The 138,569-nt window shown below is 41.5% G+C and overlaps 4 protein-coding genes and 3 long non-coding RNA genes across 9 annotated transcripts; 5 read left to right on the forward strand and 2 right to left on the reverse strand.

The window, feature by feature from the left end:
* The first annotated feature begins 476 nt into the window (after positions 1 to 476).
* On the forward strand, positions 477 to 33,151 carry pop4 (POP4 homolog, ribonuclease P/MRP subunit). Its single transcript, XM_031292746.2, has 10 exons — positions 477 to 503; positions 550 to 651; positions 4,003 to 4,058; positions 5,553 to 5,782; positions 6,933 to 7,010; positions 7,142 to 7,203; positions 8,635 to 8,736; positions 12,797 to 12,954; positions 18,584 to 18,589; positions 33,139 to 33,151. Exons 2-8 carry the CDS (start codon positions 639 to 641, stop codon positions 12,931 to 12,933), a joined length of 678 nt encoding a protein of 225 aa, XP_031148606.1. The 5' UTR covers positions 477 to 503; positions 550 to 638; the 3' UTR covers positions 12,934 to 12,954; positions 18,584 to 18,589; positions 33,139 to 33,151.
* On the forward strand, positions 16,600 to 18,522 carry plekhf1 (pleckstrin homology domain containing, family F (with FYVE domain) member 1). The gene is made up of 3 exons (XM_031292742.2): positions 16,600 to 16,980; positions 17,266 to 18,115; positions 18,313 to 18,522. The coding sequence occupies exons 1-2, from the start codon at positions 16,734 to 16,736 to the stop codon at positions 17,856 to 17,858; spliced, it is 840 nt and encodes a 279-aa protein (XP_031148602.1). The 5' UTR covers positions 16,600 to 16,733; the 3' UTR covers positions 17,859 to 18,115; positions 18,313 to 18,522.
* On the reverse strand, positions 17,956 to 31,827 carry LOC116045220. Its single transcript, XR_004103878.1, has 3 exons — positions 31,814 to 31,827; positions 25,985 to 25,998; positions 17,956 to 18,030 (listed from the first exon to the last, which is right to left on the reverse strand). It is a non-coding gene; the product is annotated as an uncharacterized LOC116045220 (long non-coding RNA).
* On the reverse strand, positions 26,119 to 27,883 carry LOC116045212 (pleckstrin homology domain-containing family F member 2-like). The gene is made up of 2 exons (XM_031292740.2): positions 27,514 to 27,883; positions 26,119 to 27,129 (listed from the first exon to the last, which is right to left on the reverse strand). The coding sequence occupies exons 1-2, from the start codon at positions 27,758 to 27,760 to the stop codon at positions 26,522 to 26,524; spliced, it is 855 nt and encodes a 284-aa protein (XP_031148600.1). The 5' UTR covers positions 27,761 to 27,883; the 3' UTR covers positions 26,119 to 26,521.
* A 3,437-nt stretch (positions 33,152 to 36,588) lies between the features above and the next one.
* On the forward strand, positions 36,589 to 71,884 carry LOC116045202 (proprotein convertase subtilisin/kexin type 6-like). Of its 3 annotated transcripts, XM_031292724.2 has the most exons (21): positions 36,601 to 36,978; positions 41,418 to 41,522; positions 44,051 to 44,161; positions 44,259 to 44,402; positions 45,457 to 45,533; positions 46,526 to 46,614; positions 48,082 to 48,254; positions 50,601 to 50,813; positions 53,749 to 53,849; positions 55,475 to 55,578; positions 55,720 to 55,837; positions 55,949 to 56,137; positions 57,984 to 58,120; positions 58,231 to 58,386; positions 61,111 to 61,213; positions 63,835 to 64,031; positions 65,081 to 65,168; positions 65,251 to 65,354; positions 67,386 to 67,515; positions 69,936 to 70,048; positions 71,224 to 71,884. In XM_031292724.2, exons 1-21 carry the CDS (start codon positions 36,814 to 36,816, stop codon positions 71,319 to 71,321), a joined length of 2,715 nt encoding a protein of 904 aa, XP_031148584.1. In that variant the 5' UTR covers positions 36,601 to 36,813; the 3' UTR covers positions 71,322 to 71,884. The 3 variants fall into 3 exon arrangements, 2 of the variants coding, with proteins under 2 accessions (XP_031148585.1, XP_031148584.1); XM_031292725.2 differs by lacking the exons at positions 65,081 to 65,168; positions 65,251 to 65,354; positions 67,386 to 67,515; positions 69,936 to 70,048; positions 71,224 to 71,884 and having other exon boundaries at positions 36,596 to 36,978; positions 61,111 to 61,220; positions 63,750 to 63,853; XR_004896961.1 differs by lacking the exons at positions 57,984 to 58,120; positions 58,231 to 58,386; positions 61,111 to 61,213; ... (4 more) ...; positions 69,936 to 70,048; positions 71,224 to 71,884 and having other exon boundaries at positions 36,589 to 36,978; positions 55,475 to 55,610; positions 55,949 to 56,139.
* Positions 71,885 to 104,766: 32,882 nt separating this feature from the next.
* On the forward strand, positions 104,767 to 107,780 carry LOC116045166. The gene is made up of 6 exons (XR_004103870.2): positions 104,767 to 105,211; positions 105,521 to 105,591; positions 106,108 to 106,208; positions 106,457 to 107,140; positions 107,382 to 107,507; positions 107,652 to 107,780. It is a non-coding gene; the product is annotated as an uncharacterized LOC116045166 (long non-coding RNA).
* Positions 107,781 to 108,621: 841 nt separating this feature from the next.
* On the forward strand, positions 108,622 to 110,316 carry LOC118494738. The gene is made up of 2 exons (XR_004896910.1): positions 108,622 to 108,730; positions 109,438 to 110,316. It is a non-coding gene; the product is annotated as an uncharacterized LOC118494738 (long non-coding RNA).
* Positions 110,317 to 138,569: the final 28,253 nt, after the last annotated feature.

Genomic DNA, 138,569 nt, shown 5'->3' on the forward strand with positions numbered 1-138,569 from the left:
AAAATCCTTTATTAATCCCACAATGGGGAAATTCACACTGTTGCATGCAGCAAAGGATAGTGGGGAGAGGGGAGGGGGAATGATAGGCAATGAAGAAATATAATTAGGCTCTATAAAATATATTGTTTTTCTTTAATTTTATTAATTTTTTCATTTGAAAAGACTGGCCATTGCGTCGGATTGTAAATGTAGCCTAGTGTATTTAATGTAATTGACAATAATTGTAAAGTGCGTGTGATGTGTGGTGTTGACTGTAGAGGGCGACATTACGCCACGCAGCGGACAATCTGCCGGAAAGCGATATTTTTTTCCTATTATGGCCAAGCCAAGACCCGCCCTTCAATAGTATTCACACACTACTATTGGCCAGGCGTCATGCTTACGCAAGGTAACGTAACCCGATTTGTTCAGCTCCTATCCTGACCAATCGGCTATCCTAACCTTGCACCGGAAGAAGAAGAGAAAGAAGAAGGAAAAGGAAGCGAGCTCGTGTTGTTTTGATGGCTGCTTCCCATGTCAGTGCCTTCTTATATACAGTCTATGGTCAATGCTGCTTCCCAACTGTCTTATTAGAGATACATAGCTAGCTAATAGCTATAGTGTTGAGCCGTTTTTCTGCTGTTGAATTCTGCGAAAACATGCCAGTGAGCGGTGAGTTTAAGTTTCCACGAGGGAAGTAAAGTTGCAGTTTTAGGAGTTGATGAGTGTTGACGAATAAACGCGACATTCCTCAACCTCATGTTAAAACCTCGTTTCATATCCAACAATATATCTAGCTACGTTACTTTGACTCTGCTGGCAGGCTGATAATAACCGCCTATGTCTTATCTATATCTATGGAGGGATACTGTTAGGAAGAAGTACTCCGAAAACAAAAAGTAGCAATACCGTTCAGAGAAACGTGTAATTAAAAGACTCCATTCAAAATATTACTACAGAAAACGTTAACAAGGGCAATCTGTATAACATTCACATTGGACTGCTGGTAAAAGAGCAATAACGTTAATATACAATAACGTTAGCTGGCTTACGTGCAGTTTAGTGTCCCAAATTATTTTGGTGAGGTTCTTATTTGAGACAGGTTAGGGTTAGGGTAGCACAGGTGGTTTAGCAGGTTCATAATTAAGGACATTGTATGGGGAATTTGGGACACTAAACTGCACGTATACCACGTTAGCTACATAACGTTGCAATATAATCACGACAAACCCTGCAATACAGGAGTTGCAGAAAGCACCTCATTTACATTTTTATAACGCCTGGCTTATTAAGATGTGATGTCAAAATGTACTACTAGATAAAAAGTGCAAGGCTCAAATAGTAGTGAGTACTTTATCTTTTTTCTATAAACTGTAACTATAATGAATGGATATATGGATAATTATTTGATAGTTGCTTTTCAAATAAACGGGTATAATTAGTGCTGTATGGATTTGGCTGTATTCCATGTAGGCCTGTACGATTCGGGGAAAAATATGAATCACGATTTTTTTTTTAGCTTAGAATTGATATCACGATTCTCTGCCACGATTTTTTTCTCACAAAGTGTAATGTTTATTGCACACATGAACCATGACAAAACAAAACAAATTGGCAGTACCAAGCATAGATTTGTTTTGGCACATTGCGCATCACCACAAGCCTTTCATGTCTTCAGCTGTCCTATCAAAATAAAGGCCGAAAATGCCCCCCAATAACACTTGATTAATCATGCAGGCCTAATTCCATGTGCCAATTCCAGCATGCTGGCTCTCTGGAACAGTCTTAATTAATGGTATTGTTTCCACCTGTGCTATTTTTGGGGGCATTTTCAGGCCTTTGTTGACATAGGACAGATGAAGACATGAAAGGGGAGAGAGAGGGGGAATGACATGCAGCAAAAGGCTGCAGGTCGGAGTTGAACCCATGGCTGCTGCGTCGCGGAGTAAACCTCTATATACTGTATGTGCGCCTGCTCTACCAACTGAGCTAACCCGGCCACCCACCTGTGCTTTTAGGGCTTTGACAAATCAAAATGTCAATGATATCACAATATTTTTGACCTTTTACTTTGAGATCAATATTGCGGCGATATGACTATTCGTGCTTTCACCAAATCAGTAATGTGGATATAATGACTTAAGTGGGAAAGGCAAATAATAGAACAGCTAGAACAGTCTGGTAGCTTTAGAAAAGGACATCACTTTACTGTAATAGACAATATCTAGCCTCATATATTGATATATAATTCCCAGGCCTAGACACGGGTTGAATTGTTGTTGCCTGATATTTGTTGCTGTTATCAGTGGAGTAGTAGAACTGACTCTGACTGTGTGGGTGTGCAGACAGAAGCTAGTCAGACACGTCTGTCTACTCTGTAAAAAGATCTCTGTTATCTTCTCTTTAGTCTGCTTTTGCAAAGTCTCGTTCATCATTGTCACAGAACATTTCCCGCATTCAAAGAAACAACAATAAAAAAACTGGATTTTCCTGAACAGCCCTTGTTGTCAGTCAGCACAAAAAGTTTCCATCGCCAACCACCTGAACCTGATATTTTGACATGTAGGTATTCAGGTCATTCTCATTGTCAAGTTTGCTTTTCGTGCAATGGCTTACTCTAAAACATGGAAATCCGACCCCAAAGTCCACGGGTTAGATGATAGCCCAGCTAAAGATTTCCCCTTTGGCAGCTTTGTTGGCTTCATTCTCACAGTTCTCACACACTCTGGAAAACCGGATTTATTAAAGGTGCTCTAAGCCTCCTCATCATCAACCCCCCCCCCCCATCCTGTCCGCGCATTAACCCCCCAAATTCTTATTGTCGGTTATTGGCTTGAACGCTGGAAGACTTATGTTTGGTGGTGCAGGTTGGCGCAGTTTGTTTTTGTTGGCGTTTGTGGAGCCTGGGCTGTCTACAGAGACCGCGTTTTTTTGTTTTTTTTTACAGTGTGTTCAGGGGACAGGCAGCTAGTGGATAGTGGGGAGATGTTTGCCGTATGTGACAAAAAATGCTGTAGCCTAAAAAAATGCATGAGCACCTTTCATTTTTTATACAGCTTTCCAGTCCAAAAAAATATTCAAAATAGTTGTTTGTTTAACTCAAATCCTCTGATCCAATGGCTTTTCCTCAAGAGGTTTTGCATGTGCAGCAAAATTATGATTGTAAATGACAATCTGATATGTAATATTAGCTATCACAAGACACACACACACACCCTCCCCGAAGAAGTTGGATAGCACACCAATAGGGGAATTTTATATGAATATACTGACTTTAATTGACAACAATTTTGATCAGGGCTGGGTATCGCCTATGATTTCCCAATTTGATTATATTTTTGATTCAATTAGGTTAGGGAAAATTTCAGTTAACCAATTAAGCTTGGATATAAAAGAGATTCTCAGAGAACTTGTGCTGTAAATTGTACAAGCAAAGAATCAATCCTCAGATATTTTCTTATAATGCAGCAGGTTAATGTTTACGTTAAGAACTGACTCCCAAAAAGTTTGTGGTGAGTTATACATCCATGGTGAAAAGGCATGTGTTAAAAGATGGATTTCAATATCAGATCACTCAAACAAAAATCAGATTTTAATTGGAATATTGATTATTTTAACCCAGCCCTATTTTTGATAATTTATTGGGTAAGTCATATATTAAGCTCATATGCCAAACAGTGTCAGCCCGCTGCTTCTTAAATGTGCACTTTCTCTCCTTGTTATGTTGTTGTATGACATAGCTCGAACCCGCGACTCCATGGTTAATCAATTGATAGGAAAAGAATTATAGATAGACTTTTTGTAATCGATAATGGAAAATAATAGTTAGTGTCAGCCAAACTGTACTTTTTGCTTGGAGGCAGTAATAGCATTGTTGGTAGCAACAAGATAGACGTTTTTCATGTGTCTCTGAGTCTGAGGATGGCTGCTGGGGTCTACGTTGGCCCAGCATCACCTCCTGCATCCTGGTCCGGTTCTTAAGGTCTTGTGTGTAACACTAGTTTTGTTTGTCCTGTTCAACAGAAGCACTTGTTCGAGCCAAGATTCCCCAGGATCTGGCGAAGGATGTGGGCGTGGAGGTGAGCTGATAGCGTTACCGTGTATTCCAGATGCATCACTCTGATACAGTTTCCAGTAATGTCGTGCAAACTGCAAAGAAGAAAGTGACATGAGAGTAGTTAATAATCTGCAAATTTTTTGATAATCAGTTTATTGTTCTTCTCATTTTTCTGGGAAAAAGAAAACAGGTTTCACCTTCTCAATTATGAGGATTTGATGCCTTCCTTTATTGAGTAAATTATTATAGTAATGAGAGTAGGGAATTTGATACTTTTTAGGCACCGACCGAATTGCCTCCTTAGTATCGAACAATCAAATTTAATAAATAGTAAATCTCTTTACTGGAGCACATGATACACATGTCTCAGAGCGGCTGCTCTCGGCTCGTCATTATATTATGTTGCAGCGAGCGATGTCTGCATGGCGTCTTTGAAAGTAATCACAGTTGCAACCTCTTTATCGGCATTGCTATCCATGTCAACTGATGAAGTTGCAGAGCATGTTGCAGAGGCGACGTCTCTCTGCCGTCCCCCGCACACGTAAAGCCGCCGACACATGATCCGCGGTAAACCACTCTGCGCTCTCCGCATTGTTTTCCTACGGGGAGAGCGCTGGAGACAGAGGAAGCGCTACCCTTGGCGAAGCTTAAAGCTCACATTATTTTAACTTTGACCTCATTACTGCTGATCTTTCAAGCCGCAACTAAAACCCTAAGCCATGATGACCTATACCTGCGCTGCACTTTGCCTTCACTCTGCGCCCTACCTTTAACTATGACAATATATTACAAATGATTATTATAAATTGCATTAAATCGGGCAGCGCCATCATCCAAGTGTATCTACTGCAAGTTAATCGAGTGCAAGACGAATAACGACGAATAAGTCAGCAACTTCCTGGTCACACAAATCAGACGCATTAAATATCAAAATCAAATATCGGTCCCTGGCCAACAGGGACCAAATTTACTTTTGAAAAACAAGCCGTTATAAGTTTTATTTATTTTTTTTATGTTGGATTAAAAAAATGGATAACGAATCATTTCTTAATTTTCCGATTTTGAATTTCCTAATTCAATATGAAAAGTTCAAGTTACTTTATTAGTACAGGGGTAGATTTTGTTTGCAGTAGAGTCCTCATACACACATATGGGAAAAAACAAAGAGGCACATCTCACACATCATTCAACTTAAGAGAGTGGAAATTAAGAAATGGCAAAAATTAAAAATTTAAAAAGTTCTTAGCGGTCCAGATTATACTTAAATATTGATGTGAACTAAATACTAATAGTAAAAAGAAAGTAAAACAAAATTAATAAGTAAACATGTGTTTAGGTTATGAAAACATACATAAAGGTATATAATAAATACTTACATTAAAGCATCAAAAGGATGATACACAGGTTATATTGCTTTTTCCACTCAACAATCAACAGTCCCATTAGACAGCTTATTTCAAAGCTGTAGAGGGAAAACAAGACATTTGACATCTCTGTAAACATCCTTCCTTTCCAGTCTCTGGGCAGGACTAAAGCCCGCGCCTTCGCCCAGGCCTTCCTGAAGAACAGCATTCGGCAGCAAGCTCACCATGAGATTAATAACATGTTGAAGCGCAAGGCGTTGATCCTGGGCTACGCCAGGCCCAAGAAGGACAAGTCCAAGAGGAACCGCAAGAAAGCCAAGGGGCTGAACGCTCGGCAGAAGAGGGAAATGAAGATCTTCCAGATCAAGCCCGAGCACCAGAGGTAGGTGAGGAGTAGGGCTGGGTGATATGGAGAAAATCAAATATCACGAGATTCTTGACCAAATACCTCGATGTCGATATTGCGACGATATTGTAGGATTGACAATTGGTGCTTAAACAAAATATTATTTACACAATGAGATTTTTTATAAGTAATCATCAGAAATGTCGATTTAATGACAAAGTGTGTAAAGGCAAATAATAGAACAGCTAGAACAGTCTGTTGAGTTCAGAAAATTACATCACTTTACTCTAATGCAGCCTTCAAAACCAGGAAAAGACCACACTTAATATATTACAATTTTACGATATCCAAAATTTAAGACGATATCTAGTCTCATATCACGATATCCATATAATATCGATATATTGCCCAGCCCTAGTGAGGAGCAATCTGAAGGATCTTCATATGGAAAGAAATGTGTTTGGAACAATAATGTACATGGCGGCATCAAAAATATTATTGTCAAAATTGATAGTGATACACGTTTACATGCACATAATATTCCGGTTTTGGCCTTTATTTTTAAAAAGACAATATTCCTTTAAGTTTAAATGGCTAATTAAAGTGACTAGTCCACTAATATTCCTGTTTACATGTAGCCGTGCAAAATAGGATTTTTTTTCAAAAGTGTTCCAGCGGTGGTGGACTTGTTGGACCGTGCAAACACACAGCGTCCCTCTTTCATTCCTTCAACCAGCTTCTAGAAAAGGTCGGCGTAGCGATGTTTGCTCATTTTTTAAAAACCTGTTGATATCCAAGTCTTTCATAATGTCCGAAAGTAGCTCTGTTTCTCCTTCTTTTCTTTTGGTCATGCATCTCTATCGCAGCCCTGCAAACTGTTGGCTGGTTGGTTTGTGTACAGCAACCATAGCAATGCACAGAGCTGACCACAAGCCGAAAACGGGCCGTAAACTGCGGTGGAAACCCAGATTGAGACGCATATTCCCAATGCGCTGTATACATGTCCAAAGAATGCTTCTAAAACCAGCATATCAAACAAGTCAAAAAAGACCTTATTCAGAATAGCCAAACAGAATATGCTGTTTACATGACCTGTATCAAATTTGGACTGTTGTTATATTCAGAATAATAGTGGAATAATATTGGAATAACAGTGTACTCACCGTCCTTATTATTGTCATTGTAGATATGAGCTTTTCCTGCCTCTGCATGAACTCTGGAGACAGTACGTCATTGACCTGTGCGGTGGTTTGAAACCAACGAGGTAAGTAAGTTTGGAGCTCCACACAGACGTGAACCCTGGCCTTCCTCAACAAGTGCTCATTTAATGAAACTTCAGAAGTTCTTGTTTCTTTCACTGTGCACTCAGTCTCATGTTATGTTGTGTGTTTACAGCAATCCACAGTTAGTGCAACAGAAGCTTCTGAAAGCAGACTTCCATGGTGCCATCATCACAGGTACATGTCTAGTTTTCTCTAAAATGAACATCACAATGACTTTATTCAGTATCACTATCCAGTGGTTGAAGTTATAGATAAAGATACTGGGAAAGGGTCAGGTGTCGTAAAAACAACAGAAGTTAGTTTGTAGTTTGTCTGCTAATTTGGCCGCTAGGACTGCACGATATGAGGAAAATATCTAATTGCGATTACTTTGACTGATATTGCGATATGATACACGATATTGGAGGGAGTGATCAATTTTGTATGATTAGTCTCATTTTCATTGAAAAATATTAAAATGAAATTGATTTATAGTGTGATTTTTGCGAGGACTTAGTCTGTTGGATACGATTTGTAGGCTGGGACATCTCGGCAGCACCACAATACTTAATTCAGAATGTTTTGACAAATATTTTGCCTTTAACAAATATTGCGCCCCACCTGCGATTTGGATATTGCACTAGTCCATATTGCGATTTCGATTCATTTGCAATTAATTGTGCCGCCCTATTGGCCGCTCACCATCACGGTCAGCAGTTGGAGCGGCAGCCGTGGCTGTGACACACAGCTAATGGAGGCTCTTTGTTACCCTTATGTCACGTGTCCACGGTGGCGTTTCTCCACAGCAGGTATCGCCCCGCCTCCCAGCAGTAGACACTTGCTGGGCTCGCCATTAGCAGTTATCAGTTTCTCTTCGATGACCACTGACAAGCAAAGAAGACGGGCTCCACCCTCCGACAGCTGCGACGGCTGCACCTGATTGGACTAACGCTTAACTCATGGGGCTCGCTGCTCCTGGATTTCAAAATTGACCCACATGGCGGCTCGTTTGGAAACTTTTGCTTACTTTCCGTAAATAGTTCACTGAAATGTGTTTCTGCAAACATTTTATTGTAAGAAATAGGCTATGCAGTTGCTGAATCTGTCTTCCTTTCCAATCGACAAATGCCAGTTTAAAAGATTTTTGTGAGTTTTTGAGAGGCGGCGAGTCAAGCTGGGCACGCCTGATTTGCATAAAGTTGACTGGATTCAACTTTATGCAAATGAGGAGTGGGCAGCTCGCCGCCCCACTTCTCCAAAGTCCCCGCGACGCTACCATAATGCATTGCACAGCTGCTCACGTAGACAATGAATGGGAAGCGGAATCGGTGCTTCGCATTGTGTACTCACCGATACCAGCATTTTAGGCGGTATCCGAGGCTTTTCCAATGCTGGCATTCAAACAACTCTAATGTACAGTGTTAATGTGATATTAAGACTAAGACATTCTTTGTTGATTCCGCAAGGGGAAATTAAATTTTATTTTCTTGTGACCTACTGAATGGTGTATCCTATCATGTTCGATGGCCCCTGTGGTCTTTGTGAGACCCTACAGGTACCTGTTTGTAGATGCAACACTCTACTGCTTAGCTACTACCAATGGTCTGTTCCTTTTCTCTCTCACAGTGGTCCGATCTAAGTGCCCATCATATGTAGGAACTACAGGGATTCTGGTCCAAGAGTTCAAACACGTCTTCAAAATCATCACCAAAGAAAACAAACTGAAAGGTGAGACAGCTGGACGTGTCTCACTCACTGAAACTCACCTTTAGCTCTTGTTGGTTAATAGGTGGGTCAGATAACTGGGTTACCTTTTCACAAAATTCTGTTGTCCAAACTAATGACTTCCACAGAAGTTTTAATTACAAACTAACGATATTAGTTATTGAACTTTTTGTAAAGGAAGGTATAACAGTAGAACCCAGTAGACCTTTTTTTAAAGAAGACAATTTGACTCGTCATGCAGGAAAAGGTGTTACTGCTAACATCAAAAACAGATGCATTCCACACGGCGAGACTTTAATTGCTAATGTTACTGTATTTTGTGAACCGTTGTATGTGGCGTTTTCTTTTGCGGGGTGTAAATGTTCCACCTAAACAAGTTCCTTCCCGAGACTTTTTAGCAGAGCCACCGTTGATGCGTCCGGAGCTTAGCACCGCCCAAGACGATTGTGATGATTGTGACCTTACTCCACAGCGCTGTGGAGATGCTATGCCAGACTAAGGGCCTTTTTACAGTCGCCGCAGCCGAGCTGGGGCGCGCCAATGTGACGTTAATAGGACGTAGATCTCGCTGGCGCGATTTTGAGTGTGCAACCAGAGGGCGCGCACCACTCTATTTTTTTCAGTGACGCGCGTCAAAGCGGAAACAGGAAGCATGAACGAGCTCGAGGACAACCGGATGCCAGGACTTTCAGAGCGACTGCAGGTCTCTCTTGTAAACTTACTGGGTTAAGATGAGTTCTTTTATGGTGAATGAAAGGCTTGATCCGACGAAGTAGGTCATTGAATCAAATCGGAGCATTGATGTCAATGCTACTGCTAGTTCTGCCGTTGTTTACCTTTTTCTTCTTCTAGTCCATAGAAATAGCAAAGTCGGTAGCCTTTCCTCATTAGCGCCACCTCTGTTCAGGAGAAGACTGCAACTTGTGTCGCGACCACCACGCGAGAGTATAAACAGTTAAGGCGCTCCCATGACGTCACACTGGCGCTCGATAGCTCGGCTGCGTCGAGTATACCCCACATTTAATGCTGCTGAAAGCTTCCAGTGTTGGTCAGTAGCAATGTTTCCATCCACACGCGAATAAAAAATGCCTTATGGAAACAGTAAAATTTGATTGAATTTCATGGATATCGACTCAAAGTTTATACGTTCGGTCTCATCAGATTTTCTCTTGATCGATATATGGCTTATGCGATAAACGTTGATGGAAACGTTATTTGCAGAATAAATAATGTATTGCGATAAAGTTTTAGGTCATTTTATGGTTAAACAGACGCACTTGTACAGGTCAGAAGTGGTGAAGACCGCGCGCCCAATGCGCACTGCCGGGAGTGCCAACTCAAATGTCCCTTATCACGCAACGACCGTCTACTACAGCCTGTAGTAACACGATTGATAGCCACCCCTGCAGCCTTCAGCAGGGGGTCTAATCGGGACGTGAGTCCTGTCTGCTGTATTGCGCCATACACCTGTGGCACAAGGTGCGCTCTGTAGTTACGCAGTGAGATCTCATGCGCCTCACCCACTCCAGGTAGGTAGCCTTTATATACCTTCGCATCAGCCTTTGTTCGTATGGCATTGCACACGGCGAAACACACAGTGGTCTTGCTGACCCAAACGTTTCGCCAACCACTCTGTAGTCTGTAGGGCTGTTGGAACGAATTCCGAAATTCGAATATAATTTGAATATTAAAAAAATCAAAACTATTCGAATGCTAAAATTACTATTTGAATATTGCTTTTTTATGAATTTTTTAATGTTTTATATGCAACCTTGCCTTTCTCGTCGCCTTGGCCTACACGCATGTGAAAATTAAATGCTTTTGTTTAGTCTGATGAACAATAAAGTTTTTGAATCGCAATCACAATCGTACACGTTGCCTTAATACATACGTCCACATGGTATCATCATCACAATACTATCAAAAATGGCGGAGAGCGACCTGAGGGCACACCTGACAACGTTACACCCTGACAAGCTAGGCGATGGAAGGAATTGCCGCTAAAAACGGGCAAGAATTACTTTTTTTCTGCCTCTCTCCTCATCACGGGGCTTACCAGCTGTCCGCCAGGCGATAACGGACAAACTGACACGGTTCAATTTTAAAGATATGAGACCGATCAACATCACGCAGGGGTCTGGATTTAAATATTTTATTCACGAGCTTGAGCCAAGGTATATTAAAGTTGACAAATTAAAGTCATTCATTTTGTCCCGCTGTTTTATTGTTAATAAGAAAGCGATCGCCTGTTTTCAAAAGTTTGTTTTGTAATGTTAGTAGTCCCTCTAGTGGACAGAATGTGTAACAACAACCACATGCTGATAGTGGCATTGGCAATCCATAAGCCTGTGTAATATCGTAAATATTAATAACAGGATGAATTTGAGCATTTAATATTTGAATATTATTCGAATATTCAAATTTGAATAGTATTATAGAGGAAGATTGACAGCCCTAGTACTCTGCGCATGTAGCCAGTTTGTAGAGCGCAATGGCGATACGCTTCTCGATTGGAACCGGAGGGCGATTGCTTATAAGGGTCAAGGGAAGGGCCAGTAAAATTACACAACAGGTCAAATCCGAAAATGCTTCAACCAAAGTAGGGATGCACCGAATCCAGGATTCGGGTTCGGATTCGACCGAATATTGGGCTTTTTGACGGGGTTCGGTTTCTGCCGAACCTTAGAATTTTTTTCCACCGAACCCTACTCGGCTGCTGCTCGTTAGCTATCGTTAGCTTTCTAATTTCACCCACCCAACATGCCTTCTGTAGTGGAATGGCTTCGAATGACGACAAAAAAAGCGTTTCTTTTACTGTGAACATTTACTGTTCAATATGTTGCAGTTTTACACATGAGAAAGTGAACAACTTGAGCTTGACGGACACGTTTTGCATCTAACGTCTCACGTTCATCTCAGTACGCTAGCAAGAGCACACAACAGACAATTTCCGTGTAGGCTACTTCAAAATAAAAGCACTTCCTGTGATGGGTCGCAGTAAAACTAAATTACTGTTAAACAAATAAGGTTGTGCACCTTTTCACATAGCTGTAAATCAAGTACTGTAAATAATGTAAATAGTGAGCTTTAATCACCCTATAATTTACCATTTCTTTTAGACTGTTTTAAACTAAACAACTTGAATTTCTTATTTAAGTGCTTTAAACAAACATTTCACAACACCTTCATCATACACTGGTAAGCGAAAATTTGCCTAACAAAATTGTCACTCATCTGGCGATAGCGATGTGCTTTCCTACGATGTGAAAAGAGCTTGTGAATTCAACATTAAGTTGTTAAATTGAACTATTTTAGAGGCTGTGGACGTTGTTTACTTCATTAGTGTGTTTACTGCGTTAATGGACTGAGGATGGGAGTAGGATTCGGTATTCAGTTTCGGATTCGGCAGAATCTTAACCATTGGATTCGGTATTCGGCCGAACCCCAAAAATCTGGATTCGGTGCATCCTTAAACCAAAGGGTTTCCGTTAAGTGTCTCTAAACCACGATCTTCCAGAACAGTTTGGAGCACCCTCGTTCCCACACCACAGACCGCCTCCGTTGTCGGCCATTTACGCGCATCTGCATCATCATGGCAATGTGTTGATAGCGTCGTCGTTTTCTTATTATAGCTTGATTCGTCGCTATCAGCTGGCACATAAGCACTATTACAACTTATGCAATTATTACTCATAAGTAGGTAGACGGCGCGATCTGTTTTGTCAAGCAAAACTTTGTTCGCAAATGTTAGCTTGAACGTTGTGCGATTCAGTGCGAAAATGAATGGAAATACCATAAACTCTCAAATCAATTTGATATACCAATTACATAGCATGTGATGTCATTACTCACAGGTTTTTTTATTGGCTTTAAAGCTGTTGGATGGAAACGCACTTTCACTGGCTTTATTCGCATGAGTTCTTTTTAACCGAACTTCAGATAATTTGACAAGCGAGTGTCTGTCTGAGCTCTGGTTTGATGACCGTGATGATGATTCATACATTATGAGGTTAACACATTAGTTTTTCTGTTCTTTTCTCTCCCTCCTCATGCTGTGGGACAGTGATCCCTAAGAGGAACAGCGTGTTTGCAGTGGAGATCAACGGCTTCGTCTCCCACATCTATGGAAGCAAGTTTGAGCAGCGAGCCAGTGAACGCTCCGCCAAGAAGTTTAAAGTGAGAGGAACCATCGACCTGTGATGCATCACTACAGGAAGCTGTGTGCCTCAATGAAAGAGACATTACACTCTCAGACTTCCACTGACCTTTATTGGCAGTCAGAAGGAACTGCCACAACAATGACCAACGTGTCCCGGGGTTCCAGGAGGTTCCCAGCAAAAAGGCCAGATCATTTTACAGTTTTTGTTTCAGTTTTCACCTTGCTGATTATTGACAACTTTCAAAAATAGGTATCAAATATTGATCAAATATGTATCTGACGCACTGTAATACAGATGTAGACTACTTAATCTGACACGCCTTATTTTTCATAAGCTACTTGATCTGAATACTGAAGGTCCTGGTTCAAAAACATTAAGTCAATAACCTGAATGTATTGAGATGATGTGAATGAAAGAGGAACTGGAGAATGTGGCCCCTGAAACTGCAGAGAGAAGACGTGTCACTCTGTTGGAGTTGTGTGAACTACAGAAACACTCACTCAGTACAGAGTGGAGCTTCTTCCTTTTAAAACAGATCTTTGGCTGAGTACAGACAGCGGCTGCAGACAGCACAGACAACACAGAGTTTATTTCTGGTTCCTGGTTGTAGTTGTTAACCTAATCTTTGATCAGATGTATGTGGATTTAAACGCATGCTTTTTGATCATTTTAAATTGTATTTTTGTCAGGCTTTTGCATGGCTGCTTTGAGACAAAAGGGAAAAATTATTGCGTTGAAAGTTTTTTTGGTAGTAAAAAAAATATATATATATTCGGTTACACTTTACTTGAAGGTATCTACATAAGAGTGACATGACACTGTCATGAACGTGTCACAAACAAGTCCTAAACGTTTATGACATAACACTTCATTTAGTAAGCGTCATTCGGTTTTTGTCATGACATGTTAGGGTTAGAGTTAGGGTTCATGTGTTCATGACAGTGTCATGTCACTCTTATGTAGATTCCATCAAGGAAAGTGTTACCCAATATTCATCAAAGAAAAGTATCAACCCTAACCCAGCTATACCTAATAAAAGCCCAACCCTGTTGAGTAACTCATATTGGTGTGCACTGATTAAACTATTGAGTACAAAACCAGTAATAAGTCTTTTTCAGAGGTTTGCTCACCGTGGAGTGAAGAAACAAATTTTTTTCTCGGGAGTCATTGAACTGATTGATTACATTTAAAATATGTTATATTATTATGAGCAAGATGAAGAAAATGTCTGCTGTTTAACAGCAGTATTCAGTTTGTTTAATTCTGTTTGATTATGTGATGTGTATTGTACAGTAGAGGACAGTGCACCCTTTTTGTAACAGAAAATGTGAAACATGGTTGGCTGTACGCTGTACTGGACTGAATACAAATACAACTCTTTGTCTGTGTACTTCCCCGCTCCCCCACCTGCTCCCGGAGATGTCTCACACTTAGCCTCTCACACATTTCCTTGTTAGAGAACTCGTCTATAGCCACATATTGACAGAGCTGAGCTAAAGGAGTCTGTGCTTCCACAGTGCAGAATTGTAGTAGAGCCAAACACTTTTCATCAGTGTGCTATTTAAGGACACCTGAGAGGCCTGCAGCAGGCAGAGGTTTCACTCAGATCAGATTACTGATAAAGATTAATAACACCACAGAATCCAGACTTTCAGGTTTGTATCTGGTACATTGTGTGAAGCCAAAACTCTGTGTGTGCTAGTGTTATGTGCATACGCTGTAGCGTGCTCTCATTATTGAGGACAGTTATTTAAGCTGTGACTCCACTGTCAACAAGTCATTCGCATTTTAAACCCTTGTGCATCACTAGGCACATCTTTGGCTTTTTATTTTTTCGATAATTTTGGCATAAATCTGGATGTGAGTTTTTTTTAATCGAATTTTGGAAGTGCAACTTTAGCTCCTATGATAATAAGATTGCAGGATAAAATCATATTCTATTATATCACACTTTTACTGTAGAGCACTGGCTTCAAAATTGTAGTTTTTACTATTTTCCACCAGAATGAGACATTTTGTCATGTTTGCCCTATGAGGCAAGTAAATGCTATGTTCCTGGTTTCCACTCGGGTTATTGCTGCTGCATTATGGAGCAATGTTGTTGCTAGTCATTGACATATCCTCAGACTGTGGAAAGAAAATCACCACAAAAATCACTACAAAAAAACAAACAGGCATTTAAAGCGTTAACATTCTGAAAATGAATGAATATTTGGTAGTTATAATCAGGAGCAATGCTAGTTAACATTCTAACTCAGTAAAAGTGGAATATAATATCAATATATCATATTTTTATAGCAGTTTTAGGAAGGGTACTTTATTTTTTATTTTTTTAAATCTGACACACAAAAAATAAAAATGCACTAAAATCAATGTTGTTGATAATCATTGACATATCCCAGGCTGCGGAAGTCCCATTATCATTTGGTATAAAGATAATGATTTCATTTTTGTTTTTTTTCCATAACAACAGTGGCATTATGTAAACAAACTGGCATTTAAAAGGTTAAAATTGTGAAAATATATTTGACCAAATATTTGGTCGTGATGATCAGCACTGAAGTTTTAACTCCGTAAAAGCGGTAAAAATATTAATGTATAATTTTAAAGTTATACATAAGTTTGTTTACAGACATTTACGTCCTCTTAGAACCTCTAAATGCAACTTTTTTAAAGATATTTAAAATATTTTTGTATTGTGTACAATGCCAACTAATGCACTGGCCAAGCTATATGTCTTTTTCACAGCAGACATTTGGACATGTAAGAGCAGGAAAAGCACTGGTGAAAATAATAAAATGAGTGATGGCTGAATTCCATTAGTTTCGGGCTCCTGCATGCTGGCTTACTGTCAGGACTGACTGGGACACTTAAATAGAACTGAACCAGCATTAATGTAATTAGCAACACCTGCGCTTCTCCCTTTATCACAACTCAAACTGTCTGCTGTGAAAAATGCCGACTACTTTATCTCAACTGCACAGTGGAAGAATAGAATTCCCCTCAGCCCATGTTAATAAAGTCATTGTGATTAAAATGTTCTCATGTGTGCACTTACTGTAACTTAGGTGTGAGGATTGTGAGGATACTGCCAACTTCTGAAAGAAACAATTTAACGTGCATGAGATGACAAACGAGTTGGCACTGTGTCAGTTTGTCATCTTGTTTTTTTACTGCAGCAGTCTGACAACACTGAAACTGATTGTGAAATGTGAGCTATCGTCAGCTCAGTTTTACTCTGTAGTTATTGTCACAGAGAAAAGATTCCACTCTCTGTTGATGTAGTAGATTGCTGCTTTGTTTTTCCATATACACTACCGGTCAAAAGTTTGGGGTCACTTAGAAATTTCCATTCCACTCCATTACCAGAATACCAGCTGATATCAGTTGCATAGTTTTTTTTAATCAGGGCAGCAGTTTTCAGATTATATCATGTGCTTACATAATTGCAAAAGGGTTCTTGAAATGATTATAGATTAAATCAATTGACATGGCTTTTGTGTAAAATCAGCAGATAAAATCTGAAAGATAAAAAGTGAAAATTCCCAGGAAGCAGGAAAAGAATTTCAGTTCTCAAAAATGTTTCCATTCTGTAAATGCTGGCATTTCCTTCTGTAGAAGGTTTTGTGTCACACTTCAAATGTAGCTCCCTCCCCGTCACCTCTTGAAAAATGGGTTGGTCTTAAAGCTGAAATTACTTTGGAAACTCCCATTGCGCCACAAAGGCTTTAAGTACTTCAACACAGCAGCTTGTCTCCTCAGAAAGATAAGACAAACTATCATAGAAAAGACACTGACAACAGGACTCTTGTTGACTTGTTAACTAGAAACTAAGACACCATGGCGGACCAGCTCTTGTTTACTCAGGATAACCTGGACCGGATCCACGCTGTGGAGAACTCATTTGGGCCCAAGGGGAAGCCCTTGTCCAAGCCGGGTCGGGTTCTGATCGGAGAGGGTCGGCTGATGAAGCTGAGCCGCCGGGGGCCGCAGCCTAAAGTCTTCTTCCTCTTCAACGATGTGCTGGTGTACGGCAGCATCATTCTGAACGGCCGTTGGAACAAAAATCAGAAGATCATTCCTCTAGGTGAGCAACTCATTTGCTTCTCCTCAACACTTGATCCAACTAGACAAAAACTCCCCTGAGGAGGAAGATTAGGCTTGATTGCTCCATCGTTTTAGGGATTTGAAATGCTTTGACAGTTAAAAGTGAACCTCAGACTCACAGAGTAAAAGGTGAAGAAAGACAGTGACAATGTTTAGATGACATTTTGAAACAAGGGATGGCTGTAACTGCTGGCTCACATGCTTGGTGACCATCTGATAATGTCCCTTTGTTACCTTGTCTTAAACTATTCTTTCATAATTTCAGAGGACATCCAGCTGGAGGACTTGGAGGACAGCGTGACAATGAGAAACCAATGGTTGATCCGCACACCATGCAAGTCCTTCTACGTGGCAGCCGTCTCATACGAGGAGAAGCGAGCCTGGATGGAACACATCGAGGACTGGCAGTCCAGACTGTTGCAGAGCGGTGGCTGCAGGCCCGGCTCCACCTTCGCCGTCACCTGGATCCCCGACCATGCCTCTGCGGTCTGCATGCGCTGCTCCAACAAGTTCACCATGGCCCAGCGGCGACACCACTGCCGGAAATGCGGTTTCGTGGTCTGCGGTGCGTGCTCCAAGAAGCGAGCGGTAATCCAACACATTCACCCGACAAAGTGGTTGAGGGTCTGCACCACGTGTCACTCGAGTCTTTCCACGACAGACGCAAAAACCCAAGAGATGTCTCGTCAGAGGGGAAACAGCACAGAGAAGATGGGCTCAGATGAAGATGAAGTGGAGGGATCCAGTGAGGAAGAGGAGGCAGAGGAGCAGATGGAGGACCATGACCCCAGCAGGTGGATGGACTCCTGGTCCCCATATGTCTACCTCAAACCAGACCATTTGAGGCCCCAAACATGAAGCACACCAAGAGTGCTGCAGCCACTCAGAACGCACCTGGCGTTGGACTTTCTATAACATGGACACAACACTGATGCAGCTTTGTGCAAGTTGGTCATGAACATAACAAGACAATAATGTATTAACTTCAACTATTTTGTATATACTGTATTTATTGATGTGAATAATTTGTCTGTTCACATTGTGCTGTTTGTGGGAACACTGTTGCTGTGAAGTCGTCCTTGATTTGCTCTGATAATGTGGTCAGAGGATTTGGAGTAGAACACTAGAGCTAGGCCTCAGTCTGCCTTAGTCTGACTAGATTTTAATTTAATTTAAGCTTTCTACTGATGTCACACACATGGGGGTGTGGCCAACAGAACGCTTCTTCTGCAGCAAATTGAATTAATTAATGTAAACCCATTGAATTTATTTTGTGGAAAAGATTGACCCGATGTCAAATACAAGTGTTAAGTTATTTAAAAATAACATTTTTGAGAAATATTATGTGTATTAGTTTCTTACATCACAAAATGTTTTTTACATTTTTTTTTTTTTTTTATGAACCTTTTTCTTCCGGGTGTCAGGAGGATATGTCAGTGTTTGTGTACATGAGAGTATTTGGACTTAACATGAGCCTCACATTTGTCTTTGAAATTATGAAAAATAAAGCACTTGGAAAATACATATTTGCCTGTGATGATTGGAGTGTTATCAGCCGGTGTTGGAACATGTTGGAAAGGCAGTTACCAGTGCTCTCTTTTGTTGAAATAATGCCACTGCGCTGTTCAGCACATGGAGCTGCACAGTCAGTTTTATTTTTTATTAAGACTGTTTTGTAGATGCTGAGCTAATCTAATCATCATGTAGCTTACTCATGCTAATGCTAGTTTGCTAGCGAACTAGAAAGGAAAAGCCAGTAATGCTTAATAGCTAGTAATGTTAGCTTTTCCTTTTTAGTTCTAGTAGAACTGTTGGATTTGAACAATGTTGACGTTCGCATATGTAAATCAACTGTTTCGAGGCGTTCACTTTTCAGTTAACGATGGATGCGCCCGTAACGGCAAACTCGACGACTCACAGCAGATCTCCACAAACCAATGGGTGACGTCACACATGCTCTGTCCATTAATATTATACAGTCTATGGGTATACCCAATGAGCCCACAGTGTGCCCACGGTATACCCAATGAGCCCACAGTGTGCCGGTATACCCAATGTGTGCCCAATGTTTGCTCTGATTAAACTGTTGATGTGTATAAAACAGCAGTACAAAATATGCTGCTTTGCCTCTCCCACAGTCCTGCTCCCCAGAGTGCCTTGTTAGAGAACTCGTATTGACACCGCTGAGCTAAAGAAGTCTGTGCTTTGGCAGTGCAGAATTGCAGACACCTGACAGGCCTGCAGCAGGCACCGCAGAATCCAGCCTTTCAGTGTTTTTATCTGGTACATTGTGTGAAGCCAAAAATCTGTGTGTGCCAGTACTATGTGCATATGCTGTAGCGTGCTCTCATTAATGAGGACAGTTATTTAAGCTGTCTGTGACTCCACTGTCAATAAGTCATTCACATTTTAAACCCTTGTGCATCACTAGGCACATCTTTGGCTTTCTATTTTTTCGATAACTTTGGCTGTGTTACTGCAGATGGCATAAATAAATGGGGTTTTTTTTATCGAATTTTGGAAGTGCAACCTTAGCTCCTATGATAAGTCTTTAATAAACTAGCTAATATACAGAAACTCAGACCCTTAAGAACAATTTGTCCTCGTAGAAACCCATTAAAATCAAATTTTTTGATCCCATCGTCATTGCAGGATGAAATCATATTCTATTATATCAGACTTTTAATGTAGAGCACTGGCTTCAAAATTGTAGTTTTTACTATTTTCCACCAGATTGAGACATTTTCTCATGTTTGCCCTATGAGACAAGTAAATGCTATGTTCCTGGTTTCCACTCAGGTTATTGCTGCTGCATTGTGGAGCACTGCAGTGTTTGATGCATCAAAATAAATGTTGTTGCTAGTCATTGACATATCCCCAGACTGTGGAAAGAAAATTAAAAATCACAAACCAAACAGGCATTTAAAGAGTTAACATTCTGAAAATGAATGAATATTTGGTAGTTATAATCAGGACCAATGTTAGTTAAAATTCTAACTCAGTAAAAATGGAATATAATATCAATATATCATATTTTTATAGCAGCTTGAGGAAGGGGAATTGTTGTCACTTACAAGGAGTTTTTTTTTTTAAAGCTATGCATGTGTATAGTTTTTGTAGTGGAATTCTAAGTAATGTTGACAACACTGTTGTTGAATCGACATGACGCAATTCGGTTATCGCGCACCACCCCCACCCCCACTGTTTATCCTGTCAAATCATGATGAACTCTTCAGAAGAGGTCATTATCTTGTAATTTTTATGCAACAGAAATGCGGTCAGTCACTTTTTTTGGAGGGATTTTAGTCTTTCTGCTGAACGTGTAGGTCTTGAACGTAACAGACATTCAATAAAAAAAAAAGTCACACATTATAGCTTTAAAGTGTTGAATTCTCAAATATGATTTTTTTTTCCGTTAAGAGTTTTTTTCTGACACAAAATCTGCTCAAAAAATAGAAATGCATCAAAATCAATGTTGGTAATAAATGACAAACCAGACTGGGTGCCCACAGTGTAACCACTGCATGCACCATTGAGCCTACAGTGTTCCACTTTATGCCCACATTATGTAATATTCAGTAACATGTTTTGGTTTGAATGTGTTCAAATATCTATTTTTGCTCAATATGTCCATAAGCAATATTTTTTACGTAATTGCGGTTAATTTGTTTAACCACAATTAAGTGCTAACATTAGCTAAGGTCCTAAGGGGTATGGCTGTATGATGGTCATTTTTTATTTTGTTTGGATATGCCAAATTGTAATAATAAAATTGATTATTGGTCAGACCGTTGAGCTAAAGCTAGGCATTTTGTTAGTTGTTGGCACTTGTCCCTATCCACGTTCATAGCAAAACAAATGAGCTTGATGGTGTTTTAAGCCCTCAATGTTGACTTCAAGGCAGCGCTGCGACCGTCGTCTTCAAGGCACCTAACCTTAACCCTAACCATTGCCTAATCCTGTGCTGCCTGGAAGATGACACCAAACACCAACAAATGACAAGAAAAAAAAATGAAGTAGGCATACAGTAGCAGTGATGACTATTTTGCCACATAGTTTTGCCAATAGTGATGTCTATTTTTTGTACTCCTAATCTGTTTATGGTAAATGATCAATGCTTAGTTTTTTTATTGATAAAGATAAGTCTTCCAGTGTCAATTTCATGTTCATTTTAGAAAAAAATAAAACATTTAATGATAATAAAGAGGTGTGGTTTACTTCATAGGCTATGTGTGTTGTGTGCTGTATACTACATTATGAGGGTCACATAACAGTAATATAACCAAGAGGCATGTCCTGGAGTTTAATTGAAAACTTTAACGTGTTTGAAAAAGTAGTACATCATTAAATATTTTAAATTTGTCTGTGATCCCACGACCATTGCAGCATGAAATCATATTATTATATCAGGCTTTCAATCTAGAGCCCTGGCTTCAAAATTGTAGTTTTACTATTTTCCACCAGATTTAAACTTTTTTTCACGTTGGCCCGACAGGTTAATCATATTATATTTTTAAAGCAGTTTTAAGGAGGGGACTTCCTAAAACTGCACCAAAACAACCCATTGTCATAAACAGACTCTTGAAGCGTGATTTATACTTCTGTGTAAAACATAGGTGGGAGGGAAGTTTTGGTGTATTGCTTTAACAAGGTTGATGTCCGGTTTCATTTTCTTAGAAAACCATTTCAAATAAAGAGGAACTATTGCACTGTAGAAATCAACCACAAGATGTTGAGTGTGATAGATTAACACACTCTTCGCTTCCTTCTCGTTTATCTGAAACCTTAGTAGTTAACACTAAGTGATGCTGGTCTTTCCTGCTGCAGTTTCTTATAAACACTCTTATGCTCACGTTTTGAATGCTTTTTCAGTGGTGGGACAGTATTCAGATATAAGTTGCTCTGTTAAAAGTAAAAGCCTTGCATCCAAAACTTTACTCATCTACAGAAATACTATCAGCCATCAAAAGTTAAGTTAAGTATACTCATTATGAAAAATGCCCTCTTTCATAGAATTGGAGCATTGGAGAGCTATTATTGATGCATTAGTCTGGATCAATGTAAAGTACATTGTCTTCTGCTCTCTGTGTGTTGCCATTCTCAAACTCTGTTCGGGAACAACAATAAACCGGCAGATACAAACTACTACATATACTGTTGTAGGGAAACATGGTTTCCAAGGTATTTTAAAGAGTAATTTCTGTGTTTTTCAACCTGGACCTCTCTTCCCATGCATTAGTGTCTAAATGACTACTGTGAATAAAAATATTTGAAATTGGTTTAGTACGTACGTCATGGTAGTCATGGTCATGGGGTCATGGTAGTACGTTGGCTCAGTGGGTAGAGCAGGCGCACATATACTGTCGAGGTGTATGCCTTGATGCAGAGGTCCGGGATTTGAATCCAACCTGTGACGATTTCCTGCATGTCTTCCCCCTCTCTCTCCCCTTTCTCACCTAAGCTGTCCTATCAATTAAAGGCGGAAAAGCCCAAAAAATAAAGAAATTGGTTTAGTAAGAACGCTGTAACCGGCAGCCGCTAACCGGGCTGCAATGTAACTCTATAGAGCAAATGTGCATTGTTAATTTTCATCCACTAAAAGTGCTGTTTTTGCCACTGACAGGCTCAGATTATTATTCTAAGTGACTAAATTATGGAAATGATCCCTACAGAGATAGACCTTTTTGTTAGAGTAAGATCATTAACCAGAAACAGCTCCGAAATCACCATCGCCAAACTCACTAGACTCCATTTAAATAAACAGTACTTTCAGCATGTATAGAGCCAGCATATTTTTACCTGTAAATTGGTGAATTAAGGGTTTATTTCAACCTAGTCTATATCCTTGACATTCCACTTCAGGGATTTCTCTGGTGCCGCAGGAAATTCCGCCAGATCCATGTATTTTCCGTTTCCTTCCGCTTTGTTTGTGTTGGAATTGTAAATTTGGTGGATTTATGAGGACTATTGTTGACTGCTCCTCAGATCTCTGCAGGGTAAATCCAGACAGCTAGCTAGACTATCTGTCCAATCTGAGTTTTCTCTCGCACAACTATTTTGCAGCGGCTCTGTGCGGAGTTTAGCGCCGCCCATGACAATTCTGATTGGTTTAAAGAAATGCCATTAAACCAGAGCACGTTTTTCTCCAATACCCGAATGTTATGTGGAGTAGCCAGACCCTCCTTCAGAGCGCTTTGGAGGAGGGTCTGGCAAAGCGAGACTAATTTCGACCAAACCAGAGTGGTGATTGTTGGAACAGTGGAAACACAACCATGACAGCTTTTGACAGTTTTATTTTGTTTCTGTTGATCTTGAATAATGTGTGCTTACAATCATAAAATTAAATTTTTTTTAGATGGAGTCTGGTGGGTTTAGCTATAGCGATTTCGGGGCTGTATTTATCTTTAAAAAAATAGGATTTTACTCTTTGACACAAAGGTCTAACTCTGTGGGGATCCTTTCCATAATGTTGTCAGACACTTCAAATAATAATCTGAACCTGTCAGTGGCAATAACGCAAGTAAACAACAAGTAAATTGAAGGTGCGCAATTCCCCATTACTGTTACATTGCAGCTTGACTGCAGCGGTCTTGCTTACTGCAGCGGATTGTGAGGACGGCTGAAAGAGATCACTGAGGCCTCTCTTCCCTCCCTCTCTGACATCTACAACAACCACTGTCTGCACAAAGCCATTAGCATTGTTAAGGACATAACACACCCGTCCCATGCACTCTTTTCCTTACTGCCATCAGGTAGAAGGTACCGCAGTATAACTGCCCGCACCTCCAGAAGGGGGAAGAGCTTCTTCCCTCAAGCAGTCATACTGTTGAACAACAAAACATGATTCAAATTTCTTTTCACACGGAACTGAAATGCACCCCTGCACCTTTTTTTATGCTGCTAAAACTCTATATATCCTACCTCAATCAGTGCTCTGTTACAAGTTTACTTATACCCTGTCTTTTGTTGTCTGTTGTCTGTCCTGTCCCTTGTCTGTCTTAAATGCTCTACTTTAAGTAGTAATTGCACTTTATGTAAAGTCTATAATGTGTGTGCACTAAATGTAGCCTGTCTCGAATGTCATTTGTATATAATGTCATTTTCATGTATTTTAAATGTGTAACACCACTTAATCCATGGTGAAACGTTGTTTCGTTTCACTATATACAGTGTATATGTTTGAAATGACAATAAAACCAACATGACTTCACTGACTAATACTGGACCAATTGTTCCCATCAGTCACTTAGACACAAAAAAACCATGGTAAAAATAGGGTCCAGGTTGGAAAAAAAGACAAAGTTACCCTTTTAAGCCCCTTTATATCTGACCCGTCTGTATTATAACCCAACTTCAGGTTTGTTCATGGGCCACATGTTTTTTTATTTTTATTTAATTAAACATATTGTCTTATGACATGATTAAGCCATGTCTACTGTTCTTAGTGCTTCACAATGGGATATTCTAAAAGAAATATTGCCTAATAGTATGTTTACACGTCTTCACAAGAGAACAAATGAACCTTGTTTGAGATTACTTATTACTGTCTGCATTATTACATTGTCACTCAAGGGTGAAACAATTTTCAACATTTTCTTGTTCCGTGCAGCCACCTTGCCAGAGGCAGGTAAGTCAAACAGGTTTGACATTACTGTCAAAGCCATGGCTCAGTGTCATGGCTTTTCCCACTTATGATAAAAGCCTGTTATACAATACAATAGTTTTTTTTTCAAAGTGGATGTGGAACACTGGCATCTGCTGTATGGAAAAATACAGAAGTGTGTCGAAGGTTGTGCAATGTTTACGCAGTCTAGGGACTATTTTCACTTCCAGCTCAGGGAAAATACCCAAAAATCTGTTGTGACGACCACACCTGTAACCACCACACACCTATTTCTCGGTTGGTGACAAACCCACACACTGCCAGCTCAGCACTGCACACCTCGAGACACAGATAAGTACATGTTGTTTGCAATATGTTAATGTTAACACACATTAGCCTGATCAATCATGAAACCAAATTAACACTCAGTACCACTTATAATGATGAGAAAACCTCACAACAATAGGACTATAATTAGCAATCCAGTACTGACTAATTATTAATACACGACAGATGGCTCCTCACTAAGCTTAGTCCTTACTGTAGCTGTAATAATACACATCAATAAATGCCCCTGTAGTACTTATAATCAGTAATGCTGGCATGTATTATTGCAGCCACCGTGGACATACACTGCAGTGTACACATCTGGACTTGTATGGACTTTGTTTGGTACTGTTAGCAAAGCCAATTAGCAGTTAGGAAGCATACAAAGCAATATCCAGACAGGGGACAAAACAAAGGGAAAAAGGAATGCATAATAATGGCAAAAAATGACTTAATAATATTAACTTGTTTGTGTAGCACCTTCTAAATGACAGCCTGTATAGTTCTTCAGTTGATTTTCAAAAGTGTCAACAGAGCTTGCATATCTAAGGTTGCTGGGCAGGGAGTCTTGGAGCGTAGCTGGAAGCAGTTTCTCTGCTTGTTTTGTGGGCTACTTCAGAGTATCCGAGGACCTGAGGTGGTTGGTTGATAAGGAATTAAGAAGTCTGAAATGTAAGAAGGGGCTATATCATCAAATCTAAAATGGAAAAAAAAATCTGCATCCCAGTGCCCACAACCACAAGATATGAGGGTTTACTGAAATGTTTAACACGAATGAAAATTATGTCAATCATATATACTATGGCCTTCCCAGTCAATCAACTGAACAGCTATGGGAGATTCTGGATGTCAAAACCATTTATGGTGGGGTTCCTTTTTTTCATCTGAACAGAGCACATGTTACAGGCACATGTTAAGTCCAAATGCTCACAAACACTGACATAATCCTCCTCCCTGAAGAAAAAAAGTTGTTGTTGATGTGTTTTATTATTTTTCTTTTTTACATAACTTGAGTAATAAGATGTTTGTGATGTAAAAAAAAAACATATTACACTTTTTTTGTTTTTACTCAAAAAAGTTATTTATTTATTTATTCTTTATAACATGACCCTTGTAGTGGATGTCAGGTCAATCTTTTCCACAAAATGCACAGCACAGTACATTTACACAATATAAATTCATCAAAGTTTTTGCTACAGAAGAAGTGTTCTGTTGGCCACACCCCCATGTGTGTGACATCGCTAGAAAGCCCTGCATGTTCTTTCCACAGGAGGTAGTCTTAAATTAAAATCTAGTCAGACTAAGGCAGACTGAGGCCTAGCTCTAGTGTTCTACTCCAAATCCTCTGACCACATTATCAGAGCAAATCAAGGACGACTTCACAGCAACAGTGTTCCCACAAACAGCACAATGTGAACAGACAAATTATTCACATCAATAAATACAGTATGTACAAATTAGTTGAACTTAATACATTATTGTCTTGTTATGTTCATGACCGACTGCACAAAGCTGCATCAGTGTTGTGTCCATGTTATAGAAAGTCCAACGCCAGGTGCGTTCTGAGTGGCTGCAGCACTCTTGGTGTGCTTCATGTTTGGGGCCTCAAATGGTCTGGTTTGAGGTAGACATATGGGGACCAGGAGTCCATCAGGGTCGTCAGGGACCACCTGCTGGGGTCATGGTCCTCCATCTGCTCCTCTGCCTCCTCTTCCTCACTGAATCCGTCCACTTCATCTTCATCTGAGCTGATCTTCTCTGTGCTGTTTCCCCTCTGACGAGACATCTCTTGGGTTTTTGCGTCCGTCGTGGAAAGACTCGAGTGACACGTGGTGCAGACCCTCAACCACTTTGTCGGGTGAATGTGTTGGATTACCGCTCGCTTCTTGGAGCACGCACCGCAGACCACGAAACCGCATTTCCGGCAGTGGTGTCGCCGCTGGGCCATGGTGAACTTGTTGGAGCAGCGCATGCAGACCGCAGAGGCATGGTCGGGGATCCAGGTAACGGCGAAGGTGGAGCCGGGCCTGCAGCCACCGCTCTGCAACAGTCTGGACTGCCAGTCCTCGATGTGTTCCATCCAGGCTCGCTTCTCCTCGTATGAGACGGCTGCCACGTAGAAGGACTTGCATGGTGTGCGGATCAACCATTGGTTCCTCATTGTCACGCTGTCCTCCAAGTCCTTCAGCTGGATGTCCTCTGAAATTATGAAAGAATAGTTTAAGACAAGGTAACAAAGGGACGTTATCAGATGGTCACCAAGCATGTGAGCCAGCAGTTACAGCCATCCCTTGTTTCAAAATGTCATCTAAACACTGTCACTGCATGTAGCTGCAGAGATGTAGGCCAATCCCCCACCCACAGCCAGCCCACCAATTGGCTCGCAGTGTAAACCTGTTGCTGAATGTTTTGGCCCTTTGTTCTCATTCTTCACCTTTTACTCTGTGAGTCTGAGGTTCACTTTTAACTGTCAAAGCATTTCAAATCCCTAAAACGATGGATCAATCAAGCCTAATCTTCCTCCTCAGGGGAGTTTTTGTCTAGTTGGATTAAGTGGTGAGGAGAAGCAGATGAGTTGCTCACCTAGAGGAATGATCTTCTGATTTTTGTTCCAACGGCCGTTCAGAATGATGCTGCCGTACACCAGCACATCATTGAAGAGGAAGAAGACTTTAGGCTGCGGCCCCCGGCGGCTCAGCTTCATCAGCCGACCCTCTCCGATCAGAACCCGACCCGGCTTGGACAAGGGCTTCCCCTTGGGCCCAAATGAGTTCTCCACAGCGTGGATCCGGTCCAGGTTATCCTGAGTAAACAAGAGCTGGTCCGCCATGGTGTCTTAGTTTCTAGTAAACAAGTCAACAAGAGTCCTGTTGTCAGTGTCTTTTCTATGATAGTTTGTCTTATCTTTCTGAGGAGACAAGCTGCTGTGTTGAAGTACTTAAAGCATTTGTTTTTTGTTGCGCAATGGGAGTTTCCAAAATAAGTTCAGCTTTAAGACCAACCCATTTTTCAAGAGGTGATGGGGAGGGAGCTACATTTGAAGTGTGACACAGAAAAACTTATAAGGAAATGCCAGCATTTACAGAATGGAAACAAAGAAAAACTGCTTCCTGGGAAATTTCACTTCACTTTTGTATGTGCTGATTTTACACAGGTTAGATAGGGTTCAAAAACCCTATGAAAAAACGAGGTAGAGATGATGTGACCCTGCCCGGAGGAAGCCCGGGGCCCCCGTCTGGAGCCAGGCCCAGATGGAGGGCCCGTCAGCGAGCGCCTGGTGGCCGGGTTTGCCACGGAGCCCGGCCGGGCACAGCCCGAAAAAGCTACGTGGCACCTCTCTCTCCAACCCATGGGCCCACCACCTGTGGGAGGAACCGCTGGGGTCGGGTGCGCTGCCACATGGGTGGCAGTGAAGGTCAGGGGCCTCGACGGACCAGACCCGGGCAGCAGACGCTGGCTCTGGGGACGTGGAACATCACCTCTCTGTGGGGGAAGGAACCGGAACTTGTGCGGGAGGTGGAGCGCTACCAGTTGGATCTGGTGGGGCTTACCTCTACGCACAGTCTCGGTTCTGGAACCATACTCCTGGATAGGGGTTGGACTCTTTTCTTCTCCGGAGTTGCCCAGGGTGTGAGGCGCCGGGCGGGTGTGGGGATACTCACAAGCCCCCGGCTGAGCGCCGCTACGTTGGAGTTTACCCCGGTGGACGAGAGGGTCGCCTCCCTACGCCTGCGGGTTGTGGGGGGGAAAACTCTGACTGTTGTTTGTGCGTATGCACCAAACAAGAGCTCGGAGTATTCGGCCTTCTTGGAGACCTTGAATGGAGTCCTGTATGGGGCTCCAGTAGGGGACTCCATAGTTCTGCTGGGGGACTTCAACGCGCACGTGGGCAATGATGGAGACACATGGAGAGGCGTGATTGGGAGGAACGGCCTCCCTGATCTAAACCAGAGTGGTTGTTTGTTGTTGGACTTCTGTGCTAGTCATGGATTGTCTATAACGAACACCATGTTCGAACATAGGGATGCTCATAAGTGTACTTGGTACCAGAGCACCCTAGGCCATAGGTCAATGATCGATTTTATAATCGTTTCATCTGATCTGAGGCCGTATGTTTTGGACACTCGGGTGAAGAGAGGGGCAGAGCTGTCAACTGATCACCATCTGGTGGTGAGTTGGGTCAGACGGTGGGGGAAGACTCTGGACAGACCTGGTAAACCCAAACGGGTAGTGCGGGTGAACTGGGAATGTCTGGAGGAGGCCCCTGTCCGACAGACTTTCAACTCACACCTCCGGCGGAGCTTTTCGTGCATCCCTGTGGAGGCTGGGGGCATTGAACCCGAGTGGACAATGTTCAAAGTTTCCATTGCTGAAGCTGCGGCGGGGAGCTGTGGTCTTAGGGTCTTAGGTGCCTCAAGGGGCGGCAACCCACGAACACCGTGGTGGACACCGGTGGTCAGGGAAGCTGTCCGACTGAAGAAGGAGTCTTTCTGGGATATGTTATCCCAGGGGACTCCGGAGGCAGTTGCAAGGTACCGAAGGGCCCGAAGGGCTGCAGCCTCTGCCGTGAAAGAGGCAAAGCAGCGGGTGTGGGAGAAGTTCGGAGAAGACATGGAGAAGGACTTTCGGTCGGCACCAAGGTGCTTCTGGAAAACCGTTCGCCACCTCAGGAGGGGGAAGCGGGGAACCATCCAAGCTGTGTACAGTAAGGATGGGACGCTGCTGACCTCAGCCTGCCTGTTTCTTGTACAGTAATAGCGTTACTGAAGGCTGGCTCTAGCTCCATAGGTTACTCCAAGCTTCTTCCCTTGTGAACACCTCCGCTCTTCACTCTTCTCACACCACGCTCCAATCTGCACACTGCTGTTTACCTTTTCCTGCTACAACTGAAATCCCATGGGACTTCAGCGCAAGACTACCGCCAGCCTTCTGTAACGCTGTTACTTTACAAGAACCAGGCATCATTTGGCCCGTTTCCATGTAGTTACATAGTCACTGATATAATCATAACCACTACTGTGCTCAATTACCTATTTTTGAGGGGGAAATAAACTTTTTTCGCCGCAAAAATTTCGCCGCGAAAGCATGAACTGTCCTCTGGAGGACATCCACCAGACCAGCGGGCGCCCGTGGATTGTTGTCGGCCGCGGCAGGCGGGGAAGGCGGGGAGGAATTAGAAGGATGCCGGTGGGCCCTGCTAGCCTGGCTAAGGCAACTAACACACAGTTCGCCACTGCATAGACTACTATTCACCAACGCCAGATGGATCGCACACAAAATGGATATATATGCTACAAATACACAGGGAACTGCTGCTTGATGATTATTACCGAAGCCTGGCTGAACACACTCACTCATCCCAGACGGCAGCTAGCAGCTAACAGGGTAGATGAATGTAAACAATGTCTGAGTTGAAAACGCATCTTGTTGTCATGTAAGGGCCCTGTTCATGTTGCACAGACATTTTAATTGCATTTTGTGTCTGTTAAGAGGCACAAAGGCACTCTTTATGATATGCCCCCAAAACTGCCATTCTAGCGAAGTGGGAGCTCTCGGCATTAGCTGCAGCAGCTCCAGTTAGCTAGCACCGATTCGGCTCGTTTTTTTTTGCTATCGACAGTACTCACATACTTATAGCGATCAAGATTAACGTAAAAATTGCCCGGAGTTCTCCTTTAATGATTAGCAAACTAGCAACTTTCTTTTTGGCTTAATTAGCTTTGTATCAACTCATTTGGCAATGGCTTGAATGTAACGGACGCTTAATAATATAAAATATTCGCGCACTATAGCTTTAAACATCTGTGATACAAAGTGTAAAGCTAAATTTATAACCAAATGTTCATCACTTTATATGACTCCACACAAGCTACTGTACTTGGCAGTCCCAGCTGGAGACAGAGTCACAGATAAGGTAGAGGACAGCACCCCCTACTGTGCCCGGTCAGCAAGTCAAAAAAGATTCCCCAACACTGCTGCTTCACAAGGGGCTGGATTTGGGTGAAATTACAAATGCATTGTGTTGATTCTTCTCACCACAGTTGGCCACAGACATACAGTATATTCACAGGAATAGCCCTGATACTAAATGATTTGAATTATATCAAATAAACACTCCCAGTGGAAATGTAGGTTGGTAAGGGATTTCTGGAGAGGTTCATCGTGCTGTTGGACTCATGGTTTTAGTACACCACCCCTTTGAACCTAGAATGTTTATTACAAATGTATACCATACACATTTATATATAAATGGGTCAATATGTTCTCATTAGTATGTGTATTTTGCAATCAGAGATGCTTAACTGTAAAAGTAAAAGTTAATCATCCACACCTGTTGGTAAGTGGATTAAGGAGATGGCATCAGAAAAATGACATGCAACAAAGACTAATTTAGGGGAATATGGGGCCACAGTGTCTTCCATTTTGTGTATTTGTTTTGTTTTGTTGTGTTAAAATTTGAATTTAATTTTCAGGGAATACCAATGCAATTTTGTTGCGATCCTGCCAAACAGTAGTGCAATGACAATAAAGCCTCTTGTGTTTTGTACAAAATTGCAGGCACTACTTTGACCGATCTCCCCAATTTATATTAAAGTGAGAGTTTTTATGAAGGCGGAGCCACCCTCTGTCACCGGCATTTCAGTTGCTCCCGTCTGGTCGTAGTTACAGCTTGCTTGGATGCAGGATGAACAGGTTAAAAATCTGTTACTGCTGCTATACATGCACTTGTACTGTTGGTGTTTTGTAATGATTGTATGTGTTGGTTGCTGGTTGGATCACAAATTACCCCTCAGGGATAATAAAGACTACATTGACTTTGGGTTACACTGTCAGAAGTGGATCATTTTGGTTCTTTAAGAAAAATAATAGGCGCGTGGAAGACATATAATGGTGATTGTAATTTAATAGTTTGAACTAAATATGGACGATCGGAGATCCACTTTAATACTGGGAGAGACAGAAGTTAATCTGCCCTCATCTGAACAAGTATACCCTCTTCATCATTTTCACTGCCCTCTGCCGGTTAAAGCTATAGTGCTTAGTTTCTGTCTCCCCCATGAGGAATTCTAAGTAATGACAACAAAACTGTCGATGAAACAAGCCTTCTATGACCGCGCATGGTCTTAATTAGCTTTTTAGCAACTCATTTGGCAATGGCTTGAATGTAACAGACGTTCATTAATATCAAAAAGTTACGCACTAAAGCTTTAAACCATTGCCACTTTCCAGTTTTAGAATACTAATATTCCCCCACCATTATTATATTATGACCAAAGGATTTGTTGCATTCCTCACAAGACAGTTAGTCTATTATACAGTTATGTTATACAATCATAACATACCACCAAAAAACACACTATATTGATATAACTGGATTGGTGATGGTAATTGATTTTCTCTTCATCGTTATTCTAAGCCTTTCCTGGCACTAAATACAGTCTGTCACAGATCACATCAGATCAAGGGTAATATATCTACCTGTTTTACACTCTTAACAGGTGGAATTACGTTCATGATGCCTCAAGAAATTAACCCTTTTGCTAATGAATTTGCTGGAAAGCTTCAATAGGCTCATCTCGCCATCACTGCGATTTAAAAAGAGCCCAGCAATGTGTTACCTTAGAAAGGCAATTTAGCCTTGTGTGCTCTGATTAATTTGGCATGCAGTTATCACACGAGTCATAATTTAGTTTTAATGAAAACTCAGCTCCTTTCTGTTTTGGAAGAAGGAAATAACTATAGAAACTGTGAACTAGCTGTACAAGTAAAAGTGAGTTTTCTTTAAGTGCTGTGTAGTGGATAGAGCATTTATTAAAGTAGTAGTAGAAAATGGAATATGTATTACATACAGATGTATGTCATGTCAGCACACAATTGGAGCTGGAACTATTAACCAGGTTGGCAATCTTTCCGAGGACAGTATTGTGTTTATTTATTGTTGAGCAATGTTGATGGTACCACCACTGCTTCCTGTTAGGGATGGAGCCCCCTTTTGCCTTTTTAATTGATAGGATAACTGTACACAGGAAAGGACGCACACTCAACCAGGTGAGCAACCAGGGCCGCAAATTAGTTTTTATAAATAACCTAATACTGTTGGACTGTTCTCTCACTCTGTCTCTATATGTATTCTTCATTAGATTGCAGCGGTGTCAAGACAATGCCAGTGGCTTTTCTGAGCAGTCAGTCTTTTTAATGTGACTACAGTCACTACATGAAGAGTAGTAACTACAGTACATGAAGAGTGTCATGAAATCTGAACATAGCCAGTAGACAGAATGTGAGACCTGTTTTTAAAACTCTTAAAAGAATGATGAAGAAACGTAACTCCGGTAGGTTAACATCAAACAATCCATGGTGATGAATCCATGCACAATATTTGTTCACATTGGTCCAACAGTCCTTAAAAACTTTGGTCTGTTTGTAGAAATAGGTGATTCATTGGTCAGTGACACAAAGTCTACTCAACCTGAGAACTTCAAACACAACCCTGCCAGTCTGCCAGCTCAGCAGGGCCTCTGCCAGCCAAACAGCTGCCAAATCCTGTGTTTGTACTAACTTCACATAAATAAAATCGCCCCCACACACAGAGACATGCAAGTGTAATGAAACATTTTAGAAACAGTTGCCTATGTTGTATATGGAGAAGCAGTTGGGACGCAACCATTGAGTCTGATGAAATACTGTAAAAGTGTCTAAAAGCACAATTTGGTCTTGATTCTTTCTCCTCTAATAGGGACCCGTTCACATCGGACAGTCATGATGTTGACATAAAAAATCCTCTAAATGGAGGGTTAGAGGGTATAGTTCACACTATAAACCAATCAGACCATGGTTCAGCTTGATTCATCTCTTTTGTCGGACCAAATTCCGGCTGTTTGGTCCTAACTGTGGTCTGGGGAAGGTTTCACACCTGCAATATTGGTTCAGATCAAACTGAAAAGTCTGAAAGTCCGGGGCCAAACAAGGTAGGTGTGAAAGCACCCTAAGAGTCTACACATGCCAGCAGCTCTGTGAGTCAGTATTTAGGGACAGCTGTGCTTTATGCAGGCTAACAGCAGCATGCTTACATGAATAAATGTATGTATGTTTTCCTTTCCAATGTTTGAAATACTTTCTCACATCTTAGCTTAGCATGCTAACATTTGCTAATTAGCACTAAACACAAAGTACAGCTGAGGCTGATGGGAATGTCATTAGTTTTGCAGATATTTGGTCATAAACCAGAGTATTGGACAAATTACAATATCAACCTGATGATGGCTCTATATTAAACAAATCACAAAAAATGGTGATACTATTCATCCTGATGGGAATATCTGAAACAAAATGAAACCAAATTGAATGGCAATCCATGCAACAGTTGTTGAGATATTTCAGTCTGAACCAAAGTGGTGGACCAACAGCCGACAGACAGACACCACTTTGGTTTGTCTGTCTGTCTGTCAAACAGACAGACAGACAGACAGACAGACAGACAGACAGACAGACAGACAGAGAGACAGACAGAGAGATGGACCTGGACATTGGAGATTGGTGTTAAATACTGTAATCACAGCCAGCTGATACCCAGCAGCTACTTGGGACCTAGAGGGCACCAGGGGGCCCCAAATGAGCAAATTACAAATATGATGGGTAATTTCTATGTTGCATGGTTTATTCAGTTTTAATAATTTAAAGCTATAGTGCGTAGTTTCTGTTTCCCTCATGAGGAATTCTAAGTAATGACAACCGCACTGTCGGCGCGTCCACATGACACAAGCCTTCCATGATTGTGCATCGTGATCGTTTGAGCTTCACTGTGCAGAATGATGTCCGTGCAGAGTTCGCTTACACATCTCTGAGCTCACCTTAAATCTGAGTTCAACACATGTATGACACAGTCAGAAGGATTTTGTGATGTCACAGCCAGTGTGTGCAGGTTACAAACACTGAGAATGGACTTTTCAGTTAGGCAGGAGACATCTTGTGTTCAGCAGTTAAACCTGTGAAACAAAATATATTTGTATATTCATTTTTAAGTTTATTTAACTTGTTGCGGGACAACCCAGCAAACACAAAATTATTATCAGAAGCTGAGTATATTCACACATCCTCAGACATTAGTGCAGGGCATCTTGAAGTTTGTTTTTAATTAAATAACAAAACTGTTCACTTTTGGATTAATTATTGTCCTCACCTTAGTTAAACACCTTCCAAACAGTAGTGGGGAAGTATTCAGATCCTTTACTTAAGTAAAAGTACTAATGCAACACTGTAAAAATACTCTGTTACAAGTAAAAGTCCTGCATTAATGTTACTTAAGTAAAAGTATGTAAGTATCATCAGAAAAATGAAGTAATAAAAGTAGAAGTACACAATGCAGAAAAATCCTCCCATCTTAGAAAGTGGAAAGGATTCAAACAGTTGTGTGTTTAATGGTCTAATCATTTCAGCTTTACTTGTAGGCCGTTATATTGTTAGCTAGTTTATTCATAACACATCGTATCTTATAAAGTACATGTGTTTTGTGTGCAAAATTATTATGTGTAAAGTAACTAAAGCTGTGAGATGAATGCAGTGCAGATGAAAAAGTACAATATTTCTCTCTGAAATGTAGCGGAGCAGAAGTAGAAAGTGAAAAGAACAGAAAAGAAAAGACTCAAGTAAGGTACAAGTAGCCTACCTCAAACTTGTAGCCTAAGTACAGTACTGGAGTAAAGTATCTTAGCTACATTCCACCACTGCTTCCAAAGTATGAAAAAAGTTTGCCAAAGTAATTTGTTGGAGGTGTTTTAATATAATTTAGGCTATATGGGTATTTGCGGTTGTTTAGTGTTGGAGCCATTTCATTGGCCACCAGCGTGTGACACGGACTAATTGGTAGGCTACTGTATGGAATTATTTTTGTGCCTTTAATTCCAAGCAACACTTCTCAAGTATCAAACAAAAATCACAACCTCAATCAAAAAAAAAAATGTCATCTCTAAAGTAAAACTCAGAACTTTTTAATATATTTTATTCGTTTGATAATATGTCCTTTTGTTTACAGTTGAGTTGCTCTCTCCATCACGTTTGCAGGACACTTATCTTTCAGAAACAGTTCAGGTAGACATGAGTCACTTCTCTGCCCTGTGGAAAAACCTGCATCAGATTTGGACCTAAATCAATTTGTTAACTACTTATTTACATTCATATCTGAATACCTAGTGGCTTATTAGAAGTGTGAAACCCATACGCATTTGTAAACAGACGCCAGAGGGATTTTTTTTACAACCAGGCATCCCTAAACCTGTTCTTTTTAATGGCTCATTATAACTGATAACAAAATACAGACAAGAAATGACAGCAGCTCCACCTACAATTAGGATGTCACCTGATAGAAAATGGCATGGTTTAAATTAGGAATTCAGATAAAATTGGTCTAATAAAAGTGCGTTTTGAATAAACGGATTGACATATCCAACTTTAAGTTTCAGATTTTCGACAACTTATTTGAGGGGAAAGTGTTTGTTTTAAAGCACGCCATCTACACCGGACACACGCGTTAATTACCGACCAAAAGACAGAACAAATGTGCGCCAACATTTAGTGTGGTGTAAACGTACCACTGCAGGTAAATAGTATAAGCAGCAGCAGCAGCAATGAGCCAGGGCGCTGATCTAATGATGTGTGTGTGTGTGTGTGTGTGTGTGTGTGTGTGTCTGTGCCATTGGCTGCAGCTGACAGCTCTGATCTGATCGCACGCACAGCCCCGGTCGTTTCTACCGGAGTTTACCGGGACTGACCACAACATGATGGACTTATAACAGACTCTCCCCCCCAAAAGCTGACCCAAAGATCCTACACCATTTAGGCCTATATCTCCTCAACCGATTTGTGTTTCCCAACTTAAGAGTCAAGATGGCTTTCTTCTTGCTTCTCATTATAGTAACAGTTTTAAGGATTGAGTCAGTGGCTCCGGGACCCGGGAACGTTTATACCAACCACTGGGCAGTGCGGATCCCAGGGGGCCGGGGACAGGCGGACAGGATCGCCGCTAAATATGGATATATCAACTTCGGACAGGTAAGCACAGTTTATCAATGTTGATTTGTTATTACTGTCATGGATGTCCTATGTTTACTTTGCAACGTAGCAGCATGCAGTAACTGTAATGACCATTGTGATGTCACACTCGGTAAGATTAGATATAATCAAAATGGCTACATTTGAGAAAATAGGCTATAAATATTTGAGAATAAATTAAGTCCACACACATGAAATGTGAGTTAGCCTAGGAAAAAAAAAAAAAAAAGGTTCTGTGCAGGCTGTAGCTGATTAACTTATTGCCTTCTGGATATTGAAGCATACAAGATTAACAAATGTTTAAAATGTTTTTATTACGTATGTATTCATAGTTAATAATTCATTTATTAATAGCCTACTCTATAGCAGGGGGTCTGGGTCAGAATCAGAAATCAGAATCAGAAAAAGATTTATTGCCAAGTAGGCTAAGTAGGCTTGGTTGGTGCATACATAAACAAACAAACATAGGTCTATTGCACATTAATATGAAATAAAGAATAAATACAGAAACAAATATATACAAAATAGCTGTTAACATAAGAAAAATGAGAAGAAAAAAAATATGCTGAATGGCCCTCAGAGTTACTGCAGGGGGGAGCCACCAACTTATTGTTAATTTTTATTTATTTTTGTATAAAAGTTTTTTCAAAAGTGAAAATGTCTTAACATCAATCATCATATCTTTCAGAAACAGTTCAGATAGACAGTCACTTCTCTGCCTTGATAATATGTCCTTTTGTTTACAGTTGAGTTGCTCTCTCCATCACGTTTGCAGGACACTTATCTTTCAGAAACAGTTCAGGTAGACATGAGTCACTTCTCTGCCCTGTGGAAAAACCTGCATCAGATTTGGACCTAAATCAATTTGTTGATTGAATTAGGATCCCTAAACCTGTTCTTTTTAATGGCTCATTATAACTGATAACAAAATACAGACAAGAAATGACAGCAGCTCCACCTACAATTAGGATGTCACCTGATAGAAAATGGCATGGTTTAAATTAGGAATTCAGCTAAAATTGGTCTAATAAAAGTGCTTTTTGAATAAACGGATTGACATATCCAACTTTAAGTTTCAGATTTTCGACAACTTATTTGAGGGGAAAGTGTTTGTTTTAAAGCACGCCATCTACACCGGACACACGCGTTAATTACCGACCAAAAGACAGAACAAATGTGCGCCAACATTTAGTGTGGTGTAAACGTACCACTGCAGGTAAATAGTATAAGCAGCAGCAGCAGCAATGAGCCAGGGCGCTGATCTAATGATGTGTGTGTGTGTGTAATAATTGGTAGGCTACTGTATGGAATTATTTTTGTGCCTTTAATTCCAAGCAACACTTCTCAAGTATCAAACAAAAATCACAACCTCAATCAAAAAAAAAAATGTCATCTCTAAAGTAAAACTCAGAACTTTTTAATATATTTTATTCGTTTGATAATATGTCCTTTTGTTTACAGTTGAGTTGCTCTCTCCATCACGTTTGCAGGACACTTATCTTTCAGAAACAGTTCAGGTAGACATGAGTCACTTCTCTGCCCTGTGGAAAAACCTGCATCAGATTTGGACCTAAATCAATTTGTTGATTGAATTAGGATCCCTAAACCTGTTCTTTTTAATGGCTCATTATAACTGATAACAAAATACAGACAAGAAATGACAGCAGCTCCACCTACAATTAGGATGTCACCTGATAGAAAATGGCATGGTTTAAATTAGGAATTCAGCTAAAATTGGTCTAATAAAAGTGCAAAACTGTGTATTACACATGTCCTGTGTAGCTGCAGCCTTTTTGGAGGTGGTTTTCATGTGCAGAGTATATCATTTTTGAGATGATGGGTGTTGTGAAATCTCCTAAATGTAGATAGAGCTGTCAGTTTTTGTTTGTCTTATAGCCTGTTTTATGTTCATGTAGATGTTAACCTGTTAAAGACAACCAGTCGTCCAAACCATTCAGCAATATTGGTCGTTTGTTTCCTTCCCTCTAACACGACCCACAGGAGCGTTTCATAAAATGGCGCCTGTAGCGGTGGCAGGAAATACAGCCTCATATCTAAACTAAACTTTGTGAATCAGTTTGGTTATGTTTAGGCTAGGGCTGTCAATCGATTAAAAAATGTAATCGAATTAATTACATACTCTGTGATTAATTAATCGAAATTAATCGCATACATAATTAACGGTGCCTGAACCGATACTTTTTAAGAAAGTAAAAAAAGAAAAAAAGAAAAAAAGGGTACTAAACAACAGTCGGTGACATTAAAGAACGGCTTGTTTATTGCTAAGGCCATATGGTCAAAATTAAATGATTTAATAATAATGTAATAACAATAACAATAACTTATTTCACTAGTAAATTGCTGTTGAACGACAAAAACAACCACCAGATGGGAAAAGGACATTTACAATAACTTCAAATGCACCACGAGGCTGTAGTTTACCAGTTTCATTGAACTGTCTGTGTTGTTTTTCCGACGGCAGCTGCAGATTGTTACATGTGTTACATGTGTTGGAATGCTCTACAGTAAAACACAGTCAAACTTTACACCGTTTAGCGTTAGCCGTCAGCATTGTAACCGTGTTTAATCCAGCTACTAGCTAGCGGTAGGCTAACGTTAGCTGCTGTCGAGTATAGTGTTAACTAGCTAGAGGTAGGCTAACGTTAGCTGCTGTTGAGTATAGTGTTAACTAGCGTCATGTGCAGCGGTGTTTGTGTTGCCTGTATCGTCTGTTTCAGAGCATCAGAGAGAAGCGCAGACATATCAGTGGCACCAGATTTCGGTAGCCAGGGTTGGCAGGAAGAAGATTTTTACAAGTAAATGTTCCAATCAATGATCCAGGCAGCACATTCTCGTCTCCCTCCATTTTACAGTCCAATGGTGGCTAGAACGGCTCCGGGTCAAACGTCAATATGGAATGGATTAATCTGCATTATTTTTTTTAACGCGTTATTTTTTCTCAGATTAATTAATCGAAATGAACACGTTATTTTGACAGCCCTAGTTTAGGCACAAAACTACTTAGTTATAGGTTCAGAAAAAGATGGTGGATTGGCTTAAAATCAGATTCTGGTTACGCATGTGACGCTGTATGTCATGTTCGTAAAGTAAAAAAAAAAAACTCGCCACGGAGGGATTTTGGTTGTGTTTAGGCACAAAAACTACTTGGTGAGGTTTAGAAAATGATTGTCATTTGGGTTCAAATCAGACGTTACTTTACTCCCTGAATGTAGTCTCGGAGGAGGGTCCAGCTAGTCCACACAGCATTCCGGGATGGAAGAAAAACGTGCTCTGGTTTATTGGCATTTCTTTAAACCAATCACAATCTTCTTGGGCGGCGCTAAGTGCGGCACGGAGTCCCGGCGCCGCTGCAAAATAGCCTCGGGAAGGAACTTGTTTTGGTGGAACATGTGTACGTTCAAAAGTTGTTTTAGTCGTGCAACAGAAAACTCAGATTGGACAGATAGTCTAGCTAGCTGTCTGGATTTACCCTGCAGAGATCTGAGGAGCAGTTAACCATAGTCCTCATAAATCCACCAGAGTTTAGAACACCAACACAAAGAAAGCAGGTGACGGACATCCGACCGAAATGAGGGACATCCGGTGGAATTTCCAGCGGCACCGGAGCAATCCCGGAAGTGGAACGTCGTGGATACGCTGAACGTGATGTCCGTGAATAGTGAAAGTCCTGTGTTTGTTAGACCCATCCCACCCACCCACTAGAGGGCTCTGTCAGAAATGTAAATATAGGTCGTAATTGCAGCTTGTACAAACAACCTATGGGAGTGTTTTTTGGGGTGAGGACAGTCTCGATAAAGACCTTGTAGGTGAAAATATTGCAACATTAGAATTTTAGGAGCTTCTTCTTCTCTTTGGATTTTTTGGTGCTGCACCTGTAGGAATGGCCACAATCCCCTTCTTCACTTAAACCTTCAGTAAAGGATTTAATAACATTTGTAAAACTACAAGTTACAACTTATGTTCTCAACGCTTTATAAAGGTTGCCTTATTAGAAAGTGGTAATCTACTAGATACAGTAGGAGTACAGTCTGTAAAAGAGAATAACACAATACATGTGTGGTTGAAGGAGACAGGGAGAGGATTAAGACAGATGTAAGCATATGACTGCAGTTGTGCCAGCTGTGCACATGTTCTGAGAATCCAGATGACATTTTTGGTGCAAAGTCAAGAGAGAAAAAGCATATTTATTGAATGACAGAATGTATACAGATGGTCCAAATGTGTTTTGAATGTAGAATGCTTTGTAGAATAAGGTTTATGTTTTTGTTTTTGTCTTTAAATCAGGCCACATCAGTGTAAAAGCCAAGATAAAAGCAGCTCAGATAGATAGAATATTTAGCGTTTAGCCATGGTTTTATGGTCTGAGTTTCAGTGCAGTTGTTGTCCTTGTCTTGATGTTGCTGTTTGTGTTCGGTCAGATAGGAAGTCTGGAGGACCATTACCATTTCCACCACAGCAGAGTGGTTCGCAGAGCGGCATACTCTTTGAAGGGCCCCCACAGCTTCATCCATATGGATCCTGAGGTGAGTCCCGGATCAGTTTCTTTCAAGTGGAATCAGAACACAACAGAGGAGATCTGGTCACATGAACACACGTTTCCTCTTGTCTAAAGCCTTCCCATCAGACCTGGCAACCCTGGACGTAGTTGACTACCACGCTGGCAGCAGTTCAAATATTTCTGTGATTTTCCATTTCACTGGTTTATACAGTGTTGTGGAAATGCCGTATAGCTGATTTAAAAAAGATGAACCTGTGTTTTCTTTTAAATGATAAGAACATTTTTGTGCAGTTATAAGAAGACAGGTTTGCTCCTCATGGACTGAGTTTCAGGTGGATGAAAAAAACAGTGGTTGTTTTCCCAACACAGATAAGATAAGATATATACACTAACATAGGATAAAACTTTATTGTCTGTCCACACAGAAATGTTCCTTGCAGACTCACTCCACTCCACTGCTAATTTAAAAAAGTGAAGACAAATGCCATGCGATGGTCAATTTTAGTGAATTTTATTTACAACTAAAGCCTTCATTAAAGCATATATAAGAGAGCAGTGAGCTCTCGGAAGACACGTCATCCAATCAAACATCAGCTGGAAAATAATTGCACCCGTGCAACTGGGAGAGGATCCCCAAGCAAAGCAAAATCAAGTGAATTAAATCTAGAGTAATGATGATCATTTTGAAAAGTGAATAAAGAAATAGATGTTTTGTAATTAAAACTGAAATGACTGAGTGACTTAAACATATTTACATTGATATCAACATCAAAAGAAAGTAAGGAGATGCTCAAAATTGAAGATTTGAAATGCATGGACACAACATAAGAAAAGAGGTTTGAGCGTGAAGGAGTCTTGCAAGTCATGTGAGACCGCTGCATTAAAGGTGCATATGTTTCTTTCAAACAAAGCTATGTGTGCAAACCAAAATGGTATGTGTGTATCCTTGGGATCTAACAAACATGTTGAGTGCATCTCCTTCATCATAAAGCATTCACAGCAGCTGCTATTATTTTGAAAAAATATTTTAGATCATTCATTGTTTACATCTGTGTTTGCTAGCTTTGTAGTTTTCTTCACTGCCTTTGTTGGTGCATCACTATGCTTTTTCATGCAACCAGTGGAATAGTGTTAAACCGGCGGCAGGAATTGCGTTACGTACGAGCACATGCGTGTCCTCATGGATAATACAGGGAAAACAGGCCCACTTGTAAAAAAAATATCTCTGTAGCGCCACTAGTGGGAAAAAAAAGAAATGCAATGCCCCATGATGTAGCTTCTTATGGTTTAGTCTCACTTTTCCAGACCTTCCTTCTCAGCGCTGCGGAGGAGGGTCTGGCTAGTCCACACACATTCCAAGATGGGAGAAAAACATGCTCTGGTTTATTGGTATTTCTTTAATCCAATCACAATCGTCATGGTGCCTCTGCAAAATAGCCTCGGAAAGGAACTTGTTTTGGTGGAACGTGTACGTTCAAAAGTTGTTTTAGTCGTGCAACAGAAAACTCAGATTGGCCAGATAGTCTAGCTAGCTGTCTGGATTTATCCTACAGAGATCTAAGCAGCAGTTAACTATAGTCCTCATAAATCCACCGGAGTTTAGAATGCTAACACAAACAAAACGGAAGGTAACGGAAATCCGGACGAAAAGAGCGCGGTCCGGAGGAATTTCCGGCAGCACCGGAGCAAGCCTGGAAGTGGAACGTCGTGGAAATAGACTACTTCTAGGCTAATGCTTGAAGTGCCTCTAGTGGACAGAATTCATAACAACAACCACATGCTGATATTGCCATTGGCAATGCATATGTGCAAAACTTAAAACAAAATTATATAATCAACTCAAAGTTTGTGCTAAGATCATTGGTCAATCTGTTGCACAATCCTTTCAAACAACCCACAAGAAGAGCATGCTCAGACTTAGACACAACAGGCTCAGGAACTCTTAAACCAAAATCAGTGTGCTGCCAATTCAGATCTGGATCTGAGGATATCAGGAAACATGTTTTTTGTCATGGCTGTTGATGTGTTTTCATCTTTTGTACTATATGTGTAATTGTTGTCCAACTTTGCTTGTACTTTTCTTTTTATTGAGCGGAACTGCTCGGGAACGCAAAATGAATTTCAGTGTAAACTGATAATTAAGTTCTATTGTATAAGTCTTAATAGTATAGTAAATATTATTAGGCTGAATTTGAGCATTGAATATAATTCCAATATTAGCAATAATAATGAATGAAGTTTGAATGGTATTATAGAGGAAGATGGACAACTCTAGTGTTTATGTGGGTGTATTCTCATGTAACTGCAAAAGTCAGGGTAAGGATTCTACAGTGGGGTAGGATTCCTACATATATTACAGTAATTTCAGTATTCTTGCATAGATTAAATTATTTATGAACCAATTCTTTAATTAATCCATTATTACATTGTATTTTATTTTTGAGAAATAAAAGTTCTTGACTTTACAAAAAGAGGTTTTGATATTAATGTATAGGTGTGGGCTTCCATAGAAAACGGTGTGGCTCTGACTGTTCTTTCCATTCCCAACCTTAGGTGGCCTGGGCTGAGCAGCAGGTAGTAAAACCAAGAGTAAAGAGGTATGTCCAAAGTGACCCAAGCTTCATTCATTTCAATGACCCTAAATGGTCCAACATGTGGTACATTGTAAGTAAAGTGCACTGAATCATCATTCATCCTGCCATTTCCATTTCGGCGAGACAAATTAAGAAGTTTGGTGCTTGTCTTTAAATTTTCTTTTCAGCACTGCAATGATAAGAGCAGCCGTTGTCGCTCAGAGATGAACATTCTGGCAGCCTGGCAGAGGGGCTACACCGGCAAGAACGTGGTGGTCACCATATTGGATGACGGCATCGAGAGGAACCACCCTGATCTGGCTCAGAACTATGTATGTGTTATCTATCCAACCATCTCCAAATATGGACACAGTTCAAAATCAAAATACGTGCTGTGGATTTCATTTTCACATGCCCTAAGTTTGTAACCCATGTTTGGCTCCAATTCATCCCTCCAATACCTCACAACAAGAACTGAGATAAAAACTTCAGTAACTATAAGCTGTTTTCTCTGTCTCAGTCATAGACTGTAAAAATAATGGACAAAGCTTCCGGGTCCGAAAAGTGAAGCCAATGCGGAAGTGCCTAAAACCTGCATTCTATCTCATTTCCAGCAGGGGGCAACTCCACTGGCGCCAAAAAGAAGTCTGTTTCTAAACATTTTCAAGTCTTCTTCAAAACAGCATCATTTTTAAAATGATGGTCCTTTTAAAATAGACGATAAAGCAGGGTATGCTTTAGGGGAAGGGCTACACACCGACCTGTCATTCAGGACAGAAGCTTAGCAGTGCTAACCATGGCACTGTGGACATTAAAATAGACCTGAACTTGTTTTTGGGTGTTGTCCGTGTTTTTGTCTTAAAACTTTGACCCTCTCACTGTGTGTTTTCACTTCATCAAAGTAAAGTGGAACATTTTGGTCGCCTAAAAATGTCTTGTTCAGCGTTCTGCCAACCGAGCTTGCTAGCTACCGCTAGCGTTAGCTGGTAACTTAAGGGAAAGTCTGCATATTTTCTGTACTGCCATAAAAAGTACATAGTACATTCATCTGCGTTTACCCACCAGTAAATCTCCACTGTATAAATCGCTTCAGAAAGGTTGAAAATCTGCAACTTTCCCTCTTTAGCATTTAGTGCAGCGCCATTGCAACCATAAACAACACTGGCTTGGCTGCGTCATCTTCCAAAGCTCCACCTTCTGGTCAAAATCAGTAACGTCAGGTTTCAAAAAAACAAGATGGTGACGTCCAAACTCGAGGCTTCAAAACGGCAGTCCACAAACCAATGGGTGACATCACTGATGCTATGTCCATTATTTTTACAGTCTATTGTCTCAGCCTCACCTATTTGTTGCCGTTTCTTCTGTTGTCCTGTATCACTTCTCTAGGACCATCTAGCAAGTTATGATGTCAATGGGAATGACCATGACCCTACACCACGTTATGACTCCCGCAATGAAAACATGTAAGAATGAATACCACCAATGTCTCCACTTTGTCACATTCAAATTAAATCTATTCTGCAGTTCCCCCATCTACGGCCTTTAATCATGTCTCTATCATTTTGATATAAGGCCAATTGCCCACTATACAGCAGAGTAGTGTCAGATAGGTTCCAGGCTCATTTTCAGAATATTTAGAAGTACTAAGTGCCTCAGGGGGCTTCAAACACAGTCATTGTTGGATTATCCAACAGCATTTGAAACCCCTTTTGTGACAGCAGAATCAGGGGGGCTGTATCCAACAGTTTTTGTAACTTTCATGCCCACTTCACGCAGTGATTGGTCAGCTGTGTGAAGGTGAGAAAGTTATCTCTTGCATTCTTTACACAACTACTTCTTTCACTTTTTGTGTGATGGGATAAAGCTTTCAAATATTTTTTCCAAATCATCTTTTTAAAGTTCTCCCATGTGAGGTAGATCGTTGTGCCTTCATTTCAGTGCTGCAGATGAGGTAACTGCACCTACTTTTGGGTTGGATTCAGTCTGTTAGTATTCAAGGCCCATCCAATGGGCCTATGCCCAACCTACATTATAATGCCTACACCTTGATGTTCAAATCCTCCTCTTTTCTATTTCCAGCAGATCTAACATAGGCTTTGAGAGCAAAAGCAACCTAAAATATCATCAGTAAATGCCAGGTTTTGATGTCATCCCAAGGAATCAAAGACTTCTTTCTAGTCCATTTTGTACTAATGATCAGACAAGAGGAAATCCATCATAGAAGAAGCAAGAGTAGTCTCCGTAGTGTGTTTGTGCCTGTGATCCCACTCTTGGTGTGATCACATTTCTCATGTGAATGATATATAAAATACAATTTGGTGTGGTTTATAAAATAAGCCTTCTCACCACTCTTTCAAGTTAATTAATTTCAGATATGCTTCCTAGAAATGTTTACAGTAATCTGCCTTTGAACTTGTCAGGCTTTTGTTTGCTCTCTTTTTACTGCTCTCTGTAGACATGGAACTCGGTGTGCAGGACAAGTTGCAGCAGTGGCCAATAACTCCCATTGTGCCGTTGGGATTGCCTATAATGTTCGCATTGGAGGTAGAGTTCTCTGTCCTTTTTCTCAACACCTGAGCCACATCAGCAATGTGGTCTGTTGATCCATCCCTTTGTTCCAGACAGAAATATCTCAGCAACTACTGGATGAATTGCTATGAAACGTGCAGATATACATGGTCCCCACAGGATGGATCACAATTACTCTGTTGATTCCGACTTTTGATTTAGTGCCATCATTACACATCAGAAGGTTCACTTATCCACTGACATATCTTTAAATATTCTACATTGATTGGCACAGAGTTTAGTTTAGACGTTAATGGATAACACATGATGAATCCTAATGACTTTGTTGATCCTACTGTTAATCAGGTCAAACTTTAAATCATTGTTGTTGTATTGCAGGGGTTTTTAATATAGTCTTTTTCAATGCTTTCTAAAGCAAATCATACAAAGATGTAATTTATACTTTATTGTAAGTGGTGTTTCACCACCAAGAATCAAACCTCAGGTGTCTGCAGGGGTGGGCAAGAACTGAAATTTTGAAATGAGTGTTGTAAACAGCATTTTACGGTGTGAGCTAGACCCAGTGGTGCTAATTAAAAATATGTATAGTTTAAACCAGTGATTCCCAACCAGGGGTACTTATACCCCATTGGGTACTTCTGCAGTTGGGTACGTGGAAAGATTGTAGAGTAGCTCAACTAATTAAAAACAAAATTATATTATCATTTGTTTGGAAGAATATAGCCACATATTCACATTAAGTTAACTGTGACACCTGAACACTACATGTTGCAGTTATGGGGAGAAAAATAGTTAGTAAGCCAGCATGAAAGTTTAGCTAAATTAATGAATGAATGGTAGAAATAACTAGCCAAAAGTAATGACTAAACAGTTAAAAGGATTAGGGAAAAGTAATGGAGCACTTAAAATAGCTAAAAGTTTAAAAAGTTAGCTAACGATTGAAATAGTTGGCTAACGGTTGGAATAGTTAGCTAAAACGGATGGATAAATGGTTGAAACTTTCAGCTTCTCTCCAAGTAGTAGTAGCCTAGGAGGTTAGTAGTAGTTCAAATTGACAGTTCAATTGCATAAAATACACTAAAATACTAAACAATATCCACTTTTATATAATGAATAGTGTTATTTATTTGAACATACAGTACATTGGGAATCGATGAAGGGTTCATCTGACAGGGCTGTGGGGGGACCTCAGACCAAAAAGGTTGGAAACCACTGGTTTAAACTGCAAAGTATCCTATTTTATGAGTTACCTTTGTGTGTAAAATCAAGTATAACTACAGCTATCAGATAAAGTATCAGACAAAGATAGCGGAGTAAAAAGTAAACACTTTTCTGTATGAGACTCTTTTGCTCCAAGCTGCAAGAAATTATTGTTATTTTGTGTAGATGCTGCTTGTATCTCTTTATTTATACACTGATTCACTGTGTAATCTAAAGCATATGCAAGGAAATGAATTGGGATTGATGCCGTCTGTGACACAGGGATTCGGATGCTGGATGGCGATGTGACTGATTTGGTAGAGGCCATGTCCCTGGGAATCCGACCAGACTACATTGACATCTACAGTGCCAGCTGGGGCCCAAAAGACGATGGCAAGACGGTGGATGGCCCAGGGCCCCTAACTAAACAGGCTTTTGAACAAGGCATCAACAAGGTTTGAACAGTCCATCCATCTTTGTCCGCATATCCGGTATCGGGTCGCGGGGGGAGCAGCTCCAGCAGGGGACCCCAAACTTCCCTTTCCTGAGCCACATTAACCAGCTCCGACTGGGGGATCCCGAGGCGTTCCCAGGCCAGGTTGGAGATATAATCCCTCCACCTAGTCCTGGGTCTTCCCCGAGGCCTCCTCCCAGCTGGACGTGCCTGGAACACCTCCCTAGGGAGGCGCCCAGGGGGCATCCTTACCAGATGCCCGAACCACCTCAACTGGCTCCTTTCGACGCGAAGGAGAAGCGGCTCTACTTCGAGCTCCTCACAGATGACTGTGCTTCTCACCCTATCTCTAAGGGAGACACCAGCCACCCTCCTGAGGAAACCCATTTCGGCCGCTTGTACCCTGGATCTTGTTCTTTCGGTCATGACCCAGCCTTCATGACCATAGGTGAGGGTAGGAACGAAAACTGACCGGTAGATTGAGAGCTTTGCCTTCTGGCTCAGCTCTCTTTTCGTCACAATGGTGCGATAAATTCAATGTAATACCGCACCCGCTGCGCCGATTCTACGACCAATCTCCCGCTCCATTGTCCCCTCACTCGCGAACAAGACCCCAAGGTATTTAAACTCCTTCACTTGGGGTAAGGACTCATTCCCTACCTGGAGAAGGCACTCCATCGGTTTCCTGCTGAGAACCATGGCCTCAGATTTAGAGGTGCTGATCCTCATCCCAGCCACTTCACACTCGGCTGCGAACCGATCCAGTGAGTGCTGAAGGTCATAGGCCGATGATGCCATCAGGACCACATCATCTGCAAAAAGCAGCGATGAGATCCCCAGCCCACCGAACTGCATGTCCATAAATACTACAAGCAGGATTGGTGACAAAGCGCAGCCCTGGCGGAGGCCAACCCTCACCTGAAACGAGTCCGACTTACTGCCGAGAACCCGGACACAGCTCTCGCTTTGGTCATACAGAGATTGGATGGGACCCACTCACCCCATACTCCCGCAGCACCTCCCACAGTATCTCCAGATCCACAAAGCAAATGTAGACCGGTCGGGCATACCCCCAGGCTCCCTCCAGGATCCTTGCGAGAGTGGAGATCTGATCCGTTGTTCCATGACCAGGACGGAATGCGCATTGTTCCTCTTCAACCCGAGGTTCGACTATCTGCCGAACCCTCCTTTCCAGCACCTTGGAGTAGACTTTACCGGGGAGGCTGAGAAGTGTGATACCCCTGTAATTGGCACACACCCTCTGGTCCCACTTTTTGAACAGGGGAACCACCACCCCGGTCTGCCACTCCTTAGGCACCGTCACAGACTTCCACACAATGTTGAAGAGGCGTGTCAACCAAGTAGACCCCTCCACACCCAGAGCTTTAAGCATTTCTGGACGGATCTCATCAATCCCTGGGGCTTTGCCACTGTGGATTTGTTTAACTACCTCAGCGACTTCCACCAAGGAAATTGACGACAATCCCCCATCATCCTCCAGCTCTGCCTCTACCATAGTGGGCGTATTAGCTGGATTTAGGAGTTCCTCAAAGTGCTCCTTCCACCGCCCTATTACCTCCTCAGTTGAGGTCAACAGCGTCCCATCCTTACTGTACACAGCTTGGATGGTTCCCCGCTTCCCCCTCCTGAGGTGGCGAACGGTTTTCCAGAAGCAGAAGTCCTTCTCCATGTCTTCTCCGAACTTCTCCCACACCCGCTGCTTTGCCTCTTTAACGGCAGAGGCTGCAGCCCTTCGGGCCCTTCGGTACCTTGCAACTGCCTCCGGAGTCTTCTGGGATAACATATCCCAGAAAGACTTCTTCAGTCGGACGGCTGTTGGACGAGTGTCAAAAACATACAGCCTCAGATCAGATGAAACAATTATAAAATCAATCATTGACCTTCGGCCTAGGGTGTTCTGGTACCAGGTACACTTATGAGCATCCCTATGTTCGAACATGGTGTTTGTTATAGACAATCCATGACTAGCACAGAAGTCCAACAACAGACAACCACTCTGGTTTAGATCAGGGAGGCCGTTCCTCCCAATCACGCCTCTCCATGTATCTCCATCATTGCCCACATGCGCGTTGAAGTCCCCCAGCAGAACTATGGAGTCCCCCACTGGAGCCCCATACAGGACTCCTTTCAAGGTCTCCAAGAAGGCCGAATACTCCGAACTCTTGTTTGGTGCATATGCACAAACAACAGTCAGAGTTTTCCCCCCCACAACCCGCAGGCGTTTGAACAGTCACAAAGAAAAACCAGAATGTCTCTGAGCAGACTTACGCACGTATGATTGGTGTTTGAGTGGAATCACAGTAACACATCACTGTGTGTCACACAGGGCCGCAAAGGCTTGGGGTCCATTTTTGTCTGGGCGTCAGGTAACGGGGGTCGCCAGGGTGATCATTGCTCATGTGACGGTTACACGAGCAGTATCTACACCATCTCCATCTCCAGCACCACAGAGAATGGAAACAAGCCCTGGTACCTGGAGGTGTGCAGCTCCATCATAGCCACAACTTACAGCAGTGGAGAGTTTAACGAGAGGAAGATTGTAAGTACTGCGTCAATTTCAATTCCAGTTCCAGTGGTGATTGTTGTGTGTGTGTGTGTGTTGATGTGTGTGTCTGTGTCTGTGTGTGTGTGTGTCTGTGTGTGACTTATATGTTTTATTTGCTGCCCACCAGGGGTGCCAGTGGAACGGACTGGAGGGAACTGTGCATTATAGGGTGCTTGGGGTGAAGGTGTCTATGTTTACTGTATGTGTATGTATATTTGTGAGGCCCTTTACAGACTGTGAAAACAAATATCCCCAGTGGACAATAAAGACTATCTATCTATCTTCATCAACTGTAGCTCAGACAGTTAGACACATTCATAATTCATGTGACATTTCCAAACAAATTGGTTACCCCCGTAGCATATAACTGTTGAATGTCTGTAAGCTGCTAACATTGAAATTTGAAAATTGATTGAAACTTTCTGGTACAGGATATAAAATCCTCCAGACTCAGACACTGTGTACAACAAAACAATAACAAAAATGATATAAATAAATTTGAAAGCACACTAATTTCATAAATCATATTCATTTCGATTCAAAATTACTTACATAAATTACAAACCAGCTTTATAATTATACATGACATCTTTTGACAAACAAAATGTATCCAACCTATTCTTGAAAGAGTTAACTGAAGGGGAACGCACAGCTTATTAACCTCAATCATGTCTCCTCTGTATCTTCTGTATACAACAGTCCAAGAAAAGAACTTAATTTTCTCAATCTCTCTTCGTATGACATATGTTTCGTTCCTGGAATTAATTTAGTAGCTCCTCTCTTTGGCTTAACTAGAGCCGTTTTCACATATGAACTCTGGACAATGTCCGAGGAATTATGTCTATGTATATGACATAGTCCGGAGTTTCCCTTTAACACATGTGGCACATAACTTGAGATTGTCCATGTCAGATGCGTTCTCACCTACTGTAAATGCTCTTTTTGGTTTGGACAAGGGTTGTTGCTGGGTAGAGAGTGCAGCAGACAGGACACGATAACACCGTCACCGAGCCGGTTTGTAATTTGGTCAGAGACAAGCGAGTCTCTTGCTGTTTCTTGAACTTGTGTGATGGTTTCCTGAATATCTTCTTCTCTCCAGTTAGACCTTTTCATTGCTGTCTTCATGTAAATCACCCTTCTTGCTCCACCAAAACAAGTTCTTTCCTGAGACTATTTTGTAGAGCCACCTTCACTGCGTCTGGAGCTTAGCGACAATTGTGATTGGTTTAAAGAAATGCTAACTGTGTGTGTGTGTGTGTGTGTGTGTGTGTGTGTGTGTGTGTGTGTTTGTGTTTGTGTTTGTGAATACAAAAATAAAGAAAGATGACCAAGTGAAGAGACATAATGAGTTATGTTCACAACACACACACACACACACACACACACACACACACACACACACACACACACACACACACACACACACACACACACACACACACACACAAAAGGTAGTAGTTATGCTGCTGTTAACAACAAACTGTGAGAATCTGTCTGTCTTGGCTGTGGCTGCAAGCCATCTCTCTATGTGGTCTGTGAGCCGGCTGGCTCACAGACCACATAGAGAGACTTTGTTCCTCAGTGTAAATATTATGCTTTGGTTTGTGTTAAACTAGTCTCGCTTTGCCAGACCCTCCTCCAAAGCACGTTGAAAGAGGGTCTGGCTACTCCACATAGCATTCGGGGATGGGAGGAAAACATGCTCTGGTTTAATGGCATTTCTTTAAACCAATCAGAATCACCATGGGCGGTGCTAAACTCTGCACAGAGCCGCTGCAAAATAGTTGTGCGAGAGAAAACTCAGATTGGACAGATAGTCTAGCTAGCTGTCTGGATTTACCCTGCAGAGATCTGAGGAGCAGTCAACAATAGTCTTCATTAATCCACCAAATTTAAAATTCCAACACAAAGAAAGCGGAAGGAAAGGAAAAAATACATGCATCCAGTGGAATTTCCTGCAGCACCAGAGCAATCCCGCAAGTGGAACGCAAAGGATATAGACTAGTGTAAAACCAACCAGAGTGACGAGAGAACCAGCTCCTCAGTGCAGTGTGTAAGGTGGAGGCCAGTCAAACAGCATAGTTAGTCAGCTTGTGGAGCAATGGCCGTTCTAAGGGGGGGCAAGGGGGAGCCAGTGCCCCTGTAATATTAGACCAGACCCCTCTCTGGCCTGACCTCTGTTTAAAAGCTATAGTGAAGTTATTGGTATCATATGAAAAAAACTTTCAGCTTTTCTATTCTATCACAGTTGGGGCAATGGCATCCAGAACATTTGTATTTTTAAAACTGAAATTATCTACAAGATCATTGACTGAGACCCAAGACAGAGCAGGTTTGGAAGAGAAAGTCTGAACAAGCAATTCAATGTTTTTTCAGTGATATACCGTTTTGTGATTACCTCTGTTTGAATGCACCTATAGGCTGATCAGCATGCTGTCAAATTAAGGACTCTCAGTAAACATCAATACATTAATAATACTTTGTAGAAGGAAATTCATACAAAATCAGATCTTTAAACAATTCAATTCAATTCAATCTTATTTAGTGTCAAATCACAACAGGAGTTATCTCAGGACACTTTACAGATAGAGTAGGTCTAGACCACTCTATAATTTACAAAGACCCATCAATTTCCCACGAGCAAGCATTTGGTGCGACAGGGGTGAGGAAAAACTTCCTTTTAGGGAGAAACCTTGGACAGACCCAGGCTCTAGGTGGCTCTAGGCTCTAGGTGCCGTTGTCTGTTTGGGACACAGAGACACTGATACAGATATACATGATATGATTCATAACAGTTATAGCAGTTGGTATGATGCACCGTGGCACTTATAGTAACAATAAAGATAATCAAACTATGACTAGAAATAATAATAATAATAATAAACAGTGCATATAATGGGAACTATACTTTGTTTGTGCTGCGTTGCAGGTAACCACTGACCTGCGGCACCGCTGCACTGACGGTCATACTGGCACTTCTGTCTCTGCTCCCATTGTGGCCGGAATCATAGCTCTCGCTCTGGAGGCCAAGTCAGTCAAGTTTTCTGTTTACTGTCACAATCATCTCATTACCATGTTCTCTCCATCACCATCTGTCTTCTGTCCTTCCTTAATGTCTGTTTAGGTCTTCTGCTGACATCTGAACTGTGTGTGCTGTGCCAAGACACTCTTATCTAGAAACTACAGCTAAAAATATCATTCCCCTGAGTACATTTTAGTTTCATTTTTTGTTTTCAGGATGTTTCCCCGATTTCTCTGTGAACTTTCAGAGCTTCTGTCCTGATTGGTACTTCATGTTCCTTTTATCCTTAGACACTCCTTAATAAACATTAAGTGTCAATGTTATTGTGATGCTCAGACTCCTCAAGGGAAAATAATGTTGCCGTTATATTTTCCATTGTGTGTGATGAAATCCACCTACAAGCATGAACTGTGACTTTAGTTTCTGTGACTCTGGGGTCAAAGTTAAATTAAGTTGAGCGCAATTTTTCGACCATTCGACCGCAGCACTCTCTCTCCTTTAGTCTGTCTCTCAAGACCCCCCTATCCTGTCTGTGACACTCAGCTCCAAGCTCATTGGTTCCTCTATGTAAATCTTTAAAAAAACGGCTCAGTAAAATGCTCAATTGTTTCTTAAAACTGCAGCTCTCTGTGAAACAGATGAATAAGATATATCAGGCTTTGGATACACACAATACTTGTTAGTGGTTTTCGTGGGATTCGATAACAATAAGAAAAACATAAAATATCACCAATCCTTTTAGCTTTAGGTTTGCTTTTACACCTGAGCTGTTTTGGTCCATTATGTCCATGTTTGGGCTGGTGTGAAACTCATCCGAACTCTGGTGCGGATCAAAGAAATGAACTCTGGTCCGCTTGAAAACGGGGGTCTCGGTTCTCTTCCAAGTGAACTAGAGTTCGGTTCACTTCAGGTGAAAAAGCGATCCGGCCCAAATACAGGAAGTGAACCAGAAGCAGAGCATTTACTAGCCTGCAGTTTCAACTTTGAACACAATTTACGGACTTCTATATGATTTACGGGATGATAACTTTCAGATCCATAAGCTGTTCTGAGCACACATCATCAGTCTGTGTGACATCATCATCTCTCTCTCTCTCTCCTTCACTTACTGTCTGTCAGCTGCTTATTGTTCACCTTCTTCTAAAATATTAGAAACACTGAAGCAGAACCAGAAAACCCAAGACGTTAAAATTTTGTTGTTGCTCCATTATTTCTGAGACCATAAGTATCGGTGAGTTTCACTCAGATATTGTCCAATAAACAAGCAACCGTGTGACATTTGTTTACAATGTTTGGCACGTTTGACAAAGTGAATGCTAACCAAACCAAATGAAAAATGCAACAATGTTGCAACCTAACCCCCGAATCGCACAGAGTCTACCGAACTATTAGGTGTGAAAGTGCCCTTACTTAACAATGAATGGTGTCTTGCCTCTTGTTGTATTTTTGTATCTCCATGTGTGAATGTACTGTAAAGGCTGAAGTTGACCAATGGAACAGTCTGCCAAAAACACGGGGCATTTCTTCAAACTAAAGAAGTTGAATTGACTTGTCATAACAATGAAACAAAGCTAAAGCTCATGAGTGGCTCTGTCTGGCCAGTGGAGATGAACAGTGTCTTTGGTTTCTGCAGCCTTCTGCTGACATGGAGGGATGTGCAACATCTTCTGGTGAAGACATCCAGACCAGTCCACCTGAAAGCTGATGACTGGAAGACCAATGCTGCAGGATTCAGAGGCACACTGCATTCTACTTCTTATACTTGCACAGTACATTGACTGTTTTATACTCGAAACATTTGACAACACTGTAGCCTCGGACTAAGATAATTCTAAAAGGCATCAGCATAATCCTTCCTTACGTTATCTTTTCTCCCAGTCAGCCATTTGTATGGCTTTGGCCTGGTGGATGCAGAGGCCATGGTGCTGGAGGCCATGAAGTGGAGGACTGTTCCTGCTCAGCACACCTGCAGTCACACGCCCGAGCGACGCACCAGGTGAGGGAAACTGCAGACAGGTAGCTGACCGCAAACCTGCTGCAGAAATGAAACTGCAATTCTTACAGTTATCATGTAATTGCATAATGCTTATACTGACGGCTGTCCCAGGCACATCCATGCTGGCCAACATCTGAACTGCAGCATTAGCACTTCTGGGTGCTCAGAAGAGCCTGAGCAGCATGTGGCTTACCTGGAGCACGTGGTGGTCAAGGTCTTGATTGTCCACCCACGGCGAGGGGACCTGGAGATCAACCTGATCTCTCCGTCTGGGACCAGGTCACAGCTACTAGCCAACAGGTGAGAGCTACACTCTGCACACCACTCGGCTTCATCTGCAAAGGTTCTCACAGTTTTCACTATGTTCTGCCGTTCCTGTTGAAAATAGTTCACAGTGAGGTCTGTGAATCTAAATATAAATCGAGGAATCTCTGTGCGTGTGTGTGTGTGTGTGTGTGTGTGTGTGTGTGTGTGTGTGTGTCCGCATGAGCAGTACAGCAGCGGGGGCTGGGACTTGCTACATCCCTACAAGGCTCATTGATTGCGGTTCACCGGCTAGCCAAAAAGTGATCATCCGCCAAAAACTGATTGCTGTCTACCCTACATGCAAATGATGAAAATAATCGTACACAAGCACATAAAGATGGACGCCCCGGCTCTTGGGCTCTCCAGCACGTTATTTTGTTGCCGGCAGTAACTACTGGCGCAAATTTCTCTGGCCGTTCTGCACGCTGTAGCGGCTTCCTCAGCAGCTTCCACCGCCCAGGCCACATCGCTCCCAGGATGTGTGACGCCGGTTTATTATCATCACTCCACAATCTCTGAGCATGGTGTGTGCTTGCAGGTCATGATGAGGCATGTTCCAAATAGACTCTGTAATCACCTAAATACTACTAACAACAACAACAATGAAACAGTAAAGATTTTAAATCTTTAAATCTGGGAAGCATTCTTCAAATAAAAAGGCTGACCAAGAATTAAATTCATATCACACACACACTATGTATACACACACACACACACACACACACACACACACACACACACACACACACACACACACATAGCTGTGGGGCTTTGTGTGTGTGAGAGACAGGCACATATCCCTCTATTTTGTCTTTTCTTTCTGCCCAGCTTTCCCTTGTGGGACCTTCATCCTCTTTGTTGATATTCACAGAGCACTATTTGTTGTCGGTACTCTTCATAATTTGCCTGGGGAAGCCACTAAGTCATCAGTATTCACTGTTCTGGGAGTGCAGTGATAAATCAGTGGAGGTCTCTTTAAAGTCTCAACAAGTTTGAAGCCTGAAGCGCTTGGAGTGTCTATGATTAAAGCACTATATACATATAATTAATTATTATTATTATCAAGTTGAAAACAAAGTGAAACAAACTTGAAAACAAAGTCTGTGATAAATGGTCAGAAAAAGGCTGTGTATTATGTATTCATTATTATACTTAAATTATGTGTAAGTATGGTCGATGCACTAGCAGCTCTGTGAGGTTTAGCTTTGAGCTAAATGCTAACAGCGTTGCCAACTCTCAAACTTTTGGCATGCTGTGCTGCTTGATAATGTATAGTATATTGATACTATACATTATCAAGCAGCTGCCAGTGCATTTTGTGCAATTTCATATCATATTCTGATTTGATTCCTGGGTGCGTAAATGTGGGATGGCACAGTCACATTGAAAGATTTAAGGTCTAAATTTCTGACGCTCACAGAATTTTAGGTCGAATTTTAGATCGCCAAAGCTCTAAACTGGCCAAAGATTTCATCACATGTAAATACTACAGTGCAAAGGGCCCTTAAGGGGTAATTTAAACCATTAACATAGAGCTTTTATCTTCTCAACTTTGAAAAAAGGAAAATCCCGCACACTGCTCTTGCTGCAGCATCACCATTTAGGAAAAACTGGGCACTCTTGAGGAAGGTCCAGAGGGACCGGAACAGTAGTTTTTCTTTTTATAAATGGTGATGCTGCGGCAAGACCAGTGTGTGGGATTTTCCTTTTTTCGAAGTTTGTGATATATTTCCAACACACATGCACAATAGAATTGTTGGATGTGCGAATTTTTCTGTCAAAACTTCTTCTTAACTTCACCTTGCTCGCGTTTCATTTCCCCTCACTGTTATGCTCACAGGTTGTTTGACAGTTCCAATGAGGGCTTCAGGAACTGGGAGTTCATGACAGTTCATTTCTGGGGCGAGAGGGCAGAGGGCACATGGACTCTGGAGATTGTTGACTCACTATCAAAGCTTCGCAACCCTGAGGTGCTGGGTGAGGTCCAACAGCACAATCAGCACACTCAGGCATTAGATGTCCCATTACAGTTAATGTTGGTGTCCTTATCCAGAGCAACCTAATATTATTATTGTTACTTGGCACAGGAAATCTGAAAGAATGGACACTGGTCCTTCATGGCACATCTCAGAACCCTTACCAGCCCAGCAGTGCTCAGCACTCTGGTTCAAGGATGGTGGAGATCCCAGCCTTGGAGGAGATCCTGGAGGAGCCCGAGCTGGAGGAGGAAGACGAGTACGATGGTGAGAGATTTAAAGAAGTCACATTTCGTTACATATGTGCCTACACATTGTGTCAATGACAATAATATTAAATTGAATTGTTCCTAACTTTACATCTAAACTGAAATAACAAGATATAATATTGCAGTTGTGGTGTTAATAAAAAAAAAGATCAAATCTATTAAAGCTAGTGTGCAACTATTTAACTCTCGCCAAAATGCAACCTTAAACTTTCGTTTAAAAGCATATTTAGGACGGAATCGCCACTTTTAAGATTTACCATATTTTCGTTTTTCGGTCAAATGGCCTTTTGAATGGGAGTCCTAGGGCGTAAACAACAACTGCTAACGTGAGTTGTTCAAAACCTTTCTTTTTAGTAAACTCTGGGTACACAAACAATGTTATCAATGCTTTCGTTAAGGTGTAGAGCCCCTGGTGATACTTCAAGCAAAGTTTCATGTTGTGTCGAGCCTTCTTAGTGTTTTAAAAATAGCTATTTTGAGGCTAGCATAAAAGTGCCCCTAGCACTCCCATTCAAAAGGCAATTTGACCAAAAAACGAAAATATGGTAAATCTTAAAAGTGGCGATTCCGTCCTAAATATGCTTTTAAACGAAAGTTTGACTCGGGTACATTCACAAAAAGACCCTAGGTTGAATTTTGGCGAGAGTTACGCTTTAAAGGTGACCTATTATATAGCATTTTTAGGTTCATACTTGTGTTATGTGTTTGTACTAGAACATGTTTACATGCTTTAATGTTCAAAAACACTTTATATTTCTCATACTGCCCATGGCTGCTGCTCCTGTATTCACCCTCTGTCTGAGACGCTCTGTTGGAGCGCCTGTCTCTTTAAGCCCCCCTCCCGAAAAAGCCCAGTCTGCTCTGATTGGTCAACCCGTTTCCACATCTCCGGGTCTCCTGGAATCTCCGCTGTTGCTGCACTTTAGTAATGGGACAACCGCCTCTTTTATGCAAGTCGGTTCGACCGGACGGTCGTTGGTTGGCCTACCGAGTTAATAGATCCGGTCACCGGTTTGCGTGCCCGCAGCGGAGGGGGGGGTAATGTAGCCTATGAATGCAAGATGCACGAGACATAAAGGCTTCTGGGATCGGTTGATAACTCAAACTTGCCGAGAACCTATCACCCATTTGATTACATAGACTCATGCATTAGGCACGGTTACGGTCTCGTTCAGTAGCCTGGTGCGCGGTCTCCTCATGACAGCCTACCTACCATGTAACAAACATTTAACTTAACATAACTACCAAGATAACATGACGTGTATTTGTATGCGATATCCATCGGTAATGTAGCCTATGAATTTCTATGTACACAATCATCTAAGATGCAGGAGAAATAAAGGCTTCTGGGATCGGTTGATAACTCAAAATTGCAGAGAACCTAGATACCCATTTGATTACATAGACTCGAGTGGTTGCACGGTTACATTCGGTCTCGTTCAGTAGCCTGGTGTGCGGTCTCCTCGTGACAGCCTACCTACCATGCAGCCTGCAACATTCACTTCTCTAACATTTAACTTAACATAACTACCAAGATAACATGACATGTATTTGTATGTAATGTACTTGTGTAATCCATCGATAATGTGTGAATTGCCATGAACACAATCTTCTAAGAAGCACTAGAAACAAGGTTTGGTTAAGAACTCAAACTTGCCGAGAACTAAGACTCCGCTTGATTACATTAGGCTCAGTCTGAGCAGTTGCACGGTTACATTCGGTCTCGTTCAGTAGCCTGGTGCGCGGTCTCCAATCTACAACTCTTCAACAACTCTTTCGGTCCAATCGTGCTGCTCGAGGTAGCCCATTTCCTGATTGATTCTACCACCACTCCAGTGGAGGCGCTAATGAGGTAAAAAAAACAGGAGTGAGTGGGTTTATTGACGTATGGCACTCGATTCTCCCGGTTCAGTGACACGACTTGGGTTAATTAACCGGCTCTTTGGTCAGTTCGTCAACACTATTGCACTTGTTGCAGCTGGAAACTGACTGCAGCGGAGTATACAGCGGGCCTTTGTACTGTTACAAATCACTAATAAAGGCTTCTAAGCAAAGTACTACACAACCGGACATGTCCCAGCAGTAACGTGACCCGAAATTGGGGAGAAATTACCAGCATTGGCCACCAGGATTACAGCTATCTGGCGTTAGCATGCAGCTACCTAATATTTATGCTAACAGCTAATAGCAATATGCTAACATTAGATTGTAATGGAACAAAGCAGCACTTTCTACCGTCAAAAATCGCAGATAAAAGCTTCTGAACCAAACACTACCCAACCAGACACGTTTCAGCAGTAAAGCCAGCCAAAATCGTATTGTAATGTATCTGTATTTCTCAGTATGGCTATGTTTACAAAATGGTGTAGTCCAGTGACATTCGCACACAGAAGCTTGAGTCACTGCATTTATGTCATTGCTGAGAAAAGAAAACAGCAGCGTTCTGCTTTGGAGAAGAAGGGGACATAAGAATTACAAGATAATTACCTCTTCTGAAGAGACATGTTTTTTTAATCCTCCGTGTCCTCGTTGATTTGATGGGATAAACATTACTAGCAACTGTGTGGAGGATGGGGTGGGGGTGGTTGTCATTACTTAGAATTCCTCATGGAGGAGACAGAAACTACGTACTATAGCTTTAAAAAAATTACCAAACATATTTTCTTAAGATGTCTAAAACTAGTGATAGAATGTTGATCATATTCAATGTTGTGTTCATTAGGGCCATGCCACAGTGAGTGTGGAGACCAGGGCTGTGACGGACCAGATAGTGACCACTGCCTCAACTGTGTCCACTTCAGCTCAGGCAGCTTGAAAAGTGGCAGGTAAGAGTTTAGTAGGGGGGCCTATGTGTCTAATTTGGGGACTTGTGGGTTTCGCATGTTAATTTTTGGAGAGTATTATATCTTGGTTCCAGGGGTTCTTAAGAGTAAAAAAAAACATGTCTCCATTTTTTCTTGAAGGTTTTAGTGAACCTAATCAAGGGTCAAATTCCGAAAAGGTCAAATTCTGTGTTTTGTCCATAAACCTCACATTTCTGGTATTATAGCATAGGGTTTGGTGCCAAAAAGCAAAGATATTCTCCAAGGTAGTGTGCAAAAGTGGACCACATAAGCAATACAACATTATAAAACATTTTTAGGCTGATGATTGATATCTTTAGCAAGAAATTGTGCCTAAAATGCTCAAAATTATCCGCTAAATACTTCAATATCAATACTATCAATTCATGCCTATTAGTGTGCTTGAGTGTAGGCCTAGCCTGCTCTGCCAGTTCTTGTCTACACCCATTCAGAGCACAAAGTGCGGAGATCTCTGTTAAATCAAGTTTAATAGACATTGATGATAGCTGTTTTCAGTTTTGCTTTCTTAGACATAGTGCTCTGCTCTTCATGGTTGGTGATAATAGTGACCTTCTAGCCTTCTACATTTGAGCAAGCACACTTTCATAGTAGGGATGTAATGATTACCGGTGTAACGGTAAACCACGGTAAAAATGTTGAAGATAACAATTACCGTTTTCATTTAACCAAACCAAGAAGGTAAGTGTTATAGATGGAATGGCAGTAGTACAGGAAATGGGAAAACCACCATGGATCACAATGTGTGCTCAATGGACTGAACACTTCATAGCCATACTGGACAGAAAAACCAAAGAGCATAGTGAGATCCATGTAGTGTTTGATCGCTATGATCTCCCATCTTCACTGAAGATGGCCACACGGGAGAGACGGCAAGGTGGCAAGCAACCAACTGCTTACCATGTGGCAGACAGCACACCAGTGGGGAAAGTGTCTGCAAAGCAGTTCTTATTAAGTACCAGCACCAAAGATGAGCTGACTGTCTACTTTGCCAGGAAAGCTCTTCAACACTTTGAGGGAAAACCAAAGGGTTTCATTGTCACTTCAAGGCAAGATATCCTCTCAAACGGTATGGATGTGCGCCATCTCCACAGCTCACAAGAAGAGGCTGATACAAGGATAATTCTGCACAGCCTGGATGCTGTACGAAGAGGGACAACAAAACTCTAGATAGAGTCCCCTGATACTGATGTGTTTATTCTTGTAATTCAACGGTACAATCAGCTATGCAAAGACACCTACTTCATTACTGGTGTTGTTAACAAGAAACGGATGATCTTGCTGGAACCAGTAGTTAATGCTCTTGGTAAGCAAAGAGCTGCAGCGTTACCAGGGTTCCATGCTTTCTCTGGATGTGATCAAACAGGCCAATTTGCTGGCAAGGGAAAGCTGACCTGTTGGCAAGCACTAAATAGGTGCCCTTCAGAGGTCTGGTCTGCATTTGCTGTTCTAGGAACTACAGAAAAGCTGAGTCCTGACACTGAGAGAAACATTGAAGCATTTGTTTGCCAGCTGTATGAGCCTGGTACTACTCTGACAGACCTCAGTGAGGTCAGGTGGAGGCTATTCACAAAAAAACAGCTAGAAGCTCACGAGGAGCCTTATATGAAGCCATAGCTCGTGCAAATTTCCAGGCAATAGTATGGAATCAAGATGATGTACCTCACCCACAGTTGCCACCACCAACAGAGCATGGATGGGAGGCCGAGGGAGATCAACTGGTGCCAGTAAAAACACGAGATCTCCCTGCTCCAGCCGCCATAACAAATTCAATCAAATGTTGCTACAAGAAGACAAACTGCACGTCACACTGTTCTTGCAGGTCTCAGAATATGAACTGTTCTGAGATGTGCCCGTATGGAGCAGATTAAGAAGTTTGTGGAAAAGTCAGCCAGGGAAATCTGGAGAGGATTGATGATGAAGAAGATGGAGATGATTTGCTTTAAAGTAGTCGTGGATAACAGAACTGTTTCATAGGCATCAACACTAGCGTTTTTCTGATAATTGTGGTTTTTGTTATTGTTGCTGTTTGTAAATTAATACTTTTTTTATTGTTGATGCAAAGATTAAGCTACATGTAAAAAAAACTGGAAGATTCAAGGCCAGAAATTAAATCACTTGAAATGTATTATTATTATTATTTGTAGTTTTGTACTTTTGTGCAAATAATAGTAATTCAATGTAATGTTCCATTTTAAGCCTTGTGTGACAACATACATTTAAAAAAGGATATTCTGTATTCTGAAAATTCTGTATAATAATAATAAATACAATCATACTGTTGAAAATAACTGTTTTTATTCAACATAGCCAGTGATTGAGGCAACATTTATGGTGTTAATTACAGTGAAATATACATTTCAGAAAAATAGGGTTGTAACAGGTAAAAAAAATGGAGACATCATTTTTCTCCATGTTCAATGACCCCTGAAGACAGTCCAACCACTCTCCAAAAATTAACATTTTAAACCCACAAAAACCACATAGGCCCCCTTACTAGTTGATAGAAAGAAGTAAAACCAGACAAGTGGAAAGTCCATATTGTGCTGTTAACTGTCTTTGCACCGTCCCACCTCTGTGTATAGAACCTGTGTGAGCCACTGTCCACTGGGACACTACGAGGACACAGCGTCCCGTCGCTGTAGACGCTGCTACAAAGGCTGTGAGAGATGTGTAGCCCGGTCAGCCGGTGATTGTCTCTCCTGTCGAAGAGGCCTGTTTCTCAACACACTCAACTCCAGCTGCATTGATACCTGTCCCCCAGGTTACTTTGCTGATGAAAGTAAGTCAACACATCCACAGTGGAATCTGAACTCAGTTGGCCTTTTATTAAATATCTGATATGTACCAGGCATGTAGATCAGGGGTTTGCAACATTTTTGATCCATGGGTCGTTCTTATATATTGTCAGTGTTGTTAAGAATCAAATGGATGTGTTGGGGGTGTGTGTGGTTATTGAGTTATAAAATTAGGCTTTATGTAGTTTAAATGTTTGTAACACACACACTAGGACTTTTTATCTCCCCTAACTACAACTGTACCTTAAACTCATGTTTTTTTTCCTTATCCATATTAGCAAGCTAGTTAGCAACAGTAATAAATTGGTGAGGACGGACTGATGACTTACATTCAATGCAATTTTATTTTATTATTATTATTATTATTTATATATCAAATCATAACAGAAGTTATCTCAGAACACTTTACAGATAGAGTAGGTCTAGACCACACTATAATTTACAGAGACCCAACAATTACCCCCAAGAGCACACATTTGGTGCGACAGCGGCGAGGAAAACCTTTTTTAACAGGCAGAAACCTCACACGGAACCTGACTCTTAGTGGGGGGCCATACAGAAATATGACATTTAACATTTTATGATAATAATTATAGCAGTGGGTATAATGGAATGACATGATGGACAGTGGCAGTTATAGTACAGATAAAAATAATATAACTATAACTTAATAATGATAGTAGCATCAATGCAGGGCGTAGCAGGACCACGGCAGCAGCTGCAACCACGATCCAGGTGCCACCACAATCCAAAGGAAATCTGCAAGCAAGAAAGCACAAGTCAAATGACTTACTTTTATTTAAAATATGATGGAAAGTAATAAGAGAAGATGCAACACAGACAAACCCCACCAAGTCCAAGGTAATTCCAGCACAAATGACCTAAAACGGTCTGTCAGGAATATTATTCCGTTTCCTGGTGGCCTGGTAGTAAAGGGTCTGATGCCCGCTGCTGGTTCGCTGATTCAGAGGTTGGACATGATGTAGTTAATTTTTACCACTATACTGATGGTTGTGCATGCTGTCTATGGCAGATCAGAGACAGTGTCTGAAGTGCCATAACACGTGTATGAGATGCCTGAGGTATGCAGACAGATGCACTGCCTGCAGCGAAGGCTACAGGTATGGAAACACACTCTTACATTGCATATTTACACTTTGGTTCAAAACAAAATGTTGTAATGTAGTTGGTTTTTGTTTATAGTCTGGCAGGGATGACTTGTGTTCCTGAATGCACCAATGGGACCTTTTTCCATTTGGAAGAGATGACCTGCAGCCCATGCCAATCCTCTTGTAGGACGTGTACAGGTCAGTGTATTTGCTACGTGTGGGCAGTTTCCTCACAGAACTAATACAGGCAAATGATAATTTAAAAACCTGATGTAAACAAGACATGTTGCCTAGCAGACAAGGTTTAAGAGATGTAGGTACAGGTGTGAATACATTTTGGTAACACTTTATAACATGCACACAAATCCTAGAGTTAGAGGTTAAATATGTAATACTGACAGCTAGTGTTTAAAATAGTTATTGCAGTACAAATTCAAAATACTGGTGAGTCGTCTCCCCCGCCCCCTCATCCCCAGACTCGAAGTTCACGTTGGTTGCCAGGCTGATACCGGAGCATCCATAACAATGTTGCTAGACGCTTGTCTCACATAGCCAGACATTACTCCACAGCACAGCGGAGTAGCTAACGTTAGATGCTGGCTATATTGACAGTCATAAAAGCTTGTGCTCACGTGGAGCTCTGTACCCAACTGACAGACACACTTTTTCGGCTTAGAATTACCGTAGGAACTGCTAAAAATCCCACAACCTCGCCATCCTCTCCACACGCCAGACAGACACACTTCCTCGGCTTAGAATTACGATAGGAACCGCTAAAAATACCACTACCTTGCCGTCCTATTCTACCCGACTGAACACACTTTATTGGCTTAGAATTACGGCAACAATCGCTAAACACACTGCAAACTCAAGGTCCTCTCTTTCTGATTTACAGCCCCCCTTTCTTGGCTTCAAATAACTCACTGTTGTCGGCTACAGCCGCTGAACAGGCTACACGTTGTAAACAGCCGCGGCTGCTTGCCTGGTCCTCCGGTAACGTTAGCAGTTAGCAGGGTTAACATGGCGGCGTTAGCCAGGACCAGTTGGGATCACTTCACTGGCTGTGTCTCAATTGTTTTTGCGAGTAACCAACTTGGGTACTCTAGCTATATAATTCAATGTGAGTAGCTACACAAATGTTGAAATTACATAAAATGCCCATGGCTGACAAACTGGGCAGTTGATAACAACAAACAGGCCAAAACACAAACAGAAATTCTGTCACGGAACGGAAATTTCAAAAGGAGAAAATACTGTTTCCTTAATATCTGATGACGCATTGGGGTCATTTTTGGATTTATTACAGTAAATATATTACATATTGGACCTTTAAGTAATGTTTCACTAATGCATGATTCATAATGATTTAATGCATGAATTATTGCACGATGCATCATTAATTCCTGTTGCTCGCCATACCCACAACCAAAGGAGGAAGAAATTACTAGATTATTGTTCTCAAGTCAAAGTAGTGTTACTTTAAAGACATTTAACTCAAGTAAAATTAAAAGTACTTAAGTACAAATTTACCTAAGAAAAAAGTAGGTCAGTCAAAATGTTCTCTGAGTACACATTACTGTGTTGCATTTATTGTTTAAGTATTTAAGTAAAAGTAAAATACAGATTTTTAAAACCACTCAAAAAAAAGTACTAGTACACAAAAAACAACGGAGTTACATTAACGAGAGTAAATTAAATTGGTTACTTCCACCCCTGCCATTAACAAATGATCCAGTCACTATGACTTCATGTGATTAGTACACACTTAAGATAATCAATTAAGGAATGTTAGTTCACAGTTTCTTCATACATTAATTGATATGCAGCCAAATTAACAGTAGCCTACCTATTCTCACAGAGCTATGAAGCTATTTTTTTGTTTTATCTAACTGGTCGACAGAAGCAAACATGTACATGTTGCTGCACCAAACCAAAATCATCTAGCAGGTTCCAATTGACAAAATGGAGGAGAATAGAAAGAAATTGAGAAAAAATAGCTTAATATTTCTATGGGAACGGGTACTGCTCTGCTTTCAGAGAGGCTGACCAAATGCATCGGTCTGAAATTAACTTTTTGGCAAAAATGTGGCTGCATAAAGTACAAAGCATGTGAATTAACACTCCTTAAGTGTGAATTAATCACATAAAGTCATAGTGACTTGATCATTTGTTATGGTTAGCAACAGGAATAAGCAAAAAAACAATGTTTAATATGTGTGTATTTCCCAGGACCAGGTAAGGAGGAGTGTATCCAGTGTGCTGAGGGCTACCTGCAGCAGGAGTGGAGGTGTGTAGAAGACTGTACTCCTGGCTACTACTCTGGAGAGGCAGCAGGAGTCCCTCATCAGATGTGTCACAGGTGGGTGATTCATCACTGGTTCATCCTGGATCATTTTAACATGTTTGTCTTACAATAGTCTCACATTGCCAGCTCTACCGCCACAGCCCTGTGGAGTAAAGTATGGCTACAACACTAAAAAAACATTCTGGGTTGTTTGCATTTCTTTAAACCAATCACAATTGTCTTGGGCGGCACTATGCTCCGGACGTAGTGATGGGGGCTTTGCAAAATAGTCTCAGGAAGGAACTTGTTTTGGTGGAACATTTGCACCCTGCAAAAGAAAACTTCACATAACATATTAAATCAAGTTAACTGTTCACACAATACAGTAACGTGAGCTATTTAAATTAACTGGATACATGGTTAAACCTCATTTGCTCTTTCCAGTGTATCGCTGTGAGTCCCAAAACATTACAGTTAGAGAGGAGATGCAGTTAATATTGTAGTGAGCTGGAAGAAGTCAGAGAGCCAGAGCTACTGGAATCTAATAGCCTGACAAGCCAGACCCACATCAAGATGTTGGGTCTGGGAACTCACCATTGGCAGGGTTCAATCCGAGGGGCGGGATAAACGGTTGTCTTTCAAATTCCCTCTGCACGCAATAGGATAGCGCTACAACCAACCAGAGCAACGCTAGTTGATAGATTAAACTTTTGCCGTATCTGGTCGGCAAAACTCCGAACACATCTTCCTTTTTTAAGAATGACTTCAGTGCTTAACTCCAAGTCTTCCAGAGGCGCGGCCAAAGCCAATTCGAAAGACCGCTGTTCGCCAGCAGCCATCTTCTTTGTTTTCAAGTAGCAGGGAACCGTTGCAACTTTGCCATCCTTATGTTAAGCCCGGCCACCCACTCTATACACGATGTGATTGGCCTGACCAGAATTTGTTTTTACCAGCTTGCAAGCCAAAGAAGAGTTGCTAGACTGACCCTGGCTGCAAATTACATTTGCTGCCACTAGGGTACATGTAGGTTTCTAGGAGAGGAATCTAAGGTAGTTTATTCACATTGTACATACACTCGATACACAGAGGTCATCAACCTAACCCAGTGTCTCAGTCATGGTGACTCAACAAATGCAAATAAAATTTGACACTAAATCAAGACTAAAATCCAGGTAACATAAATGCATAATGAAAATACTAACAGAACATCATGTACACACTTAAACTAGGACAGGAAACTTTAATAACAGTCCCATGATCCTTTCCACTGCAGTGCAGAACAGAGAACAGTCAACACAACGGCATCCTGCCGGACGTTACAATACAGTGGCACTCATAAGTTTATGAACCCATGCTAAAGTTGACTAAAAAGAAGAATAAAAAAATCATCTTTTGGAAATTGTTCTTAATGCCTTAATTAAAAAATGAGGAGAAATCTAACCTTTAAGGACACCAATTTTCTTTGTGAATGAATAATGTATTGTAAGTAAATAAATGTTCTTCCTTAAAATACAGGGGGCATAAGTAAGTACACCCCTATGTTAAATTCCCATAGAGGCAGGCAGATTTTTATTTTTAAAGGCCATTTATTTAATGGATCCAGGATACTATGCATCCTGATAAAGTTCTCTTGGCCTTTGGAATTAAAATAGCCCCACATCATCACATACCCTTCACCATACCTAGAGATTGGCATGGGGTACTTTCCATAAAATCATCTCTCAATGCAAATCAAACCATCTATTAGGTTAACTGAAATAAAACCATGCCAATATCTAGGTATGGTGAAGGGTATGTGATGATGTGGGGCTATTTTAATTCCAAAGGCCAAGATGCATAGTATCCTGCATCCATGAATAACTGGCCTTTAAAAATAAAAATCTGCCTGCCTCTATGGGAATTTAACATATGGGTGTACTTACTTATGCCCCCTGTATTTTACATTATTCATTCACAAAGAAAATTGGTGTCCTTAAAGGTTGGAGTTCTCCTCATTTTTTTAATTAAGGCATTAAGATCAATTTCCAAAAGATGTTTTTTTTATTCCTCTTTTTAGTCAACTTTAACATGTGTTCATAAACTTATGAGTGCCATTGTATATACTTTGTAAATCTTTACAATCATTCCCTGCAAGAACCAAGCAGGCCTGCCTTGTTGCACTAGTCTTACAGTGTACCCAGCGAAGTACAGTCAGGGTGTGATGCTTCTCATCTGTTTAACTGAAAAAAGCCTGTAAAATCGAAACCTTGGATTGTTCTTCTATTGCAGTTAAATTAGAATTATACACCTGGCATGTTCTGATGCAAAGGAAGAGGTATAGTTTCAGCTTCAGTCGCATTTTTTATTTCAAAATAATGATAACTTTACTGCTTTACCCCCAAGCAACTCTCTTTATATAAAGGAAGGAATGAAATTAACTAAACAGGTGTTTGTTTAGGATAGGATGATTTCAGCTCTGTTCTACTGTTTTTTTATATCTGGCTTTGTCTCTCAAGGTGTGAGAAAAACTGCCTGAGCTGCAGTGGAGCCGGAACAACTTGCACCAAATGCAAAGAGGGTTTTAGTCTGGTCAGCAGGACTTGTATTATGAATGCATCCTGTAATAATGGTGAGTTTGAAATTATAACCCACATCAGCTTCGTTCCCCTAGGGTGATGTTCTACTGGCAATACCTATATATATATATATATATATATATATATATATATATATACACACACAATATTTCCCCATGTTTTTGTGTCTAAGTGACTAATGGTAACAACAATTTTTGAAATTGGTCCAGTATTAAGCAAGACAAAACAAGCTACCATGTAACGGTCATGGGCAATTGCGCACCTTCAATTTCCATCCACTAAAAGTGCTGTTTTTGCCACTGACAGGCTCAGATTATTATTCTAAGTGTCTGAACGCATTATGGAAAGGATCCCTACAGAGATAGACCTCAGATTAAGATCCTTTTTGTTTAACATGAACATCCCTGGAATCGCTATCGCCAAACTCAACAGACCCCGTCATTTTACATCATAAAACACGCTTTATTCAAAGTCAACAGAAACAGAATAAAACTAATAAAAGCTGTCTTGGTTTGTATATCCCCTGTTTCAACAATCACCACTCTGGATTTGTTGAAATAAACCCCTATTTCACCCATTTACATTATTATTGAAAATATGCTGGCTCTATACACGCTAAAAGTACTGTTTATTTACATGGAGTCTGGTGAGTTTGGTGTTGACGATTTCGGAGCTGTTTCTGGTAAAATAAAAAGAACATAACTCTTTAACAGAAAGGTCGACCTCTGTAGGCATCATTTCCATAATGTTGTATACGAAACTATGCAACGATCCGATACCAAGTCATTTGAAGCCCTGAAAAAAAATCTACCTCAAAGTAGTTCATTCCTATTCGTTTTTCGTTATGACTGACTGTCAAACTAGATAATCAAAGAAAGTTTTATTGCATTCCTTCTCTGTCTGTATTTATTCATGTTTCACAAAGAGTTTAACCTGAGCTAGGCCATACAACAATGATATTGCAAACACCGTATACTGTATATTTATTTATTTTTCTTTCGCACTGGTATCGGATCGGTACTCTGTATCAGCCAATGTGCAAGCTATTGGAATCAGTATCGTGAAGGAAATAATTGTAATCGGAACATCTCTTAATATATATAAGCAAATTATTGATTTGACTCGGCTCTTGGAACAGGCAGCAGACAGTGAGGTTTTTATTTCTTGAAGCTGATTCTGTGCTTGTGCTCCGATATCTGTCTGCCAGCTGACGAGGTGTTCTGTGAGATGGTCAAGTCCAACCGTCTCTGTGAGAAGAAGCTTTACCGTCAGTTCTGCTGCCGGACCTGTCTGATGAACGGATGAGGAGCCAAACACCACCCACACCTCCTTCTCTCTCACTCTCAATCTGTCTGAAGAAGACACAACAAGTGGAGTGTTTTTGTCAAACCTACTGTACGTCTGTTAGAAACATCCATAAAGAACTAAAGTTACTCTTCATTTGTAACTTTTTTTTCAAATGGTGGATGTCTCACTTTGGAATGATCTTCTGTTGTATTTTTGCAGGTTCCTGAAGGCAGGTGTGATTTCCATAAAACATTTTGTAAACGGCAGTATGTGGAATGTGTATAAATATTCTGTACTGAACATGAATGGTATTAAACATGTACAAAACTGCATTATAATGCATATGCGTTTTACAATATGAAGTTTAACTGTTTTTAATCAAAGATAGTAAAGTATGGAGCACTTGTTTTAGTTCTGGTTTATCAAATTAGTTTGACTTTCTATGCCATTTCATGATCTCAGTTTAAAGTTCTGAGCTATTGTCTATTTCCATTCTGTTTCAATGAGTTTTTATTTTAAGCTGAACATTTTCAGCTCAGTTAAAATGTAAATAATAAAGCACACTTAGCTTTTAAAATCCAGAAGTGCTGCCTCTGTCTTCTCTTACAGTGACTGCTATGACCACAGCTTTATTAAAACATGATGCTACAGTTTATTATCACTTCTCCCCATGCTAGCTTGGATATTTTTAGCACTACAGAGCGTTTAAACATCTCTGAGCTCATTTTTTTCAGAGCTGCTCTCATCAGCGTCATTTACATTTTCAGCAGCAGCAGACAGCTGTTTTCACTGAAGAAAAGCTCTGATAAACTCCCAATGTAACCAGAAATGTTGTGATGTGTGGGCCATGCACACACACTGGGTGGCACGGCCGGGCCTGGAAGAGACAACGAACCCCCTGTCTTATTAAATGATAAATAAAAAATAACCCTATTAAGATAACGGGTTTAATTGTATGCAAATGCTGTAAGGCTAAAAAAAGAGGGTGTTTTTTTTTATTCCGTCTGTGCCTCACTCCGACCATTCAAAACACGTTGGTTCCTATGCAGCTTTTGGGTTTAGTGCGAAACACGCCACAGGTGATAAAGATTCAGGGCTTTGCTGAAAACATTCAGAGCTTAAGTGTGGGAAACCCAGCCCTGGTGCTGCCAACGCTATGATGTATGCTGCAGGGATGTCACCTGACTGTATATATTGTTATATGACTATTAACTACGAAAGAAAAAAAACTAAGCATAAATTGAATCTCACAGAAATGTATTGAAATCACACAGAGAGCAATAATGTGTAAGACTGGGCTTTTATACATTGTTCCCCCAAGTCTTTAGCCTGGAAATCCAGACCCAAATCCGAGAGATTAAGGGTCTGGCAATGAGTTATGAAAATGGCCCAACTCGAGAGGCAGCACCAAGCATGTATTTGAAAATCTCACTGCACGCAATTGAGTCACTCGGGCATTCAGTAACAATGTTCATTAACTATGCCCTGCTAGCCGAGCTGCACCAATCACATCGGTGTATCTGATATAGGCGGGCCAGAGGCGAGCGAAACAGATGACGACAGCGCTGTGACATCAAAGTCATTAGTAAACATTGCAAGATGGCTACAGATGAACACCAGTTGTTTGAAACGGCTTTGGCTGCTACAATGAACGAGTTAGACTTGGCTTTTTATCTAAAAGAGGAACAGAAGACAGCGTTGAATCATTCCTTTGCAAGAAGGACATTTTTGCTGTTTTGCTGACTGGATACGGCAAGAGTTTAATCTACCAGTTAGCTCCGCTGGTAGCTAAGAGTTTAATCTACCAGTTAGCTCTGCTGGTAGCTAAGCGTATGGGTATGCTCTGGTTACGTCACCCCTTGGATTGTTGTGATTGGTCATAGTGTTATCCAATTGCATGCAGTGAGATTTTCAAATGCATGCTTGGTGCCGCCCTTCGAGTTTGGCCATTTTCATTACTCATTGCCAGACCCTTAATCTTTCAGATTTGGGTCTGGATTTCCAGGCTAGTCCACAGCCACACATTACTGCCTTTTTCCACTTCCTTTCCCGTCACAAAGTCTGTGGTTTACTGTAACTTCCTCTTAACATTTAACTGAGAGGTAACACAATAAAATTCCTTACAAAAGCTATTGATACTGTGTCTTCATCCTACCAATGCGAAAAGTTGATTTTTAAATAATCTTTTTTGTTGTTTAGATATGCAGACTTTGCACATTTCTGTTTTCCAGCCATCTGATCACCCTGAGGGACACTGGGGATCAATTAGTGCCTTTATGCATCTGACAAAACATTTCATAGAACAGTAACACAAGTACGTATGTTAAATCCAGCTATTTGGACTGAAATGCCTGAGAGCCCAAATTTTGTCATTATTGAAAACGACAGAAAAAGTGTCAGGATGAAAAGCGGCTGAAACACCACTGGCCTCATGTTAACAACATTAAAATTATCAATATTAGTAGTGCAATGAATCAAATACAAAAATGTATCAATTCTTGAGGATGAGGATGGAGAGTGAAAGCACATATTCCAGCCTTCAAAATCCCATATATGGTCAGAAATGTTTGAGGATAAACACACAACAGCTGTAGCTGGTGAGTGACCTGGGGTTTACATTCTTGAGATGAAGCAGAATGTGTTCTTTTTTACATCCTCTTGGCTCATCTAAGACCCAGAAGTGTAATCCTGTGAGATCAGGTTGTGTTGTTCCTGGTAATGATGAAGATAGGCATACTCGCCTTATGAACCTGGGTTGTTCTGTCTTATATCAGACCATCCTGTCGGGTTAGAGTCTATTGCTCAGCTGAAGGTAGGCAAGTGAGGACACCAGTTCATTTCATAATAAACACATTGGTCTGAAAAAGTCCATTATATACGTAAACATGACAACTGATTCCATTAACGTTATATAAAAGGTGTACTTTAACTTAAAAGTATCATTGTGCGTCCAATTTATTCTGCTTTCTCCTTTAAGTTGTCACTCGTCTGTATATCACTGAGAAGTCAAACCAGAATCTGGAATGGCTAAAATGTGCTGTGCAGACATGTTATAGACTTTTCAAGTTTGCCTGCAGAATAGCCTGATGTCGTCATACTCAGATTCTAGTCAGAATATGAGTCTGATACTGCTCCATTGGGCTGTGATTGTCAGGTTCAGCACAGCTCCTGCTTTTATTTTGTGTTTTGTTTGTTTATTTGCACTTCCTGTTTTATTTTGAAATAATTATCTACTCTAATTTCAGGTCTCTTGCCTTCCTTCTTGTTTTCCCACCTGTATGATTACCGTCCCCGCCCCTAATGTGTTTCACCTGTTTGTTTTCAGCTTCCCCTAGTCCCATGCTTAAATACTCACCATTCCCACTTACCTGTGCCAGATTGTAGTTGTACGTAAGTCACTCTCTCTAAAATACTTACCTGTGATTCCCTGTCTGAGTCGTGCATTTGAGTCCGCCATTGTACCGTGATAGTGATTATGGAGCGTGTTTCAACCGAAACAGGAAAGAAACAGAGTATGTGACGTGTAAACTTTCCGAATCCCGTAGGAAGAACATCTTTCCATCTTTGCTGTAAACAAATTCAACCCAAGCGCTCTTTGGTGATGTGGTTGATTATGTTACTGCTGATCATCTGTCCACCTTCGTATAAAGCCCGCCCTGACAATTTGATTGGTCCAAACAGCTCTGGTTCGAGCATAGTTGCTCCACAACGGATCAAGTCAAGACCGAACTTCCCGACCTCAAATGTTGTGGGTGGGGCTAAGTTCGGCTGGCATCCAGGCTACTTGCAGAGGGCAGTGATGTTTTATGAAAGGTTTGTCCCATAGAACAGATCTAAATGTTCTCAGCTGTGATGGAAGAAGTATTCAGATCCTTTACTTAAGTAAAAGTACTAATACCACACTGTAAAAATGTTCTGTTACAAGTAAAAGTATGTAAATCCTCACATTTTAGAAACTGTAAAGGATCCAGACAGTTGTGTGTCTAATGGTCTAATCATTTCAGCTGGACTTGTAGGCCATTATATTGTTGGGTAGTTTCATTTATAATAAAACATCAGATTTTATAAACTACATGTGTTTTATGTGCAACAATCTTAATGTGTAAAGTAATTAGTAACTAAAGCTGTAACAGATGAATGTAGTGAAGTAAAAAGTACAATATTTCTCTCTGAAATGTAGCGGAGTAGAAGTAGAAAGTGGCATGAAAAGAAAAGACTCAAGTAAAGTACAAGTATCTCAACATCGGCATCCAGGCTACTTGCAGAGGGCAGTGATGTTTTATGAAAGGTTTGTCCCATAGAACAGATCTAAATGTTCTCAGCTGTGGTGGAAGAAGTATTCAGATCCTTTACTTAAGTAAAAATACTAATACCACACTGTAAAAATACTCTGTTACAAGTAAAAGTCCTGCATTGAAAATGTTACTTAAGTGAAAGTATGTTATAAGTGCATATTGGAAATAGTTAACAACCTTGCCTTACAGACAAGCAGGGTTGGTAACTATTTCCAATATGCACTTTTTTATATGGTGTTTGAAATGGTCTCTACATCCCGACAGCAATAAATAAGTTTTGGACTCTGAAAGAGGAGCGAAAAAGATCTGTGGTCCACTTGGAAAGAACCAATGAAATGCCTCCTTGTCCCGTTGTCCGTATTCTACCCCTCCCATGTATGAGCCTGAGCTCAATGCATGGCGTCGCTGTATTGCTAACAGTAGTCATGTTTGTTTTTAACATTCCCCACCTTGCCTTTAAGCCTGTCATTTAATTGCGACAGAATGTCGCAATTAAATGGTACTTTTACTAGTACTTTTACTAGTACTTTTACTAGTACTTTTACTAGGTCTGAGCTGTTCTAAAAAAATATTACATACAATTACAATATCTGCTCCACATTTGTAAATAGACTGGTTTTCAGTTTTAGCAAGAAACTGAGAAAGTCCTACAGTAAATACAGACAGAACTGTTACTGATTATATTCACCAGCAAGGACCAGCACGCCACCAACAAGATCCTTTTAAACAATGTGTCAATGAGCAATGATTGTTGTACGAGGCTTGGACTCGCTTGTAGTTCTCCTGCTGGCTGTTTGTGTTGTGGGGAAGCTTGGGCAGGGAATCTGCAATAGTACCCGGGCATGACAGACCCGCTTAGGACCCCACGGAGAGGAGGGAGAAGAGGAAGAAGAAAAAGAAAGAGGGAGGGAGCGGCGCAGAATGGGAGAGGGAATGACGAGGAGAGTGTTAGGTGTTTATCCATCGCTTTTTCCCAGTTTTTTGTCACTTTTTTAAGGCTTTTTTTTTATTCATGGACAATAAACCTAGTTCAAATCCATCCATCTTCTTCGTCCGCTTATCCGGTAACGGGTCGCGGGGGTAGCAGCTCCAGCAGGGGACCCCAAACTTCCCTTTCCCGAGCCACATTAACCAACTCCGACTGGGGGATCCCGAGGCGTTCCCAGGCCAGGTTGGAGATATAATCCCTCCACCTAGTCCTGGGTCTTCCCCGAGGCCTCCTCCCAGCTGGACGTGCCTGGAACACCTCCCTAGGGAGGCGCCCAGGGGGCATCCTTACCAGATGCCCGAACCACCTCAACTGGCTCCTTTCGACGCGAAGGAGCAGCGGCTCTACTCCGAGCTCCTCACGGATGACTGAGCTTCTCACCCTATCTCTAAGGGAGACGCCAGCCACCCTCCTGAGGAAACCCATTTCGGCCGCTTGTACCCTGGATCTCGTTCTTTCGGTCATGACCCAGCTTTCATGACCATAGGTGAGGGTAGGAACGAAAACTGACCGGTAGATCGAGAGCTTTGCCTTCTGGCTCAGCTCTCTTTTCGTCACAACGGTGCGATAAATTGAATGTAATACCGCACCCGCTGCGCCGATTCTCCGACCAATCTCCTGCTCCATTGTCCCCTCACTCGCAAACAAGACCCCAAGGTACTTGAACTCCTTCACTTGGGGTAAGGACTCATTCCCTACCTGGAGAAAGCACTCCATCGGTTTCCTGCTGAGAACCATGGCCTCCGATTTAGAGGTGCTGATCCTCATCCCAGCCGCTTCACACTCGGCTGCGAACCGATCCAGTGAGTGCTGAAGGTCACAGGCCGATGATGCCATCAGGACCACATCATCCGCAAAAAGCAGCGATGAGATCCCCAGCTCACCGAACTGCAACCCCTCTCCACCCCGACTACGCCTTGATATCCTGTCCATAAATACTACAAACAGGATTGGTGACAAAGCGCAGCCCTGGCGGAGGCCAACCCTCACCTGAAACGAGTCCGACTTACTGCCGAGAACCCGGACACAGCTCTCGCTTTGGTCGTACAGAGATTGGATGGCCCTGAGAAGGGACCCCCTCACCCCATACTCCCGCAGCACCTCCCACAGTATCTCCCGGGGGACCCGGTCATACGCCTTCTCCAGATCCACAAAACACATGTAGACCGGTTGGGCATACTCCCAGGCTCCCTCCAGGATCCTTGCAAGAGTAAAGACCTGGTCCGTTGTTCCTAGTTCCTACCTAGTTCAAATGACATACCTATTTTCTGAGTAAAACAAAGCAGAAATTATGAATTATTTTGCATAATAGTTAAGATCAGAGGATGTTGAGTGAATCACAGACTGGTATCTGTCAAAGTTTAGTCAGGAGACTTTTTTAAAACCATTGAAACTTGTTTTTCAAATGCTATAAAATTGAATAAAACACCCAAAATTCAATGAAAAAAAAGGGCCACCCCTCATGTTCCTGAAACCTTAATTAATCAAGGGACTATCACTTTCAAAGTGTGCCCCATAGGTGTTGCTAAGAAGGTCATGATGTCAAGTTATGTTGAAGATTTGTGTAAATGACTTGGCTTTCTGATTATTTGTAATAGTTTTAAGTACTTTAGTTGTTTAATAGTTGTAGTAGTTGTGATTGTTTTTTTGTGTGTGAGAGAGAGATAGAGGGAGAAAAAGAAAGTGAGAAAAACAGCTAAGAACCAGTGATGGAATGTAACTAATTACATCTACTCCAGTACTGTACTTAAGTACAAATGTTGAGATACTTGTACTTTACTTGAGTCTTTTCTTTTCATGCCACTTTCTACTTCTACTCCGCTACATTTCAGAGAGAAATATTGTACTTTTTACTTCACTACATTCATCTGTTACAGCTTTAGTTACTAATTACTTTACACATTAAGATTGTTGCACATAAAACACATGTAGTTTATAAAATCTGATGTTTTATTATAAATGAAACTACACAACAATATAATGGCCTACAAGTCCAGCTGAGATGATTAGACCATTAGACACACAACTGTCTCCTTTACAGTTTCTAAAATGTGAGGATTCTTCTGCATTGAGTACTTTTACTTTTAATACTTTAAGTACATTTTCCTGATGATACTTTCATACTTTTACGAAAGGAACAGGACTTTTACTTGTAACAGAGTATTTTTACAGTGTGGTATTAGTACTTTTACTTAAGTAAAGGATCTGAATACTTCTTCCATCACAGCTGAGAACATTTAGCTCTGTTCTATGGGACAAACCTTTCATGAATCACCACTGCCCTCTGCAGGCAAACCTGAAAAGTATATAACATGTATGCACAGCACGTTTCAGCCATTCCAGATTTTGGTTTGACTTCTCGGTGATATACAGATGGGTGACAAATCAAAGGAGAAATCAGAATAAATTAGACGCACAATGAACCAAGATGCTTCCATGCAGGCCTTGAGGGTTCACTGAATGGTTGTTGTGTCGCTCTCTACCGCCATCAAGAAAACCCTAAATCAGGGAACATCTTTTAGGACAGGGGTGTCAAACTCAATTTCACTAAGGGCCACACTGGAAAATGATAATCACATCAAGGGCCAGACATGTTAAGCTTACTGACATGCTTTTATTTAGTCAACTTAACATATTTTTTAAATGTATTATTGTCTGTCTCGTATAATTCAATTCAATTTTATTTCAAGTGCAATATCACCATAAGACATGGTCTCAAAACCTGTACAACAGGGAATTCAGTAAAAGTTAGGATTAAAAATACAAAAAAATACATTTAAAATCTATATGTATATATGTACATAAAAGTGAAATAAAAAGTGGTACAAGGGTAAAAACAAAAGATAGAGGAAGTCATAATGATGGTCCATAATGTTTGGAAAAAAGAAATGTTTTGAGTTTTGATTTAAAAGTGGTAATAGAGCTGGCTTCTCTGACATATAACGGAAGGTTATTCCAGAGGTACGGTGCTCGATAAGAAAAGGCACGGTGGCCTGCATGAATCAGAATGTAGTCTTCTCACTTACAGTTTGGTCAACATGAAGCCCTAAAAATGTCAGCAAAAAAGTTCCTTAGCCATCAGAGAATTTAGCAAATCAAGGAAAACAATGATTACATTTTTAAAAGTATGCTACCACTCAGCCAACTCACAGCAACCTGTTTCACAGCCTGAAACACTCTGCAAATCTGCCAAAATTGCGGGCCGGATCAATATTTGCGAGGGGCTGGATTTGGCCCGCAGGCCTTGAGTTTGACACGTGTTTTAGAAGAATGCCGTTTTCATCGAGTTCCTTAAAGCCCCTGACACACCAACCCGACAGCTGACTGTGGACAGAAAAGGCAGTCAGACTGATCAGTCGGCTCCCCGAGGTCCAAAAAGTGCCTTGGAACACACCGAAGCGACGCCGTCTTGAAGCCTGCCTCTAAGCAGAATCACATTTTGTAGATAGAGAATGGGGCATGGGAAGCGTGCTGGTACATAGTTAGACTGCTAAAGAGTATCAGTGCTGGTGAAGCTACACATGGATCAGCTCAGTGCTGGGTATGTGTGTGGGTAGAGGAAGGTATCCATGCTGAGGAGTCCACTCCTACCTGCAGCAACCAGAGGGGGAATAACTCAATAGAGCTCAGAATGGCTCAGAGCAGTGGTTTACAGAGTTAACACCAGGGTAGTCACACAGGATAGACTGAAGAAACGTCTGAAGATTTTAAATCAAAGACTCACAGTTTAGAGTAAAATAGATGTTCATAGTTTATATTTCAAGCTCTATGTGGCCCAACTGAAGACTTACTGTATGTTTATCTTATTCATACATAAGATTAGATTAGATTAAACTTTATTGTCATTGTGCAGAGTACAAGAACAAAGACAACAAAATGCAGTTTGCGTCCAATCAGAAGTGCAAAAAGAGCAAAAAAGTGCAATGCAATATACAAAGTATAGACAGGCATAGACAGGTGGTGCATAGACAGGACACGAAATATAGTGCAGTGTAGACAGTAGTATACAGTTGGTTTACAGAAGGTGGTTTACAGTAACAAATTAAATATAAATATGTGCAGTGTATTAGCAGTTACCTCATAAAAGCAGAATAAATATGGCTATGTAATATGAACAATCTATGAAAAACAGAACATGTACAGATATATGCAATGTATTAGCAGTAACATTATAATAGCAGTAAGAATAATATAGATATATGCAGTGTATTAACACAATATATTATAAGAAAAACTGAATAAATATGGATATGCAGTATGAACCATATAAGCACATATATGTACAGTATGTACAGCTATGTGCAGTGGAAACAGTACCATTGTAATGCAGAAACAGTAACATTATAAGAGTAGTAAGAATAAGTGTATGTGCAGGATGAATAGTATGAAAAAGGCAAAGATAAGATTTTGGATCACTTAACTTCTGTTTCTGATATGTACAACACATTTACATTACAGCAACTCATTATACACAGCTTAGAGGTTTTCCCAGAGATGTGGACTTGAAACTAGGTGATGAGTCGACTTGAGACTCATCTTGAACTTGTAAGTTAAAGGGTAACTACTGCGTTTTTTCAACACTGATCCTATTTTCCTATGTTTTTGTGTCTAAGTGACTGATGGGAACAACAGTATTTGACATTGGTCCAGTATTAAGCGAGATTGCTGCAGTCGGCAGCGGTGAAACAAGCTACAATGTAAGTTAACAGGGCAATTGTCCAGCTTTATTTACCTTCACAAAAGTGCTTGTTTTGCCACTGACAGGCTCAGATTAATATTCTGTTCTATTATATGACTATCTGTCTAATCTGAGTCATGACGACTGTGGTGGTTTTAAAGAAATGCCGATAAACCAGAGCACATTTCCCCTCCCATCCCCGAATGCTGTGTGGAGTAGTCAGACCCTCCTTCAGCGCGTTTTGGAGGAGGGTCTGGCAAAGCGAGACTTATGGGCAGGTGGCGCTCTTTCAACATTTAGTCTGCTGCCGAGGGAGACAGTAAAGCCTCTATGTTTAGAAAAGGTGTTTACTATGTGTGAATTTAGCCACTTCAGAGGGACAGATGTCAGGGCATTTGATGGTGATTGTCATCCAATAATTTCAAGAATGTTTCTTGAACTATTCCTGAAGGAATTTTACTTCAATACCGGGAGCAAAATCTTTTAGGCCCACATAAATACATTCAGTAGGCTAAAATCTGTCAGTGACATGCTGGAAAGTGCTGGAAAGTGAATAAATAACAATTACACAGCGCTTTTGGGCACAGCTGTTTCTGTCAAGTGAAACTAAACAGACATTTCCAGGATCCTAATATCACCAACAACTAGCCTAATCAGTGTTAGTTAAACGTTTCTGTTAACAAAAAACAGGACAAAGTCAGACAACTGTAAACATTAGGCTAGGAAGCCTATTATCTGCATTATGACAAAGCTCATTAAAATGAGCATGATGTCAAAGCTTAAAAAACTATGAAATCTTTACATTGAGCAATTGAAAAATGTAGGTAGCTTTACAAGGTGGCTTAGAGACTCATTGCTGACACAGTACCTGGGGACTGGGAGATGTTGTATCTAATGACAGAACACTTCATTATTGCCCATTTACTATGTATAAGCTTTACATCATGTAGTTCTGAATCTCACAGCTACACCTCAACCTACAATAAGAAAGGAACCGAGCTGTATTTAAAGGCCTCCAACGTCGACTATGTTTCAATGAGGGTGCATACTTGTTTTCTCTGTTCATTCCCATGTAGGACACTCTCTCTGTTCATTCCCATGTCGTACACACTCTCTCTATCTCATAGTCACTGCAGACACTGTTTTCATTAAATTGAGTATGATGTCAAGGCTTAAAAATCTATGAAATCTTTGCATTGAGCAATTGGAAAATGTAAGTACCCTTGCAAGGTGTCTTGGAAACTCATTGCTGATATAATAAATGGGAGATACAATATCACAATATACAACACCTTATAACATTGCCCATCACTGTGTTTATAAGTTTCATGTCATATAGCTCTGAGTCTCAAAGACACAACTTACAAGTATGTGAAAGGAACCGAGCTGTATTTAAAGGCCTCCAACGTTGACTGCGTTTCACTTAGGGTGCATACTTGTTTTTTCTGTTTATTCTCATGTAGGACACACTCTCTGTTCATTCCCATGTCGGAGGACTCGAGTAGGGCAACTTAAGCAACATGAGATGCAGCTGTGGTTGTCGTCCCCTGCCTCTCCCTCCTACTCCCCTTGCTCTCTGTCTATTGTCGGCATCCACTGTTAAAAGCAGGTAATCTGACCTTTGACCTATTTATAGGCCTATACCAAAGCAGTGATTGGTTAGTGATCAGTTAAGCAATTAGTGTTTGCACATGTGAGGAGAGTGTGTGGGACCTGGTGAATAAGTGTAGCATTTTGATTGGTTGTGTTTGGAAAAGGAAAGCAAGTCACTTCCTGTCAGATTTTTGTTGTCTTAGGTAGAGAAGCGTGTGTAGTGTGTTTTATGCAATTGAAAATTGAGTGAAAGGCTGAGAAATAGCTTGTGGTCTTAGAGATTTGGTGTGTAGTTTTGCTCTTTAAATGAGAGGTTTCAAAAATCGGGTCACATGTAAAGATTTTGTGTGTAAGTAGTTGTAAAAAAAACTGCAACCTATTACAAAACCTGTTCTTTTCATCTTCTGCAAAGTAATTACTTAGGCAAGTTAGGCTGCCCTATTTTTAAACCGTTTAGACATGACGTGTAATCTTTAATCAGGTATGTGCTGAAGGTGAGGTGGGCTGTAAGCTAAATCACATTTCCTTTAGCCTCAGCTGCAACTGTAGTAGTGTTTAGTTGTTCTGTCTGCTGGAAATACGAGCCCATCATGTATCGTTGTTTTGTTATTTTTAATGTGGCCACTCCTCGCGTGGATTCGAACCCGCGTCTAACACGACATGAGGCAGAGGGAAATAAACTGCATTACCATTTTCGGCCACAGCATGGGGTCAATGGGCAGGTGGCGCTCTTTCAACATTTAGACTGCTGCGGAGGGAGACAGTAAAGCCCGGTAAAGCCTACATGTTTAGAAAAAGCGGGCACTATGTGTGAATTCATCCACTTCAGAGGGACAGATGTTGGGGGAGTTGATGGTGATTGTCATCTAATAATATTTGATGGGGTTTAAAAATCTTGCACTGTCTTTTCCCCACTGAAGCCTGTTTTTTTTAATCTCCTGGAAAGTAATAATTTATTAGGCTACCCTAATTTTAAACTGTTTAGACGGGAGGCGTCGGGTCTTATAGAGACAAAGTCAGACAACTGTAAGTCTTCAAACAGACACCAGATCATTAGGCTAGGTAGCCTATTATCTGCATTATGCCAAAGCTCATTAAATTGAGTATGATGTCAAGGTTTAAAAATCTATGAAATCTTTGCATTGAGCAATTGGAAAATGTAAGTACACTTGCAAGGTGTCTTGGAGACTCATTGCTGATATGATAAATGGGAGATACAGTATCACACTATACATCACCTTATAACATTGCCCATCTCTCTGTTTTAGATGGTTCATGTCATATAGCTCTGAGTCTCACAGACACACCGCTACTTACAATTACATGAAAGGACCCGAGCTGTATTTAAAGGCCTCCAACGTTGACTGCGTTTCACTTAGGGTGCATACTTGTTTTTTCTATTTATTCTCATGTAGGACACACTCTCTGTTCATTCCCATGTCGGACACACTCTCTCTATCTGATAGTCTCTGCAGACACTGAGTTCAGATTTTAAATTGTTTTAGTTTTCAAATTATTGGCTTTTATTTGTCTAAGGATGCCCATTGGAATTGTGGGTAACGCCTGATACATGCCATGTAAAATTAATGTATACGAATTCTCATGACTCATCCATAAAATAGGAAATTTAATCAGGTATATATGGTCATGGTGAGTTGAGCTCTAAGCTAAATCACATTTCCTGTAGCCACGGCTGCCACTGTAGTACTTTCTCAGTTATTTTGTCTGCTGAAAATACGAGCCCATTAGATTGTGTTGTCGTGTTGTTATTTTTTAATGTGGCCTCTACTCGCTTAGAATGGAACCCTCATCTAAAGCCCATGAGGCAGGGAGAAATAGGCTGCATTACCATGTTCGGCCACAACGAGGTGTCAATGGGCAGGTGGCGCTCTTTCACAATGACTCACAGATCTGATACTACTCCTGGAGCCTCGTCGTTTACAGTTTTTTTTTTTACATCTGCTTAAACACGTTTTCAAAACTATCTCTCCGGTTTTCAACCTCTTCTCTACAAACAATCCCCAAAACTGCACACACAAAATGCAAAATGCCTCACATCTCCTTCAAAATGAAACTGCCACAAACACATCTCTAAAAGAAGCATTTGCATTAAATGGCTTTTTTTTCTTTCTGTGTGTGTGTGTGGATGGACTGCATTTATATAGTGCTTTTCTAGTCTTGTCAACTACTAAATGCACTTTTACATATTACAGGAACCATTCACACATAGGTGTGTGTGTGTGTGTGTGTGTGTGTGTGTGTGTGTGTGTGTGTGTGCGTGTGTGTGTGTGTAGATGGACTGCATTTATATAGTGCTTTTCTAGTCTTGTCAACTACTAAATGCAATTTTACATATTACAGGAACCATTCAAACATAGGTGTGTGTGTGTGTGTGTGTGTGTGTGTGTGTGTGTGTGTGTGTGTGTGTGTGTGTGTGTGTGTAGATGGACTGCATTTATATAGTGCTTTTCTAGTCTTGTCAACTACTAAATGCAATTTTACATATTACAGGAACCATTCAAACATAGGTGTGTGTGTGTGTGTGTGTGTGTACGTGTACGTGTACGTTCTTATGGGTTAGATGGTTAAGGGGCGAATAACTAGGGATCAGTAAGTGTGGCCCTGATCTAAACAGAGATGGCTCTCCTTCCTTCTTTTCTCTGCCCTCGTCTTCTTCTTCTTCTTCTTCCTCCTCCTCCTCTTCCAACTCTTCCTCCATAAACTTGTCCTGAGGTACATCCCATGTCCCTTATTTGATAGCTCCTCGACTCCTCTGTCCTCGGGTTAACCGGAAGTTGTTCCGTCCCTCATCAGTGAAGGCCATCTCAAACAGCGGTGTAGAGGGGGGTGGCTAATTGGGCTTAAGCCCCGAATGTTTTGTCAAAAGCCCCGAATCTTTTAGGTTTTTTAAAATAACTTCAACTTTGTTTCATTTCCTCTCTCAGTCTTTCTGACTGGAGCCGCAAAAAATGAAACAAAAGCTCTATTACCATGCGTGGTGGCGGACGGTATAATGCATCGCGCATCACTCAGCTTGTTTGCCAACTGCCAATAAAAACTAATGAAGAAGAATATAAATCTTCTTCTTCGTCGTTAACTTGTCATCAGGGGCTGGCGGGCTGTTGTCATGCATGTATGTTGTCATGTTGTATGTTTCGGCTAACCGGCTGAAGTTATGGACATAACAAAGTTTTTTTCTATACGGAACACCAGTAACAGACCTCACCGGCCGGAGAGGACTGTTACGTCAGACGAACCGCGGACAAGTGTTGTGTGAATCCGCTGTTATAACACTTGAGTTAAGTGACTGTATGGCTGGCTAGCTAGCGAGTTAACATTATTAGTTGTTATTAAGAGAACTTAGTTGCTAATAGAGATGGGTGGATGATTTGTCTGATGATTTGTCATGTACACAGGGCGGGTGGGGGGGACTCGTAAAACCGAAACACACAGCTTGTATCAAATGCTAAGTTATCTCAGGGCATGTTTTACAGCTAATCTCGGCACATTAGTGGGATAAGAAGATAAACTAATTGAGAAATATAGTAATAAAGAAGATCAGAAAGACATGAGAAGTTTATTTCCTCCTCCCGATGACAACAATTCCAAGTACAGATGCATCAATATCACTGGAAAAGTGATTTCCCCCCCCCCATACTTTAATTTAAAAAGTAAATCTTTAATATATTCTACATTCATTACATAAAAAGTAAAATCTTTCAAGCCTTTTATTGTTTTAATCTTGATGATAAGGGCTTACAGCTCATGTAAATCAAATCTCCAGTACAAATGTATTAGAATTTTAGAACAAAATATTTTTTTTTGTCACACAGATGAGTCAGCTAGGGAAGAGGAAGGACAGGCATCACAGCAAGGGACAGCAGGTGGATTAACTGCAGTTAGTGATCTAGGGACTCCAGAAAGTGGCCCAGAGCAGGTTCATCTCCCACAGTACCCCCTCAGCCAGTTTGGAGCTCAACAAAGAGCATTTAACAAGACATGGTTTGAGCAATTTAAATGGCTGGAGTACTCTGTAACCAGAAACTGCACATTTTGTTTTTCATGTCGCCTGTACGGAAGGCAAAACATTCGCGCTAATAAAGATGCACTCAGTTGCTCTGGGTTTTTAAATTGGAAGAGGGCTTTGGAATCCTTCCGGGAGCATGAAAGAAGTGCCCTCCACATTTCCACCATGACATGCTGGCAGAGTTTTAAAAGCACAAAAACTCATGGGGATGTAATTGAGCAGCTGAAAACTGCTAGTGCAGCAGAAATCTCAGAGAGGCGGCAGTACCTTCACCTTATTGTGGCAGCAACCACCTTTTTAGGAAAACAAGGCATCCCATTCCGGGGACATGATGAGCAGGAATCTAGCCAGAATCAAGGCAACTTTATTGAATGTATGAAGCTCCTTAAACAATTTGACCCATTTCTACAAGAATATACTCCCCCTTCTCATACCACTTACCTCTCTCATTTTTCCCAAAATGAAATGATAACCAGCATTTCACAAGAAATCACAGAAAGCATCATCAAGCAAATGAAGATTGCAAAGATGTACTCTGTGATGGCAGACGAGGCCAGAGACAGATGCACAGAGCAGCTTGCAGTCTGTGTGCGTTTTGTTACGCAACAGGGCGTAGTGCGAGAGTGTTTTCTTGGGCTTCGGAGGTTACAGGGCTTTGATGCAAAGTCCATTGCAGATGAGATAGAGGCAATGTTACAGTCGCACAACTTGGGTGACCTACTGTGTGTTGCACAAGCCTATGGTGGGGCATCTGTCATGAGTGGAGCAGTGGGCGGTGTCCAAGCCCGCTTCAGAGAGCGACACCCTGAAGCAGTGTATGTGCACTGCTATGCACACGAACTCAACCTTGTTCTGTGCTAAACATGCAAAGCTATACCTGAAGCTACCGCATTCTTTGAACTGCTGGAGAATGTGTACACATTTTTCAGCAACTCACTTGTGAACCACAACAAGTTCATAGAAATCCAGAAAGAACTTGGATTAAGGCCATCTGAACTTGTGCAGCTCTCCACAACAAGATGGGCATGCCAGGTGAGGTCTGTCAATGCTGTCTTGAACAACCTTTCTGCCATTTTAGCGTGTCTCAGCAACATGAACACATCCATGGCCCTAGGGATCCGGTCAAAGCTCTGCAAGACAAAGACACTCTACATGCTTGTGATGTTTTCCAAACTCCTCGGCATAACTGAAGGTCTACACCGGTACCTGCAGGGGGAAAGTTTGGACTTGAGCAAAGCAGTTCAGTACAAGACGGCAGTCCTTCAAACTTTGACAGAGCTCCGCACAGACTCTGGTGGTGAAGATGTGTTCAGGAGGGCCATGGCCTTATGTGAGGCAAATGACATCCAGCTCCCTGTTGGTCCCAGGCAAAAACAAAAAAGATATGATGGTTTTGTGGTGGAGTCAGCCTGTGGGTCAACCTCCAATCTGACCACCTCAGATGAATTCAGACAACAGCTTTTTTATCCATGCCTGGACAGGATGGTAGAGGAACTCACCCACCGGTTTTCAGGTCTGGGAGAAGCACTTATGTCAGGTATTCACGCTTGCAACCCAACCACAGAGACCTTTCTCTCTGAAGAAGCCCTCAAAAGCCTTGCTTCCCATTATAAGATTCAGTTGAAGCCAGAAGAACTCCTAGTGGCTAAAAGTTTCATCAATAGAAGGATGGAGAAAGAGACCGTCCCTGACACCTCCACTGTGTTCTAACTGCTTGATGAAGACATGTTTCCCAGCCTGAAGGCTCTCTTCCAAGTTGCCCTGACGATTCCAGTAAGCAGCTGCAGCTGTGAACGCTCCTTCAGTGCGTTGCGCCGTCTTCATACATGGTTAAGGAACACCATGGGTCAAGACAGGCTCAACGACTTGGCCATCATGTCAATTGAAAAGGACAATTTGAATGACATCAACCCTGACAGCATTATTGACAGATTCGCTCAATTAAAGCCACATCGATACAGCCTTATGTTGCCGCAACAGAAATAGAAGCTGACAACAAAATGCTTCATCAAGAGAACAATAGGAGAGCAAAGATTTAGAGACTTTGCGAGAGAAAGAATGGAGGTACGGCAATTGGAAAGGAATGCAAAGAAGAAATAGAACAAAGTGTGTAGGAGGAAAAGAATGGAGAGTGAAAAAGGAGCAAAAGAATGAAGATGCTTAATATGCTAGTTACTAAATCGGTTAGATTTACAGAATTTCTGTATGGTTAATAGCTTTTACATGTATATATTTATTAAATTCGGAGTAAGGAGATAAGTCTGAAAATGAGCAAGGAGGAAAAATAAGTGAGTGAAGAGACAAGGACACAAATATACCTGTGGAGCAGGAGAGGCTGGAGGACAAGAGGAGGAGAGATGATGAGGGGAGTGAGGAAGAAGTGAAAAGCAGAAGTTAAGAGAAGGAGAGAGAAGGAAAATGTGTGATGAGGAGTGGAGAAATAGGAGAGAAGAGGACAAGTGGAAGTCTGGATTTGAGGAGTGGAGAAGAAAGGGATGAGTGATGGATGGAAAAAGCAAAGAAAATAGAGATGAAAAGAAATGAAATATGAAAGCAGGTGAATTGGAAGAGGGACAAGAGATGAAAATGCGTTTAGCAGTGAGGAGTGAAGATCAGAAACACTTAATACGTTTAAACTTTCTTCTTTCAGTGGAAGAGTGGAACATGAGTAAGAGAAGTTACGACAAAAAGAGGTAGGAGAAAAGTGACCAGTACACTGTAAATGATTTCTGTTGTTTTCACAGCATTATACTGTTTTTCTCAACAGTTTCTTACTGTATAACCTATGTACAGTATGTTACTGTAGGTTTAGTTTTAGATTAGATTTAGACCCAGTATTATTTTGTATTTTCAACAGTTATGTACTGTGCACGCAGTTGACAGTGTGTTACTGTAGATTTTCTATGCATTCTGGGAAATTATCTGATCAGCGTTCATATTCGCCTCTCACGGCGTGAGCTCACGCGCGTCTTTTTCATCATTAAAATGAGTGAGCATCAAGTCGACAGACATATCTATGGAAGGAACTGACTATCAGGCTCTGGGTTGCGTTTCCCAAAAGCATCGTAAGCCTAAATAGATCGTAGAGACCATTGTGGTAATTGTTCTATAATCATTTTAAGGTTACAATGCTTTGGGGAAACGCAGCCCTGATCAGTGGCCGATTGTTTGGAGTCAGAGATATAGAATACAGGCCATTGCCTTCTCAATATTTATTACTTTAGCCTCTGATACAGGACATGTTCATTCTCTTTATAGGCGGGTAATGGTATTTGTTTGTTACCACAGAAAACCGCTTGCGTGTCCCTGTTCAATGTGTTTCTTGTATGTAAAAACTAAAGTAGCCTACTTGTACAAGGAAAGATCACAAGAAAAGCTTGATGTGCGCTTGACTAAACTAAACATTATTTAAGACTATTTCTATTTGTTAAGATATTGATATGAACTTCAGTAGTCATGTATAAGCTTCATTCATAATGCATCATCACATTATTAAACATTTAGATTGATTTTTGAAATTTGTGAATCGGTTCGAATCCGCAGAAGATGGAATCGTAATTCATATGTGAATCGATTTTTTTCCCCCACCCCTCATATAGTCCATATGCATATCCATTTATGCCACACAACATGCAATCAGTATATCCACCTTATTTTTCAACTTTGAAGCTAAGTAAGCTATTTTCTGTGAATGTGTGAGACTTCCGGTTCATAGGGAAATAACGAGATGAATAACAAAGTGCTGTTAATGATAAAAATATTTGTGCTACAAACTAGTGTTTACAATTATGACAAATTCAATACATCAAAATAATAGGGTAGGGTAGAAAAATACCAGTTTCCAATGTCAAGAAGCATAACAAGCTTTTTTGTACAGCTAGAAATAACTGTAAGCGGATGACATCGGAAGCCAGACACATTCCATTTACAATTGTCCGTGCCACTCTTGCGTGAATAATAAGGTGGATACCATAGGCCAAACAATGTCCCCTAAAAAGGTGTTAGGTTAGGTTTGTTTGATTATTAGTTGTATGTTTTGCCTCTGATTGATTTGTGCTTATCATTTCTTGCAGGATCATCAGAAGTGCTGCCGTTCTTCTTCCACTCGACACCATCACTACCCTCCTCACCTGGCCTTCATCCTCACCTGTATTGCTTTCTTTCTAAGTTTTACCTGTTAAGGATAATTTTTGTATAAATTGAAATGCATGAATTAATAAATTGTTCTTGTTTTAAAACAGATTTTTATTGTTTTATTATATTACATTATTATTACTTGAGTATTGTTTAAAAATACACGATAAACCTTGTTGTGCAGTTAAAGCTTCAATTGTTCTTTTTTCCATTTCATGGATTCTGATATAGCAAATTTATCAGCTAAGCACAAACTAAACAGAACGGAACTCTTAAGATTAGTAATGATGTTTACACCAAATTCCAAATTTACCTATGTAGGCTAGCTTAAAAATAGTCAGATAATGGTTGCCTCTTTTTAGTTGCCAGGGGTGAAAATGAGTCATCCTTAACATTTTTGGTGTTTTGGATTCACTACAGCTGGAGAACAATTAAATACAAAATAGGTTGGGTGATTTTTTTTCACTGAGTAACTATCATCATTTTCCCAGATAGGTTTGGGCTAGGCCCTGAATGTTTATATGGTCTGGCTCCGCCCCTGCAGGGGACGACAACCACAGCTGCATCTCATGTTGCTTAAATTGCCTCATCGAGTCCTCCACTTGCCTCCCTTCCTCGCGTCTTAGTCCCTCCCACCGAGGAGGCACGGGAGAGAGCTGCACGGCTTCTGGGAAGGCTGCTCTCGTGTTTCCTCGGCTATATCTCCGAGGTGTTCCCTCCTCGGTGCTCGCTCCTCGGCCCTCAGGACAGAAATAAGAGCTTTGAGACGGCCTTCACTGAGGAGGGACGGAACAACTTCCGGTTCAGCCGAGGACAGAGGAGTCGAGGAGCTATCAAATAAGGGACATGGGATGTACCTCAGGACAAGTTCATGGAGGAAGAGTTGGAAGAGGAAGAAGACGAGGGCAGAGAAAAGAAGGAAGGAGAGCCGTCTCTGTTTAGATCAGGGCCACACTTACTGATCCCTATTCCCCCCTTAACCATCTAACCCATAAGAACGTACACGTACACACACACACACACACACACACACACACACACACACACACACACCTATGTTTGAATGGTTCCTGTAATATGTAAAATTGCATTAGTAGTTGACAAGACTAGAAAAGCACTATATAAATGCAGTCCATCTACACACACACACACACACACACACACACACACACATAGACAGAAAAAAAAGCCATTTGATGCAAATGCTTCTTTTTGAGATGTGTTTGTGGCATTTTTAAGGCATTTTGACTGCAGTGTTTCATTTTGAAGGAGATGTGAGGCATTTTGCATTTTGTGTGTGCAGTTTTGGGGATTGTGTGTAGAGTTTTGAAAAACGGAGAGAGTGTTTTGATAACTTGTTTAAGCAGATGTAAAAAAAAAACTGTAAACGATGAGGCTCCAGGAGTAGTATCAGATCTGTGAGTCATTGTGAAAGAGCGCCACCTGCCCATTGACACCTCGTTGTGGCCGAACATGGTAATGCAGCCTATTTCTCCCTGCCTCATGGCGCTTCAGATGAGGGTTCCATTCTAAGCGAGTAGAGGCCACATTAAAAAATAACAACACGACAACACAATCTAATGGGCTCGTATTTTCAGCAGACAAAATAACTGAGAAAGTACTACAGTGGCAGCCGTAGCTGGAGGAAATGTGATTTAGCTTAGAGCCCAACTCACTATGACCATATATACCTGATTAAATTTCCTATTTTATGGATGAGTCATGAGAATTCGTATACATTAATTTTACATGGCATGTATCAGGCGTTACCCACAATTCCAATGGGCATCCATAGACAAATAAAAGTCTTTCTTTAAAGGCCTTTAAATACAGCTCGGTTCCATTCCTGTACTTGTAAGTTGCAGTGTATCTGTGAGACTCAGAGCTATATGACATGAAGCCTTTATGGATTGTAAATGGTAAGGTGTTGTATCTCTCAGTTATCATATCAGCAATGAGTCTCCAAGATACCTTGCAAAGACACTTACATTTTCCAATTGCTCAATGCAAAGATTTCGTAGATTTTTAAGCCTTGACATCATACTCAATTTAATGAGCTTTGGCATAATACAGATAATAGGCTACCTAGCCTAATGATCTGGTGTCTGTTTGAAGACTTACAGTTGTCTGACTTTGTCTCTATAAGTCCCGACGCCTCCCTTCATGTCTAAACAGTTTAAAATTAGGGTAGCCTAATAAATTATTACTTTCCAGGAGATTAAAAAAACAGGCTTCAGTGGGGAAAAGACAGTGCAAGATTTTTAAACCCCATCAAATATTATTAGATGACAATCACCATCAACTCCCCCGACATCTGTCCCTCTGAAGTGGATGAATTCACACATAGTGCCCGCTTTTTCTAAACATAAAGGCTTTACTGGGCTTTACTGTCTCCCTCCGCAGCAGTCTAAATGTTGAAAGAGCGCCACCTGCACTTTGACCCCTTGCAGTGGCCAAAAATGGTAATGCAGTTTATTTCCCTCTGCCTCATGTCGTGTTAGACGTGGGTTCGAATCCACGCGAGGAGTGGCCACATTAAAAATAACAAAACAACGAAACATGATGGGCTCGTATTTGCAGCAGACAGAACAACTAAACACTACTACAGTTGCAGCTGAGGCTAAAGGAAATGTGATTTAGCTTACAGCCCACCTCACCTTCATTACATACCTGATTAAAGATTACACGTCATGTCTAAACAGTTTAAAAATAGGGCAGCCTAACTTGCCTAAGTAATTACTTTGCAGAAGATGAAAAGAACAGGTTTTGTAATAGGTTGCAGTTTTTTTTACAACTACTTACACACAAAATCTTTACATGTGACCCGATTTTTGAAACCTCTCATTTAAAGAGCAAAACTACACACCAAATCTCTAAGACCACAAGCTATTTCTCAGCCTTTCACTCAATTTTCAATTGCATAAAACACACTACACACGCTTCTCTACCTAAGACAACAAAAATCTGACAGGAAGTGACTTGCTTTCCTTTTCCAAACACAACCAATCAAAATGCTATACTTATTCAGCAGGTCCCACACACTCTCCTCACATGTGCAAACACTAATTGCTTAACTGATCACTAACCAATCACTGCTTTAGTATAGGCCTATAAATAGTTCAATGGTCAGATTACCTGCTTTGAACAGTGGATGCCGACAATAGACAAAGAGCAAGGGGAGTAGGAGGGAGAGGCAGGGGACGACAACCACAGCTGCATCTCAAGTTGCTTAAATTTATGGAGCTAGAAGAGTCTCAATAAAGATAAATGCACACACTACATTCACATATGCACACACAGGATTCATACATGCACACACATGATGCATAAATACACACACAGGATACACAAATGCGCACAAAATTCACAAATACACACACAAAATTTAAAAAGCACAGAAGATTCACAAATGCATACAAAATTCATAAATGCACACACAATTCAGAAATGCAAACAAAATTTACAAATGCACACAAGATTCAGAAATGCACAGGACAAGATTCAGATGCACACACAAATATATCTTGATTTACAAACTGCTTGCGGTCTGTGAACTTCACTGCATTTGTGTGTGAATTTTGAGACTGCCCTGACTTGGCTCGACACACAAATGCCTTTTTTTAAACAGGGAATGATCTGCAACCAATCAGATATCTCTCTTGTTTTAGCCAATCACAAGAACGCACCCCACGTGGGGGATTGTTTACTTATAAGCCAATCACATGAACGCGTGCACACATGCGGTGCGGGCGCGCGCTAGCGCGGTGGAGTTCAGTCAGTTGGTTGAAACATCAACATTGTTATGGTTGGGGTCGGCTGGCTGTGAGTTTTTGTTTTCTCCTTTGTTTCTCAGTACCATTTTATTCCCACTGTCAGTTTCTATTTGTTTTGCCTCGTTCTGTGTCTCCTGTGTTTCCCTCCTCCCGCCTGCTCCGGCCAGCTGATTACACGCACCTGTTCGTCATTCCACCATCACCCTTCCCGCTGTACACACCTGCCAGCCATCTACTATCAAGCCAGTATATGAACCCCGGACCCACTCATCATCTTCGCTTGATCGTTGCTTCAGCCATTCTGGTGACACGCTACACAAGCTCTCTGAGAAAGACTTTGTACTTACCTGTCCTTGTCAGTCATTAACCTTTTGTTTCCTCTCCACAGTCAGCCTCTCCACTCGTTTCCCGTACCTCCAGTCAGCTGGCCTCACCATTCGGTCCCCCTCTCTCGGCTCTCCACCTCATCCTGCTCTGCTCCTGCCCTGCCCTGCCCTCGTTCCTGCATCCAGCCATTCTCCACCTCGACTCCCCCTTTTCCCCGGACTCCAGTGCCTTCGCTTCGGCTCCCTTGGTCCCGGTCCTCCCGCGCATTCCCGCTAGCTCCCTCACCATCCTACCCTCCAGCCTCCCTCTGCCTTCCCTCACCATCCTAGCCTCACCGTTTCCCTCAGTCTTCCCTCACCATCCTATTCCAGCCCCAAGGCCCCTTCTCCTGTCCCCAGCGTCCGCCTCCACACTCTCTCCTCTTCCCTACCTTAATAAAACTTGTTTATCTGCTGAGCCTAGTGTTTGGGTCCGTTCTGTCTTCACCATCACAGAACGATCAAGCCAAACATGGACCCAGCAGGCTCCCCCCCCCATCCCCCCCCCTCCACTTCCCCACAGTCAGATTTATCGTTCGCCGTGGCCTCCCAGGGAGCGTTGCTTGGCCAGCATTCCTCGGCTATTACATCCATGTCCGAGTTGCTTCGCTCCCTGACCGAGGAGGTCCGACGTCTAGCCGCCCAGTCCCATCACTCCAGCGATCCCTCTCCTTCCAGTTCTCCGTTGGTTGCCCCCGCGCCTACTCCGCCCGCTGTCGCCTCCCCTCCCCTCGAGTCCCCCGTTTCTTCCCCGGATAAATTCTCTGGCGTGCTGGGAACCTGCGAGGGGTTCCTCGTGCAGTGCGCCCTAGTGTTTCGGAGGCAGACAGTAACCTTCCACTCCGACGAGGCCAAGGTGTGTTTCGTCGCTGGGCTGCTCCGCGACAAAGCTCTTGCATGGTTCACCTCGGTAAGTGAGGGGCAGCCACACCTCCTCTCCTCTTACTCGGCTTTTGAGCAGGAGATGAGGAGGGTTTTTGACCGCCCTGTTCGAGGGACAGAGTCCGCTTCTCGGCTCGTGTCCCTCCGGCAGGGTGATCGCAGTGTCGCGGAGTACTCGATTGACTTCCGCATCTTGGCCGCTAGGTCGGGCTGGAACAGTCCGGCTCTCCGCAGCATGTTCCTGGCGGGTCTGAGCGAACGCATGAAAGATCTGTTAGCCGCCAGGGACATGCCGGAGGGTCTGGACGAGCTCATCGAGACCGCCATCGATGTGGACAATCGCCTCCGGGAAAGAGAGAGGGAACGAGCGCCCCGCGGTTCCTCCTCTTCCCGGACCTGCCTTCCGCCAGCACGGGTCTCTGCTCCCCCGTCTTCCCAGTCACGTCCAGTAGTCCCTCCGGCGCCTCCTTCCTCGCCTCCTCCTGAACCCATGCAGTTGGGCCGGGCCCACCTTTCCTCTGAGGAGCGCGAACGCCGCCGCCTAGCGGGCGTGTGCATTTATTGCGGTAACCCTGGCCACTTCATTTCTTCCTGTCCTATCCGCCCAAAAGTACAGGCTCGCCAGTAGTTCTGGGGACTCTGGCGAGCCGTACCCCTCCCCCGTCTCGTCTTTTGCTAGACGCTGCCATTACTTGGCAAGAAATTACCCTGCCAGTAGGGGCGTTAATCGATTCAGGAGCTGACGAAAACTTTTTGGCCCTCGAGATCGCTAAACAGCTCTCTATTCCGTGCGTTCCCCTTGACACGCCTCTTCGTGCCACCGGTCTCTACGGCCATCCCCTGCCTACCATAACTCATCGCACTCCCCCGCTCCACCTCCGCACCTCAGGTAACCACCATGAATCTATCTCCTTCCACCTTATTCCCTCACCTGCTAATCCTGTTGTTCTTGGTCTCCCTTGGCTCATTATTCACAACCCCAACGTGGACTGGGCGCGGGGGAAGATCCGGAATTGGAGTAACCACTGCCATGCGTCCTGCCTGCTGTCTGCGCCTGCCCCTGGTAAGCCCATCCAATCCGTTGTTCCCCCTGTTTCCCCTGACCTAACTCTAGTTCCCCCCGAGTATCACGACTTGGCCCAGGTGTTCAGTAAGGAACAAGCCTTGTCCTTACCCCCCCACCGCCCCTACGATTGCTCCATTGCCCTTCTCCCGGACGCACCGCTTCCGTCCGGACGCCTTTTCAATTCAATTCAATTCAATTCAATTTTATTTATAGTATCAAATCATAACAAGAGATATCTCGAGACACTTTACAGATAGAGTAGGTCTAGACCAAACTCTGTACTTTACGAAGCCCCAACTATTACAGTGGTTGCCTCAAGAGCAAGCATTAGCAGTAGCTATTGCGACAGTGGCAAGGAAAAACTCCCTTTTTTTGTTAGGAAGAAACCTCGGACAGACCCAGACTCTTGGTAGGCGGTGTCTGACGGCACCAGTTGGGGGAGTGGTGAATGGTGGCAATAATAGTCATAATAAAGATAGTGAAGCAGTGATCACAATGGTAGTCATAGTAGTTCATGTCATAGTAGGGCACAGCAGGGCGTTACGGGGTGTAGTGTGGCACAGCAGCCTGGGTGGACGCGGTTGGACGCAGCAGGACGCAGTCGGACACTGCGGGGAATCGCAGAGCGTAGCAGGGTGTAGTAAGTCCATAGCGTCAGCTGCACCCAGGACCCCGGTGTAGGTGCCACCCAATTCCAAGGCGATGTTCTGGGTGAAGAAGAAGCAAAGGGACTCCGGGGAGAAAACTCCCCAGAGCTAGGTTAGTAACAGGCATTTCTGGGACTAAGATGCACACAAAAGGAGACAAGTGAAAAGAGAGAAGAGGGAGCGGCTCATTGTGTCCTTGGAAGGAGCTTCCCACAGCAGTCTAGAGTTATAATAGCATAACTAAGAGAGGCAGGCTAAAGAGAGGGGCCCTGGACCGGGCTCGTACTCTCCCCTGCCGGAACGGGCTTGTACTTCCTGCCTCCCTCTACTCTACTCTACTATGCTGCAACTCCTCACTCCCTAACTATAAGCTTTATCAAAGATGATGGTTTTCAGTTTATTCTTAAATGTGGCGACGGTGTCAGCCCCCCGAACCCAAGTTGGGAGCTGGTTCCACAGGAGAGGAGCCTGGTAGCTGAAGGCTCTGGCTCCCATTCTACTTTTAGAGACTCTAGGAACCACAAGTAGCTCTGAGTTCTGGGAGCGCAGTGCTCTAGTGGGACAATAAGGTACTAAAAGCTCTTCTATGTATGATGGTGCTTGACCATTTAGTGCTTTGTAGGTCAGGAGAAGGATTTTAAATTCAATCCTGGATTTTACAGGAAGCCAATGCAGAGAAGCTAATACAGGAGAAATGTGATCTCTTTTGTTAGTTCTTGTCAGAACACGTGCTGCAGCATTCTGGATCAGCTGGAGAGTCTTGAGGGACTTATTTGAGCAGCCTGATAGTAAAGAATTACAGTAGTCCAGCCGGGAAGTTACGAATGCATGGACTAGTTTTTCAGCATCGTTTTGAGACAGGATGTTCCTGATTTTGGCAATGTTACGAAGATGGAAAAAGGCTGTTCTTGAGGTTTGTTTTAAGTGGGCGTTAAAGGATAGATCCTGGTCAAAAATGACTCCTAGATTTCTGACAGTAGTGCTGGAGGCCAGGGCAATACCATCTAGGGTAGCTATATATTTAGATAATGAAGTTCGGTGGTGCTTGGGTCCCAGCACAATAACTTCCGTTTTGTTTGAGTTCAACATCAGAAAATTGTGGGTCATCCAGGATTTTATATCTTTAATGCACGCTTGAAGTTTAGCTAACTGACCGCTTTCGTCTGGCTTGATTGACAGATATAATTGGGTGTCGTCTGCGTAACAGTGAAAGTTAATTGAGTGTTTCCTAATAATATTGCCTAGAGGAAGCATATATAAAGAGAATAGAATTGGTCCAAGCACTGAGCCTTGAGGAACGCCATGGCTAACTTTAGCGTATTTGGATGGTTTATCGTTAATATTAACAAATTGGGATCGCTCAGAAAAATAGGACTTAAACCAGCTTAGTGCGATTCCTTTAATGCCAACTAAATGTTCCAGTCTCTGTAAGAGGATGGTATGGTCAATAGTGTCGAATGCAGCACTAAGATCTAATAAGACAAGTACGGAGACAAGTCCTTTGTCAGCAGCAGTTAGAAGGTCGTTAGTGATTTTCACCAGTGCCGTCTCTGTGCTATGATGCATTCTAAATCCTGACTGAAAGTCTTCAAATAGACTATTTCTATGCAGAAAGTCACACAATTGATTAGCGACTACCTTCTCAAGGATTTTGGAGAGAAACGGGAGGTTAGATATAGGTCTATAGTTGGCTAAGACCTCAGGGTCGAGGGTGGGTTTTTTCAGAATAGGTTTTATCACAGCTACTTTAAAAGACTGCGGTACGTGACCCGTTAATAAGGACATATTGATCGTATCTAGTAATGTGGTATTGACCACGGGTAGTGCTTCTTTAAGTAGCTTCGTTGGAATGGGGTCTAAGAGACAGGTAGTTGGCTTAGCTGAAGAGACCCTTAACATTAATTGTTGGAGGTCTAAAGGATAAAAGCCGTCTAAATCTTATCGTTCTCTCTAGCCCTCCTGCGCCCAATGGTGAGTCGTTGGAAGCTGTGGGCAGAAGGTGATGAATTTTTTCTCTAATTGTTATAATTTTATCATTAAAAAAGGTCATGAAGTCATCACTGCTCAGAGCTATAGGAATAGATGGCTCAATAGAGCTGTGACTATCTGTCAGCCTGGCTACAGTGCTGAAAAGAAACCTTGGATTGTTCTTATTTTCTTCTATTAGTATTGAGTAGTAGTCTGATCTGGCATTTCTGAGGGCCCTCCTATAATTTTTTAGACTATCTTGCCAATCCACACGAGATTCTTCCAGTTTGGTGGAACGCCATTTACTTTCAAGTTTTCGTGAGATTTGTTTTAATTTGCGAGTTTGGGAGTTATACCAAGGTGCTAGTTTCCTTTCCTACATCATCTTCTTTTTGAGAGGAGCAACCGAGTCTAAAGTAGTCCGTAGGCAGGCCGTAGCAGCGTCTACAAAGTTATCAAGTTGGGAGGGACTAGAGTTAACATAACAGTCCTCTGTTATATTAAGGCATGACATTGAGTTAAGTGCTGTTGGAATAGCTTCCTTAAATTTAGCTATAGCACTGTCAGATAAGCATCTAGTGTAGAAACTTTTATTTAATTTCGTATAGTCTGGTAGTAGGAATTCGAAAGTTATTAAAAAATGGTCTGATAATAAAGGATTCTGCGGAAATACTATTAAATCGTCAATTTTGATGCCATATTCTAGCACAAGGTCGAGGGTGTGGTTAAAACAGTGCGTGGCCTTATGCACCCTCTGACTGAAACCAATTGAATCTAGCAGTGAATTGAAAGCAGTACTAAGGCTATTGCTCTCAATGTCCACATGGATATTAAAATCACCTACAATAAGTACTTTGTCTGATTGAAGGACTACGCATGATAAAAACTCTGAGAATTCAGATAAAAACTCAGAATATGGACCTGGTGCTCGGTAAACAACAACGAATATAATTGGCTGTACTGTTTTCCATGTTGGGTGATGAAGATTAAGAACAAGGCTTTCAAACGAGTTATAATTTAGTTTAGGTTTAGGATTAATTAACAGGCTCGAGTCAAATATGGCTGCAACTCCCCCTCCTCGGCCTGAGCCTCGTGGAATTTGGGTATTATTATGACTGGGAGGAGTGGCTTCGTTTAAACTAACATATTCGTCATGGCCCAGCCAGGTTTCGGTGAGGCAGAATAAATCAATGTGGTTATCTGATATCAATTCGTTTACCAATAATGCTTTCGATGACAGAGATCTAATATTTAATAGTCCACATTTGATTTTCCTATTCTGTTCTATCGTTGCAGTGGTTGTTTTAATTCCAATTAGGTTGTTTAGTATAGCACCTCTTTTGTTAGCGTTTGGTTTAAACGGTCTCAGTCGGGGGACAGACACGGTGGTTATGGGATTATGAATGGGTGATTGCTCTGAAGGGAGCACAGAGGGGCGTGTAGCGCTGTATCTCTGATTATTGACTTTGGGAGAGTGTGTCTGGTCAGTGTGCTTGTGTGAGTGTTTACGGGATGTATCTTTTCAATCTGTCGCGTCCGGAGAGAGAGGCAATGGAGCAATACATCAAAGACTCCCTAGCTGCTGGCATCATCCGTCCCTCCTCGTCCCCTTTAGGCGCTGGCTTCTTTTTTGTGGCTAAGAAAGATAAGACCCTCCGCCCATGCATCGATTACCGGGGCCTCAACGCCATAACCATTAAAAATAAATATCCCCTTCCCTTAATGGATTCGGTATTCGAGTCCCTCTCCCGGTCCGCTATTTTCACTAAACTAGATCTGAGAAATGCTTACCATCTAGTGCGGATCCGGGAGGGGGACGAATGGAAAACTGCCTTTAACACCCCATTAGGCCACTATGAGTACTTGGTGATGCCTTTTGGCCTCACCAATGCCCCCGCAGTCTTTCAAGCCTTAGTTAATGATGTGCTTCGCGACTTTCTCCATCGGTTCGTATTCGTTTACCTTGACGATATCCTGATCTTCTCCCGTGACCCAGTCCAACACATTGAACATGTCCGTCTAGTGCTGCAGCGGCTTCTGGAGAATAGGTTGTTCGTCAAGGCAGAAAAATGTGAATTTCATGTCCCGTCTGTTCAGTTCCTCGGTTTTGTTATTGAGAGTGGTCGGCTCCGCGCCGATCCGGCCAAAATTCAAGCCGTGGTTGAGTGGCCCACCCCTACTTCTGTAAAACAACTACAGCATTTCCTGGGCTTTGCTAATTTTTACCGTCGCTTTATTTGAGGTTACAGCTCCATAGCCGCCCCTCTCACTCGCCTTACCTCCCCTTCGGTCCCCTTTGTCTGGTCTCCAGAAGCCGCTGCAGCCTTCTCCCTCCTTAAAACCCAATTCACTTCCGCCCCCATCCTCATCAACCCCGACCCCTCCCTTCAGTTCGTGGTAGAGGTAGATGCCTCGGATGTGGGCGTTGGGGCCACCCTGTCCCAACGTTCGTCTTCCGACCACAAGCTCCATCCCTGCGCCTTCTTCTCCCGCCGCCTAAACCCCACTGAGCAGAGGTACAGCGTGGGGGACCGGGAACTGCTGGCCGTGAAGCTAGCCCTCGAGGAGTGGAGGCACTGGTTGGAGGGCGCCCAACACCCCTTCCTGGTCTGGACAGACCATAAGAACCTTTCATACATCCAAACTGCTCAGAGACTCAACTCCTGCCAGGCTAGGTGGGCCCTGTTTTTTAACCGGTTTAACTTCACCCTGTCCTACCGCCCCAGATCCCGCAACACTAAACCCGACGCCCTATCCCGTCTCCATTCCCATGACGACCCGGGTTACCCAACTCCAATGGCAACACCACCATACTCACCGTCGTGGACCGGTTTTCCAAGTCAGCCCACTTCGTCCCCCTACTTAAGCTGCCTACATCCCTGGAAACTGCCCGTCTACTGGTTCACCACGTCTTTCGGCTCCACGGCATTCCGCAAGACATCGTCTCCGACCGGGGACCTCGGTTCACGTCTCAGGTCTGGAAATCGTTCTGCCAAGCTCTCGGTGCTACTGCTAGTCTCTCATCAGGCTACCACCCTCAGACCAATGGGCAGACTGAGCGGGCGAACCAGGACCTGGGGGCGGCCCTTAGGTGCGTGGCGTACCGTAACCCCTCCTCGTGGAGTTCCCATCTCCCTTGGGTCGAGTACGCACACAACTCCCTCGTCAGCGCTGCCACCGGGATGTCTCCATTCATGTGTGCCATGGGTTATCAACCTCCGCTGTTCCCGTCCCTGGAGGAAGAGGTGGCGGTTCCTTCGGTCCAGTCCCACCTGCGACGGTGTCGACGGGTGTGGCGGGAGACCAGGGCGGCCCTTCAGCGCACCGCCTCTCACAATAAACGCCTGGCAGACCGTCACCGGACACCTGCCCCCGTCTACCGGCCGGGCCAGAAGGTGTGGCTCTCCTCTCGGGATCTTCCCCTCCAGACCACCTCCAAGAAACTCGCCCCCCGGTTTGTGGGACCGTACCCTATAGAGGCTGTCCTGAATCCCACCGCCATCAGGCTGAGCCTAGCGTTTGGGTCCGTTCTGTCTTCACCATCACAAAGATGGCTTCTGGCAACGACAGAGGAGCGGTAAGTATAACTTAACGTGTTTAGCTAGTTATCTCCTTGTTATGAGATGTTGTTTAATTGTTAATGTTAACTGATTTAATTGTGCTATCAACATAAGCTAGCGAGCTGAGCTAGCGAGCTGAGCTAGCGAGCTACGCTAGCGCGCCTGCATGCTTATAGGGTCAGGCTAGTATCTTTCCATAAAGTTGAAATTCTTGTGAATTAAGTGACTGTTTGACAGGGTCTGTCGCCCCAAGCCGAGGTAGCAGCTCGGGCTTTTGTGCAGTTATTGGCCCAGGAGCTGTCCTCGGCCCCAAACGCACCGAGAGAGAGTACAGCAGTCAGGGCTGGAGGCAGTGCTCCTCTGTCGTTTAGCGATGTTAGGGTGAGACAGGATATGAAGGGCCATTCACATTGTACGCGCAAACGGCAGCGCTGCGCTATGAAACCCATTATTGTCAAGGGCCATTCACATTGTTCGCGCAAACGGCAGCGCTGCGCTATGAAACCCATTATTGTCAATGGCTTGCGCGCGCAATAACTGGTCTGCCGCTGCGCTGCGCAAAGCGCAGCGCAAGCAGCATTTTGCGGCTTGCCGCTCTTGCGCGTGCCGCGGTCAAAGTTCAACATGGTTCAATTTTGACCGCGGCACGCGCAAAAGCGGCCGCAGTGCGCTGTGACGTGCATTCAAGTGTCTGAAAAAAAACAACAACAAAAACACAGAATACACGTGGATCCACAAACGGAAAAGTAGGTAAACCAAACAAAAATATCTGGTTTCCCTACAAATCTTTTTGTCTTTCCCACATCAGGCAGTTCCCGAGTATGTTTGATACTGATCAGCCAAGAGGAAAACGATGATTCTCGACCCCTGCCCATTGCATTGTGAAAAGGACAGACTTTCATATGTATGTCCTTTCGGAACCCAGTCAGTTCACACCAAAGGGCTCAGAAGAGCTAGAACTTGCCCATGCTGGCCTTGGGAAGATGATATTAAGTATACCAGACCACTTGAAACACGATGTGGTAATCATATAGTATATAATATTGTAGAATGGGTAATGATTAAAAATGTTAATCATTTGCAGAATAGTGAATCATTTCATTTTTTAAAGATTGTAGCTCTACTTGAGGAGGAATTTCCTAAACTGAAGACCTTACAAGGAGGTTGGATGTTTTTCAAGTCTACAGGTAGAATTTTTCTAAATCTCCAATTACGAAAAATATAGTTAATGTTTTTCCAATTCAAAACCTCAGATATGTCATGTGATGTCCAGCGATGAATTACCATTCACACCACTATTCAAGTTGTAGAGGACAGTACTACGACTAGTTTGCCTGACACAATATAACTTTTAATATTAATGATTGTGAGACTGCAAGGTTTTAAAGGACTCTTACTACATTCCATTTTAAAATAGGTGGTAGCGGACGTCGCAAGCTGTCCATAATTCCAACTGACGCTGAGGGTTACTCCACAAGGCTTCTTAAATCAGGATCCAACAATGGGAAAAACATAGTATTTGTAGTTCCACTATAGGAGAAGCTTTCTACTGAACCACTTTCCTATGATTCAGTAGAGTTCGCCAAGATGCCACAGTCAAAATGCATTACATGTGGCAGTCAAATGCCTTTGCAGCTGTTGCCGTTGCATGTGGAGGAATGCAATGGCATATTGACTGTAAGCTGTATTACAACATGTCTCTCATTTCTCTTTTTTAGTTTGTTCAAATGACTGTTTAAAAGTATTAAGTGTTTGTTTATTATATATATATATATATATATATATATATATATATATATATATTTATATATATATATATTTTATTTTATTTTATTTATTTAGGAGAGTGAATCTGGGACATGTCTTGATGAAGATTGTTCAGTTCTTGAGCAGCCAGTCCCATCTACCATAGGCATGGATGAATCCTTGGCGGTAATAGATGTTGTCTTTTCTGTTGGTTTGGAATTTAGTAAGAAAGCATTATTTTTTTATTCATCACATAAAGTAAGTAAGCAGAGGTTTTAGTACAGAATAATGTAATGCTTACAGATATATAAATAGATTGGGCATAACACATCTCAAACTGAATTTATTTTTTTTACTCTGACACATATGTACAAATTTTTGATCATAGCATATTTCCTGTCGCTAGTGAATATAACATGTCTGTAAGATGCAGAAAACATGACACTATTCTTATAATAATTTCATGTATGAAAAGTATTGACATTTTTTTTGCAGGTCTGCCCAATCTGTCTTGCATCGTACCCAGCTGATGTTCTCCCATCTCATGCAAGCACATGTGGTGACAGGTAGGAAGTTTATGTCTGATAGATTCAGGTAACTGATAGTCAGACATTATCAGACTGTAATGACATGTTCTAAGTATGAGGAAGGACATGTGTAAAGAGTGTCATTTCATTAGAGTATCACGTTAAGAATTATCAGAGGAACACCTTTCTGCATAAATGGGGGGGGAAAAAAGTGTTTCTGGAGCTACTGGTTTTTGGCTGCCTCTGAGGGAATGTTAGCTTGCTAATAGTGACAACACTTTTGTCCCTACCTAATGTCTGTGGTGATATTGAGACATAACTGGTCATTAAAATGATGCACCTCAATTACCAGATTTTTTTATTCATATTAATTCTGTAGCACATTTAGTTAACTTAGTTTTGTATATTAACTCCATGTCTTAATTTTAATATAAACATTTGGCACCACTGACCAACTAGATGGTAAATGATTAAAATAATCACCACTCATGATTTGGCTGTTTCCCATTCTTCCAAGCAATGTTTTTTATTATGATTTATTTGGTCTGTTCTAAGAATGAACTGTGCTCAACCCAGCATAGCAGCCAGTACCCCAAGGGGAGAAGAATTGCCAGGACTCTCAGTTCCACAATCGTCAGTTCGACAATCGTCAGCAGGTAATTTATGCACAATTACTGCTATAGTGTTGCATTGTTGAAAATAACGTCAAAATAACTTTTGTCATGTGATTTTAAAAAAGGAATATTGATTTCAAGTACTTGCCCATGATAGATTACATTAACCTGTGGTGATTTCAAAATGTCACTGCTGAAACAAATTTATTCTTGCTTTGGAAATAAGTTGATATTAGTATATCATTTAGAAGGCCCTTTGCATCAACAACTTTTTTTGTGGTAAATTACAGCTTCAACGTGGACCACTGAAGTCGACCCCCAAAAAGCATGCCAGTTGTTCAGAGAAGATTTACTCAACAGTTACTCTGAAAGTCCACGCCTCTCTCTATCACTCGACATGTTTGATGCAGAAGAAGAACGGGACAGTGCATTCATTTCATTCTATAAGCAGAATAATGTGAACTGAGTGTGTGTGTCATCTATGTTTTCATGTTAAAACTTTTTTAATTGCAGTACTTTTTGTAGCCTATTCATTGGACACTAATGTCATCAAATGAGGGAATAGTATTGACATGTAAACTCTACTTTAAATAAATGATATGTTCTAACTTAATCTAAATGAACCTCCAAAGACAGATTTGGGTCTAACTGTGATCAAGCGTGTTTTAAAACATAATGCTCAATGTTTCTTGACTTTTTTTTTTTTTTATTAAGGCTCTGCTGCTCCTACAACCCTTTTTGAGGGGGAAAAAGAACATCGGGTTCCCTCTGCAGCTGCTGTCCTGCGAGAAAGCAACCTATTTGAGATGGCAGGTCGTATGATTGGTCATTCTTTCCTGCATGTTGGGTTCAGCTTCTCTGGACTCAATTTGCCTGTGGTGACCCTATTGACTGGTGAGTGCATCGACACTGCAGCATCAGCTATGACACTGGAGGACTGTCCTGATATTGACCATCGTGAAACAATTGGTTTGGTGAGTAACTTGGTTACACATTGCACATTTGTACGAATTACTACATTTTTGTTCATGTCACACACGTGTCTGTGCCGAGACATTTTGTAATTTGTGATTTCGAAAGCTTTTGGTGTCTGTTATTTACTCCAAATGTTAGTTATTTTTATTGTACCTTTTGCCTTTTTGTGGATTGCCTAGTGACAACTTTTCATGTAATTATTAAATTCTTTTACCTTTTGTGAATGTGTACCTGCTTTAGCTGAAGAATGCTGAACTTACTGCAGAAGAAAACACCAAAGTGACTGATCTTTGCCTGTCCTGGGATCTTCCATTTCCATCCTCCACCAATCGTCTCTGGCTGTTCCAGGAACTGCTTTCACATGCAGTAATTATTTTATAAATTACCTTGTTAGTATTTATATTGGAGGTTGGCCGTGTAACTCAAGTTACATCTGTGCCTACGGTCTCTTTCCTATAAAATAGTGCCTCTGCGTAAATGTTACTTCTGTCCTGTCAATTCTGTCTGCAGGTACTTCACCGTGTTAAACAGCCAATTAAACAAATACGGAAAGGCCTTAAACAAACAGGAATCTGGCCACTTCTTTCAGATAGGCCAGATGTACACCCCTTAATTTTCCCAAGGGAGTGAGGAGCTTAACCCACAGGTAAAGCCTAGTTCACACTACACGGTTTTTAGCCCGATTTGCCGCTCGGCGACCGTCAGGCTGTGATCGGGAGTAAGTCAGTGATCGATCGGTGGTCGCCAGTCGTTATGTGTGAACTACTCAATGACTCATCAAAACGGCGCCCCGACACATTGCCGACGCCAGCCAGATATCTAGCATGAGAAATATCTGGAGAAGTTGGCCACCTCGACATCCACATCCAGCCAATGAGAGCAGGCAGCTGGCAGAGCAGGCAGCTACTTTTTCACTGCAAAACACTTTTTACTTACCTCCAGTTCTCTGTAGCTCAGACAATCCCTGCTACCTGCGTGGGTTAATCCATTCTTTCACCCAGATTATCTGTCTTTATAATTGCTATCTTTATAATAACAAACAACAGCTGTTTCGTGTGTAGGTTTGCATCATTTCCCGTTTCACATTTCACATGTGTTTTCTTGACAAAATGTGGTTTGGAGACCTGCGTCGGGTGACACAGCCGCTGTCAGCTTGTGGCGTGTGTGACCCCCTGTCACCGATCAGTCACGTAGTGTGAACGCCACAACGACTTCAAGACTCCCCGTTTGGGGGAGGGTTATGATTTTATTTTTGCCAAGACTGTGTGTAGTCTTGTTTGGTGTCACAGGGGTGTGTACATATAAAATGAATGGTTTATTTTATTCATATGTTAAAGTTGTGTAACTTATGTGACAGAAATAGATTGTTCATTCATAAAAAGATCACTACAATTTTGAGCTCACTTTGCAACATTTAATAAAAGTTTCAATCCTGACATGAAATATGTTTATATTTGATCCCTTGTAGACCATGATCCAGAGCATTACCTGACCACAATCCAACTTTGACAGCGACGAGGATGAGGACGACGTTCCATTGGAGAAAATCAGTCTTGTCACTGGATTTTTGAGAAAATTCATAGAGGAAGGTAATACTGTAAATGGTCTTTATTTCCTTGTTTTTCATTCTCATCTTAATTCACACATTGTTTCCTCATAACAATCCTAGTAGCTACAATAATAAAGTGGTTGTTCATATTTACCATGTTTTATGTGCATTTGTGTTTCATTTCATCTCAGTGTGAGCTGGTTTACTGTTTTACTGTCAAATGGTCATGTTTCTCTCCCTCCTCCTTTCTGTCTTCTGCTGTGTGCTTTACAACAGCACAGGGAAAGGAGAAGACATAAATGTGAATGTTTGACAGAAACAGTAAAGCCCAGCTCACACTGAGATGAAATGAAACACAAATGCACATAAAATTGGTAAATTAAACTTCATACTTTGTTTACATTCCACGGTATTTACAGCAGCATTTTAAAGTAATCCTTTTGACGTTCTAAACTAGGAAAGGAAAAGAGAATACAGGGATTTTACTTTTGTAAAGTTTGTACTGTTTAAGTTCAGCACTGTGATATTTTGAAGTGTAGCACATTATTATTTGTCATCTGTTTTAAAGCCTGTCTAAACAGCAAGCATTGCTGATGTGTTATCTTTACTTGAGTATCTAAGAGTGCCATAACTGAATTTGTTAAGAAGATAAGAATCTTTTGAGAGAATCGTTACTTCATATTTTTTGAAAGATCTACTCCAGTGTAAAGTTTTGAGGTGTCACAAGTACAATTTTCTCTTCCATAGCGTCACCAGATGTGCTGCGTGACCTGATGAAGTTTTGGGTGGGGTTGGAACTGCAAACTACAAAACTCAATGTTGAGGTTGTAACCTCAACTTATCCAGTGGCTCCCACCTGCTTCTTCAAGTTGAAGCTCCCCGGCCACTACCAGACCTACAAGATTTTTCACCAGGACTTGATGATGGCCCTCAGTTCCGTAAGTTCTGGCTTTGGACTTGTGTAGGTGCAAGTTAAGTTGTGTCATCAACTTCTTGCACTCGGTCCCTCTTTTGAAATGGAATCACTTAAAAGAGCAATTCCTGCTAATTTATGCACCATTAACGTTATAAAGTTTGATTATTCTACTTGATTGTCAGGCACCACCTTCACCTGTCAATAAATACTTTGGAGTTGGTTTGGTGATTGTCTTTAGCCTGTGTTTTTTTAACTTGCACTAGTTCTTTAGTGATTTTCATATTCTTAATCTAGCTGCTAGTGTACTTTTGTGATGTCCTCTGCAGTGCAATGAGCTTGGATCATATTAAGATCATCTCTTTGAGAGCTGTGGCAGCTTTCTTGGCCTCTCTAGTTCATTAAGCTCAGACTTCCATAGACATTTAGTTGTAATTATTGAACAGTTTATACAGCTAGTACATGTTTAATACATTCAGATGTTTAGGTAGATACCAGTTTCTCCAATATTACTGTTGCCCTTTTACAGTAATGTTCTAAATGACAGTGTGTACACCTAACAATGTTGGTTTTGTAAAGCCGATTTGTCTAAATTTGTTATCCCTTTACAGTGATGTGTTGTAAATACAACTGTACTGCTACATTTGATAAATTTACACAAGACTTCCCAGAATTTTATGTTCCCTTGAACAACATTAAAGGTGTTAAACAAGCATTTTTATGGTCTTATTCATTATGTAGCACAATTGCCCTTGTTTATGTAGCCATTTGAAATGGCCTTCTCACTCAATATTGGACCAATTCCAAAAATTTCACCACCGTTACAGGGACAAGGTTTAAAAAAATACAGGAATAAAATTTAAAGCAATAAATCAGTTCTTTATTAAAGTCTTATTTACACATAGCATGCAAATCGCAAGTAAAAAAAATACATTTCATACTATTAAGTCAACACTCCATGAATGTTGAAAATAACCCAGCAACAAACAAGACCCAAAGGACCTGGTGCCAACATTCATTCCCAATCCATGCCCCAATTGTGTCAGGGCTGTTTTGGCAGCACAAGGGGGACCGAAATAATATATGGCAGGTTGGTTTTAATGTTGTTGCTGTAAGGTATCTATTAAACTCTAATTCCAATAATCATTTGTCTGAAAAGGCTTTTCCTATGGAATTTTCTGCTGATTGAGCCGCAGCTGTTAAGTCCTGGAAATCCTCTGCAATGGTCCACACGGTCTATGGAGGACAAAGTCTTTGTGGACCACGTTCTTTCCCAGGATGCAGCACCAAATGTGACTTAGCTTTCAGTCACCCTAGCTAAGGACGAGGCTTGCTTTTCCAAAACATCCAATGGCCACTGTAGAGAGGAAACTAGGGGTGGATTTTCTTTTCCTTTTCAAAATAAAATGCCCAGACACAAATTTCTTATTTATAAAATTCATCCTAACTTACTGTATTCATTTGTAGTGTCAATTAGTATGGAGGATCCTGGGATCCTAGCATAAGGCACAGTCAAAATATCATTTGAAATGTTCTAAAGTAGCTTCTGTTAAATTTTTGGTCCAAGTCACAGGAAGCCACTGGAAAGTGGCAAGAGAGCCACATGCTCTTTTATCTTGCCTCAATTAAGTTCTCAACGTATTGGACAGTGTTGAGGTATATATCTGCCCCGAAACATTCAGATTGCTGCAATGGATCCATGTTGTCTCGCAGTGCTATCATTTCCAGATCCAAAAGAGGACTGTCCAGTTCAGGGATATTGACCCCGGAATGAGGCTCATTTGTGTAGCCACTCTCCTCCCATTGAATCTCTGGGATGGGTATTCCCTGACAAAGACATGTGTATAAAAATGATGCATATTAAATGTTATTGAACAAATTTACACTTGTGCACTGTGCCCATATCACTACTTATTACAAAACAGGTAATCATTTCAGACAATATAGAAAAATGGATTCTATTTAATGTAAATAAATGAATCATCATATTCAAGACCAAGAAAGGATGAAACAAGAAATGTAGTTTAAAAGTGAGTTTTTCCATTATCTGTCTGAATGTGTTTTACCTAATTTCATTAAACACAAAATGAACTCAAAGCTCAGTTTGTTAAGCCTGCTTTCTGAAACAGGGCCCTGGCTATGCTCAGATTCTTGTTACTTCACTAGAGGTGCACACAAACAATCCTATTCTTGCTTGCCATGGCTTTTTGAATCCCAAGAAAGGGACTTCAATTAATAAGGGTCAAGAGTCAGAACAACCTTCATTTTTTGGCATTTGTCTTTTTAATTGATTTAGGATCAACATTACTAATGCATTATTTACCTCAGAATCAGGATCTGCAACGGGGTTAAAGGCCTGGCCCACCTGCCACAACTGATTTGGTGTCAGGTTCTGCTCAGTCCTGATGGGATGGTTGTCCCACGCATCACTGAAGACATCTAGGCTTGCCTGAATGCGCGGTAGGAAAACATAGTGGCAGCAGAATATGTGTAGGACGTTGCTGATGTCAAGTAGGTGTTTGTCCTCAAGAGAGTGCAGGATATTGTAATACACTCCTGTAACACTCATGAACAAATCACGCCAGAGGTGCTCAATCCTGTATTAAAAAAAAAAAAAAGGAGGAAAATAATACATTTTTCATAACGTGTCCTTTAAGATCCTTTGAATAACTTAACTTTTCCCCAGCCATTGAATAAATGGCCATGTTTCAAATTGGTTACTGTATACATTTTAATAGAAATCAACTGACATGGGAGTTAATACTATAAATTAAATTCTAACTAATTCTAATTTTTTTTTTTTTTTTTTATGTTTGCGATCATGGCCAGTAGATTTTTTTGGTGAGGATATTGTCTGTTCTTACAATTGCTTATGGTAGGCATCTTAATAAATACTACCTTTAGGCTTCCAAAATTAAGTTTAACTCACCGCTGATTGTGTACGCTTTTCCCCGCAATGAAGCTGTTAATGTCAGTTCCACGAACTGAGAACATTAATTCCGCTATCCCCACATTTTCTCCTCCGTGATCTCCTCTCACTCTGAAAATAAAACATGAATTTTAGATCTCAAGGACACAATTATGCAGAAGTGCCAACAAATAATAAGTGAATCCTTTAAATTTCCCTGCATTTTGCATCATTTAGTAATAAAATATGGTCTGACAGGTCTATGTACTGTATGTAGTATAATTGATCTGTAGGTGCTCACAACGTATGAGAAATACAAGTCACTACAATTGTTTTTCTTTCCTAAACCGGTAAACAAGCAAGAATACTGGGCCCTGTTTCAGAAAGCAGGCTTAAAAAACTGAGCCTGATATGTGAAACTCTGAGTTCCAGAACAGCTGATCAGAATTAGTTCAGTCAACTCTAAGTATTTTGAACCTGATGGAAGCGCGTGTGTGGGGATGAAAAAAAGCCATCATCAATGGAGCTCCGATACTACGATTCACCATGGCAACAGGTAAATAAAGGCAGAGCCTCCATTTTAATCGGGTGGAGCTAGAAAAATCAATGCGTGCCAACGCGGACCATGGTAGGCTATTTATGTTAAAATGCAGGAGTGGAGGATCAATATGTCAACATTAGTAGTTTTTATACAGCGTTGCTCATTCATCATTTACCAGACTGGACTTTCCTTAATAAATGATGAAGTGCTGGAATTTTCCTACAGCCCATTACATTTATTTTAAATAGGCTACAGGCCTGTTTATTCATTTGTAACCTGACGGGACAAAATGCAGGTGGCAATAACTGAACATAAAAATATTAATCAAACACGTTAGACATAGTTTAGCCTACTCATGGACAGATTGTAAAGTAACAGTCCGACCCAGTAGGTTAGCCTATTAATGATTTTTTTTGCAGTGGAAGATGTGTCTAGGTTCAAACTGACTGTAAAGTACATTTATAAAATCTTGCTCATTTTGTATTTTATGAAATGCTGTCAACACATTCAGGCTATGCAGCTAATAATGAAAATCTCACTTTTAAACTACTTTTGTTTCTGCTGCACCACTGCCATCCTCACTCAGAAATATTCACATGTATCATATCCAACATGATAACTATGATAGGAATGTTCCAATCAGTGCGACTACAATATGAAAGATTACTGTTCATTGATTAGTTTTATAGAGATTAGTTTAACAGTGATTAGGCTACTGCAGTAATGTAGCTCACAGTAAGCATCTCAGTGCAACTGTTGACCTGACAGCTGCCTTAATGTCCACATAGTCACAGTGTTATAAAGAAGAAGGACAGCGTAGCTTTGTAAAAAAAAATTTTTTTTAAATAAAAGGAAATGTCAGACAACTGCTTCAGGCTCTGCCGGAGGAGAGGAGTCAGGGAGAAACTCCTAGGGTTTATCTGATCTCGGTCTCTGAAACTGAAAACCCAGAGTTTCCCTCATCTTGGGCTTAACTTACTCTGAGTTTTCACTAAAGGGCTTTGGTTTGTTACTCTTTATATTAACAAATGAAAATTGTAACTGTCATTTTTATTTCTTAAACCAGTAGTTTTAAAGGGGAGAAATTTGAATGAATGTTATGAATTATGTTTATTATTTAGTGTAGCTTTCCTTAAATTGTCCAATGGAGCAAACATTTCAAAATATTTAAAAACGCTCAACTTTGAAGGTCAGCTGATTTATGTTTTCTATTCTCAACTTTTTCTATTTCCATTGTACAAGTTAGATAATGGAACAATTGCCAATTGCTGTAGCTTTTCTGATAACTGATTTAAGAAAGAAAAATACTGTCATGGAGGCCTATGTGTGAGGTTACAACATACTGTAGTTGATTCATGTTAGAGACAACAATTTAAAAGTAGCCCATGCCATGTGAAAGAGTAAGACCATTGAGAATTCTGTAATGTCATCTTTAACAATTGTACATAGATGTGCTAATGAGCTTATACAAGTTTCAAAGTGAAAAGTCTATTAAAATCAACGGGACTTAGGAATATGCTGTGTATGCCAAGGCTAACCAGTTGCTTATTTTTTACATTTGTCACATTTGCTACATGTATTCATGTAAATAGCCTAATGCAAACAAACAATCTTTCATTTTCAGAGATTAGTTTCTCCACTCGTTTTCACATTTCAAAAATACATACATACATGATTAATGTTGCAAATTATCCTAATGGTCTCTTGTATGTTCTGGGCAAATCTAAAAAATAAGCAACTGGTGAGGCTTAGCATACACATACAAAGAATCAGGATCAGAAGACCCCACTTTAAAATGCATAACTTAATCAGTATTTGGAGTAGAGCTATAGAAGTTTGCAAAGACTCAGACTGATTCTGACTTTTTCAAATTACTGTGAAAATCTATGACATGAATTAGGAGGTTCCAGGTGAGTTGGTATGGAATTACCCTAGGGGTAGGCTACACTGCTGGATGACACAAAACCATAGAAGTCAAATATATTTGTTTCTAAGGAACACCACCTGTTTGTACAGAAAATAAACTGAAACGTATGAGAAGAAAACATCTTCCATGCTTAAAATGGGGTCAGTCAGTAACATTTTGCAGTTCTTTGTCCTTGACAGGTAAAATTCTTACCTTTCTTGAATAGCCATCTATTCCCCCAAAGATAACAAGTCAAACACACTACATAACATCTCCAACAGCCTATGTCTTAAAATATAATATCTCTGGGAATGTAAGCAGAATAAAATCAGTTCATGGCACTCTAATTCAATGAAGTTCACTGTGATCTATTACTCTGGTTGATGTGATACAATATACACAATGCCAGATACACAACTAGAAACAAAAACAAACTAAACAGATACAGACATACCTGATGAGTTTGTGATTGGTGTCAATGTGCACCATGTACTTCGGGTAAGGAACCGTGTACGTCCTCCTCACCACACATCTCAGACGAGTCATCCTGGAAAGCACACCTACACTGTCCACGCGATGCATGGATGCATACACTCTGTCCCATTGCACTCTGGCATTGTGCTCTTAATTCCTGTGATCAATGAGTCCAATTCATCATCACTGCAGCCACTGTATGAGGCAGATATAAATAGATTATTTTCAGCCATCCGCCTAAAAAGCGTAGCTCTCGACACACCAAGGAGTCTAGCGATGCATTTTGATGGCAGCCCAAGTTCTAGAAGATGTGTGAGGGTCTCTACTGACGTCGTCAACCATGGACGCCCACGAAAGCCCTTCTGCAAATCCAGTGTTATAAATGTCTGCTCATTCTCCATCTCCTGTTGGATAACAGTACTTAAATTTGTAAGTGCAGACAGTAATTCTTCTCCTACATTCACTGCGTCATCCAGAGCACTTAATAAAACTAAATTCTGATGGCAAACAAAATGTAACCCTTCCATGTCGAGAGGCTGCCTCTCCAAGATGTGTAGCAGTCGGTCATGCAATCTCTGAAGGATTTCACGCTTCAGTGATTCCTAAGGGATAGAGAGAAATAGATATTTCATTTTATTCACTTGCTGTCTGTAAACGTTTTCTTAACTTTCCCCTTAAATGCAGAATCAGAAGCTGTGAATTGGAGGCCAACTTCAGCTTTGTCTTATTAAATTATTATTATTATTATTATTATTATTAAATTGGGGCCGAGGACAGCTCCCGGGCCAATAACTGCACAAAAGCCCGAGCTGCTACCTCGGCTTGGGGTGACAGACCCTGTCAAACAGTCACTTAATTCACAAGAATTTCAACTTTATGGAAAGATACTAGCCTGACCCTATAAGCATGCAGACGCGCTAGCGTAGCTCGCTAGCTCAGCTCGCTAGCTTATGTTGATAGTTGCACAATTAAATCGGTTAACATTAACAATTAAACAACATCTCATAACAAGGAGATAACTAGCTAAACACGTTAAGTTATACTTACCGCTCCTCTGTCGTTGCCAGAAGCCATGTTGAGGTGTCAACCAACTGACTGAACTCCACCGCGCTAGCGCACGCCCGCACCACATGCATAGCGCTGTGTGCACGCGTTCATGTGATTGGCTTATAAGTAAACACTCCCCCACGTGGGGTGCGTTCTTGTGATTGGCTAAAACAAGGGAGATATCTGATTGGTTGCAGATCATTCCCTGTTTAAAAAAAGGAAGAAGTTCAGTGAAATGCAGTGAAGTTCACAGACCGCAAGCAGTTTGTAAATCAAGATATATTTGTGTGTGCATCAGAAATACATTTCTGAATCTTGTCCTGTGCATTTCTGAATCTTGTGTGCATTTGTACATTTTTTTTGCATTTCTGAATTGTGTGTGCATTTATGAATTTTGTGTGCATTTATGAATTTTGTATGCATTTGTGAATCTTCTGTGCTTTTTAAATTTTGTGTGTGTATTTGTGAATTTTGTGCGCATTTGTGTATCCTGTGTGTGTATTTATGCATCATGTGTGTGCATGTATGAATCCTGTGTGTGCATATGTGAATGTAGTGTGTGCATTTATCTTTATTGAGACTCTTCTAGCTCCATAAATTTAAGCAACTTGAGATGCAGCTGTGGTTGTCATCCCCTGCCTCTCCCTCCTACTCCCCTTGCTCTCTATCTATTGTCGGCATCCACTGTTCAAAGCAGGTAATCTGACCTTTGACCTATTTATAGGCCTATACTAAAGCAGTGATTGGTTAGTGATCAGTTAAGCAATTAGTGTTTGCACATGTGAGGAGAGTGTGTGGGACCAGAGGCCTGTACTACGAATCAAGATCAACATGTCCAGGATTTCTTTCAGTTATCCGGCTTCACCAAACCTAACAACCGTGGCCCCGCATAACCTGTATCACGACGCTGGTTAACTACTAGTTCAATCAACCCAGGGCTTCCCAATCCAGCGGCGTGCGTGTTCACATAAAAGAGGCGGTGTTTGCCCACCACGACCAATCGCAAACATCTACCAGAGCCGCATATTTTACATAAGAAGAGCAAACTATAATTAAGACCACATACCACAGACACGGTTTTACAGGCAAAATGCAGGAAGGAAAGCTGGCAAAAAAAGGCGATGCTGTTTTGCGTAAATCACAACGCTTATCCTATCAATATCAATTCCAGTGGTGTAGTCTACCCCAGCAGTGGTAAGCTGTCAGAGAAAATAAAAAAATATCAAAACATAATTCTAACCGATGTGCGTATTGGCAACACATGGCTGAAGAAGCCGACAAATAGCCTATATGTAATTCCCTCCGCTTCAAATCTATATCTTTCATAAATATAGCCATCAGGGAATGTTATCGGGGTTGTCGGTCTCTAAATGTTTTAACTTTTCTGAGCGCACCTCTCTCTCTCTCTCCGCCCACCAAGCTCCAGCTGATCTTCTAAGAACGGTGACGCCGTTATCAGTCGAGTATTGATTGCTTTCAAACCGATTGATCTCTAATCTCCAACATAACCTGCTCCCGACCAGGTTAGGCGTTCAGGATAAGTTACCACGGCAATTGAACCCGATAACAACTAATCCACCTTCGTAGTACAGAAAACCCTGGGTTGAACCTGAAGTTAGCTAACACCAAATCTCGCTTCGTAGTACAGGCCTCTGGTGAATAAGTGTAGCATTTTGATTGGTTGTGTTTGGAAAAGGAAAGCAAGTCACTTCCTGTCAGTTTTTTGTTATCTTAAGTAGAGAAGCGTGTGTAGTGTGTTTTATGCAATTGAAAATTGAGTGAAAGGCTGAGAAATAGCTTGTGGTCTTAGAGATTTGGTGTGTAGTTTTGCTCTTTAAATGAGAGGTTTCAAAAATCGGGTCACATGTAAAGATTTTGTGTGTAAGTAGTTGTAAAAAAAAACTGCAACCTATTACAAAACCTGTTCTTTTCATCTTCTGCAAAGTAATTACTTAGGCAAGTTAGGCTGCCCTATTTTTAAACTGTTTAGACATGACGTGTAATCTTTAATCAGGTATGTAATGAAGGTGAGGTGGGCTGTAAGCTAAATCACATTTCCTTTAGCCTCAGCTGCAACTGTAGTAGTGTTTAGTTGTTCTGTCTGCTGGAAATACGAGCCCATCATGTTTCGTTGTTTTGTTATTATTAATTTGGCCACTCCTCGCGTGGATTCGACCCGCGTCTAACACGACACGAGGCAGAGGGAAATAAACTGCATTACCATTTTCGGCCACAGCAAGGGGTCAATGGGCAGGTGGCGCTCTTTCAACATTTAGACTGCTGCGGAGGGAGACAGTAAAGCCCGGTAAAGCCTACATGTTTAGAAAAAGCGGGCACTATGTGTGAATTCATCCACTTCAGAGGGACAGATGTTGGGGGAGTTGATGGTGATTGTCATCTAATAATATTTGATGGGGTTTAAAAATCTTGCACTGTCTTTTCCCCACTGAAGCCTGTTTTTTTAATCTCCTGGAAAGTAATAATTTATTAGGCTACCCTAATTTTAAACTGTTTAGACGGGAGGCGTCGGGTCTTATAGAGACAAAGTCAGACAACTGTAAGTCTTCAAACAGACACCAGATCATTAGGCTAGGTAGCCTATTATCTGCATTATGCCAAAGCTCATTAAATTGAGTATGATGTCAAGGCTTAAAAATCTATGTAATCTTTGCATTGAGCAATTGGAAAATGTAAGTACCCTTGCAAGGTGTCATGGAGACTCATTGCTGATATGATAACTGAGAGATACAACACCTTACCATTAGCCCATCTCCGTATATAGGCTTCACGTCATATAGCTCTGAGTCTCACAGACACACTGCAACTTACAACTACATGAAAGGAACCGAGCTGTATTTAAAGGCCTCCAACGTTGACTGTGTTTCACTTAGGGTGCATACTTGTTTTTTCTGTTCATTCTCATGTAGGACACACTCTCTGTTCATTCCCATGTCGGACACACTCTCTCTATCTGATAGTCTCTGCAGACACTGAGTTCAGATTTTAAATTGTTTTAGTTTTCAAATTATTGGCTTTTATTTGTCTAAGGATGCCCATTGGAATTGTGGGTAACGCCTGATACATGCCATGTAAAATTAATGTATACGAATTCTCATGACTCATCCATAAAATAGGAAATTTAATCAGGTATATATGGTCATGGTGAGTTGAGCTCTAAGCTAAATCACATTTCCTGTAGCCACGGCTGCCACTGTAGTACTTTCTCAGTTATTTTGTCTGCTGAAAATACGAGCCCATTAGATTGTGTTGTCGTGTTGTTATTTTTTAATGTGGCCTCTACTCGCTTAGAATGGAACCCTCATCTAAAGCGCCATGAGGCAGGGAGAAATAGGCTGCATTACCATGTTCGGCCACAACGAGGTGTCAATGGGCAGGTGGCGCTCTTTCACAATGACTCACAGATCTGATACTACTCCTGGAGCCTCATCGTTTACAGTTTTTTTTTTTACATCTGCTTAAACACGTTTTCAAAACTATCTCTCCGGTTTTCAACCTCTTCTCTACAAACAATCCCCAAAACTGCACACACAAAATGCAAAATGCCTCACATCTCCTTCAAAATGAAACTGCCACAAACACATCTCTAAAAGAAGCATTTGCATTAAATGGCTTTTTTTTCTTTCTGTGTGTGTGTGTGGATGGACTGCATTTATATAGTGCTTTTCTAGTCTTGTCAACTACTAAATGCACTTTTACATATTACAGGAACCATTCACACATAGGTGTGTGTGTGTGTGTGTGTGTGTGTGTGTGTGTGTGTGTGTGTGTGTGTGTGTGTGTGTGTGTGTGTAGATGGACTGCATTTATATAGTGCTTTTCTAGTCTTGTCAACTACTAAATGCAATTTTACATATTACAGGAACCATTCAAACATAGGTGTGTGTGTGTGTGTGTGTGTGTGTGTGTGTGTGTGTGTGTGTGTGTGTGTGTGTGTACGTGTACGTTCTTATGGGTTAGCTGGTTAAGGGGGGATTAAGTGTGCCCCTGATCTAAACAGAGATGGCTCTCCTTCCTTCTTTTCTCTGCCCTCGTCTTCTTCTTCCTCCTCCTCTTCCAACTCTTCCTCCATGAACTTGTCCTGATAGCTCCTCGACTCCTCTGTCCTCGGCTGAACTGGAAGTTGTTCCGTCCCTCCTCAGTGAAGGCCGTCTCAAAGCTCTTATTTCTGTCCTGAGGGCCGAGGAGCGAGCACCGAGGAGGGAACACCTCGGAGATATAGCCGAGGAAACACGAGAGCAGCCTTCCCAGAAGCCGTGCAGCTCTCTCCCGTGCCTCCTCGGTTGGAGGGACTAAGACGCGAGGAAGGGAGGCTAGTGGAGGACTCGAGTAGGGCAACTTAAGCAACATGAGATGCAGCTGTGGTTGTCGTCCCCTGCCTCTCCCTCCTACTCCCCTTGCTCTCTGTCTATTGTCGGCATCCACTGTTAAAAGCAGGTAATCTGACCTTTGACCTATTTATAGGCCTATACCAAAGCAGTGATTGGTTAGTGATCAGTTAAGCAATTAGTGTTTGCACATGTGAGGAGAGTGTGTGGGACCTGGTGAATAAGTGTAGCATTTTGATTGGTTGTGTTTGGAAAAGGAAAGCAAGTCACTTCCTGTCAGATTTTTGTTGTCTTAGGTAGAGAAGCGTGTGTAGTGTGTTTTATGCAATTGAAAATTGAGTGAAAGGCTGAGAAATAGCTTGTGGTCTTAGAGATTTGGTGTGTAGTTTTGCTCTTTAAATGAGAGGTTTCAAAAATCGGGTCACATGTAAAGATTTTGTGTGTAAGTAGTTGTAAAAAAAACTGCAACCTATTACAAAACCTGTTCTTTTCATCTTCTGCAAAGTAATTACTTAGGCAAGTTAGGCTGCCCTATTTTTAAACCGTTTAGACATGACGTGTAATCTTTAATCAGGTATGTGCTGAAGGTGAGGTGGGCTGTAAGCTAAATCACATTTCCTTTAGCCTCAGCTGCAACTGTAGTAGTGTTTAGTTGTTCTGTCTGCTGGAAATACGAGCCCATCATGTATCGTTGTTTTGTTATTTTTAATGTGGCCACTCCTCGCGTGGATTCGAACCCGCGTCTAACACGACATGAGGCAGAGGGAAATAAACTGCATTACCATTTTCGGCCACAGCATGGGGTCAATGGGCAGGTGGCGCTCTTTCAACATTTAGACTGCTGCGGAGGGAGACAGTAAAGCCCGGTAAAGCCTACATGTTTAGAAAAAGCGGGCACTATGTGTGAATTCATCCACTTCAGAGGGACAGATGTTGGGGGAGTTGATGGTGATTGTCATCTAATAATATTTGATGGGGTTTAAAAATCTTGCACTGTCTTTTCCCCACTGAAGCCTGTTTTTTTTAATCTCCTGGAAAGTAATAATTTATTAGGCTACCCTAATTTTAAACTGTTTAGACGGGAGGCGTCGGGTCTTATAGAGACAAAGTCAGACAACTGTAAGTCTTCAAACAGACACCAGATCATTAGGCTAGGTAGCCTATTATCTGCATTATGCCAAAGCTCATTAAATTGAGTATGATGTCAAGGCTTAAAAATCTATGAAATCTTTGCATTGAGCAATTGGAAAATGTAAGTACACTTGCAAGGTGTCTTGGAGACTCATTGCTGATATGATAAATGGGAGATACAGTATCACACTATACATCACCTTATAACATTGCCCATCTCTCTGTTTTAGATGGTTCATGTCATATAGCTCTGAGTCTCACAGACACACCGCTACTTACAAGTACATGAAAGGAACCGAGCTGTATTTAAAGGCCTCCAACGTTGACTGCGTTTCACTTAGGGTGCATACTTGTTTTTTCTGTTTATTCTCATGTAGGACACACTCTCTGTTCATTCCCATGTCGGACACACTCTCTCTATCTGATAGTCTCTGCAGACACTGAGTTCAGATTTTAAATTGTTTTAGTTTTCAAATTATTGGCTTTTATTTGTCTAAGGATGCCCATTGGAATTGTGGGTAACGCCTGATACATGCCATGTAAAATTAATGTATACGAATTCTCATGACTCATCCATAAAATAGGAAATTTAATCAGGTATATATGGTCATGGTGAGTTGAGCTCTAAGCTAAATCACATTTCCTGTAGCCACGGCTGCCACTGTAGTACTTTCTCAGTTATTTTGTTTTGCTGAAAATACGAGCCCATTAGATTGTGTTGTCGTGTTGTTATTTTTTAATGTGGCCTCTACTCGCTTAGAATGGAACCCTCATCTAAAGCGCCATGAGGCAGGGAGAAATAGGCTGCATTACCATGTTCGGCCACAACGAGGTGTCAATGGGCAGGTGGCGCTCTTTCACAATGACTCACAGATCTGATACTACTCCTGGAGCCTCATCGTTTACAGTTTTTTTTTTTACATCTGCTTAAACACGTTTTCAAAACTATCTCTCCGGTTTTCAACCTCTTCTCTACAAACAATCCCCAAAACTGCACACACAAAATGCAAAATGCCTCACATCTCCTTCAAAATGAAACTGCCACAAACACATCTCTAAAAGAAGCATTTGCATTAAATGGCTTTTTTTTCTTTCTGTGTGTGTGTGTGGATGGACTGCATTTATATAGTGCTTTTCTAGTCTTGTCAACTACTAAATGCACTTTTACATATTACAGGAACCATTCACACATAGGTGTGTGTGTGTGTGTGTGTGTGTGTGTGTGTGTGTGTGTGTGTGTGTGTGTGTGTGTGTGTGTGTGTGTGTAGATGGACTGCATTTATATAGTGCTTTTCTAGTCTTGTCAACTACTAAATGCAATTTTACATATTACAGGAACCATTCAAACATAGGTGTGTGTGTGTGTGTGTGTGTGTGTGTGTGTGTGTGTACGTGTACGTTCTTATGGGTTAGCTGGTTAAGGGGGGATTAAGTGTGCCCCTGATCTAAACAGAGATGGCTCTCCTTCCTTCTTTTCTCTGCCCTCGTCTTCTTCTTCCTCCTCCTCTTCCAACTCTTCCTCCATGAACTTGTCCTGATAGCTCCTCGACTCCTCTGTCCTCGGCTGAACTGGAAGTTGTTCCGTCCCTCCTCAGTGAAGGCCGTCTCAAAGCTCTTATTTCTGTCCTGAGGGCCGAGGAGCGAGCACCGAGGAGGGAACACCTCGGAGATATAGCCGAGGAAACACGAGAGCAGCCTTCCCAGAAGCCGTGCAGCTCTCTCCCGTGCCTCCTCGGTTGGAGGGACTAAGACGCGAGGAAGGGAGGCTAGTGGAGGACTCGAGTAGGGCAACTTAAGCAACATGAGATGCAGCTGTGGTTGTCGTCCCCTGCCTCTCCCTCCTACTCCCCTTGCTCTCTGTCTATTGTCGGCATCCACTGTTAAAAGCAGGTAATCTGACCTTTGACCTATTTATAGGCCTATACCAAAGCAGTGATTGGTTAGTGATCAGTTAAGCAATTAGTGTTTGCACATGTGAGGAGAGTGTGTGGGACCTGGTGAATAAGTGTAGCATTTTGATTGGTTGTGTTTGGAAAAGGAAAGCAAGTCACTTCCTGTCAGATTTTTGTTGTCTTAGGTAGAGAAGCGTGTGTAGTGTGTTTTATGCAATTGAAAATTGAGTGAAAGGCTGAGAAATAGCTTGTGGTCTTAGAGATTTGGTGTGTAGTTTTGCTCTTTAAATGAGAGGTTTCAAAAATCGGGTCACATGTAAAGATTTTGTGTGTAAGTAGTTGTAAAAAAAACTGCAACCTATTACAAAACCTGTTCTTTTCATCTTCTGCAAAGTAATTACTTAGGCAAGTTAGGCTGCCCTATTTTTAAACCGTTTAGACATGACGTGTAATCTTTAATCAGGTATGTGCTGAAGGTGAGGTGGGCTGTAAGCTAAATCACATTTCCTTTAGCCTCAGCTGCAACTGTAGTAGTGTTTAGTTGTTCTGTCTGCTGGAAATACGAGCCCATCATGTATCGTTGTTTTGTTATTTTTAATGTGGCCACTCCTCGCGTGGATTCGAACCCGCGTCTAACACGACATGAGGCAGAGGGAAATAAACTGCATTACCATTTTCGGCCACAGCATGGGGTCAATGGGCAGGTGGCGCTCTTTCAACATTTAGACTGCTGCGGAGGGAGACAGTAAAGCCCGGTAAAGCCTACATGTTTAGAAAAAGCGGGCACTATGTGTGAATTCATCCACTTCAGAGGGACAGATGTTGGGGGAGTTGATGGTGATTGTCATCTAATAATATTTGATGGGGTTTAAAAATCTTGCACTGTCTTTTCCCCACTGAAGCCTGTTTTTTTTAATCTCCTGGAAAGTAATAATTTATTAGGCTACCCTAATTTTAAACTGTTTAGACATGAAGGGAGGCGTCGGGTCTTATAGAGACAAAGTCAGACAACTGTAAGTCTTCAAACAGACACCAGATCATTAGGCTAGGTAGCCTATTATCTGCATTATGCCAAAGCTCATTAAATTGAGTATGATGTCAAGGCTTAAAAATCTATGAAATCTTTGCATTGAGCAATTGGAAAATGTAAGTACCCTTGCAAGGTGTCTTGGAGACTCATTGCTGATATGATAACTGAGAGATACAGTATCACACTATACATCACCTTATACATTGCCCATCTCTCTGTTTTAGATGGTTCATGTCATATAGCTCTGAGTCTCACAGACACACCGCTACTTACAAGTTCATATATGGAACCGAGCTGTATTTAAAGGCCTCCAACGTTGACTGCGTTTCACTTAGGGTGCATACTTGTTTTTTCTGTTCATTCTCATGTAGGACACACTCTCTGTTCATTCCCATGTCGGACACACTCTCTCTATCTGATAGTCTCTGCAGACACTGAGTTCAGATTTTAAATTGTTTTAGTTTTCAAATTATTGGCTTTTATTTGTCTAAGGATGCCCATTGGAATTGTGGGTAACGCCTGATACATGCCATGTAAAATTAATGTATACGAATTCTCATGACTCATCCATAAAATAGGAAATTTAATCAGGTATATATGGTCATGGTGAGTTGAGCTCTAAGCTAAATCACATTTCCTGTAGCCACGGCTGCCACTGTAGTACTTTCTCAGTTATTTTGTCTGCTGAAAATACGAGCCCATTAGATTGTGTTGTCGTGTTGTTATTTTTTAATGTGGCCTCTACTCGCTTAGAATGGAACCCTCATCTAAAGCGCCATGAGGCAGGGAGAAATAGGCTGCATTACCATGTTCGGCCACAACGAGGTGTCAATGGGCAGGTGGCGCTCTTTCACAATGACTCACAGATCTGATACTACTCCTGGAGCCTCATCGTTTACAGTTTTTTTTTTTACATCTGCTTAAACACGTTTTCAAAACTATCTCTCCGGTTTTCAACCTCTTCTCTACAAACAATCCCCAAAACTGCACACACAAAATGCAAAATGCCTCACATCTCCTTCAAAATGAAACTGCCACAAACACATCTCTAAAAGAAGCATTTGCATTAAATGGCTTTTTTTTCTTTCTGTGTGTGTGTGTGGATGGACTGCATTTATATAGTGCTTTTCTAGTCTTGTCAACTACTAAATGCACTTTTACATATTACAGGAACCATTCACACATAGGTGTGTGTGTGTGTGTGTGTGTGTGTGTGTGTGTGTGTGTGTGTGTGTGTTTGTGTGTGTGTGGATGGACTGCATTTATATAGTGCTTTTCTAGTCTTGTCAACTACTAAATGCAATTTTACATATTACAGGAACCATTCACACATAGGTGTGTGTGTGTGTGTGTGTGTGTGTGTGTGTGTGTGTGTGTGTGTGTGTGTGTGTGTGTGTGTGTGTGTGTGTGTGTGTGTGTGTGTAGATGGACTGCATTTATATAGTGCTTTTCTAGTCTTGTCAACTACTAAATGCAATTTTACATATTACAGGAACCATTCAAACATAGGTGTGTGTGTGTGTGTGTGTGTGTGTGTGTGTGTGTGTGTGTACGTGTACGTTCTTATGGGTTAGCTGGTTAAGGGGGGATTAAGTGTGCCCCTGATCTAAACAGAGATGGCTCTCCTTCCTTCTTTTCTCTGCCCTCGTCTTCTTCTTCCTCCTCCTCTTCCAACTCTTCCTCCATGAACTTGTCCTGATAGCTCCTCGACTCCTCTGTCCTCGGCTGAACTGGAAGTTGTTCCGTCCCTCCTCAGTGAAGGCCGTCTCAAAGCTCTTATTTCTGTCCTGAGGGCCGAGGAGCGAGCACCGAGGAGGGAACACCTCGGAGATATAGCCGAGGAAACACGAGAGCAGCCTTCCCAGAAGCCGTGCAGCTCTCTCCCGTGCCTCCTCGGTTGGAGGGACTAAGACGCGAGGAAGGGAGGCTAGTGGAGGACTCGAGTAGGGCAACTTAAGCAACATGAGATGCAGCTGTGGTTGTCGTCCCCTGCCTCTCCCTCCTACTCCCCTTGCTCTCTGTCTATTGTCGGCATCCACTGTTAAAAGCAGGTAATCTGACCTTTGACCTATTTATAGGCCTATACCAAAGCAGTGATTGGTTAGTGATCAGTTAAGCAATTAGTGTTTGCACATGTGAGGAGAGTGTGTGGGACCTGGTGAATAAGTGTAGCATTTTGATTGGTTGTGTTTGGAAAAGGAAAGCAAGTCACTTCCTGTCAGATTTTTGTTGTCTTAGGTAGAGAAGCGTGTGTAGTGTGTTTTATGCAATTGAAAATTGAGTGAAAGGCTGAGAAATAGCTTGTGGTCTTAGAGATTTGGTGTGTAGTTTTGCTCTTTAAATGAGAGGTTTCAAAAATCGGGTCACATGTAAAGATTTTGTGTGTAAGTAGTTGTAAAAAAAACTGCAACCTATTACAAAACCTGTTCTTTTCATCTTCTGCAAAGTAATTACTTAGGCAAGTTAGGCTGCCCTATTTTTAAACCGTTTAGACATGACGTGTAATCTTTAATCAGGTATGTGCTGAAGGTGAGGTGGGCTGTAAGCTAAATCACATTTCCTTTAGCCTCAGCTGCAACTGTAGTAGTGTTTAGTTGTTCTGTCTGCTGGAAATACGAGCCCATCATGTATCGTTGTTTTGTTATTTTTAATGTGGCCACTCCTCGCGTGGATTCGAACCCGCGTCTAACACGACATGAGGCAGAGGGAAATAAACTGCATTACCATTTTCGGCCACAGCATGGGGTCAATGGGCAGGTGGCGCTCTTTCAACATTTAGACTGCTGCGGAGGGAGACAGTAAAGCCCGGTAAAGCCTACATGTTTAGAAAAAGCGGGCACTATGTGTGAATTCATCCACTTCAGAGGGACAGATGTTGGGGGAGTTGATGGTGATTGTCATCTAATAATATTTGATGGGGTTTAAAAATCTTGCACTGTCTTTTCCCCACTGAAGCCTGTTTTTTTTAATCTCCTGGAAAGTAATAATTTATTAGGCTACCCTAATTTTAAACTGTTTAGACGGGAGGCGTCGGGTCTTATAGAGACAAAGTCAGACAACTGTAAGTCTTCAAACAGACACCAGATCATTAGGCTAGGTAGCCTATTATCTGCATTATGCCAAAGCTCATTAAATTGAGTATGATGTCAAGGCTTAAAAATCTATGAAATCTTTGCATTGAGCAATTGGAAAATGTAAGTACACTTGCAAGGTGTCTTGGAGACTCATTGCTGATATGATAAATGGGAGATACAGTATCACACTATACATCACCTTATAACATTGCCCATCTCTCTGTTTTAGATGGTTCATGTCATATAGCTCTGAGTCTCACAGACACACCGCTACTTACAATTACATGAAAGGACCCGAGCTGTATTTAAAGGCCTCCAACGTTGACTGCGTTTCACTTAGGGTGCATACTTGTTTTTTCTGTTTATTCTCATGTAGGACACACTCTCTGTTCATTCCCATGTCGGACACACTCTCTCTATCTGATAGTCTCTGCAGACACTGAGTTCAGATTTTAAATTGTTTTAGTTTTCAAATTATTGGCTTTTATTTGTCTAAGGATGCCCATTGGAATTGTGGGTAACGCCTGATACATGCCATGTAAAATTAATGTATACGAATTCTCATGACTCATCCATAAAATAGGAAATTTAATCAGGTATATATGGTCATGGTGAGTTGAGCTCTAAGCTAAATCACATTTCCTGTAGCCACGGCTGCCACTGTAGTACTTTCTCAGTTATTTTGTTTTGCTGAAAATACGAGCCCATTAGATTGTGTTGTCGTGTTGTTATTTTTTAATGTGGCCTCTACTCGCTTAGAATGGAACCCTCATCTAAAGCGCCATGAGGCAGGGAGAAATAGGCTGCATTACCATGTTCGGCCACAACGAGGTGTCAATGGGCAGGTGGCGCTCTTTCACAATGACTCACAGATCTGATACTACTCCTGGAGCCTCATCGTTTACAGTTTTTTTTTTTACATCTGCTTAAACACGTTTTCAAAACTATCTCTCCGGTTTTCAACCTCTTCTCTACAAACAATCCCCAAAACTGCACACACAAAATGCAAAATGCCTCACATCTCCTTCAAAATGAAACTGCCACAAACACATCTCTAAAAGAAGCATTTGCATTAAATGGCTTTTTTTTCTTTCTGTGTGTGTGTGTGGATGGACTGCATTTATATAGTGCTTTTCTAGTCTTGTCAACTACTAAATGCACTTTTACATATTACAGGAACCATTCACACATAGGTGTGTGTGTGTGTGTGTGTGTGTGTGTGTGTGTGTGTGTGTAGATGGACTGCATTTATATAGTGCTTTTCTAGTCTTGTCAACTACTAAATGCACAATTACATATTACAGGAACCATTCACACATAGGTGTGTGTGTGTGTGTGTGTGTGTGTGTGTGTGTGTGTAGATGGACTGCATTTATATAGTGCTTTTCTAGTCTTGTCAACTACTAAATGCAATTTTACATATTACAGGAACCATTCAAACATAGGTGTGTGTGTGTGTGTGTGTGTGTGTGTGTGTGTGTGTGTGTGTGTGTGTGTGTGTGTAGATGGACTGCATTTATATAGTGATTTTCTAGTCTTGTCAACTACTAAATGCAATTTTACATATTACAGGAACCATTCAAACATAGGTGTGTGTGTGTGTGTGTGTGTGTGTGTGTGTGTGTGTGTGTGTGTGTGTGTGTGTGTGTACGTGTACGTTCTTATGGGTTAGCTGGTTAAGGGGGGATTAAGTGTGCCCCTGATCTAAACAGAGATGGCTCTCCTTCCTTCTTTTCTCTGCCCTCGTCTTCTTCTTCTTCCTCCTCCTCTTCCAACTCTTCCTCCATGAACTTGTCCTGATAGCTCCTCGACTCCTCTGTCCTCGGCTGAACTTGAAGTTGTTCCGTCCCTCCTCAGTGAAGGCCGTCTCAAAGCTCTTATTTCTGTCCTGAGGGCCGAGGAGCGAGCACCGAGGAGGGAACACCTCGGAGATATAGCCGAGGAAACACGAGAGCAGCCTTCCCAGAAGCCGTGCAGCTCTCTCCCGTGCCTCCTCGGTTGGAGGGACTAAGACGCGAGGAAGGGAGGCTAGTGGAGGACTCGAGTAGGGCAACTTAAGCAACATGAGATGCAGCTGTGGTTGTCGTCCCCTGCCTCTCCCTCCTACTCCCCTTGCTCTCTGTCTATTGTCGGCATCCACTGTTAAAAGCAGGTAATCTGACCTTTGACCTATTTATAGGCCTATACCAAAGCAGTGATTGGTTAGTGATCAGTTAAGCAATTAGTGTTTGCACATGTGAGGAGAGTGTGTGGGACCTGGTGAATAAGTGTAGCATTTTGATTGGTTGTGTTTGGAAAAGGAAAGCAAGTCACTTCCTGTCAGATTTTTGTTGTCTTAGGTAGAGAAGCGTGTGTAGTGTGTTTTATGCAATTGAAAATTGAGTGAAAGGCTGAGAAATAGCTTGTGGTCTTAGAGATTTGGTGTGTAGTTTTGCTCTTTAAATGAGAGGTTTCAAAAATCGGGTCACATGTAAAGATTTTGTGTGTAAGTAGTTGTAAAAAAAACTGCAACCTATTACAAAACCTGTTCTTTTCATCTTCTGCAAAGTAATTACTTAGGCAAGTTAGGCTGCCCTATTTTTAAACCGTTTAGACATGACGTGTAATCTTTAATCAGGTATGTGCTGAAGGTGAGGTGGGCTGTAAGCTAAATCACATTTCCTTTAGCCTCAGCTGCAACTGTAGTAGTGTTTAGTTGTTCTGTCTGCTGGAAATACGAGCCCATCATGTATCGTTGTTTTGTTATTTTTAATGTGGCCACTCCTCGCGTGGATTCGAACCCGCGTCTAACACGACATGAGGCAGAGGGAAATAAACTGCATTACCATTTTCGGCCACAGCATGGGGTCAATGGGCAGGTGGCGCTCTTTCAACATTTAGACTGCTGCGGAGGGAGACAGTAAAGCCCGGTAAAGCCTACATGTTTAGAAAAAGCGGGCACTATGTGTGAATTCATCCACTTCAGAGGGACAGATGTTGGGGGAGTTGATGGTGATTGTCATCTAATAATATTTGATGGGGTTTAAAAATCTTGCACTGTCTTTTCCCCACTGAAGCCTGTTTTTTTTAATCTCCTGGAAAGTAATAATTTATTAGGCTACCCTAATTTTAAACTGTTTAGACGGGAGGCGTCGGGTCTTATAGAGACAAAGTCAGACAACTGTAAGTCTTCAAACAGACACCAGATCATTAGGCTAGGTAGCCTATTATCTGCATTATGCCAAAGCTCATTAAATTGAGTATGATGTCAAGGCTTAAAAATCTATGAAATCTTTGCATTGAGCAATTGGAAAATGTAAGTACACTTGCAAGGTGTCTTGGAGACTCATTGCTGATATGATAAATGGGAGATACAGTATCACACTATACATCACCTTATAACATTGCCCATCTCTCTGTTTTAGATGGTTCATGTCATATATCTCTGAGTCTCACAGACACACCGCTACTTACAAGTACATGAAAGGAACCGAGCTGTTTTTAAAGGGCTCCAACGTTGACTGCGTTTCACTTAGGGTGCATACTTGTTTTTTCTATTTATTCTCATGTAGGACACACTCTCTGTTCATTCCCATGTCGGACACACTCTCTCTATCTGATAGTCTCTGCAGACACTGAGTTCAGATTTTAAATTGTTTTAGTTTTCAAATTATTGGCTTTTATTTGTCTAAGGATGCCCATTGGAATTGTGGGTAACGCCTGATACATGCCATGTAAAATTAATGTATACGAATTCTCATGACTCATCCATAAAATAGGAAATTTAATCAGGTATATATGGTCATGGTGAGTTGAGCTCTAAGCTAAATCACATTTCCTGTAGCCACGGCTGCCACTGTAGTACTTTCTCAGTTATTTTGTCTGCTGAAAATACGAGCCCATTAGATTGTGTTGTCGTGTTGTTATTTTTTAATGTGGCCTCTACTCGCTTAGAATGGAACCCTCATCTAAAGCGCCATGAGGCAGGGAGAAATAGGCTGCATTACCATGTTCGGCCACAACGAGGTGTCAATGGGCAGGTGGCGCTCTTTCACAATGACTCACAGATCTGATACTACTCCTGGAGCCTCATCGTTTACAGTTTTTTTTTTTTACATCTGCTTAAACACGTTTTCAAAACTATCTCTCCGGTTTTCAACCTCTTCTCTACAAACAATCCCCAAAACTGCACACACAAAATGCAAAATGCCTCACATCTCCTTCAAAATGAAACTGCCACAAACACATCTCTAAAAGAAGCATTTGCATTAAATGGCGTTTTTTTCTTTCTGTGTGTGTGTGTGGATGGACTGCATTTATATAGTGCTTTTCTAGTCTTGTCAACTACTAAATGCACTTTTACATATTACAGGAACCATTCACACATAGGTGTGTGTGTGTGTGTGTGTGTGTGTGTGTGTGTGTGTGTGTGTGTGTGTGTGTGTGTAGATGGACTGCATTTATATAGTGCTTTTCTAGTCTTGTCAACTACTAAATGCAATTTTACATATTACAGGAACCATTCAAACATAGGTGTGTGTGTGTGTGTGTGTGTGTGTGTGTGTGTGTGTGTGTGTGTGTGTGTGTGTGTGTGTGTAGATGGACTGCATTTATATAGTGCTTTTCTAGTCTTGTCAACTACTAAATGCAATTTTACATATTACAGGAACCATTCAAACATAGGTGTGTGTGTGTGTGTGTGTGTGTGTGTGTGTGTGTACGTGTACGTTCTTATGGGTTAGATGGTTAAGGGGCGAATAACTAGGGATCAGTAAGTGTGGCCCTGATCTAAACAGAGATGGCTCTCCTTCCTTCTTTTCTCTGCCCTCGTCTTCTTCTTCTTCTTCCTCCTCCTCCTCCTCTTCCAACTCTTCCTCCATAAACTTGTCCTGAGGTACATCCCATGTCCCTTATTTGATAGCTCCTCGACTCCTCTGTCCTCGGGTTAACCGGAAGTTGTTCCGTCCCTCATCAGTGAAGGCCATCTCAAACAACGGTGTAGGGGGGGGGTGGCTAATTGGGCTTAAGCCCCGAATGTTTTGTCAAAAGCCCCGAATCTTTTAGGTTTTTTAAAATAACTTCAACTTTGTTTCATTTCCTCTCTCAGTCTTTCTGACTGGAGCCGCAAAAAATGAAACAAAAGCTCTATTACCATGCGTGGTGGCGGACGGTATAATGCATCGCGCATCACTCAGCTTGTTTGCCAACTGCCAATAAAAACTAATGAAGAAGAATATAAATCTTCTTCTTCGTCGTTAACTTGTCATCAGGGGCTGGCGGGCTGTTGTCATGCATGTATGTTGTCATGTTGTATGTTTCGGCTAACCGGCTGAAGTTATGGACATAACAAAGTTTTTTTCTATACGGAACACCAGTAACAGACCTCACCGGCCGGAGAGGACTGTTACGTCAGACGAACCGCGGACAAGTGTTGCAGGTTTGTGAATCCGCTGTTATAACACTTGAGTTAAGTGACTGTATGGCTGGCTAGCTAGCGAGTTAACATTATTAGTTGTTATTAAGAGAACTTAGTTGCTAATAGAGATGGGTGGATGATTTGTCTGATGATTTGTCATGTACACGGGGGGGGGGGGGGGGACTCGTAAAACCGAAACACACAGCTTGTATCAAATGCTAAGTTATCTCAGGGCATGTTTTACAGCTAATCTCGGCACATTAGTGGGATAAGAAGATAAACTAATTGAGAAATATAGTAATAAAGAAGATCAGAAAGACATGAGAAGTTTATTTCCTCCTCCCGATGACAACAATTCCAAGTACAGATGCATCAATATCACTGGAAAAGTGATTTCCCCCCCCCCATACTTTAATTTAAAAAGTAAATCTTTAATATATTCTACATTCATTACATAAAAAGTAAAATCTTTCAAGCCTTTTATTGTTTTAATCTTGATGATAAGGGCTTACAGCTCATGTAAATCAAATCTCCAGTACAAATGTATTAGAATTTTAGAACAAAATATTTTTTTTTGTCACACAGATGAGTCAGCTAGGGAAGAGGAAGGACAGGCATCACAGCAAGGGACAGCAGGTGGATTAACTGCAGTTAGTGATCTAGGGACTCCAGAAAGTGGCCCAGAGCAGGTTCATCTCCCACAGTACCCCCTCAGCCAGTTTGGAGCTCAACAAAGAGCATTTAACAAGACATGGTTTGAGCAATTTAAATGGCTGGAGTACTCTGTAACCAGAAACTGCACATTTTGTTTTTCATGTCGCCTGTACGGAAGGCAAAACATTCGCGCTAATAAAGATGCACTCAGTTGCTCTGGGTTTTTAAATTGGAAGAGGGCTTTGGAATCCTTCCGGGAGCATGAAAGAAGTGCCCTCCACATTTCCACCATGACATGCTGGCAGAGTTTTAAAAGCACAAAAACTCATGGGGATGTAATTGAGCAGCTGAAAACTGCTAGTGCAGCAGAAATCTCAGAGAGGCGGCAGTACCTTCACCTTATTGTGGCAGCAACCACCTTTTTAGGAAAACAAGGCATCCCATTCCGGGGACATGATGAGCAGGAATCTAGCCAGAATCAAGGCAACTTTATTGAATGTATGAAGCTCCTTAAACAATTTGACCCATTTCTACAAGAATATACTCCCCCTTCTCATACCACTTACCTCTCTCATTTTTCCCAAAATGAAATGATAACCAGCATTTCACAAGAAATCACAGAAAGCATCATCAAGCAAATGAAGATTGCAAAGATGTACTCTGTGATGGCAGACGAGGCCAGAGACAGATGCACAGAGCAGCTTGCAGTCTGTGTGCGTTTTGTTACGCAACAGGGCGTAGTGCGAGAGTGTTTTCTTGGGCTTCGGAGGTTACAGGGCTTTGATGCAAAGTCCATTGCAGATGAGATAGAGGCAATGTTACAGTCGCACAACTTGGGTGACCTACTGTGTGTTGCACAAGCCTATGGTGGGGCATCTGTCATGAGTGGAGCAGTGGGCGGTGTCCAAGCCCGCTTCAGAGAGCGACACCCTGAAGCAGTGTATGTGCACTGCTATGCACACGAACTCAACCTTGTTCTGTGCTAAACATGCAAAGCTATACCTGAAGCTACCGCATTCTTTGAACTGCTGGAGAATGTGTACACATTTTTCAGCAACTCACTTGTGAACCACAACAAGTTCATAGAAATCCAGAAAGAACTTGGATTAAGGCCATCTGAACTTGTGCAGCTCTCCACAACAAGATGGGCATGCCAGGTGAGGTCTGTCAATGCTGTCTTGAACAACCTTTCTGCCATTTTAGCGTGTCTCAGCAACATGAACACATCCATGGCCCTAGGGATCCGGTCAAAGCTCTGCAAGACAAAGACACTCTACATGCTTGTGATGTTTTCCAAACTCCTCGGCATAACTGAAGGTCTACACCGGTACCTGCAGGGGGAAAGTTTGGACTTGAGCAAAGCAGTTCAGTACAAGACGGCAGTCCTTCAAACTTTGACAGAGCTCCGCACAGACTCTGGTGGTGAAGATGTGTTCAGGAGGGCCATGGCCTTATGTGAGGCAAATGACATCCAGCTCCCTGTTGGTCCCAGGCAAAAACAAAAAAGATATGATGGTTTTGTGGTGGAGTCAGCCTGTGGGTCAACCTCCAATCTGACCACCTCAGATGAATTCAGACAACAGCTTTTTTATCCATGCCTGGACAGGATGGTAGAGGAACTCACCCACCGGTTTTCAGGTCTGGGAGAAGCACTTATGTCAGGTATTCACGCTTGCAACCCAACCACAGAGACCTTTCTCTCTGAAGAAGCCCTCAAAAGCCTTGCTTCCCATTATAAGATTCAGTTGAAGCCAGAAGAACTCCTAGTGGCTAAAAGTTTCATCAATAGAAGGATGGAGAAAGAGACCGTCCCTGACACCTCCACTGTGTTCTAACTGCTTGATGAAGACATGTTTCCCAGCCTGAAGGCTCTCTTCCAAGTTGCCCTGACGATTCCAGTAAGCAGCTGCAGCTGTGAACGCTCCTTCAGTGCGTTGCGCCGTCTTCATACATGGTTAAGGAACACCATGGGTCAAGACAGGCTCAACGACTTGGCCATCATGTCAATTGAAAAGGACAATTTGAATGACATCAACCCTGACAGCATTATTGACAGATTCGCTCAATTAAAGCCACATCGATACAGCCTTATGTTGCCGCAACAGAAATAGAAGCTGACAACAAAATGCTTCATCAAGAGAACAATAGGAGAGCAAAGATTTAGAGACTTTGCGAGAGAAAGAATGGAGGTACGGCAATTGGAAAGGAATGCAAAGAAGAAATAGAACAAAGTGTGTAGGAGGAAAAGAATGGAGAGTGAAAAAGGAGCAAAAGAATGAAGATGCTTAATATGCTAGTTACTAAATCGGTTAGATTTACAGAATTTCTGTATGGTTAATAGCTTTTACATGTATATATTTATTAAATTCGGAGTAAGGAGATAAGTCTGAAAATGAGCAAGGAGGAAAAATAAGTGAGTGAAGAGACAAGGACACAAATATACCTGTGGAGCAGGAGAGGCTGGAGGACAAGAGGAGGAGAGATGATGAGGGGAGTGAGGAAGAAGTGAAAAGCAGAAGTTAAGAGAAGGAGAGAGAAGGAAAATGTGTGATGAGGAGTGGAGAAATAGGAGAGAAGAGGACAAGTGGAAGTCTGGATTTGAGGAGTGGAGAAGAAAGGGATGAGTGATGGATGGAAAAAGCAAAGAAAATAGAGATGAAAAGAAATGAAATATGAAAGCAGGTGAATTGGAAGAGGGACAAGAGATGAAAATGCGTTTAGCAGTGAGGAGTGAAGATCAGAAACACTTAATACGTTTAAACTTTCTTCTTTCAGTGGAAGAGTGGAACATGAGTAAGAGAAGTTACGACAAAAAGAGGTAGGAGAAAAGTGACCAGTACACTGTAAATGATTTCTGTTGTTTTCACAGCATTATACTGTTTTTCTCAACAGTTTCTTACTGTATAACCTATGTACAGTATGTTACTGTAGGTTTAGTTTTAGATTAGATTTAGACCCAGTATTATTTTGTATTTTCAACAGTTATGTACTGTGCACGCAGTTGACAGTGTGTTACTGTAGATTTTCTATGCATTCTGGGAAATTATCTGATCAGCGTTCATATTCGCCTCTCACGGCGTGAGCTCACGCGCGTCTTTTTCATCATTAAAATGAGTGAGCATCAAGTCGACAGACATATCTATGGAAGGAACTGACTATCAGGCTCTGGGTTGCGTTTCCCAAAAGCATCGTAAGCCTAAATAGATCGTAGAGACCATTGTGGTAATTGTTCTATAATCATTTTAAGGTTACAATGCTTTGGGGAAACGCAGCCCTGATCAGTGGCCGATTGTTTGGAGTCAGAGATATAGAATACAGGCCATTGCCTTCTCAATATTTATTACTTTAGCCTCTGATACAGGACATGTTCATTCTCTTTATAGGCGGGTAATGGTATTTGTTTGTTACCACAGAAAACCGCTTGCGTGTCCCTGTTCAATGTGTTTCTTGTATGTAAAAACTAAAGTAGCCTACTTGTACAAGGAAAGATCACAAGAAAAGCTTGATGTGCGCTTGACTAAACTAAACATTATTTAAGACTATTTCTATTTGTTAAGATATTGATATGAACTTCAGTAGTCATGTATAAGCTTCATTCATAATGCATCATCACATTATTAAACATTTAGATTGATTTTTGAAATTTGTGAATCGGTTCGAATCCGCAGAAGATGGAATCGTAATTCATATGTGAATCGATTTTTTTCCCCCACCCCTCATATAGTCCATATGCATATCCATTTATGCCACACAACATGCAATCAGTATATCCACCTTATTTTTCAACTTTGAAGCTAAGTAAGCTATTTTCTGTGAATGTGTGAGACTTCCGGTTCATAGGGAAATAACGAGATGAATAACAAAGTGCTGTTAATGATAAAAATATTTGTGCTACAAACTAGTGTTTACAATTATGACAAATTCAATACATCAAAATAATAGGGTAGGGTAGAAAAATACCAGTTTCCAATGTCAAGAAGCATAACAAGCTTTTTTGTACAGCTAGAAATAACTGTAAGCGGATGACATCGGAAGCCAGACACATTCCATTTACAATTGTCCGTGCCACTCTTGCGTGAATAATAAGGTGGATACCATAGGCCAAACAATGTCCCCTAAAAAGGTGTTAGGTTAGGTTTGTTTGATTATTAGTTGTATGTTTTGCCTCTGATTGATTTGTGCTTATCATTTCTTGCAGGATCATCAGAAGTGCTGCCGTTCTTCTTCCACTCGACACCATCACTACCCTCCTCACCTGGCCTTTATCCTCACCTGTATTGCTTTCTTTCTAAGTTTTACCTGTTAAGGATAATTTTTGTATAAATTGAAATGCATGAATTAATAAATTGTTCTTGTTTTAAAACAGATTTTTATTGTTTTATTATATTACATTATTACTACTTGTGTATTGTTTAAAAATACACGATAAACCTTGTTGTGCAGTTAAAGCTTCAATTGTTCTTTTTTCCATTTCATGGATTCTGATATAGCAAATTTATCAGCTAAGCACAAACTAAACAGAACGGAACTCTTAAGATTAGTAATGATGTTTACACCAAATTCCAAAT

This window comes from Sander lucioperca, chromosome 3 (genome assembly GCF_008315115.2).
Source record: "Sander lucioperca isolate FBNREF2018 chromosome 3, SLUC_FBN_1.2, whole genome shotgun sequence".
Taxonomy (NCBI): Eukaryota; Metazoa; Chordata; class Actinopteri; order Perciformes; family Percidae; genus Sander; species Sander lucioperca.

Excerpts from the sequence above, each read along its gene's own strand:
- plekhf1 (XM_031292742.2), top strand. The coding sequence starts at position 16,734 with ATGGCGGACCAGCTCTTGTTTACTCAGGATAACCTGGACCGGATCCAC. Across the intron at positions 16,981-17,265 it reads TCAGAAGATCATTCCTCTAG|AGGACATCCAGCTGGAGGAC; the intron begins GTGAGCAACTCA and ends TCATAATTTCAG.
- LOC116045212 (XM_031292740.2), bottom strand. The coding sequence starts at position 27,760 with ATGGCGGACCAGCTCTTGTTTACTCAGGATAACCTGGACCGGATCCAC. Across the intron at positions 27,130-27,513 it reads TCAGAAGATCATTCCTCTAG|AGGACATCCAGCTGAAGGAC; the intron begins GTGAGCAACTCA and ends TCATAATTTCAG.
- LOC116045202 (XM_031292724.2), top strand. The coding sequence starts at position 36,814 with ATGGCTTTCTTCTTGCTTCTCATTATAGTAACAGTTTTAAGGATTGAG. Across the intron at positions 53,850-55,474 it reads GCTCTCGCTCTGGAGGCCAA|CCTTCTGCTGACATGGAGGG; the intron begins GTCAGTCAAGTT and ends TGGTTTCTGCAG. Across the intron at positions 67,516-69,935 it reads CCTCATCAGATGTGTCACAG|GTGTGAGAAAAACTGCCTGA; the intron begins GTGGGTGATTCA and ends TTGTCTCTCAAG.
- pop4 (XM_031292746.2), top strand. Across the intron at positions 7,011-7,141 it reads GGTGGTTTGAAACCAACGAG|CAATCCACAGTTAGTGCAAC; the intron begins GTAAGTAAGTTT and ends GTGTGTTTACAG. Across the intron at positions 7,204-8,634 it reads CCATGGTGCCATCATCACAG|TGGTCCGATCTAAGTGCCCA; the intron begins GTACATGTCTAG and ends TCTCTCTCACAG.